The sequence below is a fragment of the Megascapheus bottae genome, chromosome 30, assembly GCF_031878675.1.
Source record: "Megascapheus bottae isolate mThoBot1 chromosome 30, mThoBot2.hap1, whole genome shotgun sequence".
Taxonomy (NCBI): Eukaryota; Metazoa; Chordata; class Mammalia; order Rodentia; family Geomyidae; genus Megascapheus; species Megascapheus bottae.
Window position 1 is genome coordinate 1,712,428 of NC_143538.1, and position 117,587 is coordinate 1,830,014.

General features: G+C 58.2%; 2 protein-coding genes across 6 annotated transcripts; both read right to left on the reverse strand.

Moving 5' to 3' along the window:
• Positions 1-15,469: 15,469 nt before the first annotated feature.
• Lingo1 (leucine rich repeat and Ig domain containing 1) lies at positions 15,470-94,766 on the reverse strand. Of its 4 annotated transcripts, XM_090321523.1 has the most exons (5): positions 94,686-94,766; positions 78,199-78,310; positions 49,201-49,377; positions 45,215-45,300; positions 15,470-17,715 (listed from the first exon to the last, which is right to left on the reverse strand). In XM_090321523.1, exon 5 carries the CDS (start codon positions 17,701-17,703, stop codon positions 15,862-15,864), a length of 1,842 nt encoding a protein of 613 aa, XP_090177649.1. In that variant the 5' UTR covers positions 17,704-17,715; positions 45,215-45,300; positions 49,201-49,377; positions 78,199-78,310; positions 94,686-94,766; the 3' UTR covers positions 15,470-15,861. The 4 variants fall into 4 exon arrangements, with proteins under 4 accessions (XP_090177649.1, XP_090177646.1, XP_090177648.1 ...); XM_090321520.1 differs by lacking the exons at positions 45,215-45,300; positions 49,201-49,377; positions 78,199-78,310; positions 94,686-94,766 and adding exons at positions 19,950-20,063; positions 30,309-30,382; XM_090321522.1 differs by lacking the exons at positions 45,215-45,300; positions 49,201-49,377; positions 78,199-78,310; positions 94,686-94,766 and adding exons at positions 19,950-20,063; positions 29,104-29,155.
• A 16,422-nt stretch (positions 94,767-111,188) lies between these two features.
• Cimap1c (ciliary microtubule associated protein 1C) lies at positions 111,189-115,918 on the reverse strand. 2 transcript variants are annotated; one of them, XM_090321432.1, is made up of 4 exons: positions 115,846-115,918; positions 112,715-112,825; positions 112,181-112,294; positions 111,189-111,750 (listed from the first exon to the last, which is right to left on the reverse strand). In XM_090321432.1, the coding sequence occupies exons 2-4, from the start codon at positions 112,761-112,763 to the stop codon at positions 111,269-111,271; spliced, it is 645 nt and encodes a 214-aa protein (XP_090177558.1). In that variant the 5' UTR covers positions 112,764-112,825; positions 115,846-115,918; the 3' UTR covers positions 111,189-111,268. The 2 variants fall into 2 exon arrangements, with proteins under 2 accessions (XP_090177558.1, XP_090177557.1); XM_090321431.1 differs by lacking the exon at positions 115,846-115,918 and adding an exon at positions 113,758-113,918.
• Between the last annotated feature and the right edge of the window lie 1,669 nt (positions 115,919-117,587).

Sequence of the window (117,587 nt, forward strand, 5' to 3'; positions counted from 1 at the left end):
TGAGATCAGAGTCTCAGGTCCTTTTGTGCCCAGGCTGGCTTTGAACCTGGATCCTCAGATCTCAGCCTCCTGAGTAGCTAGGATGACAGGCGAGAGCCACTGCACCCGGCTTTCTCTCTCTTTCTTTTGTGCAGGTACAGGAACTTGAACTCAGGGCCTTTTTCTCTCCCTTGGCTTTATTTTTGCCAACCCTTGGGCTCAAACTCGGTGCCTCAGTGCCGTCCCTGAGCTTCTTTTGCACAAGGCTGGTGCTCTACCACTTGAGCCACAGCTCCACTTCTGGCTTTTTTGGTGATCCACTGGCGATAAGAGTCTCATGGACTTTCCTACCCAGGCTGGCTTTGAACCTCGATCCTCAGACCTCAGCCTCCTGACTAGCTGGGATCACAGAAATGAGACTGTCCCAGCAGACCCCATTCTTAAGGGAATCCCTGGGGGGTGCTGGCCTGTATTTCTTCCTCCGTGGGGTCTCTAGCAGCCAGAGTCACAGGCAGCGCCCAGCCCAGCCCCTGGCGCGTAAGACAAGCCAAGCCAGTCAGCCATGCAATCGATAACTCAGGAAACGATTCCCTTACCGGGAGACAGAGAAGACGGAGAGCAGACAGCTCCTATTTAGCTTGGTATGGAGGGTGTGTGTGGTGTGTGTGAGAGAGAGAGAGAGAGAGAGAGAGAGGCTGGGGGAGCGCACCATTTCCCAACCTGAAAGCCTGGCTCCTTCCTCAATCCTTCCATCCACCTCTGTCCTGGTTCACAGCTCTCTGATGGTGGCTCAAAGACTCTGGCAGATTCTGTGCTGATCCCTCCTCCTCCTCCCTCCGTCTCCCCCTTCCCCTCCCCCCCCCTCCTCCTCCTCCTCCTCCCTCCTTCCTCATTTATTATTTGTTATATGAACTGCAATGAAGGAAAGGGAAAAATCTGTAAAAATTAAAGTGATGAATAAATTCAAAGAGCTATAAAAAAAAAAAGCGCTGTTGAAGGTTTTGAGCAAGGCCCGGGAGGGGGAGGGGTGATGACCTTGTATCTTGACCTTGGGAGGCCCCGGACTCTAGGGGAGCCCCCTGGAAATCCCCTTAGCCCCACTGCATGCTGGCAAGGGGGGAGACAGGGGTAGGGGGCAATGCTCACAGGAACAGCAGCCTGGAGGGGGTCAGACATCGGGGCAGAACCCCCTACCCCGGCCTGAAGCCCCCCTTTTCTGACAGAGGCAGCTCTGGGGTGTGGGGTGGGGGGGGGCGAGGCTTTTCAATTTGTCTGAAATATAATCTCCTTCCCCGAGGGTCCTGAAGCTGCCAACAGAGAGGGAGACGGCAGCTTGCCTGTGTGTGTGTGTGTGTGTGTGGTGCGTGTGTGTGCGTGTGCCTTCACAGGGGAGAGATCCAGGGCTGGGCCGGGGGATTGGGGGTGACAGGTGCACCCCTCCTCTGCCTGCCCCGCAGAAGAGTGTTAACGGCACTAATTCACTTCAGTCCATTAAGGTAGTGTTTATTGAGCATTGCAGGCACTGGGCATGGCTGTGCAGGGCCGGGAGTGCCTGGGAGCCGCTGGGCTGGCGCCGGGGGAGCCTGGGGCCACCCAGAAGCCTCTGGACAGCCACCTGCCCACCCAGGCCCGGCCCCTGGCACCTCACCTGGCTGGACAGCCCCGACTCGTCTTCCTGGACTGCCCAAACCTTCGCTTGCCTGGTCCCTCTCGGAGTCCAACTCAGCCCTTGAGGGTAGGTGGGGGGATAAGAGGCAGGCCAGGAGGCAAAAGAAAGAGAGAGAGAGAAAGGAAGTGTCCACAGGTGCTGTTGACACCCAGAACACTAGAGTGAGGGTCCCAGAGCACCCCAAGAGTAGTCCTGTTTTGAGATGCCTGTTAGTTGCAAGTGGAGCCCAGCTAAGCCTGGAATAGGAAGAGGTCATGCATATGCATGAGAGCTCATGACTATGCATGAGGGAAGAGGCCTAACTACTCCAGGGGACTGGCTCAGCTTAGTGGGGGCCGGCATCCCCCATTCCTCCCCATTCCTGTGGCCCTGAGACCCTGGCTTAGGAATGGAAGCTGGAAGATCTGGTCCCTGTGCTGTTTCTGGTTCTAGCTTGTGACACAAGCAAATCACTGCCCTGCACTCGAGGCTGGGCTTTTTCCCCCCCTGTATTTTGGTCTTCAGGCTCTGCCTAAACCCCTCCCCTCCCCCCCCTGCCAGGGTCAGGCCAAGGTCAAAGCCAGCCAATACTCATCACAAGAGACATACTTACAGAGGGAGAGGCCGTGACAAGCAGAGGGGCTGCTTAGAGCTCTTGAGCCCAGTCCGAGAAGCTGTGCTGAGACGTAAAAATCTGTGACCCACAGCAGAGATCCAACATGTCATCCCAGCTACGCAGGAGGCTGAGATCTGAAGATGGTGGTTTGAAGCCAGCTTGGGCGGGGAGATCCACGAGACTCTAATCTCCCACGAGCAAGTGAACGAGTGAAAAGCTGGAAGCAGAACTGTCACTCCCACGAAAGCTCAGGGATGGCACCCAAGCCGAGTTAAAAAAAAAAACAACCCTATGACCCAGAAACTAGACACTACCAAGTTCACATTCACCGACTCTGAGTCCTGCAGCCTGGTCCTCTTCCCAGATGACTTTAGGACCCTGGACAGGGCCCAAGACCTCTCTCTTACACCCTCTGTTCCCTAGGACTTTTGGAATCATTTGTCTTTATGTCTGCATGTCCCGTGGCCGGCTGGTGTCTGCCTGTGAGTATAAAACTGACAAGAGACAGTGGTGGAGACTCGAGACTGTCAGCAGAGCAGCCGCCTATGAAATAAACATGCCATCGAAGCATCCGTGTTTAGTTACTGGAAATATCTGGACAGGATGCAAAGTGGGCCTGCAGCTGGTGTCTGAACGGAGGGTCCCCTCTCCCCACTCAGCACCCACTGGATTCAGCTGGGTGAGACCCCCTGCCAAAGACACCCACTCTTTGACTTGCTAAGGACCTGAGCTCTCGAAGCGGTCCAAACATGGGGCCTTTGAAAGGCTTCTTTCTTGTGCCAGGGCTGAGAATCATCTCTGAACTTTTGCCACCCAAGTCTGGCACTTTACCAGTGGAGTTACAGCTCTCCCCTTCCATCTTTCTCTACTAGTTCACTGGAGATCAGTCTCACTGACTTTTCTGCCTGGAACCGTGATCTTCAGCTCTCAGCCTCCTGCGTAGCTGGGACGACAGGCGTCCTGAGCTGACCCCAAAGAGGAATCTGAGGGTCTTTTGTGGGGGGGGGGGTCTCACTACAGGGTGTGCAAAATCATGCTCCCTTAGGACGGCAGGGACAGGGTGGGGAGGGGACACTGAAGAAAGCCACGGAAGAATGTGTCCCTATGTGACACATCTCCCGCCTCCATGCATGGCATTGGGGACAAACCATAACCACTCCCACGAGGGGCAGGTCCATGAAATCTCTGCACATTCTAAATGAAGACTGGGACCCAGGAGCCGCGTGGGATCCAGGAAAATAACAGTTACACTGAACGTTTATTGGCCACTTACTCTGTGCCAGACTCGTTCTAAAGAACCTTGGAGGCAGGATCTAATCTACTCCTACAAGCCACGCTGGCAACTTGCCCAAAGTCACACAGCTGGCTGGTAGCAGAGTAAAAATTTGGACTCAACTCATCTGGCTCCACACACCACACACCTCAGCCCTCAGCCCAGCTCCATCTTAAAAAAATAATAAAAGTTAAATTATCTTTAAGTCTGCTGGTCACCAGAGGCTCACGCCTGTAATCCCAGCTACTCAGGAGGCTGAGATCTGAAGTTGGTGGTTCAAAGCCAGCCTAGGCTTTAACTCTTCTCATCAGTTAACCAGCAAAAAACATGGAGGTGTGGTGCAGGTGGTAGAGCACCAGCTTTGATCAGAAAAGCCAAGTAAGGTCCGGAGTGTGACCGAGTGGCACAGTGCTTGCCTAGCATGCACAGAAAAAGCTGGAAGTGGTGCTGTGGCTCAAGTAGTAGAGTTCTAGCCTTGAGAAAACCCAAGGACAGCGCTCAGGCCCTGAGTTCAAGCCCCAGGACCGGCAGAAAAAACCAAATAACAACTACAACAAAAAAGCCAAACAGGAATGCAAGTTCCTCAGTTCCAGCCCCGGTACCCACACATTAAAAAAGTGGCAGGGCCTGAGTGTTTTCAGCACAGCGGTTCCAGCGTGCTGTGGATCCACGCCTCGTCCCCTGTCCCCTCAGCCCCCAGGGCTCCCAGCAGGCAGCATGGCCAGAAAGCTGATTGTCTAGGAGACAGTGAAACTGTGCCTAGCACACTCCCATTGGCTGGCTGCTCATACCCCATGCACTCCCATTGGCTGGCTGGCTCCTTCTGGGGCACTCCCATTGGCTGGCTGTTCATGCTTGACGCACTCCCATTGGCTGCCTGCTCATACCAGGTACACCCTCATTGGCTGGCTGGCTCCTGCCTGATGCACTCCCATTGGCTGGCTGGCTCCTGCCCAGTGCACTTCCATTGGCTGGCTGCTCATGCCCGGTACACCCTCATTGGCTGGCTGGCTCCTGCCCTCTGCACTCCCATTGGCTGCCTGCTCATACCAGGTACACCTTCATTGGCTGGCTGGCTCCCATCCGATGCACTCCCATTGGGCTGGCTGTCTCCTGCCCAGTGCACTCCCATTGGCTGCCTGCTCATAGCAGGTACACCCTCATTGGCTGGCTGGCTCCTGCTCTGTGCACTCCCATTGGCTGCCTGCTCATGTCCGGTACATCCTCATTGGCTGGCTGTCTCCTGCCCAGTGCACTACCATTGGCTGCCTGCTCATAGCAGGTGCACCCTCACTGGCTGGCTGGCTCCCACCCGATGCACCCCCATTGGCTGGCTGGCTCATAGCACAGTGACTCTGCAGCTGGTGCTCTCCTGGCTGTGCATGGTGGACTCCCACGTGGATGTGCACAGAGGCGGTGGCCACACTGATCCCACTGTGGTCCCAGGAAGGAGGAAGCCTGCACCGCACCTGTGGGAGGTCCCTGACCGTGGGAGCTAGTGTGTGTGTGTGTGTGTGTGTGTGTGTGTGTGTGTGTGTGTGTGTGTGTGTGTGTGTGTGTATGTCTGTGTGTGTGTGTGCAGCTTTCCTCCTTACACTCCAGTGTAGCTCCCCACTGCTCAGACGGGCTCCCTGGAACACCCTGCCTCAGTTTCCCCAGCTACTCATCATCCACACCTGCCCTACCCCTTCCTTAAGAGCACCAAAGGAGCACTCACAGGAGGGAGGATTCTGATCTCTGGCAGCAGGGAGGTGTTGAAAGCAGATGTCCTTCCTTCTAAACCCAGGGAGCGGAGCGGACACGGGGACACACACACGCACACGCACACACACGCACACGCACGACACACACACGCACACACACACACACACGCACGCACAGAAAAACCGGGGTCTGTCCCTCCTTCCTGTTTGATCTGTGGACCGGAGTCCTGCCTGTAGTCTCCTGTCTGTCCTCTGTGTCCATGGCAGACGGCCCTGAGGCTGACAGTAACAGGGCTACAGGGCTGCACAGACGCCGGGCTGTCCCCCAGGTGTCCCCCATGTGTCCCCCATAGTGACACCCGCCCAGCAAATCTGTTTGAAGGTCTTTTGTGGTGGTTGGGGGAGTGGAGGCCAGTGGGGATGGAGGGGGTCCGGTGGGGGTGGAGGGGGTCCAGTGGGGGTGGAGGGGGTGCAGTGGGGGTGGAGGGGGGTCAGTGGAGGTGGAGGGGGTGCAGTGGGGGTGGAGGGGGTCCAGTGGGGGTGGAGGGGGTCCAGTGGGGGTGGAGGGGGGTCAGTGGGGGTGGAGGGGGTCCAGTGGGGGTGGAGGGGGGGTCAGTCGGGGTGGAGGGGGTGCAGTGGGGGTAGAGGGGGTCCAGTGGGGGGTGGAGGGGGGTCAGTGGGGGTGGAGGGGGTGCAGTGGGGGTGGAGGGGGGTCCAGTGGGGGTGGAGGGGGGGTCAGTGGGGGTGGAGGGTGGTCCAGTGGAGGTGGAGGGGGTGCAGTGGGGGGTGGAGGGGGTCCAGTGGGGGTGGAGGGGGTTGCAAGTTGTGGGGGTGGAGGGGGGGTCAGTGGAGGTGGAGGGGGTCCAGTGGGGATGGAGGGGGTCCAGTGGGGGTGGAGGGGGGTCAGTGGGGGTGGAGGGGGGTCAGTGGAGGTGGAGGGGGTCCAGTGGGGATGGAGGGGGTCCAGTGGGGGTGGAGGGGGGTCAGTGGGGGTGGAGGGGGGTCAGTGGGGGTGGAGGGGGGTCAGTGGGGGTGGAGGGGGGTCAGTGGGGGTGGAGGGGGTCCAGTGGGGGTGGAGGGGGGGTCAGTGGGGGATGGAGGGGGGTCAGTGGAGGTGGAGGGGGGTCCAGTGGGGGATGGAGGGGGTCCAGTGGGGGTGGAGGGGGGTCAGTGGGGGTGGAGGGGGGTCAGTGGAGGTGGAGGGGGTCCAGTGGGGGTGGAGGGGGTCCAGTGGGGGTGGAGGGGGGTCAGTGGGGGTGGAGGGGGGTCAGTGGGGGTGGAGGGGGGGTCAGTGGGGGTGGAGGGGGTCCAGTGGGGGTGGAGGGGGTGCAGTGGGGGTGGAGGGGGGTGCAGTGGGGGTGGAGGGGGGTCAGTGGGGGTGGAGGGGGTCCAGTGGGGGTGGAGGGGGTCAGTGGGGGTGGAGGGGGGTCCAGTGGGGTGGAGGGGGGTCAGTGGGGGTGGAGGGGGGTCAGTGGGGTGGAGGGGGGTCAGTGGGGGTGGAGGGGGTCCAGTGGGGGGGAGGGGGGTCAGTGGGGGGTGGAGGGGGTCCAGTGGGGGTGGAGGGGGGTCAGTGGGGGTGAGGGGGGTCAGTGGGGGTGGAGGGGGTCCCAGTGGGGGTGGAGGGGGGTCAGTGGGGGTGGAGGGGGGTCAGTGGGGGTGGAGGGGGTCCAGTGGGGGTGGAGGGGGGTCAGTGGGGGGTGGAGGGGGTGCAGTGGGGGTGGAGGGGGTGCAGTGGGGTGGAGGGGGTCCAGTGGGGTGGAGGGGGTCAGAGGGGGTGGAGGGGGTGTCAGTGGGGGTGGAGGGGGGTCAGTGGGGGTGGAGGGGGGTCAGTGGAGGTGGAGGGGGGTCAGTGGGGGTGGAGGGGGGTCCAGTGGGGGTGGAGGGGGGTCAGTGGGGGTGGAGGGGGTGCAGTGGGGGTGGAGGGGGTGCAGTGGGGGTGGAGGGGGTCCAGTGGGGGTGGAGGGGGGTCAGTGGGGGTGGAGGGGGGGTGCAGTGGGGGGGGTGGAGGGGGGGGGGTCAGTGGGGGTGGAGGGGGGTCCAGTGGGGGTGGAGGGGGGTCAGTGGGGGTGGAGGGGGGTCAGTGGGGGTGGAGGGGGGTCAGTGGGGGTGGAGGGGGGTCAGTGGGGTGGTGGAGGGGGTCCAGTGGGGGTGGAGGGGGGTCAGTGGGGGTGGAGGGGGGTCAGTGGGGGTGGAGGGGGGTCAGTGGGGGTGGAGGGGGGTCAGTGGGGGTGGGAGGGGGTGCAGTGGGGGTGGAGGGGGGTCAGAGGGGGTGGAGGGGGGTCAGTGGGGTGTGGAGGGGGTCCAGTGGGGGTGGAGGGGGGTCAGTGGGGGTGGAGGGGGGTCAGTGGGGTGGAGGGGGGTCAGTGGGGGTGGAGGGGGGGTCAGTGGGGGTGGAGGGGTCCAGTGGGGGTGGAGGGGGGTCAGTGGGGGTGGAGGGGGGTCAGTGGAGGTGGAGGGGGGTCAGTGGGGATGGAGGGGGTCAGTGGGGGTGGAGGGGGGGTCAGTGGGGGTGGAGGGGGGTCAGTGGAGGTGGAGGGGGTCCAGTGGGGGTGGAGGGGGGTCCAGTGGGGGTGGAGGGGGGTCAGTGGGGGTGGAGGGGGGTCAGTGGGGTGGTGGGGGGGTCAGTGGGGGTGGAGGGGGTCAGTGGGGGTGGAGGGGGTGCAGTGGGGGTGGAGGGGGTGGCAGTGGGGGTGAGGGGGGTCAGTGGGGGTGGAGGGGGTCAGTGGGGGGGAGGGGGGTCAGTGGGGGTGGAGGGGGTCCAGTGGGGGTGGAGGGGGGTCAGTGGGGGTGGAGGGGGGTCAGTGGGGGGTGGAGGGGGGGTCAGTGGGGGGTGGAGGGGGGCTCAGTGGGGGTGGAGGGGGGTCAGTGGGGGGTGGAGGGGGTCCAGTGGGGGTGGAGGGGGGTCAGTGGGGGTGGAGGGGGGTCAGTGGGGGTGGAGGGGGTCCAGTGGGGGTGGAGGGGGGTCAGTGGGGGTGGAGGGGGGTCAGTGGGGGTGGAGGGGGTCCAGTGGGGGGGTGGGGGGGGTCAGTGGGGGTGGAGGGGGTCCAGTGGGGGTGGAGGGGGGTCAGTGGGGGTGGAGGGGGGTCAGTGGGGGTGGAGGGGGTCCAGTGGGGGTGGAGGGGGGTCAGTGGGGGTGGAGGGGGGTCAGTGGGGGTGGAGGGGGTCCAGTGGGGGTGGAGGGGGGTCAGTGGGGGTGGAGGGGGGTCAGTGGGGGTGGAGGGGGTCCAGTGGGGGTGGAGGGGGGTCAGTGGGGGTGGAGGGGGGTCAGTGGGGGTGGAGGGGGTCCAGTGGGGGTGGAGGGGGGTCAGTGGGGGGTGGAGGGGGTGCAGTGGGGTGGAGGGGGTGCAGTGGGGGTGGAGGGGGTCAGTGGGGGTGGAGGGGGTCAGTGGGGGTGGAGGGGGGTCAGTGGGGGTGGAGGGGGTCAGTGGGGGTGGAGGGGGGTCAGTGGGGGTGGAGGGGGTGCAGTGGGAGGTGGAGGGGGGTCAGTGGGGGTGGAGGGGGTCCAGTGGGGGTGGAGGGGGGTCAGTGGGGGTGGAGGGGGGTCAGTGGGGGGTGGAGGGGGTGCAGTGGGGGTGGAGGGGGTGCAGTGGGGGTGGAGGGGGTCCAGTGGGGGTGGAGGGGGGTCAGTGGGGGTGGAGGGGGGGTCAGTGGGGGTGGAGGGGGTCCAGTGGGGGTGGAGGGGGGTCAGTGGGGGTGGAGGGGGGGGTCAGTGGGGGTAGAGGGGGTCCAGTGGGGGTGGAGGGGGTCCAGTGGGGGTGGAGGGGGTCCAGTGGGGGTGGAGGGGGGGTCAGTGGGGGTGGAGGGGGGTCAGTGGGGGTGGAGGGGGTGCAGTGGGGGTGGAGGGGGTCCAGTGGGGGGTGGAGGGGGTGCAGTGGGGGTGGAGGGGGGTCCAGTGGGGGTGGAGGGGGGGTGTCAGTGGGGGTGGAGGGGGTCCAGTGGGGGTGGAGGGGGGTCAGTCGGGGTGGAGGGGGTCCAGTGGGGGTGGAGGGGGTCCAGTGGGGGTGGAGGGGGTGCAGTGGGGGTGGAGGGGGTCCAGTGGGGGTGGAGGGGGTCCAGTGGGGGTGGAGGGGGTCAGTGGGGGGTGGAGGGGGTCCAGTGGGGGGTGGAGGGGGGTCAGTGGGGGTGGAGGGGGGTCAGTGGGGGTGGAGGGGGTGCAGTGGGGGTGGAGGGGGTCCAGTGGGGGGTGGAGGGGGGTCAGTGGAGGTGGAGGGGGGGTCAGTGGGGGATGGAGAGAGTCCAGTAGTGGGTGGGGGGGGGTCAGAGGGGGTGGAGGGGGTGCAGTGGGGGTGGAGGGAGGTCCAGCTGGGGTGTAAGACCCACTCTGAGCTCTCCTGGTCCCTTCTGCTCTCATTCACCCCCCCCATCCATGCCATAGACCTGGGTGACCACAGGGAGTCTTCAACCTTGCCACGTCCCTGTCCCTTGAAGCTGCTTCAGAGGAGAAAGCCAGCAGCTGTGTTCCTGGCTCCAGGCCAGCCAGGTGGCAGCCAGTGGCCTGCGGAGAGATGTCAGCCCTCCTTCCCTCCTTTCTCCTCTCTCTCCCTCCCCTCTCCTCCCTGTGGCTCCCCTGACTCTCCCCCATGGGGGTAGAGGGTTTCATTGGCTGCCTGGCCAGGGTGTGGGTCTTTGGCTTTTGTCCCCGACCCCAGGTTTGACAAAAGAGCAGGCACATACCCCAGGTGGCTGCCTGCACGTGACACAGGAAGGGTGGCAGGTGCCCTCAGGGGAGGGGCAGGAGCTGGGGAAGGCTCCAGTGAGGCGGGGTGGACACAAGACGCCTGAGCTGCTCAGAACTGGGCTGCCGGGGGCCACAGGCCCCTGGCTTGCTCACCTGGAGCTGAGAGGGGGATTTATGAGCCAGACACAGGAAGGGCCGTAAAAATGTCCTTCTGCTGGAGAGGCCGTAAGCCTGTTGCACTTCAGTGACAGAGTGGGGTGGAGATGGCATGGGGGGACCCCGCCGAGGTCTGGGGTTGAGCTGGCAGGGACACACCGGACACTCGATCCCTCCATCTCTCGGAAAGCTCCGTCGATGCCCAGGTCACCAAAACAAAGCACTGGGTGTGACTGCCTCCCCCCCCGCCCCGAAATCCAGCCCTACCCCCTCAGGGCACTGCCACCCCGCCTGGCTGCGCTGCCCTGTCCTTGGAGCCCCCTCAGGTGGAGGGACACTCTGGGGCTTCTGGGCAGCCCGGGGACCCCACTCTCCTGTCCCTGCGTCTCTCTTCTTTACGACGCCATGTTTCTTTTTAGGAGCTGTGTAACATCTGCAATGTAGGGAAGCAAAGTCGGGGCTCCAGCTGTCCCCGCCCTGGCACCCCTGGGCCAGCATAGGCAAAAACACCTTCCTCCCCTCCCTTCCTCCCTCTATCTCCTCCCCTCCCTCCCCCTCTCCTCCCTTCTTTTCTTTTATGTCAATCCTAGGGCTTGAATTCAAGGCCTGGGCACTGTCCCTGGGCTTTTGTGTTCAAGGCTAGCCCTCTACCACTTTGAGTCACCGTGTCACTTGTGGAGATAAAAGCATCCTGGACTCCTCTGCTCAGGCTGGTTTCGAACCTCGATCGTCAGATCCCAGCCTCCTGAGTAGCTGGGGTGATGCCACTTGTGGCTGGCGGGAAGTTTCCCAGGGCTGGGGTGGCGTTGATTTCCTTGCTGTCACTTCCTGGTTTAGCTGCATCCCAGGGGGTGGGGAGGGCAGGGGGGAGGGAATGGCTGTGGCTCACTGACTGACTGGTTTTTTGTAAAATGACCTTGAGCTGTCTCCGTCTGAGTGGGGGACCCCGCTCTGGGCCCCTGTGTGAAGAAGCTGAGGGAACCTCACACCTGTCATCCAGCCACTCCGAGGCTGAGCGCTGGGGATCCTGGTTCGAAGCCATCCCTGGGGCTGGCAAACCCATGAGACCCTATCTCCAATGAACCAGCAAAAAGCTGGAAGTGGAGGTGTGGTTCAAGCGGTAGAGTGTCAGCCAGGAGTGAAAGAAGCTAAGCAAGAGCACCAGGCCCTGAGTACACACACACACACACACACACACACACACACACACACACAGGAAAACCGGGGTCTGTCCTCCTTCCTGTTTAATCTGTGGACCTGTGACCTGTCTCGACTAGGTGAGGCGTGGGGATCCAGGAGCTGAGCTGACAGGTAGACGGCCAGCAAGCCAGGGGAGACCAGATGGACAGAGACAGACAGGCCAGCTGTCCCCACGCTTGTCCTGTGACAGACACCGGCAGGCGCCTCCTTGCATCTTTCAGATGTAGTCAGGTCCCCTCCCCCTCCCCCAACCAACATCATACGGAACATGAACATGAAGGGCTGAGCCACGCCGAGGATGGACGTGGGACTGTCAACAGTCTGCGTAGTCCCTTACTGTTGGGGGAATTTCCCTGCAGACAGGGGAGCCGATATAGTCCCTTAATTGTGGTGTGTGTGTGTGTGTGTGTGTCCTTGAACTTGGGGCTTGGGCATTGTCCTTTAGCTTTTTGCTCAGGCTGGCACTCCACCACTTGAGCAACACCTCCACTTCCGGCTTTTTGCTGGTTCACTGGGGATGAGAGGCTCACAGACTTTCCTGCTTGAGCCGGCTGTGAACCGCCATCCCCCAATCTCAACCTCCTGGCAGCCTTAACTACCAGGCCTAAGTCCCTGATGCCTGGCTCCCTCAGTCTTTTCTGTGTCATCTTTGCCCAAGGTTGTCTTGTGCAAGGCCTAGCTTCTTGGTCACAGGTGATTGGATAAGACCTGGGCCCCTGACATTGAAGCAGCCAATCTACTGGCTGGTAGGTGACCAATCAGGTTTCACCCCCCACCATCTGGAGTTTATGAATGAAGGAGCCAGAGACTTAGCAAGTCAGACTCTGAAGGCGGCTGGAGCTGGGGTGTGAACGGGACTGCGTGCGGGTGGGGGGGTTCTCAGCTCTGTGGATGCTGGCATGTCATCAGAAGACACCAGACTTGGGCAGAGGTGTGGGGAGGGTGACACAGAGCCAGGCTGGGAGGAATCTTGTCCCTCCAGCTGGTGTGCATCAACACCGGGACTTGAACTCAGGGCCTGGGCACCATCCCTTAGCTTTCCCACTCAAGCCACGGCTCCACTTCTGGCTTTTTTTTGGTGGTTCACTGGAGATAAGGGTTCTCAGCATACGGCCCAGCTTGGGCTGGCTTCACTCCTCAGCTTCAGCTCCCCACTTCTTACGTAGCTGGGTTGCAGGGGCAGGGGTGAGCTCCTGTTTCCTTTCCAGCCTCATCTCTTGGCTCCAATCTTGCAGGTAAGGCGGGGCATAGGGCTGCGTGTGAGATCTGGGGTGCCAGGCCAGCATCCCTTCCCAGCCTCCCCTAACAGCCTAACGTCGTCTGTCCATGCTAAGCAGGACCTGTCAGGCTTGAGCCCTGTCTGGCTCTGCAAAGACGCCATGCTCATCAGTGACCGCCACTGGACGCCCCCGAGGGTGCATGCTGGCCGTGGGGTGCCGTGGGGAGGGGCTCGGGGCTCCCCAGGACGGCCTCTGGTACCCGACAGGGACCTCGCCTCACCACCCTAGGCATTCATTGTCTTCCCTGCTGGCCACAAATTTTTTTCGGTTTCTTGGTTTGGTGCCGGTCCTGGGGATTGAACTCAGGGCCTGGGTACTGTCCCTGACTGAGCATCGTTTTTGTTTTTTCCTTCTCATGGTTGGTGCTCCACCATTTGAGCCACAGCTCCCTTCCAGGTTTTTGGTGGTTGATTGTGGGTTGATTGTAGAGGAGAATCTCACAGACTCTTATACTCAAGCTGGCCTGGAACTGCAGCCCTCGGGGCCTCCTGAGGGGCTGTGATCACAGACGTGGGCCACCAAGCATGCCTGGTCATATTACATCCGTGGTGGCCTCCACAGGAGGGAGGACGCGGATCCCAGGCATCCCGAGCTGAGGGGAGGAGGCAGGGCCTGGGCCTGGGGGTGTCTCGCGTTGCAGACAGGCCAGTTCCCTGCCTGAGGACTCCTCTCCTCCCCTCCCTCTCCTGTGTGCTCCCCAAAATGGCACCTGGCCTGAGAAGCCTCCACCTGTAGCTGGTCAGCACTGAAGAAGTGACTGTCCTCTGATCCTTCCCTCTGCAAGTGTGCAGCACTGAGGGACAGCCTATCACCGCCACTGAGCGCAGAGGGCTAAGTACCAGTACCGCAGCTTGCTGAGTACCAGTACCGCGTGGACTGGAGAGCACAGCTGCAGCCTCACCTGGTCCCTCCAGCAGTCCAGGCCGGAAGCCCCCAGCAGCCACCACCATCCCAGCTGGTGTTGGGCGTGAACTTGAACTCAGACCTGACCCCAGCGACTCCCGAGGCCCCGTCTAGGTGGCCCCAGCCTGGAGTACCCGAGAGATTCCTGGGTTCTTTGTTGCTCCCTGACAGAGAATAAAAACTATGGCTTCTCCCCACACCCAGGGGCGGCCCAGCAGCGACTGGAGTCAGGCTGAGGGGAGAAGCCTCACCAGCAAGGGCTCCCAGATGGCTTTGGGATGAACTAAATGAATGAATGAGCCATGAATGAATGGTGAAAGGGCTGAGTGCCCACTCCAGGACACCCCAGTTAGCGCCAGCACGGCAGGGGGCAGGCATTGACCCAGGCTACAGGAGCCACACACAGACTGGGGCCTCCTGGCCTGAAGGGCCTGGGGGTGGTGTCCTGTGCCCACCATGGGAACCCCAATGTCCCCAGGCAGAGCCCTGCCCGCCCCCCGGGCCTCCCTGCCCACATTGGTGCCCTCATCGCTGAAACCCCAACCCCACCCACAGGTCTGCCAGCGGGGAGCTGCCAGGCTCTTCCTGCCACCCTGGCTTCAAGGAAAGGAGTGGGAGGGCACGGCTCCAGCCGGGGACTCCTGCCCAGCCCAGGGGCAGGTGGGCTCCATTCCCGACTCCAGGAGCCAAGGAGGAACTCAGAACAAGGCTGGGGGGGGCGGAGGAGGCAGAGCTGGAGGACTGTCCTGGGGGCACCCCGGTAAGGCCCCCTCAGATCCCTTCGTCTGGGACCATGACAGGGAAGGTGGTATGTACTAAGTGCTCAATAAACGCTTGTGCAAAGGACTGGGAGAGGGCCAGTGAGTTTCTGACCACCCAGGGCTGGGCGCTGCCCCTGAGCTCTGTCCACTCCAGGCTGGGAAACAGCCCCACCTTTGGCTCTTTTGCTGGTTAGATCAAGAGTCTCAAGGACATTCCTATCCAGGCTGGCTTTGAACCATGATTGTCAGACCTGAGTAGCTGGGATTGTATGCAGGCGTGAGGGGGAAAAGCCCTGTTGTCCTGGCAGGCCCTCAGGACACAGCCCCAGCCCGTGTCCAGGGAGCACATGTCCAGAGCCGCCCTCTCGGCCCCCACTCCCTGCCCCTCTCCCCTCCCAGCAGCCCCCATCCATGCACAATGAGATACAGCGGACCAGAATGAGAACAATCACCCACACGTGTGCACAGCGCTTTACAAGGTTACAAAGTGTTTCACATACATCTTATCGATTCCTCACAACAGCCCTGTGAGGTAGGCAGGGCGGGGGAGAGCTTCCCGTGGTACAGATGGGGAGACTGAGGCCCAGCAACCCGGCTCGGGTCACACAGCGGAGCGGAGCGGGCGACAAGGCGGGGACAGAGGCTGCGTCTCAGGCCTCGGCCCTCTCCACTGACTGCGTTGCTCCCTCCCATGCCCCCCAAAGAAGACCCCAGCCCCCTGTCCAGCGTCTCAGCCACACCCAAGCCACCTCGAAACCACCTCCCCAAAACAGAGCTGCCTGGCAGCCCAGGAGACAAGCCCCAGCCCCAGGGGCAGCTCTTGTCTCTGCCACCTAACCCTGGCAAGAAGCCCGCCCAGAGCTGGGCCAGGAAAGGGCACCTGGCCACTTCTGATGGCGCCTGGTGGGGTGGGCCTGTTTTCCTGAGTGATTCCCTCCCCTCAGGGAAGAGGAGAGGAGGAGGAGGAGGAGGGAGAGGGAGGAAGTAGAGGGAGTAAGAGAAAGAGGAGCAAAAAGGGGTGGGGAAGGAGGACTGGGAGGGAGGAGAAAGAAGGAGGGGGCGGAAGAGGAGAGAGGAGGACAGGGAAGAGGGAGGAGGAGGGAGGACGTGGAGGGGGTAAAAGAGGGGGAGGAGGAGGGAGAAAGGAGGGAGGAGGACGGGGAGGAGGGGGAGGGAAGAACAAGAAACTGATTTGGAAGAAGGCCCTGGGTTGACGTCAAAAGTCTGCATTCCGACTAGCTATTGGAAAAGTGGTGGATTTTTTTTTTCCGGTTTTTCTTTTCTTTTTTTTATTATTTCAAGTTTTCATAAAAATCCATCATTATTGAAACCCGAGTTACAGAGGAAGTTCGTAACGGTTTTGTTTTTTTTTATTATTAATGGTTATTACTAAACTATGGGCTCTGCTGTGTTTTCGCTCGGTCAGCTTTGGATCCCAGTCCTGTGGCGTGGACGCCCCACGCGGGCAGGCGGAGGGGCGGGGGTGAAGGGGGGGGACCCCAGGCAGAACCTGGATTTCCGGGGTCCTCGGTGTGGTGGTGAGGGGGGGGACACAGGACGTGTGGAGATGGAGGAGTGGGGGGGGTGGGAGCGGGGATGGGGGGGTGTCGGGGTCACCCCGTCCCCCCCCACGTCCCGCCCCTGCACACCCCCCCCGTGGCGCCTCAGATCATCTTCATGTTGAACTTGCGGGGCGCGTCGGCCGAGGTGATGCCCGCGTCGGACTTGCGGGGCACGTACTCGATCTCGATGTTGTGTTTGGTGTTGCCCTTGCCCCGGCTCCAGAGGAAGAGCAGAACCAGGCAGAAGAGCACGACGCCCAGGAAGGAGATGAAGCCCATGGTGGTGGCGATGATGAGCGTCTTGATGTCGAAGGGGAAAGGCACGCTGGCGCGGGTGCTGTTGGCGTCGCCGTCGCCGGGCTGGTTGGAGATGAAGGCGAAGGTCTTGTTGGGCTGGTGCGGCCAGTCGGGGGAGTAGCTGCGCACGTGCAGGTGCGCGGGCATGGAGTCGTTGCCGCCCGCGTTGGCCGCGATGCACACGTACGTGCCGTTGTCCTGCACCTGCGCGTAGCGCACCTCCAGCGTCCCGTCGGGGAAGACCGTGAGCCGCCCGTTGCTCTTGGCCGACACCAGGTGCTTGCGGGGTGACATCCACAGGATGGCGGGGGGCGGGTCGCCGTCGGCGCGGCACACGAACTGCACCGTGTGGCCCTCGTCCACGAATACCTGCTGGGCCTTGCGGTCGCGGATGCGGGCGCGGCGGCAGGTGAAGTAGTTGGGCAGCAGCACGTCGGGGAAGTCCTTGAACTCCTTGCCCTGGACGAACTCGGGCGTGGCGCACGTGGGCTGCTGCCGGTTGAAGTTGAGCCTCCAGCGTCTCCGGAACACCCACAGCAGCCGGCAGTCGCACGCCAGCGGGTTCGAATCCAGGATGAGCGTCTCCAGGTTGCCCACCGAGTGGAAGGCCGACTCCTCCAGGGTGGTCAGCTGGTTGCCGGACACGTTGAGCACGCGCAGGTAGTTGAGGCCGCGGAAGGCGTAGGGCTCCACCACGGCCAGCTGGCCCCCCACCAGCTGGATCTCCTGCAGCCGCAGCAGCTCGTGCAGCATGGAGCCCTCGATGGCGCCGATGGGGTTGTAGGACAGGTTGAGGAAGCGCAGGTAGACCAGATGGCGCACGGCCAGGTAGGGGACGGCGGTCAGGTTGCAGTGTGTGATGGCCAGGGAGGTGAGGTTGAGGCCGTAGAGACAGTTGGGGGTCATGGTGTCCAGATAGGGCCAGTGGGAGATCTCCAGGACCTTGAGGCGATAGAGCCGCTTAAACGAGTAATCTCGGATGGCGTTGATGTTGAGATGGCGGAGGCGCAGGACCACCAGGCCGTGCAGGTGGGACAGGGCCTCGGTGGGGATGGTGGTGAGGTTGCATTTCTCCAGCGTGAGCTTCTCCAGGCTGTTGAGGCCGCTGAAGGCGCGGTGAGAGATGTAGACCAGGTCGTTGTCCCCCACCTCCAGGGACCTGAGGTTGTACAGGTCCTGGAACATGTAGTCTAGGAGGATGACGATCTTGTTCTCGCTGATGTCCAGGCTGGTCAGGTTGCTGAGGCCGGTGAAGACGCCGAGCGGGATCAGCTTCAGCCGGTTGCTGCGCAGGCCCAGCGCGCGCAGGTGCAGGAGGTTGTTGAAGGCGCCGGGCTCGACGGCGCTCACCACGTTCTCGTTCAGCTCCAGCTCCTCCAGGTGCGGGAAGCCGGCGAACTCATCTTGATTGAGCGTCTTGATGCGGTTCTTGCTCAGGTCCAGAACCCGCGTCTCGGTGGGAATGCCCTCGGGCACGGCCACGAAGCGCCGGCGGTGGCACAGCACGGCCCGCTCCTGCGCCGAGCACTCGCAGCGGGGCGGGCAGCCGGTGGCCGAGCCCGACAGCACCGAGCCCAGCACCAGCAGCAGGATGGGCTGCCAGCAGGCCAGGAGGGGGCTGGGCACGCCCGGGCACCCCGCCAGCATCCTCTCGCTCACCTGCAGCCGGAAGCAAGCACAGGGACGCCGCCGTGAGAAGGCCACGCGTGGCGGGGGGGGGTGAGACTGCATCCACATCCCGCCCCCCCCCAAGAAAAAAACACCCCTCCATGGGACAGAGAGCCAGGGTGCAGAGTCACGGGGCCCCCCCCCCTCCTCCCGTGAGGTCTAGATGCCCTGGACCGAGGACGCCCTGTCATTCGGGCTACTCAGGAGGCTGAGATCTGAGGATCACGGTTCAAAGGCAGCCCGAGCATGGACGACCCGAAAACCAGAAGTGGTGCTGTGGCTCGAGAGCTCAGGGACAAGGCCCAGGCCCGGGGTTCAAGCCCCACAGCTGATCAAATAAAAAGCCAGCTTGGCCAGGGAAGTCAGAGCCCGTCCCAGGACCAGCACTAGAGGAGGAGGATGGAGGACAGGGAAGAAGGGAAGAGGAAGGGGGAGGAGGGGGAGGGGGAGGAGGGGAAGGAGAAGGGGGATAGTCAAAAAAAAAAAAGAGGGTGACTGTGTCCTTGGGATGGGAAGGATGGGTGAGGAGGAAGGCCACCCCTCCTGAGCCTCCACGCTTGGGCCTCAAGAGGACCAAAGGAACTCAAGGGCCCAGTTTCTGGGGGGTCCTAGCAGGAGCTGCCCCACCCACCAATTCTGCCATTAAACCCAATGGTATGGCAGCTAGTCCCAGAACTGCCACCCAGAGGGCTCTGCCCGGGCCTGGCCCCACCCTGTGTCCACCCCAGCCCGAGGCCTGCCTCTGCACCTCCAGCCCGCAGCTCTTCCCTTCCCTGCTCCAAACTCTAGGGCAGCTGCCAGTCTCCCGAGAGGCCTGAGGGTGGCAGGCAGGACGGACTGGCAGCCTGCCGCGCCTGCGCAGTTCACAGCCCCGAGGCCTCTCCACCCGTGCCCACGCCAGCCCAGGGGCAGGCTGGGTTCCACAGACACTACATTGTTGTTGTTATAGTGGCTCACCCCTATAATCCTAGCTACTGGGGAGGTTAAGATCTGAGGATCACAGTTCGAAGCCATCCTGGATAAGAAAGCCCGTGAGACTCTGATCGCCAGTGATCCACCAGAAAACCAGAAATGGAGCTGTGGCTCACAGTGGTGGAGCGCTAGCCTGGAGCTGAAGAGCTCAGGGACAGCACCCAGGACCTGAGTTCAAGCCTCACATCCAACAACAAAGACGGTCTCACAGACTCTTCTTGCGTGGGCCGGCTTCAAACCAGGATCCTTAGGTCTCAGCCCTTCTGCACTGCTAGGATTACAAACATGGGCCATGCCTGCCACCTCTTTCTCTTTCTTCCTTTCTTTCTTGTCCTGGAGCTTGAGTTCAGGGCCTGAGCACTGTCCTTGGACTTTCTCAAGGCTAGAGCTCTACCACTTGAGCCTCAGCACCACTTCCAGCCTTTTCTATGTATGTGGTGCCAAGGAATCGAACCCAGGTCTTCGTGCATGCTAGGCAAGCACTCTACCACTAGGCCAAACTCCTGGGCGACGGACACCACATTCTTTTAAGTGTTCCACAGCAATCCAGGTCTGACAAGTCCTTCCCGGTTGTTGATTGACTAAGTGACTGATTAGCCAGAGAGGACTCTGAATGTCACTGACGGAATCTGTCCAGACTTTATTGTCCCCAAGGGGACATTGCTCACCCCCCTCAACCCCCTCCTGATTCTTCCAGGCCTCAGCCTCTGCCCACCCTGCCCCTGCTGAGGCCATTTTTCCACAGTCACATACACGCTCCAGTGACCCACCCGAAAAGCAAACATCCTGACAGGCGATCGATAAGTAATTGGGCCAGCGGCTGGGGCTGGCGGGGCGTGAAGCTGGGGACGCCGAGGTAAATAGGACTTTTAGCACCCGGCGCGGGTATGGGCTGGCATCCGGGCTGCCAGGAGGCAAGAAGGACAAGGCACAGGTAGAAAAGAAAGAGAAGCCGGGCGTGGCGGCTCATGTTTGTCATCCAAGCTACTCAGGAGGCTGAGATCTGAGGAGCGCGGTTCAAAGCCAGCCTGCGCAGGAAAGTCCACAAGACTCTTATCTCCAAGGACCCACCAGGAAACGGGAAGTGGCGCTGTGGCTCCAGTGGTAGCTATTATTATGATGTTGGTTACTAGTTATTATTGTACCCTTTCCTGCACACTCAATCTCTCAAGCCAGCATCCCAGGATTGTCCCAGCAGCCCTCTGGCAACCCACCCCACAGCCTCCTCCTGCAGGAAGCCATCCGTCACTTACTCAATCAGACAACCACCTCTGCCTGCAACGCCGAATCACTTTCTTTTCCCCTATTAGTGATGTCGTGTAACTGTCGTCCGAGGCACACCTCATTCCAAGACTGACTTTAGCCAACTGACAGGGAGGGAGGAGGAAAAAAAAAAAAAAGGATAAAGAGATACAAGCTAAAGGAGGAAGGCTGTTGTAAAAATCCTGCCTAACAATCAAGTGGCGAGCCTCCCAGTGGCCTGAGCAAAAAGAGAAACACGCTCAAAAACCCCTGTGCCCCTTCCCTAGCCACTCTCATGGAGGGGCCGGCCCGGGACCCCAGGGCGCTGTCCACGAGCCGTCCCCTCCCCAGTGGCCCAATGCACAGCAGGGAGCATGCTCAGAGCTGGCCCCATGCCCTCATCTGGGGTGTGCTGCAGCCTGGGCGGGAGACACAGCTCAGTTCTCTCGGGTTCGCAGTGCTCCCACGCAGTGCTCCTCAGGGACCGTGGGATCCCAGCGCACACAGAGCAGAGGCTGGGCATGCTGGGGGGGGGGTGGAGGGAGAGACCCTTCCTCCAGAGACCCCGGGCAGGGGAGGAGGCGAGGGAGGCCCAGAGCCCTTGAAGAAGGAGGGAGAGGAAGTGGAGGGGCAGGAGAAAGGGGGGAGGGGGAGAGGCAGAGCCCAGAGCTGAGCAGTGGGTGATCCTAGTCCTAGAGCTGGGGGGCTGGCAGGTAGGCGAGGTGCTAGCAGAACACTGGGGAGCACGGCGACCCCATCTCAGCCTGGACCTCACGGTCTTGGCCTCCGACATCCTGGTCCTGGAGCCCTGCTGCTTCCCACGGAGGCAGGCACGGCTGAGAAGGGGGGGAGGTTGCCAGGATGAGGCCGCTGCAAGGTGGGTGGGCTGCCTGCCTGGCACAGGGGTGCGGGAGAGAACTGGGGGCCGGGAGGAGGCTGGAGCCAGCGCTGCTTCCACAGCACAAATCCACAGACCCGTGGGTGGGGATGGGGTGGACTGGGGCAGTGGCAGCCTTCGTGTCCCCTCCTGGCTAGCAGCCACGCCGGCACCCCTCCCCCTCCCCCATCCCTTCACTCCTCCATGGAGAAAACTCAACCTGGGAGAAAATTGAGGTCATGTCCTTTGTCGTGGATAATTCTTTATTTTCCTCTTGTTCCTGGTCCTGGCAAAGGGCTGCTGCTATGTGTGTGTGTGTGTGTGTGTGTGTGTGTGTGTGTGTGTGTGACACACCGAAAATGAGAGAACTTTGTGTCGCGGTGTCTACCTGTGTGTCTGTGTGTACACATACGTGCATAAATGCGTGTGCAAACTGCCCAGCCCTGTCTGGGCGTGACTGCCCCCTGCCTGCCCTCCAGGACCCCCAGATGTCTGGGAAGCCCCAGGCTTCAGGGCTCGGGGAGAGCCAGCCGGCCTGGCCTAGCTGTGCCCGCCTCGGGAGCCGCCAGCCTTCCGGCCATTTGTGGATAAATTATGAATTTTAATTGGCAGAGCCTCTTAGTGTTTAAAGGTTTCTATATATAGGTCGGCCCCATCTTGGAGTGGGCGCTGCCTGCCTAGGGGAAGCCGGGGCCCCTGGGCCAGCCCTGCACAGCACCCCTCACATACCAGCTGAGCCAAAAGACAAGGCCCTTCATAAGCCGAACCCCACAAACCTAACGCTCCCCTCCTCTGCCTCCCAGCCAGCCAGGCTGCCAGGCTGGAAGTCCAGTGACTCCTTACAGCCCAAACTTTCCTTCACATCTTTCTGGGGTGGTCTTGGGCTGAGCAGGGGGGGAGAAGGAAGTGGGGGACCCCATGTGAGATTTACCATCCATAGTGGGTGCCCAGAGACCCCCCCCCACCAGCTCTCCCGTGGACAAGGCTTCACTGAGATAAGCATGGCTGGAATGGATGCCAGCCACGCCTTGTGGTGAAGCTTGACAGGCAGTGGGGAGTCTGCGAGCCAGTTCAAGATCACAGTTCCCCCACCTGGAACCCTTGCCACAGCGTGCATTATGATACCAACCACAACCAACCAGGCCGGGCAGCCGCTCACGCCTGACACCCCAGCCTCTGGGCGGCTGGGAGCTGAGGACCTCCGCCAAAAGCCAGCTGGGGCAGGAAAGCCCGTGACACGCTTTTATCTCTGATCTGTCACTAAAAAAGCCCAAAGCAGAGCCGTGGCTCAAGTGGTAGAGTGAGCCAGCCTTGAGCAGAAAAAGCTCAGGGATAGCAGCCAGGCCTGAAGTTCAAGCCCCAGTCCTGATACCAAAAATAAAAATAAAAGAGAGGGGCCGGGAGTTTGGCCTAGTGATAGAGTACTTGCCTAGCATGCACAAAGACCCGGGTTCGATTCCTCGGTACCACATACATAGAAAAAAGCCAGAAGTGGTGCTGAGGCTCAAGTGGTAGAGCTCTAGCCTTGAGAAAGTCCAAGGACAGTGCTCAGGCCCTGAGCTCAAGCCCAGGACTGGCAAATAAACAAACAAATAAATAAATAAAAGAGAGAAGTCATTCAAGACATAGTGAGTGCCTAGCCGAGACCCCTCTCCTCTTCCCACCAGACCACAGCCCCGGGAACTCCCGAAGTTCACTTTTCTTTCTTGCTGTCTTTCTTTGTGCCAGTCCTGGGATTTGAACTCAGGTATCTGGGTGCTGTCCCTGAGCTTCTTTTTGCTCAAGGTTTGGTTGTTCTACCGCTTGAGCCACAGCCTCACTGGTGACTTTCACTGAGTAGTTAACTGGAGGTAAGAAGTCTCACACACTTTTCTGTCTGGGTTGGCTTTTGAACCGTGATCCTCAGCTCTCCGCCTCCTGAGTAGCTGGGGTGACAGATGGGAGCCTGACTCGCTCTGATGTTTTTTTTTTTTTTTTATTCAAGGACTTACACCCTTCTGCTCTCCCCTTCTCCCCGTACCCCATTCCGTCCGGGACCCCCTCTCAGATTGTTCCCATCTACACCTGAGCACAGGGTCTGTGCAGACAGCCACCCACAAAAGGGGAAACTGAGGCTAGCTGGTAGAGGCCGGCTGCTTAGGGAGCCAGCCTTCCACCCTGGCTGCCGTCCATTCTCCAGCCCAGTATGCCTTCTCTGCAGAGGAGGTAGCAGGGAGAGATTAATTCACCCAAAATGGGAAAAAAATAGAAAAACACACACATGCCACACACCCTAATAACGTGTAATAAGAGGTTAGAGACGAGGAACAATGCCCTGGGAATGTCACCCTGGCGGCAATCAATTTGGGTGTCACATGAAATAGGCATAATTATTGCGCCAGCCCCTAGCGCTCCAATCTAACCAGCTCCAGGGGCCCAGGCCCGGGCAGGAAGGCGGGGACCAACGAGGGCTCTGAATGTGCTTGCCAGCCCCAGGCTTGCCCAGCCCTGTGGGCAGGCAAGGGGTGGGGGTCTATGGGACCTTTGGTGCCCAAGAACCACTCTGGCCTGGCCCCGCTCACAGGACACGGGCACAAGTGCCACTGGAGAGGATGTCGGAGCCAGGGCACACTTTGTTCCACTGGCCTTTCCTTTCTGGGTTGCCCTTCAGTGCCAGGCCCCGTGCCAGGGTCGGGGCTGGAGTCGGGGGGTGGACAGAGCATGGGGGTGTCAGAAGAACAAAACACAGGACTGCCCCACCTCCGCCTCATTTCTTCTGGGGCTCCCAGATTGGCTGTTCTTTGTGGGGGGTGGGGTGGGGAATCGTGGGACTTGAACTCTGGGCCTGGGCGTTATCCCTGAGCTTTTCAGCTCAAGGCTACCACCCTACCCCTTGAGTCCCAGCCCCACTTCCGGTTTTCTAGTGGTTAATGGGAGGTAAAAGTCTCAAGGACTTTAGTGCCCCATCTGGCTTTGAACCTCGATTCTCAGATCTCAGCCTCCTGCGTAGCTAGGATGACAGGTGTGAGCCACCGCGCCAGGCTTGGCTGTTCTTTTCAATCTGACACTCTCCCAGCACCTCTGTCACCTCCATCTCCTTGGGGAGTTCCACATCCCCAGCCGCATCTCTCCTGTCCATGCCTGAACTCAGGGCCTATATAGACAGCGGCTGGGGAAACTGAGGCTCAGTGGGCCATCATGCCATCTCCACACTCACCGTACACAGGGGAAAGATCTTGAATCCCAGAAACACACATTGAAGCCGAGGCCGTAATCAGAGTCCTGTTTTCTACTCATCTAATCAGGAAAAACCAAGACATGGGGGCACGCTGCCCAGCGGCCCACGACGCTACCCAAGCACGGCCCCGAGAGGTGGGGCAAAGCCAAAAGGGGGCTGGGTGGGGTGGCTCACGCCCCTCATCCCAGCTACTGGGGAGACTGAGGTCTGAGGAGCTCAGTTCAAAGCCAGCCTGGGCAAGGACAGCTTGTGATATTCTTATCTCCAATGAACCACCAAAAAGGCAGAAGTGGCACTGTGGCTCAAAGTAGTAGAGCACCAGTGTGGCGCTAAAGAGGCCTAAGGACAGTGCTCAGGCCCTGAGTTCAAACCCCTGGACCAGCACCACACACACACACACACACACACACACACACACAAGCCAAAAGATGAATAACCAAAATGTTCACAAACACAAGCAAACAGCAGAATATTAGACACCAGTAAAAAGGAACAGAGTCACACCCACGTTATTTGCAACAATGTAAATGTAGCTTAAAAATATGTTGATGAAAGGAATAAACTCATATAGTTTACACACCGGTATTTAAGCATATTATTTTTTATTCTGCATTTGTTCTCATGGGCTAAACACTCTACCACTGAGTTATATCTCAACCCAAGTACAGAATCTCACAGAAAAGGGAAGCTGTTTTATTTTATTTTATTTTATTTTAATTTAATTTATTTAACTTATTTGTTTTTGCCAGTCTTGGGCTTGGACTCAGGGCCAGAGCACTATCCTTAGGTAAAGCTAGAGCTCTACCACTTGAGCCACAGCACCACTTTTGCCTTTTTTTTTTCTATGTATGTGGTACTGAGGAATTGAACCCAGGTCTTCATGCATGCTAGACAAGCACTCTACCATTAGGCCAAACTCCTCTCTCTCTCTCTCTCTCTCTCTCTCTCTCCCTTTCTTTTTTTCTTTCTTTCTGGGTCATAGCTCTTGAACTCTGGGCCTGGGCACTGTCTCTGAGCTCTTCAGCTCAGGTTACCACCCTACCCTGAGCTACAGCCCCACTTTCCATGTTCTAGTGATTAACTGGAGATAAGAGTCTCAGGTTCTTTAGTGCCTGGGCTGGCTTTGAGCCGAGATCCTCACATCTCAGCCTCCCGAGTAGCTAGGGTGACAAGAGTGAGCCACCAAGCCCGGACCCTGACATTCTTTCTAAAGGCTCACTCCTGGGGCCAGGAGTTTGGCTTGCCTAGCATACACAAAGACCTGGGTTCGATTTCTCAGTACCACATACATAGAAAAAAGCTAGAAGTAGTTCTGTGCCTCAAGTGGTAGAGCTGTAGCCTTGAGAAAGTCCAAGGACAGTGCTCAGGCCCTGAGCTCAAGCCCAGGACTGACAATAAATAAACAAAGGCTCACTCTTGCCATTCTAGCTACCCGGGACGCTAAAATCTGAGGATTGAAGTTCAAAGCCAGCTCAGGCAGGAAAAGTCCATGAGACTCTTATTTCCAATGAAGCAGCAAAAAGGCAGAAGTGAAGCTGTAGTTCAAGTGGTAGATTGCTAGCCCTGAGATTAAAAGCTCAGGGATGGTGGGGGCTGGGAGTTTGGCCTAGCATGCACGAAGACCTGGGTTCAATTCCTCGGCACCACATATACATAGAAAAAGCCAGAAATGGTGCTGTGACCCAAGTGGTAGAGCGCTAGCCTTGAGAAAGCCCAAGAACAGTGCTTAGGCCCTGAGTTCAAGGCCCAGGACTGGCGAAAAAAGAAAAAATTCAGGGATGGCGCCCAGGCCCTGAGTTCAAGACCATAGTTCAGGCCCAAAAATCCATCAATTAATCTCTGTGCCAGGACTGAACAGAAAGCAAATCACAGACTGGGAGGAGCTAGCATTTGTTGACATGCACATGCTTCTTATCCTACCACCTCCACCGAGGCCACGGTCTCCCCCACTTTGTGGAAAAGTAGACTGAGGCCTAGGGACACTGAGGAAATGCTCCAGTCACAGAACCACAGGGGTGGAGCTGAGACTCAACCCCAGGCCCCGGGCACACACCATATAAAGAGATACCCACAGAGCTGAGGCCAGCTCAGGCTTATAGGCCCACAGCACTCAAGACCGTCATTCATTCATTCATTCATTCATTCATAAGAGAGAATTCAGCCCAAGAAGGGGCCATTCATACTCGAGACAACTCTGCCTTCTCCCACACTTCCTTCAGAGAAACTCGAGATTCTAGGACTCTGCAGAGACTGCTCCACATTTCAAGATGCACCAGGCTCCTCCCCTCTGACAAATCCCCTCCTAGCCAGGGACTTGGGGTGCAGACACTAACCAGAAGCTGAGGACAGCCCCAGGGCAGAAAAGTCCATGAGATTTGTCTCTTCCAATTAATCAGCAAAAAGCCTAAGTGAAGCCCTGGCTCAAGTGCTAGAGCACCAGCCTTGAGAGAGAAAAAGCTCAGGGGCAGCACGTAAGCCCTGAGTTCGAACCCCACTACAGGCACAAAGGCAAAACAATAACAACAATAAAGCCTACTGCCTGGGCTCTGAGCCCCCCCCACCCTTAGTTCATGCCATGCCTGGCTCTGCCCATCCACGCAGCTGAGGACCCCTTGTCTTCGTGTCACCAGGTGCCAGGGGGCAGGCAGAATCGGAGGGGTGAGCTGTAAGCTTGCAAGAAGGTATGGAAAGCAATCCGGGGACTGTACCAGGGCTGGGCAGAAAATCAACGTAGGAATGAGTGGCTGGCACAATGTCAGGACAAAACAGACTCGATCTACCCGGAGAAGCAATGAGAGGCTGGGGCAGGAGAGGGGCTTTTGGGTAGAGATACTTGGCCAGGCCAGTGCAAAGGAAGCTGTGTGGATTAGCCATTTGTGGAGAAGCACTGGAGGATGGGTGGAACTGGGGGCCCAGGAAGGCTCACTGTGTCACCCCCAAAGTGACACTCAGACCCCAGCCAGCAAAGTTCCAACGCCAGAGCCACCCACTCCTCCCTTCCGCCGGCCAGCCATCTCCCATGCAGACGTGCACCTGCACAAATCAGGTCTCAGCAGGCTCACACACAGCTCCAGCCCAGAGCTGACCATGACAGAGCCACCACACCACAGGTTCAGGTCCTCCTGCCTGACCAGATGCTACACTGCAGCCCATTCTGAGCCAGGCACCGTCTGGCCTCTCACCTAGTTAAGAGGGCTGACATCTGAGGATCAATGGTTCAAAGCCAGCCTGTACAAGAAAGTCTGTGACTTCTTTTTTTCTCCTTTTTTGTATCTCCAATGATCTACCAAAAAATCTAGAAATAAAGGCGTAGCTCCAGTGGTAGAACACCAGTCCTGAGGGAGCATAAGAGCCTGAGTTCAAGCTACACACACACACACACACACACACACACACACACACACACACACACACAGCCCATTCCAGGGAGGAAGGTAATAAAACATTATTAAAACAATATCCAGCATAAGAAAGACGGGGGGCTCAGAGGCAAGAGGTGGAGGTGACAACCCGTTATCAAAGAGGATGCCGTCCGAGGAGAGATTCTACCTCTCTGCCAGCTACTGTAGGCCCGGGTGCCACAGACCGTCCACAAACCCTGCTACACACCCCAATCCAGAGAAGCGGCCCCCCTCCATTCTTGAGTCAATCCAGGGCCATCTGAGACTTCAGAGGACAAGGAACTCAGCGGGTGAGGGGGGCTGTCCTCTTCCTAGGATATGGACCCCCCCCCACCCACACACACCAGCCCAGTGGCTGGGGATTCCTGGCTCCCGGGGCTCACACAAGGACAAAGGGCTCAGGCACGGGGCAGGCTCTTACTGGCATTCCTTGCAGGGCTCAGGAAACCTAGAGCTCTTCACTGAGGAGCCCCCCACCTCCCCCTGGAACCAGGAGGTCCCCCCAGTCCTGGCACTGCTTCAAGCCCTCTGGCTGCCCCGGGAGCCAGAACAGGACTGGGCTGGCAGGAATGGGCCAGTCTAGATGGCCCACCCAGCCCAGGGCGCCCCCCCCCAAGCCTCTGAAACCCTCCGGCCAGCAGTGCCAAGCGCTGGGCAGGGCGGGGGCTGGAGGGATCTGCCCCACCCCTCCCCAAAGTGAGACACATCTCTGGGGTGACCACAGTCCACCCAGGCAGAAGAGGGGGTAGAGGAGGGGGGTGGGAGGGGACCGGACGGCTCCTTCCTCACCTCCCCCTTCTCAGCTGGTTCTCACCTCCCACCGCTCAGCCTCAGAATGAAAAGTGGGGCAGGCGGAGGTGAGGAGCCACAGACAAAGAGGAGGGCTTCCCTAGACGGACAGCAGGTCCTTCCTTTGTGGGACTCCCACCTCTGCCCCCCTCACCCCTGCCTCCCTCACCCCTGCCTCCCCATCACTGCCCCCCCATCCCTCCCTCCCCATTACTGCCCCTCACCCTTGCCTCCCCATCACTGCCCCCCATCCCTCCCTCCCCATCACTGCCCCCATCCCTCCCTCCCCATCACTGCCCCCATCCCTGCCTCCCCATCACTGCCCCCCCATCACTGCCCCCCTCACCCCTGCCTCCCCATCACTGCCCCCTCACCCCTGCCTCCCCATCACTGACCCCTTCATCCCTGTCTCCCCATCACTGCTCCCCTCACCCCTGCCTCCAGCCTCTACCTCTCCATCACTGCCCTCCTGGCCCCTGCCTCCCCATCACCAACCCTGCTCTGCCCCCCTCACCCCCACCTCCCTGTCCCCGGGCAGGAGCTGGAAAGGGACCGTGGGCTTCTGCAGGTGGGCGCTGCCATCCAGGCAGAAGCCCGCGTCCTGGGGCTTGGAGGTATCCAGTGCTGGCCAGGGCTGCCCGGGGAGAGGCAGGCCCCAAGCCGGGGTCCATGAGGGTCCCCACTAAGCCTGACCAGAGCTCGGGACGCGAGCGGGCTGAGACGAGGAGGGGCGCCGTCCGCCTCGCCCGCCGGGTGTGGGCCGGCTGGCCGGGCGGGGTCACCGGAGCCCCCCACCCACCACGTCCGCCAAGCCCGGCGCCCCCGGGAGCGGGAGGCGGCCCGCGGCGGCCCCGCACGGGGCTCCCCGGCCCCCGGCTCACCGGCATCGCGGGCGCGCCGTCCGTCCGCCCGGCGCGGTCTCCAATCGCATGTCTCCGCCGCCGCCCGCCCGCCGGCCCGTGCGCCCCGCGCGCTCAGGACCGGCTCCCGGAGCCGGGCTCGGCCCCCGGGGCCGACCTGCAGCCGCCGCCTCTGCCGCCCGGGCCGGGGTCGAGGCCGGGAGCGCCGCGCCGCGGGGCCGGGGCCGGGGCTGGGGCGGACGGGCAGCACCCGCGCATGCTGCCCGGGCCCCCGGCGGCGGAAGCGGGGCCGACCCCGTGCGCTCGGGGACCGGGTCGGGACCGGATCGGAATCGGCCGCCGCCTGCCGCCCGCGCCGGCTCCCGCCCGGGCTCCGCGCTCTGCCGCGGCGCGGGGAGGAGCGAAGGGGGGGAGGAGCGAGGGGAGGGGGACGAGGGGGGGGACGAGCGGGGACCGGGGCGGGAGGAGGGAGCGCGCGGCCGGGCGCGGAGGAGGCGCGGTCGCCACGCCGGCCCCGGGCGCCCCGAGCGCCCGCGCCGCCGCCCCGCTCGGGGCCGGCTCCCAGCTGCGCCCCCCGGGATCCCGGGCCGGCCGGGTCCCCGAGAGGCCGGCGGGGTGCGCGCGCGTCCGCACGTGCCAGCCGGGGTCGGGGCGCGCGCACACACACACGCACACCACGCCTGTGTGCGAGCCGACCGACCCCACACCTGGCCGCGGGCCGGGAAGACGCGCGGAGCGGTCGGCCCCCCGCCCCACGGAGCCCGCGCAACGGCCCCGGCGAGGCCACGGAGCCCGCGAGCCTGGAAGGGCGCCGAGGAACCGCGCTCGGCCCGCGCCCGCCGGGTCCCCGCCCGCCCGGCTCCCGCTCTCGCGCCCGCGGCCAGCAGAGGGCGGCGCCGAGCCTCGCAGCTCCTCCCGGGGCCGGTCTAGGGGTCTGGGGTCCTGGCCTGGGACCCCCAGGAACGAGAGCTCTCCGTTTGATCCAGACCCGCCCGGTGCGGCCGGCGGGACGCCTGGACCCCCCTCCCCCGGACCCCACGGCGGGGCGGTCCGTGCGCCCCCCGATGGCGCCCGCCTGCCCCTCGACACACGGTCACCCCGGCGGGGTCCGGGGCCCGGAGGGGTCCGGGGCGGAGCGGGGACCCGAGGCCCCCCTCGCCTGCCGGCGTGGAGGGGACCCCGCTCCCCGCCCCACGGAGGGGTTCCGGGCAGCACCCCGCTCTTACCTTGGAGAACTCTCCGGGCCGGTGTGAGCACGCATGGTGTCCCGCTAGGGCCCCTTCCCCGCGGACGTCCTCATCCTTCCCCCGGGGCGGGGGGCGGGGGCCAGGCGTTACTGCTCCCCGGGCGCCGAGGGGAGAAGCCCGGGCCGGGCTCGGGGAAGTTGGCCGCCCTGCTCCTGGTCACGCCGCTTATAAAGCATCGCCCAGAGGATCGGAGCGGCTCCCCGGGGCAAGCTTGGCAGAGGGACCTCCAGGTAGGAGGGGAGATGGGGTGGCGAGTCCCGGAGCCCCAGTTTCCTCGCTCTTCCCCCCTCCCCTCCCCACCCCCGGGCTGGGGCTGTTTGTGAGTTCCCGGCCAGCTCGCGCGCCGCCGCCGCCGCCGCCGCCGCCGCCGCCGCCTCCCACGGCCCCGCCAGGAATAGACGCGCACCGGCTCCTGCGTAAAGGCGCGGCGGGGCCGCGGGGCGGCGGCGCGGGGGCGGGGCTATTCCTGTCCGGACGGACGCAGGCCCCGCCCCGCCCGCGGGAGGGGCACCCCGCCGCCTCCCACCGAGCCTTCCGGGATGCCCCCATTATCCCTCTGAATCTTGGGGACCCCTCCACCCTCCCCACCTCAGGTGGACACAGCTGTCGGGGAGGGGCCGCGCCTAAGCCTTTAATTCACCATTGTAAACCTTCCCCCATGATCCCTGCACCCCCGTATCTTTTATTAGTGGGGAGGGGAGGTTGGGGAGGGAGAGCTGAGAACAAAGGCTCGTGTGTGTCTGTCTGTGTGTGCGCGCGCGTGTCCTTGCTGGGCCTTGGACTCAGGGCCTGGGCAACGTCCCTTAGCCTTTATACTGAAGGTTGGTGCTCTACCACCTGGGCCACAGCTCGCCCTCTGGCTTTCTTTTTTCGGTAGTTCACTGGACATAGGCGTCCCCTGGCCTTTCCTGGGTGGGGGAGGGAGGGGGGCTAGCTTGGAATTGTGACGCTCACATCTCAGCTTCCTGGGTGGATGCAGACTTGAACCATGGCGCCCAGTCCCTTTCTGGCTGCTCCCAGGAGCAAATCCTGGCTGCTCAGAGACTCAAGGGTCCCACAGAGGCAGAAGCTGGTGGCTGCAAGAAGCCAGGCAGCCCAAAGGCTGACAGCAAAACCCAGCTGGCTGTGGAGCTCTGGGAAGCTGAGGATTTGAGGAGGAGGCGAGAGTGCTGGCATGGGGACAGCCATCTCCTGGGGCACAAGACCGAGCGGGTGGCACCCAGAGGCCCCCCCCCTGCCCCTGCCAGCCTGGTGTGCAGCTCGCAGGTTTTACGATGATGACTCCTGAAGGCACTTGAAATTAATGACGGCTCTAAAATGACTGGGATAGTGGAGTCAATGCTGAAACCTCTAATTAGCAAGGAAAATGGAGACTAGGAGAGGGGAGGCAAGGGAGGGGGCGGTTGAGCATGGGGGGGGGCAGGGAGCCCTGGAGCTGGACACTCTGGTGACCTTCCATCACTAATTACCATGCCGGGTTGACCTTGAGGGGGTCACTGTCCCCTGAGGGCCACTGCTCCCCAGTCTGCTACTGGGTGGGGTGCAGTCTGTAAGCTCAGAGCATTGTGGCTATGGCTGATGCTGGAAGCAGAGTTAGTTTCAAGTGGGTTTTTGCAAGGTGAATCCTAGAGCCCCACTTGGGGGTTCACAGCCAAACCCAGCTTCCCTGAGCCTCCAGAACCCTCCATGCTGGGTCCAAGCTGGGGCCAAGGGGGCAGTGGGATATGACAAAGTACCCACCCAGCTGTGGCATGCTCTTCCTGTGTTTTTCTGTCAATCATGCCCTTCTCAGTTCTCTTCTCCCAACTTTGCACTCCCCCCGCCCCCACGCCATAACTGCCCAACCTAAATAACCCCATCTCTACTTCTCATCCGGGCTTTGCATGTTCAGGCACCTCCTTGATTCTCAGCTTGCTCCTCTGGAAGATAATAGAGCAGTGACTGCTCTCTGCCCCACTCCTCCCCATTAATCAGGGGTGGTTACACCCACAGAATCTCTGACCAGGTCCCCCTCTAATCCTCTGACCAGCCTAGAGTCTGGACCCCAGGGTCCAATGTATAAAACCTTCAACCTAAACTAAAATCACTCGATGAGGGGCCGGGAGCATGGCCTAGCAGTAGCGTGCTTGCCTAGCATGCATGGGTTCCATTCCTTGGTACCACATACATAGAAAAAGCCAGAAGTGGTGCTGAGGCTGAAGTGGTAGAGCTCTAGCCCTGAGAAAGTCCAAGGACAGTGCCCAGGCCCTGAGCTCAAGTCACAGGACTGGCACTGGTGGTGGGAGGGGGGGAAGCTTCTTCTAGAAAGGGACCACTGCCTGGCTCTTTGGGCCCCGGGGCTTAGTTTGTTGGCAGGGTGGCATCTTCTGAGGCCGGGAGCCTGACTGTCCCCCCAGAGGAAGTCAGGAATCCCCATCAGATGTGTGTGCACAGGCTGTTCTGTTAACACAGCCATCGCGTCCTCTCTGTCTTGTGTGGCACCCTTGTGGCTGGGCTCTGTCCCTGAGCTTCTTTGCTCAAGGCTAATGCTCTACCACTTTGAGCCACAGTGCCATTTCCAGGTTTTCTGGGGGTTCACTGGAGATAAGAGTCTCCTCCACTTTCCTGTCTGGGCTGGCTTTGAACTGTGATCCTCAGAACTCAGCCTCCTGAGTAGCTGGGTTGACAGTGTGAGCACCCATACCTAACAAGCACCCCGCTTCGAACCCGAGAAGTCCCAAGACCCCAGCAAGGCACCTGGATGCCGGGCTCCCTGCTGTGGCTGCGGCTCTGCGGACACCCGCCTGAGTGTCCTGAATTCCACCTTGCCAGGGATTCCTGCCCTACAGAATTGCAAGGTCACCTTGACTGAGTCAAAGTACCACGCTTGAGCCTTGTACTTGTACCTCACTCTGGTCATTCTGGCTACTCAGGAGGCTGAGATCACGCAGTTCAAAGCCAGCCTGTGCAAGAAAGTCCATGAGAATCTTCACTCCAGTTAACCACCAGAAAACTGGAAGTGGAGCTGTGTGTGGCTCACAGTGGGAGAGTGCTAACCACGAATGAAAGAGCTCAGGGAAGCCGGGTGCAGTAGCTCACGCCTGTAATCCTAGATACTCAGGAGGCTGAGATCTGAGGATCGCAGTTCAAAGCCACTAAAGAACGCGAGACTCTTATCTCCAATTGAACACTAGAAAATGAGAAGTGGAGCTGTGGCTCAAGGGGTAGGACAGTAGCCTGGAGCTGAAGGGCTCAGGGGCAGTGCCCAGGCCCAGAGTTCAAGGCCCAGGACCAGCAAGCACCTGTGCGCAGACAGCAGAAACGATCTAGACTGTGGGGCGACGGCTGACCCTAGGAAGGGTAGAGACCTCTTCCCACCACACCCAGCGGGGGCCTCTCATCGCAGCCCTTCGGGCTGGCTGGGCCCTTCTCTGCTGGGATGGATGGCAGAGTTTGAACCATAACCATGCCTGTAGTTATATACGGGGGGTGGGGAGAAAGCAAGGAGGAAGGGGGAGTCCGCCATCACCGATGGTGGAGCAGAGGCTCCAGCCTGCATGGCCCCATCCTGCCTGGCTGCTAGAATGCCCATACACCATTGCACTTCTAAAGCAAAGCAGGTGGCACGTCACACCCATAAACAGCTTGTTAGCTAAGACTAAGGAGGGGACAGACGTGGCTCGGCCTCCCTGCCCACCCTGAGCTCGGAGGGAGACAGATGAGGGTGGGCGTGGTGGCCGCTGGGAGCCTGCCTGGGCGTCTGCGCCCACCTCCCCCCCTCAAAAGTGTGACCCACTGGGGAGTCATGTGGGGCCGGGGGGAGGGGGTCCAGGAACACAAGGTGCAGAGGTGGGCACAGGCAGGCCCCCCCCCCCCCGGCAAGCTGGCAGAGCTAGCTGCTTGACGTGCAAGGGGGAAGGAGGGGATGGGGAGAAACCTGGCAGTGTCGTCCTATGCTGGTGTGTGTGTGTGTGTGTGTGTGTGTGTGTGTGTGTGTGTGTGTGTACATGGGCGTGTGCACAAGAGTATGTGCTGGGGCTTGAACTCAGGGTCTGGGTGCTGTCTTTCAGCCTTCTCATTCCAGGCAAGCCATCTACCGCTTGAACCACGCCTCCCCTTCTGGCTTTTTGCTGCTTCCTTGGAGATAGCAGGTTCTCTCATGGATTTCCCTGTCCTGTTTGGCTTCCAGTCACCATCCTCACATCTCAGTCTCCAGAAAGCCAGGGCTGGCTCTGCCAGCTGCCTGCGCTCTCTGAGCGGGCCGCCGTCCCTCTGGGTGATGTGGAGCCTGTGTCTCCCCCTCCCCCGGGGATCCCAGGGGGGACTCCTGTGTGATGATCACGGGGCTTAGTGCAGGCACACCTCCCCTCCTAATTAAATCACACATTTACACCCCACTAAAGCCAGGACAGTAGTGGCAGAGGCACTGGAAAGGGATGAACGGTGCTGCCCTAGGCCTGGCCCCCACAATCCTAGGGGGACACAATAGGGAAACTGAGGCAGCGGTGTCCTTAGGCAGGGGAATAGAGAGAATCAATAAGCCTATTACTGCTGATATTATGGCTGTTCCATGGTGAAGACTGGAATTCCACATTTGCTCAGGTTTGGGGTGCTGTGAGCCCTGCCACCCTTCCAAGGAGATGGACCCCAAAAGTCGGGCGGGGCCTTCCCCAAAGCACAGGCCACAGATGACTGTGTCCTGACCATGCCAGCCCTGGGCTTGGTGACCAGCACAGAGGTGTGAGATGGGGGAGGGTGGCCTTCTCTCCCCCAGGTTGGCAGCCAGAGGTGGAAAGATCTAGAAGGCCTCGGCACCCCTCCCTTCAAGGAGGCTCCCTGCAGTCTGGAGTCTAAACACAGGGTGCTATACGGGGGTGCTATACCGAGACACAGTGTGTTCACACCACCTGCTGGGCGCATGCGAAACTAGCCATAAATACCTGCACTGTTGCGCATGAAGTTCCCAGAGTGGGCCTCGAACCTGTGAACCTCCGTCCCACCCTAGGGTGCTCCGAGGAGGCCCCCCTACCCCAGTTACCCACCCCCAGCTCACAGAGCCGTCTCCCAAACACCCCAGACACCATGAAGAAGACCTGACTTCTTCCAGCACCCAGGAAGAGGAAGATGCAGGTCCAGTCCCTCTGTTTATCACTCTCTGCCGAGAGTCACCCAAGCAGCAGGTAGACTCGGGATCCCCCGTGCACCCCAGATGCCCAGCTCTTTCCACTCTTGAGCTTGGGGTATGCTGCAAAACCCAGGGCTGAGACTTAAGCAGTCAAGTAAACAGGGCCAGGTAAACTGAGTCAGAGGACAGGCAGTGCCCAGGACCCCCAGAGCCTAGGCCTATGTGTCCAGTCACAGGTGTAACTTGCCTCCCCCCAAAAACCTTTGGAAGCTACCCTCCACTCCAGAAAGGGGGTGTGAACCAGTGGCTCACACCGGTCGTCCCAGCTACTCAGGAGGCTGAGATTTGAGGATCACGGTTCAAAGCCAGCCTGGAAAGTCTGTGACACTAATCTCCAATGAACACCCTAAAGCTGGATGTGGCACTGTGGCTCACGTGGTAGAGCGCCAGCCTCTAGTAAAAAAGCTCAGGGACATCACCCAGGCCCTGAGTTCAAGCCTCAGGACTTCCACAAAAGAATGTTGCCTAGTGGTAGAGTACTTGACTAGCATACACAAAGACGGGGTTCGATTCCTCGGTTTCAGTCACATAGAAAAAGCCAGAAGTAGTGCTGTGTCTCAAAAGGTAGAGCTCTAGTCTTGAGAAAATCCACGGATAGTGCTCGGGCCCTGAGTTCAAGCCTCGGGACTGTCACAAAAGGGAAAAAAGAAAAAGAGATTGGGGATGCAGGCAAGGCTCTGGGTTAGGCTGGTGGGGGGGCTCTGCAGAGGCGTGAAGGCCAGGCAGGCCCCACACTGGCCTGGGTGGGGGGCGTGCTGGCCTGCTGCCATGTCCAACCCCAGTCCCTGGAGGAGGAGGAGACGTCCTCCCCATGGCTGCCACTGGCTCTGAGCTGCCATGTCTGTGCACGTGGTTCCCGCCAGACACCACAGGCAAACAGCCGGGCCAGGAGGGGGAAGGGGCGCTACGCCCCCCCCAACCCCAGCTTTGCTGTTAAATCTGCTAATAGGAGGAGGATTTCATGTGGGCAGTGTGTAAGTGTGTGTGTGTGTAATAGACTGTCACGGTCTCCATTACAGAAATGGGAGGGGGAGAAATACATTATTACGTGCAAAAAGGTGTGGGGGGAGGGGTGGAAGCGGCTTCCAGGTGAGGCGAGGAAGGAGAGTCCCGTTTCCAGGCAGGAAGGCCAGCCAGGGTCGCCATGACAACCCCGGGCAGCCAGCAGGGGGCGGGCTGGGCCCTGCAGGCTTCAGGATTGAGTTGCTTCCAGCAGCAGGGTCCCAGCAGGACCCTGACCCAGGGGAGGACCTGGTGACAGGGGCGGAGGCAGGGGAGGCCGAAGGCCAGGAAGGAGAAGAGGCCACCGGGCTGGCTTTGAACCTATCGACCTTGACCCTAAGAAACTAGAACCACATTTTAACTTTTGTGCACTTAGGCCGGCTATAGTTCTGGGTCTGGCTAGGCTGCCCACAGCTAGATGGGTTTTTGTTTTTGTTTCTCACTGGCCAGTTTTGGACCTGCCGGGTTTCCATAGCCTGCTGACCCCTTTCCATGCCACCCTGCAAAGGAGCAGAGAGCGGGCATGAACTAGCTCCTCACCCAGCCATGCATGGCTTATCCACAAAGGACCGACTCCAGGCGGGTACCAGGGCGCAGGCCTGTCAGTCCAGCTACTCAGGAGGCTGAGATGTAAGGATCAAGGTTCCAAGCCACCCCCAGAGTCGCTTATGTCCAATGAAACACCAGAAAAACAGAAGTGGTGCTGTGGCTCAGAGCGGTACAGCGCCCAGGCCCCGAGTTCAAGCCACAGCACCCCCCACACACACCACGAATGCCACAGAGACCACGGTGCTTCCTTAATGGTAAAATGTCACCGAGTTACTGCTTTTCTGGCTTTGGGCCCCAAACAAATGAACCATCCCCTGTGACTGGGGGCGCGGGGGGGAAGGTGGTGCAGGAGTGCGTGCATCTGGCTGCATCTGGGTCCCTAGAAAACAAGAGCCCAGCCGGGCAAGATGGCTCACACCTGTCCTCTTAGCTACTCAGGAGGCCGAGATCTGAGGATTGTGGTTCAAAGCCAGCCCAGACAACCAAGTCCATAAGACTCATCACCAATAAACTACCAAAAAAAAAAAGGCAGAGATGGAGTTGTGGTTCAAGTGGTAGAGCCCCACCCTTGAGGACAATAGCTCAGAGACAGCACCCAGGCCCTGAGTTCAAGCCCCAGGACTGACACAAAACCAAAGAGAACTAAACGAGGTGGGGTGGGGACTTGCCTAGCTCTGGGATGACCTGTGTCCAGGTCCAGTGTGCTGTGGCCATGCCTGGCTCTGGTGGCCGAAGCCCTGGGCCACTGGTGCCCTCCGCCTCAACCGCTCCTCCCAGGCCGATGGGGCGTTGCCAGGCAACATGGCGTCTTCCTGCGGGCGGGGCTTCCGGCTGCTCCCCGCCTCTCGGTGTTGAACGGAACCGTTATTGACCAGAATTGAATTTGCTGTTCGATTGCAGGAGGTGTAATTTGATCGGGGTCTTTCAAGGCCTTAATAAAGTGCGGGCATGGCTGAGACCTATTACTCTCTCATTTGTTAAGCCAGAGGCTTTGAAGCCGGGCACCTGGCAGCCCAGCCCCTCAGCGGATGAGAGCTGGAGGAGCATAGTTCGATACCAGCCATGGCAGGAAAGTCCGTGAGACTCTTCTTTCCAATGAACCAGCAAAAAGTTGGAAGTGGTAGAGCGCCAACCTTGAGCACTGAAGCTCAGTGCTCAGGACAGCACTTAGGCCCTGAGTTCAAGCCTCAAGACTTCCAGGAAGGAAGGAAGGAGGGAGGGAGGGAGAAAGGGACAGAAGGAAGCAGGGAGGGAGGGAGGAAAGGAAGAAGGGAGGGACGGAGGGAAGGAAGGAGGGAGGAAGCTAGAACCGGTCCAGAGAATTCCATGGCACCAAGTGAGGGCAGCGTGGCTGGAAGGGAAGACCAAGGGGTTCGGAGGGGACCCGGGCCTCATTTTGGTGGAGCTGAGTGTCCCCGCCTCTTGGCAGCCCGAGAGAGCTCCCAGTCTCCCCCCTCCCTGTCTGACTCCTGCTCTCTCCCCCTCCCTCCTCTTTCCACCCCCTCCCCTGCCCTTTTTTCCTTCCTAAAAAACACTGGGAGCCGGGGATTCAGAAACCCACACGGCCCGCGAAGTGCAGGGCCGCCTCCCCAAAAGAGGAAATGCCAGCCTGCGGTTCTCATGGCAACCGGCGCCTCCCCCAGCAACCGCCCCGCGCCCATCTGGTGAGCTTCGCCGGCTACTGACTCAGCCGGGCCCCCCGCGTCCACGCCCGGCCACCCCTGGCCAGGACTCTCTGGGGCCCATCCGTACGTAGCCTGGCCAGGTTGCGGGAACTAGGAGGCAATGCCCAGGAGTGGCCCTGGCAGCCTTTTTGTGCTCAGGAGTGACTTGGTGGGACAAAAGAGGCTGGGGAAATGGAGGTTACACTCTGCCCCCCTTGAGCCCCCTTTCTTTCTTCCTTTGACAATATCAAGGCTGGGATTTAGGGGTTCGGGGGTTATAGTTGGAGGGGTTCCCCAGCTCTCTGCCCCCAAGCGTGGCAGAGGGGCCTGGCAACTTTGGCCTCTGAGTGGGAGGGGAGAGATGGGGGAAGCCATGCTAAGCCCTGGGCCTGCCCCCCTCTGTGCCCCCCAAGTCTCCCCTGCCCGGCCCACCAGCCTGCTGTGGAGACGCTGGTTTCCAGTCTAGCTGGCATAGCTGTGACTAACGAGGTGGAAGCAAGAGCTGGGGGCTGCAGGAAGAAGGCTGGGGAGAGAATCTTCCAGAGCCTGGCGCCTCCCCACCTCCTTGCCCAGAGTCCCAGGACGCAGAGCTGGGCCATGGGGTGACACTGGGGGCCCTGAAACTCCCTGCCTCCTTTACCCTTCACCCTCCACCCCACAATGGCCACCTCAGACCTCCGCCAGCCCGGCTCTGTGCCATCTTACTGTGGGTGCCAGCTGGCCACCCAGGCCCCTGGGAAGGCCCCCCCGGGGGAGGGCTTTCTCTTTGGGGGCTCTGAACCCCCAAATGTCCTTATATCCGTCCTTTCTAATACTTCTGGCTAGACTTATTCGTTCACCTCCTCTCCCCTGTCCCCTGGGGTTTGAACACAGGCTCTCACACCCTGCCTGAGCTCTGCTGCTCCAGGCCAGCTGGCACTTTACCCCTTAAGCCACGCCTCCAGGAACGTTTGACTTTTGGGTGATTCTCTGGAGATCAGAGTCTCACGGATTTTCCTGCCCAGGCTGGCTTCGAACCACAATCCTCAGAGCTCAGCCTCCTGAAGAGCTGGGATGCCGGGGTGAGCCACGCGCGCCCGGCGTAACCCCACATGCTACGCAAGAGACAGTCCTGGTGAGAGCCGACAGAGCCCGGAGAGAGCGAAGCCCAGAAGGTCACACAGCAAGTCTGTGGTCAAGTTCTGCCCAGCCGGGGGGGGGGGGGGGAGGCGGGTGTTGGTGGATAGATGTGAGGGTGCAGGGAACCGGGATTGGGGGACAGATGGGCTGGAGGGAGGGGGAGGAGCCTGGGGAGAACTTGGACCGGTTTCAGAGTTGGAGTTAAAACATTCTTCACACTCCCGCCTCCTTCCCAGTTCTCTTGCACCAAGATGTGACAAAAATGTGTCAGATTTTTCTAAAAAACCACACACGTACACAAATGCCAGCCCCGGCTCCGCCGCAATCCCACCCCCCACCCCGCCCTGATTCCACCATCTGCTCCCCGCCCCCACCCCCCACCCCGGGGTGGAGGCACAGGCCGAGGCCCCGACCCATAGCCTGGCCCAGAAAGGCCCGGGAGACGGAGTGGAGAGTGCCCTGGCCTCAGTGGTCCTGCCCACCGCACTGCCGGTCCCTCCTGCAGTCTAGCCCACAGCCAGGGCCTCATGTGGAGCTGGGCTGTACCCTACTTTCCACTGGCTTCAGCTGAGAGGCCTGGCATTCACTCAGCAGCCCCCCCACATACACCCCAAAAAACCATCCAGGCCTACAGAGAAGAGGTTTGCTCAGGTTTCCATAGAAACAGTTGGATCCACACATCACGCAGTCACTCAGCAAACACCGGCTGAGCACGTGTTTAAACCCAGCTCTGGGCAAGACATTCTAGGGGAGGAGGGAGAGGAGTTTACTCAGAGAAGGCCCCGGGGGAGGGGACGGGGAGGGGACGAAGGGGAGACTGGGGACAGACAGCCAGGCAGCCAGCAAAAAAAGACCTGGATGGACAAGGCCGGGTGCTGTGACTCAGGCCTGTCACCGGGGAGGCTCGGGAGGCCGAGATCGGAGGATCGAGGTGTGAGGTCAGCCGGGCAGGAAAGTCCATGGGACTCTGATCACAAAGGATCCCGTTAGAATCAGTGACTCCCAGCCTTTCGTGGCGTGTGGAGAACAAGCATTAGCACAGTCTCTTGGCAAAGCCTCAGTTTCCCCACTTGCAAAATGGGATTCTTGTGTGTCTATGTACGTGTGTGTGTGAGAGAGACAGACACAGAGACAGATGCAGAGGGGGAGATGGCGCCTCAACTCAGGACCTGGACGCCGTGCTTAGCCTTATCATTCCAGGCTCGGTGGTACTTTACCACTGGAGCCACAGCTCCACTTCTTGCGTTTTGCTGGTTTCTTGGAGATAAGAGTCTCACAGACTTGTCCTGCCCGGGCTGGCTTTGAACCGTGATCCTCAGATCTCGGCCTCCTGAGTTGCTAGGATGACAGATGTGAGCCACCGGCTCCCAGCTTCAAAATGGGGTTCTTTTCCTAGATTTCCTTCATTCGTGGCTCAGGTTGGGCGGGTGGGGAGAGGCAGGGACCCCAGACCTTGCCTCTGGCTTTTGGGGGGTGCTGAGGGCCTGAGATGGTTGGGGGTGTGGTTGCGCCTGTGGAGACAGGGCCCATTCACAAAAGGACCCCCTATCTGAGCCACCCTGGCTGAACACTTGTGGGTACCAGAAAGGGGCTGGGAGAAAGGAGAGATCCCCCCACTTTACTCCGTTCTCTTTGTCTTCCTATTCTTTCGGAGTTCCTCACAGTGAGACTTCATGCGTCAATCGTGTTATCTTGGTCCCTGCTGCACACACAGAGATGGGGAAAGCAACTGGCAAGTCATGCACCCCTTAGTACGAATTAGTGTAGCAGCTATCTTGCCTTGCTGTACAGTGAGGAAGACACAGGGTCTCTAAACCCCTGGTTCCAGGGGCCACGAGGCAGGGGTGAGGCCTACCCGGGCTGGCCAGTACAGGGGCAGCAGGGAGAGAGGACGGAGCTAGCGGCTGATTCCCAACAACCAGAGTGGAAAATGGAGCCCTTTCAACTGGCAAATGAGTTTACTAGAACGAGGTGGTCAGAGGCTGTGATGAGAACGGCAAGGGTGGGGGGGGTGGCAGGGTGCAAGCAGGGTTTCAAACAGGGGGAGGCAAGGGTGTAGTGTCACCCCCACATCCTGGCCTTCAGAGGGCCCCACCAGCTGCAGGGGAGAGGCCTTCGTCCTCTTTCCCCAGCCTGCAGAGCCCCCCCCCAAGCCCGGCCCCCCAGCACCCGCTAGGTGGGGCCAGATGGCTGCAGGTGGCTTGGGGCCTGGTTCAGATCCTGCCCCAGGGCCACTGAGCGTGGGGCATGAGCCTGAGAGAAGGGCATTCACCCTCGGCCAGCAGGAGGGAGATGGAGCCTGTCTGTCTCTGTCTGTCTGTCTGTCTCTGTCACACACACACACACACACACACACAACACACACACACACCCCAGCTGCAGGAGACACTCAGGGGCCCCAGAATGAGGCCACTGGACAGGGAGGTGAGTCTGGGATGGGGGTGGCATCAAGGTATCGTCCATGGGAGAGTGACCCAGATTTCTCTCTTTCTCTCTTTGTCACACAAGGAGCCAGTGTGTAAGTGTCAGTGAGTGTGTGTGTGTGTGTGTGTGTGTGTGTGTGAAGTGGGAGGGAGGAGGGGGGAGGGAGGAAGAGGGAGAGGGGAGGGGGGAGGGCCGAGGTTTGCACAAAGCCCTGAGCAAGGGCAGCTAAAGCCTTGCATGACCGGCAGTGAGCTGAGCGGGGCTGAGAGGAGATGAAGGCTCTGGGCCTGGCCCAGCCACCCAGAGCCTGGGCACCCCAGGCCCGTGGGAGCCACGGGGTGGGGGTGGGGTAGAGGGAAGGGGCGACTGGTCATACACATTGTCTAGACAGTGTTACCTCACTTGTCCCCTGGGAGGGGCTGGGACAATGGGGGTGACAGGTCACCGACTGTCCACCAGGGGATTCCCGTCCTGCGTGTCCAGACAAACAACGCTCACTCGCCCACCCCGGGCCTCTGTGAGGGCTTCAGGCCACCAATCCTGCCAGGAGGGACGATTCTGGATGAAGCCGCCCTGGCCAGGCCCTCTGTGAAGGCCGATCTCCCTCAGGACCGTGGAAAATACCGAGAGAAGCCAGGCGCTGGCGGCTCTCAGGAGGCTGAGATCTGAGAATCCTGGTTCAAAGCCAGCCGGGCAGGAAAGTCCATGAAAGTCTCATCTCCAATGAACCACTAGAAATGGGACATGGTGCTGAGACTCACAGGGTAGAGCTCTAGCCCTGAATGAAAACACCTGGGACAGCGCCCAGGCCCCAAGTTCAAGGCCCACGACCAACAGAAGAAAGAAAACAAAGAAAAGAGACTCGGGGGTTTTCCTGCCTGGATCCTCAGATCTCAGCCTCTGAGCAGCTGGGGTGACAGGCGTGAGCTCGGGAGCCTGCTGAGTCCCCAGGGCGCCAGCACCCAGGCCAGGCTCTGCGCGAGGAGACAGAACCCAAGGCCTCTCCCGCCCTGGGTCGCTCAACATCTCAGGTATGTCTGGGCCTCGGTTTCACCGTCTGTGTGTCCAGCCGGCTGAGAGGGGGCAGCACCTCAGAGCCCCACACCCTGAGCTGGGGAGCGGGGCCGAGGTAGGAAGGCATCTTCAGGCACTGACAGATGGACGGCATAAAGCATTCGTCTGGGCATCGCTAGGACGCATGCTCAGAACCATGGACAGCGCCCCCTCAACCTCGCCTGAGTGTAGCTAAGACAGGACGCCGCCTTTCCTCCAACACCCCAACCCAGGCACCCAGCAGCTGCAGCCCCAGGCCCAGCTCCTTCCCGCTCACAGGAAACCTCTGCTGAGAAGGAAATTCGGCACCAGTGGCTCAGGCTGAGATCTGAGGATGCAGGTTCAAAACCAGCCAGGGTAGGAAAGTCCATGAGACTCTGATTGCCAACGAACCGCCAGAAAACCGGAAGTGTAGCCAAAACTCAGAGCCCAGACCCTGTGTTCAAGCCTGGATATCAGCGCGCACACACACACTCACACTCACACACACACTCACACTCACACACACTCACACTCACACACACACACGGCCTCTCCAGCTGCCATGATGAGCAAAAAGCCCAGTGTGGTCTGACTATTTCACAGGACTATGCAAAGCTGGGGTGGCGCCTCCTCCGGGGAGTCTTCCAGGAATGTCCCAACCCCAAGATCAGGAGATCCCTGGCTTCCTGTTTTGCCTTTTCCTCACCAAGCACCCCAGCTATTCCACCCGCTGGGAACAGGCCTGGGAGAAGGGAAGACACAGAGTCTCACATACACACATTGGGGCACAAAGACTCCAGGCAGCATGGGCAAAGCCAAAACACGATTCTGATGTCCGGGAGTGAGCAGATACGCCGGTGGGGGCGACCCACACCGTGGACTATTACTCAGCCACGGAAGAAACACAGTGGGTGGTGTGTGATGGTGCACTCTGCAGTCCCAGCTGCTCTGAAGGCGGAGGTGGGAGGACCAGAGCCGGAGGCCGGCCCCAACACTATCTGATAAAATAAATCCAAAGGACAAGGACCAAGCTGGGGCCTGAGAGGAGAATGCCCGCCTGCCAACCCCACGCCCAAATCCCAGTGCCACCCAAAGCCCAGTTAAGCGAGAAAAGGAACCGAGGCCGGACGCCAGTGGCTCAGGCCTGCCATCCCAGCTACTCACGAAGCTGAGATCTGAGGATCACAGTTCAAAGCCAGCCTGGGCAGGAAAGTCCATGAGACTCTTATCCCTAATGAACCACCAGAAAACCAGAAGTGGAGCTGTAGCTCAAGTGGTACAGCGCTAGTCTTGAGCTGAAGCACTCAGGGACAGCACCCAGGCCTTGAGTTCAAGACCCAGGACTGGCACCAAAAAAAAAAAAAAAAAAATATATATATATATATATATGTGTGTATACATAAATAAATACAAATGAAGAAACCCTATGGGTCACCTGGATTCTTGAGCAAGCCATACTAACACAATCCCGTGTTTTCTTGATAAGATATGTTTCTAAGTACACGGAGAAGGGTCTGGAAGGATCTATACCGACGTCTGAACCCAGCCAGTGAGCGCTGGAGAGCAGAGGATTGTGGGTAAAGCCAGGATGCTACGCTTGAAATCCATCATACCACCTTAACAATCAGAGAATGATACCAAAGTGGGGAGACACATCCCAAGAACCCCAATATTCAGGCAGCTCTCATCCTGTTCCTCCCTCCCTCCCTCTCTCCCAGCAAGCTGAGTCTCAAGGAAAAGCAGAATTCCACATCTGTCAGCCAGGCCAGGCTCTGAGCTGCAGCCCTGAATTTCAAGGCCAGGGCTGTATTTCAACCCCAGTCCCCCGTGACTGCTCCACGCAGGGGCACGTTCACTGAGGGCCAGTCTGGAAACCGGCCCTCCTGCCAGGCACACGGCTCAGTGAGCCTGCCTTGGCTCCCCCTTACCTGGGTCAGACGGCGCCAGGGGGCAAGCAGACAGGCCTGGGGGGGCTGGAGGGGCGGGGGCCCGAGGGCGGTGGTCCCAGCATGCACTGCGGGGGAAGAACATGGAGGTTAGCACGGCCCCGTGTCCAGCGCTCACGTCAGAGCGCCAGGTTCAAACCCAGCCCCGGCAGATGAGCCTCTCGTCTCCAACTAGCCATCAAAAAGCCAGATGTGGAGCCGTGAGGGACAAAGCTCAGGAACAGTGTCCAGGCACTGAGTTCAAGCCCCAAGACTGGCGCCAATAACAATGACAATAATAATAATTATCATGAATAACAATAACTCATAAAACCAATACAGCCATCTTAGGGGACAGGCTACCAGTGTTCTCATGCGTCTCTCTATCTAGTTTTTCTTTTGTACCAGTCGTGAGGCCCTGGTGAGGCATTCTGTCCTTTTTTCCTATGCAAGGCTGGCGCTCTACCACTTGGGCCACAGCTCCACTTCCGGCTTTTTGCTGGTTCATTGTAGGTAGAAGGGTCTCATAGACTTTCAAATCTCAATCCTCAGATCTCAGCCTCCTGAGTAGCTAGGAGGACAGGCGGGAGCCTCGATGGCCCCGTTTGAAAGAGGAGGAGATGAGGTAGACAGGAGGCTGATGTGGGCCTCACAGCGAGCCCACAAAAGGCATAGACCACCCCTGACGGCTTAAGCACGAGTGGGGGGGGAGAAGGCTCAGCCCTCAGCATGGGTTCCCTGCCTGGAGACAGGCCGTGTGGGCACAGGGCTGGCCTCCACTCCCCACAGAGGGCCTGACCCTGACTTCCCAGAAGTTGGGGTTCCGCCTCAACCCCAGAGGGCCCACAGCTGCCCACGTAACTGTGGGTTTATGTCTTGAACTGATTACTCTGGCAATTATCACCGTAAGATGTGTGTGCTTCTGTGAGATTCGGTGGCTGGCAGCATGGTGGGGGAATCCCTTCCGAGCTCAGCATGCCGTGTCTCACCCCCACCCCAAATCTGCCCCCATGCTGCCTCTGAGGCCGGGGGGGAAAGGGTCTTCTGGCCAGATAGTGTCGTATACACCTGTAATCCCAGCTACTCCGAGAGGCAGAGACCCAGAGGATGGAAGTCTGAGGCTAGGCCTGGGCAAAAAGATGAGATCTTACCTAAAATGTAACTAAAGTAAAAAAAAAAAAACCAAAACGGGGGGGAGGACTGTGGCTCAAGTGGTAGGGCATCTCGCCTAGCAAGCACAAGGTCCTGAGTTCAAATCTCAGCACCACCAAAAAGAGTGTTTGGGGAGGGGTGCATGGTGTCTCATTCTGCACTTGTCCAGAGCAGATACTCCATGAAAAGTAGACGCCTGCCCCCCATGACATTCCATGTGACTGTGAGTCTAGAGACGTGTGTACACGTGTGTGTGTGTGTGTGTGTGTGCTCATGTGCGCACGTCCCCGCTGTGGCCAGCACCCACGTGTGTCCACATTCATCTCCTTAGCCAGTCCTGTTCCCTGGGCAGAGTGGTGATTAGGGCCTGGACACACAGACCTTGCCCCTACACACAAGCTCCACCCGGGACATACAGGCCCCACCCCCAGACAGAGGCCCCACCCCCAGACACAGAGGCCACGCCCCAGACACAGAGGCCACGCCCCAGACACAGAGGCCACGCCCCAGACACAGAGGCCACGCCCCAGATACGCAGGCCCCATGTCTCACACACAGGCCCCATCCCAGAACTCACCCCAGCCCTTCTCCAGCCTCTCTTTTCTTTTCTCTTCCTCCTCTCTCTGTCTCTGTCTGTCTGTCTGTCTGTCTGTCTGTCTGTCTGTCTGTCTGTCTGTCTCTCACACACACCGTCTCTGTCTCTGTCATAGGGACAGGTGCTTGAACTCTTGCTTAGCTTTTCCATTCAAGGCTGGTGCTCTATCACTTAAACCACAGCTCGGAGCACTTCTGCTTTTTGGGGGGTTCATTGGAGTCTCAGGAACTTCCCTGCCCGGGCTGGCTTCGAACCCCAATGCTTGGATATCAGCCTCCTGAGTAGCTGGGATTGCAGGCATGTACAGTGGCACCCGGCTTCTCACCCTCTTGTCCTGTGTCCTGAGCCAGCCTCCTCTCCCCCTGGCTCTTCCCGCCCCACCCCTGCTGGGCACGGGGTCTGAGCTGCATTATCCCCTGCCCTGTCATTCCCTCCCAAGGGACTCTAAAGCCCACCCCACCCTGCCCTTCTGGAAAAGCACCCAGGAAGTTTATTCGGGCACACTCTCGAACCCCCGCCTGGGGAGAGCAGCCTGACAGATGTGACTAAAGGAAGACCATAGCTTCCTTCCACGGGGCCGAAGAAGCCCACGACCGAAGACCCTCGGACAACAGGCCCAGCCTCCAGCCTGTCATCCCAGCTGCTCAAGAGGCTGAGACCTGAGGATCGAGGTTCAAAGCCAGCCTAGGCAGGAAAGCCTGTGAGCCTCTGATCTCCAATGAACCATGAAAGTGGAGCTGTGGCTCAAGTGGTAGAGCACCAGCCTGCAGTGAAAAAATTCAGGGACAGCGCCTAGGCCCTGAGTTCAGCCCCCCAGGACTGGCTACACAACTCACACACACACACACACACCAATCCTCCCTTCCCTCTCCCCAGTATTCCTCCTCTAGAAATTCACCACAAGCATTATTTGCAAGAGTGAACAACTGGAGACCAAATCTAAATATTCATCAACCCCAGACTCATTATCAATTATATTAGGTCCAAACAATGCAATATTAGCAATTAAAAAAGAGAGCACAGCTGATCTGTGCCGGAAACAGAAGGTTTTTATTGTTGTTATTATTATTAATAATTATTACTATTATTATTTTGAAACGGATGCTGCAGCCACCCCTGGTACACGCCTGGAATCCCAGCCATGGCGGAGGCAGAGGGAGAAGAATCAGGATTCAAGATCAGACAGGGAAAAAGTTGAGACTCAGGGAACTGGCCCAGCCAGTGGGGGTGGGGCCGGGCCTGCGCGGACCCCCGCTGCCCCCCGTGGCTCCCCAGCTGGGGAGGGGGCAATGCCCCCCACCGCAGTCGGCTCACTCTTCTGCATGAGGTCAAGGCAGCTGGCTGGCAAGACGCATCGCTCTCGTTTTAATTAATTAAAAAAAAATCTAATCACTGCATTAAACTTCTCATTACTCCACTTGAATACCCGTTAAGTAAATTTAATTATCAGAGGCTCAGTTTTCCCAGCCTCTTCCATTAGCTGATAAGGGGGAGGGGGCACCAGGTGGGGAGGGGAAGAGGGCTGGGGTCTGGGCACCCCGAGTCAAGCTTAGGGGGCTTGGGGGGGGCTCTATCCCTCTCCAACCCAGGACAGCAAGAACCTAGCATTTAGTGGCATCCAGTACTGAACACTTGGTAGTTTTTCCTCTGCCCTTTCCTAAACACATGTGAGGCTGCAGGATATAATAGCATGAGAAAACAATGAAAAGAAAAGAAGGAGCAGGGCGCGGTGGCTCACGCCTATAACCCTAGCTACTCAGGAGGCTGAGATCTGAGGCTCAAAGCCAACCCAGGCTTGAAAGTCCCATGAGATTTTATCTCCACCGAATCATCAGAAAATCACAAGTGGTGCTGTGGCTCAAGTGTTGAGCCGAAGAGCTCAAGCCCAGAGTTCAAGTCCCATGACCGGTAAAAAAAAAAAGCGTTTTGTGTTGTTGTTTTTTGCCGGTCCTAAGATTTGAATTCGGGGCCTGAGCACTGTCCTTGAGCTTTCTCAAGGCTAGAGCTCTACTACTTGAGCCACAGTGCCACTTCCAGCTTTTTTCTATGTATGTGGTACTGAGGAATCGAACCTGGGTCTTCATGCATGCTAGGCAAGCACTTTAACCACTAGGCCACACTCCCAGCCCTGGTTGGTTTTTGTTTTGTGACTTATAATCCCGTCAGATTTTGGAAAGCTGTCCTTCATCCTTGGGGACCAAGAAGGCCAAGTGTCCCCTGGTTAGCTAGGGGGGGAACTTACCGTATCTGCCACAGTGCCGTGCTGAGGCTGGAAGCCTGGCGTCCCCTCGGGCCAGGCCTGGAGGAGGTGAGGCTGGGGGGAGCGGGGAAGGGGTATCAGGTGCTGAATGGGGTGAGAGCCCCAGGACACAGGCTGACCCCTTGGATTCAAGGCAGCCAGGACATGGCCATACGATCCCTAGGAGAGAGGAGGAAGAGGAGTGAGACAGGGAGTCCCCAGAGGCAGAGGTCACCCAGCCAGACCCCAGCACCGGCCTGCGTCTCCCCCAATAGGGAGGGTGCCTCCCAGAAGGAGTATTACTCAGCCATTAAAAATGTCCGGCAGACCTTCAGTGACTGAGAGCATGCGTGAGGCCAGGGCCTGGGGCAGAGGAGTGATCGAGCCCCCCCCCCATATCCCACAGTGCCTCCAGCTGACAGACCCACGTCACAAGTGGAGAAGCCCAGGCCCAGAGGGGCGGCACGTGGTTCCCAGCTCTTGGGGAGAAGACTGGGCAGCCACACCCAGGGAGGGGAGGTTACTTCCCTGACTGCACAAGCAGGGAAACTGAGGCACTGAGGGGGGGCTAGCTGAGGATAGAAGCCTCTTCTAGTCTTTTAAACACTTCACACCCCTGCTGTGCCAGAAAAGCTCAGGGAAACGTGGGTGAGGGGGGCAGGTGCACCCCAGAAGCAGGAGATGGGAATGCATTCATTATTGTTGTTTTTAACCTTTTGTGCTCAAGACTGGCACTCTACTGCTTGAGCCACAATGCCTCTCTGCTGGTGAATTAGATATGGAGGTAAGCGTCTCATGGACTTTCCTGTCTTGGCTGGCTTTGAACTCGCCATCTCAGCTCTCAGCCTCCCGAGTTGCTGGGATGACATCTGGTTGGTTACAGCAGTGACAAGAAGGAAAAGCAAAGCTCAAGGCATCAAAGGAAAGCTTTGGGGGGACACGAGGCCACACACACACACACACACACACACACACACACACACACACACATGCTGGGATGCTCGAGTGAGCGTGTGTCCACGCACACACGTGCGTGTGTCCAACAGGCAGCCCAGGTCACTTCCATTAATCATCTGTGACCAGGGGCGGTGATGCCAGCCTTGCCCAGGCCTCCACTGGCATCAGCTGTTAACTCCTCCTCTGCCACCGGAGCCCCGAGCGCAGTGCCCATGAGCTCAGAATCTCTACGTCGTGTTCGTTCATTCACAGAATCCCCAGCAGAGCCCTGGGGACCTAACATCTGCAGTCATGGGGGGCCAGGGCTGAGGTGACCCCCCAGGACCAAACCTAGGCTCTCGGGTCACATCCCCAGCACACGAGGGGCTGGGACCCTCCAAGGGAAGGAGAGGAGGTTTGGGTTTTGCCTGTCCTGGGGCTTGAACTCAGGACTTCCTTTCCTCAAGGCCAGTGCTCTACCACTTGAGCCATGGAGCCACATCGGGTTGGTTTGTTTTGGTTTGGTTTGGTGACTAATGATGAGAGTCTCGTGGTCTTTTCTGCCGGGGTTGGCTTCAAACCTGCGATCCTCAGACCTCAGCCTCCTGAGTGTCTAGGAAGACAGCCCGGGCCACCAGCTTAAAGAGAGAGAATAAAAGGGAGGACAGACAGGAGGGGAGGAGAAGGGGGAGGAGGGAAGCAGGGAGGGGAGGGGGAGGGGGAGGGGGGAAGCAGGGTCAAGGTCAGGCAGGGGCAGGGCGGGCACCGTTAAGCAGGGAGTTGGGGCCGCAGCACTAAGCTGGGGCGCTGGGCGCCCCTGCCAGATGATCCGTCGGCTTTGATTCCGTTAAATATCTCCACAGCCCGGAATTATCCTCTCAAGATGCCAGCCGGCTGTCCTGGGGGGGCGGGCAGGGGGCAGGGAGGAGCCCCCCTCCCTCCCCTCGTCTCCCTCCCTCTCTCCTCCTCTCCCTCCCTCCCTTCCCTCTTTCTGTCCTCCCTCCTCCCCTCCCCCCCAGGCCCCCTGACCTGTGGCCACACCCACGGGCTCTGCTCCCCCCCACAGCTTCCAGTGTTTTGGGGAACAGTGCTGTGTTCCTCCTCTTTTCCAGGCAAGTGGCAGCACCAGGGGATGTGCCCAGGCAGCCAGGAATTCCAGGACACAGGTCCTGGGGGGGTGGGGGATCCCCAAGGCACAGCTCACGCTCCCTCTCCCCCCGCAGGCCGTGCCAGCTCCTGCCAGGCAGGGAGGAGGAACCGGGAGCACGGCCCACGTCTGCACCACGCCCCGCCGTGGCCCAAAGACCCTGCAGAATCACCACCCTTCCTTCCTCCACTGCCACACCTTGCAAAGCCTCCCTCCATCCGTCCATCCGTCTGTCCGTCCATCCGTCCTTCTGTCCATCCATCCACCCATCTGTCCAACCATCTTCCAGCCATCAGTGCATCCATCCATCCACCCATCCATCTTTTCATCTGGCCATCCAGCCATTCTTCTATCCATTCACCCATCTATCTGTCCATCAGTCCACCCATCCCTTTGTCCATCCACCCATCGGTCCATCCATCTGCCACTCCGACGTCACACTGCAGGCAAGACGAGCCAGGCATCGTTCTCCCAGCCAGCAGGCATCCATTGAGCCTTTTCATTCTCAGCTTCTTTCTACAGCAGGGGAAACGGAGGCCCAGCGGTTCTGCTTAGGAAAGGGCCGGGTGGACAGAGCGAGGGTGGCCACGGGTGGGGTCTGGATGGGAGGGCGGGGGACAGTGCGAGTCCCACAGGGAGGAAGCATTCTTCCGTGCTGGGGCCTTGCACTCTGGCGTGGCATTTCCCTTGAGCCATTCCTCCACTACCTGGGCTGGCTTTGAACCTCCATCCTCAGCTCTCAGCTTCCTCTAACTGTGGCAGGGCCCTCATCTGACTGGTCTCCCGGGGGGTGCTGCTCACGCCCGTAATCCTGGCTCATCGGAGGCTGAGATCTTAGGGGGCAAAATCCAAAGCCGGCCCGGAAGCCTTTGCGGGACCCTCCCAACCCCACCCCGTCCCCAGGAACGAGTCCTTCCAATATAGCACTGGGTTCCCTGTCTCTGACATGTTTCCTGCCGGGATTCGAGCCCACAGCTGTGTTCCCCAGGCTGGACAAGCTCAGAGCCACTGGGCTACAGCCCTGGCCAGGGCTTTCCAGAGACCCAGTGCGGCTCTGCACCCCAGGCTGGCTGTGAGCACCCCAGATCTTCCCATCTCTACCTCCCCGGGCTGGAGATTCCAGGCATGCGCTCCCACACCCAGCCCACACTGCCTGCTTCACCAGACTCTTCGTGGACCCCACAGCCCCCCTTAAATCTAGGGGGCCCTGGAATCTGCATTGCACACAGGATGCCCTCGCCATGTCCCTCCTGATGCAACCTTACAGATTTTCTGACAGTGAGTCCCCGCCAGCTGCTGCGCCCCCCCCAGTGTGTCACACGTGCCCTGCACACACCAAGCTCTCCTGTCACACTTCCTCCCCCTCCCCGCGCACCCCCAGCCCTGCCTGCCACCAGCCGGCCCCACACGGCACCCGCAGATCCATCGTGACTGCCACCCACACCCTCCACGCCCCCTAAGCAATGCGTGACGTCTGTGCCCACGCCTGCCTGCTGTGGCTGCCGCCAGCCGTCAACACTGCCTGTGTGTGTGTGAGTGTGTGTGTGTGTGTGTGTGTGTGTGTGTGTGTGTGCGTGCGCACGCGCACACGCTCCAGTCCTGGATCTTGAACTCAAGGCCTGGGCACTGGCCCTGAGCTCTTCAGCTCAAGGTTGGTGCTCTACCACTTGAGCCACAGCTCCACTTCCGGTTTCTTGGTGGTTCGGCGGAGATCAGAGTCGCACTGACTTTCCTGCCTGGGCTGGCTTTGAACCCCGATCCTCAGATCTCAGCCTCCTGAGTGGCTGGGGTGAGCCACTGGCGTCTCTCCCCAGTGCTTGCTGGGTTATGGCCCCAGGGACAGCAGATTTGACACCCTAGGATTTCCACCTGCTGGAATCTTCTGGCAAATCTCAGAGAGCCAAACGGGGGGCCTGGGGGTCCCCGTGCTGGGCTCCTAGGACTGACTGCAGTGGTGTCAGCGGCCCCACGCGTGGTACCAGGGGACTCCGGGCTGGATGCTGGCCACCCGTTCCCCACAGTGGACCTAGAGGGGCTGGTTGGCCTCTGGGCAGCGTCAGAGCCCAGCAGGCGAGGCTGAGGGGCGAGTTGGGCACAAGGGAGTGCCCTAAATTCAAACCCTGGCACTGCACAGGGCTGTGGCTCCGAAGGTGAGGCCGGGGTCATTGGCTGATTTATGGCCAGGCCTGCGCAAGCGCACAGGTCCTGAAAGGAAAAGCCCTACTCCCTAGCGTGGGGCGGCCCTGGCATGCATGCCCGGTGCAGGCCCCAGGGCCTGGGGTGTGGGCAGCGCCCCCCCTCACGCCTCGGGACCCAGCCGAGCCCGTGCCTTTTGCCTGCCAACCCCGCTACTCAGGAGGCTGAGACCTGAGGATCACGGTTCAAGGCCAGCCTGGGCGGGAAAAACCGTGAGACTCTTATTTCCCAGAGTCATTGACGGAGACGTGCACACAACCTACAGGAACACGTGTGACGACCCAGCACGCCAACACAGGCTCACACGGCAGACAGGGACTCACGTACACACACACTTGCACACCCAATGACAAGTCACTGACACAATGGCTACTTGTCACCTCCCTCCCTCCCTCCCTCCTTCCCTTCTTCGGGTCCTGGGGCTCCAACTCAGGGCCTGAGCGCTGTCCTTGAGCTTTATCGCTCAAGGCTGGTGGCGCTCTACCACTTGAACCACAGCTCCACTTCCGGTCTTTTGCTGTCCCAAAGGAAAGTCTACAGTCATGAGCAGCCTGCCCGGGGCCAGGCCTCGTCCAGCCAGGCAGGCCTGGGGCCCGGCTCTGACCTCGGGGGCCGCCTGGAATCAGCTGAAATGAAGCAGAAATGGCTGAGCACGGACCCCCTTCCCGGCGCACCAGAAGGTGAGAGCGTTTAACCAGAGCCACGGAACTGGTTTTCTTCCTCAGAACTGCTATAAAGAAAGCTTTTTAATTAACATCATTATCCCGATTGAGGAGAGCGAGCCTTACCGCGTAGATGCTTCACAGACTCAAGATGGGCGCTGTCACACTCACTCCTGATGAAGGACGCCAGCGATTTTTCTCCCTTGGCCTTTTGGGGACCAGAGCCTCCCAGGCCCAGAAATCGGGGGGGGGGACCCACAGCCGTGGGGATTCCCAGCTGCACCACCCAACACCCCCTCCCCGCAGCCCCCTCTGTGGCTGGCCTCTTGGCCCCTCTGGGGAATAGTCAGCTTGCCCTTTTTGCGTGCCTGAGCAGGCCACTGGGGACAAGCGGAGAAAGAGAAAGCAGGGGACACTTGGTGTCATGCTCACTCAACGTCCACCGTAGACTCAGATCGAGGCAGCCTGGCTCCACCTCCCATCAGCCTCTCCATGCAGTTTCTACTCCAGCCATTCCAGACCCACTGTTTGTACCACAGGACCTTTGCATACACGGCTCTGTCTAAACAAACCACATGCTGCTCTGGTCGATGCCTCTCCTGCTAGGCGCTCGCCCTCACTCACCCCACAGACACGGCCTTCGGGGCCTGGCCTGCCAGACTTTTCTGCTGGGGCTGGCTTTGAACCGTGATCCTCCGATCTCAGCCTTCTGAGTAGCTGGGATGACAGGCGTGAGCGACGGTGCCTGCTGACCTTAGAACTTGTATCCCTTGGGTCTCAGCCTTCCAGGCGTCTGGGAAAGGGAAGCGGGGTGCCCCCTCCCCCACGACGGCTTCCTGGCTCCCCCCCCCAGCGGTGCTCATGCTCAGTACATCTTAAAACCAGAGCCTGCAACGCGCAGGCCCTGGGAACTCAATGCGAGGTGCTCAGAGCCCCCCCAGGCAGCAGGCAGACGTGGGGCCCGCACGGGGAACCCCGGCTCTGCTTGGCCATCTTCGGGCTCTGTGACCAAGAGCCGGGGTCTGAACCCATATGGGCCTCAACCATCATTCCAGGCCGGGCGCCGGACCTCACGCCTGCTATCCCAGCTACTCTGGAGGCTGAGGTCAGAGGATCCTGGTTCAAAGCCAGCCCGGGCAGGAAAGACCATGGGGGGGCTGTGGCTCAAGTGGTAGAGCACCAGCCTTGAGAGAAAAAGATCAGGGACAGCATCCAGGTCCTGAGTTCAAGCCCCAGGACGAGAGAGAGGAGGGAGGGAGGAGGAAAGGAGAGAGGGAGAGAGGGAGGAGGAAAGGAGGAGAAAGGGAGGGGAGAGGGAAGAAGGGAGGAAGAGAAAAGAAAAAAAGAAAGAGCAATGGCGGGAGCCGGCTCTTCCCTGCAGGCCTCAGTTTCCCCCTGCCCAATGGCACCCACAGGAGGCGCTGTGAGGGGTGCAGGGCTGGGGTGCGGTGTGGCCCCGCTGTATTTTTAGCTGGACTACTTTCTCTCCCTTCCCCCTGCTCCCGTGGGCGGGGGGACACAAATAGCCTCCTCCCGAGGCTGCGCCTGGCTATAAATAGTGGCACAGACCAGGAGCCACCCCCGTGCCCGCCTGAGCAGGGCAGGCCCTCGAGGACAGGGCCAGGGCCAGGGCCGCCACCCCGCCTGCTTCAGGAGGCCTCTCTCGGAGGCCTCTTGGAAGCCAGGAGCTTCTATCGAGGGGCTCAAAAAACAGGAGACTCGGGAGCATGTGCCAAGGGCCTGGGGCAGGAAGGAAGGCAGCCAGCCCGCCTAGCTGACGGGTAAGCCATAGTCCCCTCCAGTCTGGGGCCATAGGATGTCTTTCCAGCAGCGTTCACGTCCGGGCACACGCCCTCTCAGGTGCAGCAGGTAAGGTTCTCGGACACCTGCCCGAGGCATGGCCTCCAGCTGTACCCAAACCTCTCTAGGCCTCAACTATCCCTCTCCATAAAACGCCCATCCTGGACCAGCTCATTCCCTGTCATCCGAGCTGCTTGAGGGGCTGAGATCCAGACATTTATACCCGGGTTTGCTATCTACCGCCCCCCCCTCTTTTCACAATGGCCAAGAAGAGCCTCCCGCCTCCCCGACGTGTATCAACCCTTGAGCAGATAAACCCGGCGTGTCCGTGGGGTGGAATATTACTCAGCCTTCAAAAAGGAAGGACAGGTTCCGTACTGCACCACTGCACCGATGAGCCTGGAGGCCTGGAGGCCACGGTGCTAACAGAATAACGAGAAGCTCAGACTCACAGGAAGAAGCTAAGGCGGCCGAAGTCTATTTTCTTGGTTGGGGGGGGGGTGGCGCTGGTTGTGGGGCTTGAACTCAAAGCCTGGGCTCTGTCCCTGAGCTCTTTTTGCTCAAGGCTGTCACTCTACCACTCTGAACCACAGCTCTGGGGGTTCGTGGGAGACAGGAGCCTCAGGAATTTTCCCGTCCAGGCTGGCCTCGATCCTCGAGCCTCAGATCTCAGCCTCCCGAGCAGCTGGGCTGACAGGTCACCGTGACCGACTGTAAGACACCGTTTCTAGAGGTGCAGAGGCTGGGGACCTTTCCCAAGGCCGCCACGGGGGGATCAGTGCTCACCCAAGCGGGTGGAGGGGGGCAGAGCTGTGGGGCAGCCTGGCCAAGAACCTGAGCTCTCCCCTCCACCCTGTCCAGACGAGGCCCCGACCCCACCCACCAGAGATGCCACCAACTCAGGTCTTCAGCTCTGATGACAGAGATTGAGAGTCGCTGATGTCAGAACCGGGACAGGGTGGCAGCAGCTCAAGCAGACACATTCTGAGCTTTTCAAGGCACCAATGTGGGACGCCTTCCACCGCCGTGCTGGAAAAATGGCGCCTGGAGCTGGCCTCAGACACACCAGCCGTCCAAGCACCGGGCCACAGCAGGCCCAGCGACCTGTCACCCACCCCCCGAGCTTGCCCTGGGCCTCCCGGGCTGGGCGAGGCAGACCCAGCTCCCGTATAGAAGCTTCTGTGAGACTCTCATCTCCAATGAACCCCCAGAAAACCAGGAGTGGTGCCGTGGCTCAAGGGGTAGAGCACCAACCTTGAGCTGAAGAGCTCAGGGACAGCGCCCAGGCCCAGAGTTCAACTCCCATGACCGACAGAAAAAAAAAAAAGAGACTCCATGCCTCCCTACCCGCCCAGTCCCCAGCTCTGGTCCCTGCAGTGGGGGCTGGGTACAGTTCCCCACCCCCAGTCCCCACCTGTCCTCAAATGGATACTGTTGCCAAGATGGATGAACTCATTAGAAAGAGGAAAAACTCTCTGCCAGACTTAAAGAGAAACGTGGAGGGCAGCAAATTGGACAGTGAGCCAGTGCGCCTCCTCCAGGCAGGCCGCCTGGATGGCCAGGTTGCATGGCCAGCGGCTCCTCTCCAGAGTGGCGGCGGGGTGTGCAGACCCTCGGTACCCCAGCCCTGGCTCTCTCCTCCCCAGGGTCCCCAGGCCTCGCCCCAGCCTCTGCTGGGTCTGAACGGGCACGTGTGTCAAGAAATCGTGAGCAGCAGCTGTATCCGTGGACTAGGCCCGGCCAGCACCCACGCCAAGCCCTGTGAGGGCTGCACGTGTGTGTGTGTGTGTGTGTGTGTGTGTGTGTGTATGTGTGTGTGTGTGTGTGTGTGTGTGCTGAGCCTCGAACCCAGGGCCTCTCACTCCCCTCTAGCTTTTTTTACTCACGGTTGGCGCTCTACCATTTGAGCCACCGTTCCACGTTAGGCTTTTTGGTGGTTCTTTGGAGCTGACGGGCTCACAGCCTTTCCTGCCCGGAAAGCCTTTCCTCCGTCCTCTGCTCTCAGCCCCCGGCCTCCTGTTCACTTTTCTCAATAGCAGCCTCTGCCACTGTGGGCGGTGCTTCCTGCTCCACGAGCACTCAGGATCCAGTTGGTGAGTGAGTGAATAAATGAGAGAGTGAGTGAATGAATGAGGGAACGAATGCATGAGGGAATGACCGAGTGAACAAATGAATGAGTGAACGAATGAACAAATGAATGAACGGGCAGAGCCTGCTGCCTTAGCCCCGTAACCTGTGTCCTGCCCCTTTTAGACTCTTCCTCCTGTGCTGCTGCAGCAGTGGCAGTGGTGCCACGGAATGGGATGCCACGGGATGGGGTGCCACGGGACGGGGTGCCACGGGACGGGGTGCCACGAGCCAGGCCACGGCCACCTGGCGTGGTCGGCCTCCCCGGGAGGCCGGGTGCTCACACCTGCCAGCCAGGGCCTGGAGGAGGGCGCGGGGAGCCCCAGCGCGGCCCGCAGCTGAGCGGGGCTGGCGTGGGGCCAGGCTGCCTGCCGACAGCTGGCACTCGGCTGAGCAGCCAGTAATCGCGTTAGCTGGCGGAAACTGGTGCAGGGAGGCTTTTTCCCTCCGCCCCTCATTTTCCTCCTCGCCTTCCCGCCGCCGGCTGCGGGAAGATGGATCTTTGCCTGGGACGCAGGCGATAACTCTCCATAATGAACCCCTCTGTCCCTGCTGATGGCCGCTTGTCAGCGCTTCACAGGGCTGGGGACAAACACAAAGGGTTGTCCGCAGGATTCCGGGGCGGGGGCTCGAGGTTCCCGGCCCCCCAAGTTACCAGCCAGCCTGGAGGGGGCCGGGTGGGAAGGAAACCAGAGAGGAACACCGTCGAGGAGCTGCCAGCCTGTGGCTTTTGTTCCCACAAACAGCTCTGCCAGCAACTCCTCGCTGGTGACACAAAGGGGACACACTGGCAGGCCCCAGGGCTCCCTCCCCCCGCCCCAGCCCTGGGTGGCTCTGAGGATTCACCCCGGTGGCCTTCAAGCTGGCCACGAACAGATCCACTGTCGGTCATCTTGGTGGAGGGGACTGTGGGGTGGGAGCTTTGAAGGGAAGGTTAGAGAGATCCACAGAGCGCAATCCGGGAGGGCTTCCGGGAGGAGATGGAAGGTAACGATGGCGCACCAGGGGCGGGGGTTCGGGGAAGGTCTGCTCTCAGGACACGCTGCCCAGCGGGCCCCTGAGGATCCGAGCCCACGTCCCCCTCACACGTTGGCATCCCAGGAAGCCCTTGAATGGTCTCTGGTTTCCCACCCTTTGCCTCTAACTTCACTTCAGCCCCTCGGGTTAGGAAGGGGACGAGGGCTGAGCACCAGTACCCCGGTGGGTAGCTGTGGCCAGCCACGTCTCCAGGGCCTGGTATCCCACAAATAAAGCAGGCCCCAGGGGCCGGGGCTGCTGGGCAGAGCTGGAACCCAACACCTGGTCTCCAGGAAGTCCTCGGAGCTTGTGCAGAAGGTGGAAACACAATTTGATTGATGGATTTTTGTGCCAATCCTGGGGCTTGAACAGCAGAGAGGCCAGAAGCCTAGGGGAGCAGAGCCAGGCCCAGGCAGAGACAGAGAAGGCCTTGGGCTTCCAGGACCGAACCCACCCCCCTACACAGAGAGCAAACGAAGGCTCGAGGGTAAATACTAGCCTGTGGTGGAGGGGGGACTTGAACTCAGGTCTGAGTGGATCCCAAGCTGTTCACCTCTAGAAGGAGGCAGCAGACCCATTCCCCCATCTAGGAGATCTGAGAGCGGAGGGTTCAAGGCCAACCTGGGCAGACAAACCCTGAGACTCTTAGCTCTAAGTAACCAGCAAAAAGCGGGAAGCTGAGGTGTGGCTCTAACAGTAGAGCAGAGCTTCTGCCTTGAGCAAAAACACGAGGAAGAATGCACGGGCGTTCAAGCCCCAGCACGCATGCGTGCCCCCCCCCCCCGTATCGTTCAACAAACACAGCCTAGGGGCCCCCATAAACACAAGGGAGTCAGAGGCCTTCCCCAACTGGCTCCTCAGAACCCCTTTCTCCTACAAACACAGCTGCTGGCACCTGTCCCTCTTTCCCAGCTGCCCAATTCCTATTCAGGGTTTAGGTTCACAGCCCATCCTGCCACCTCCTCCAGGAAGCCAGCCCTGACTGCACTCACTCTCTACACAGGACCCTGAACCTGCACACACACACACACACACACACACACACACACACACCTCTAGTGGAAACTGGGGCCCTAGAGCTGCAGGGCTTGGGCAGCGGCTAGCAGAGCCCGCCAGCAGTGAGGGGGTCCATGATAGATGGAGCCATTCACAACAAAAATAAATCCTATGGCTCGCGTGCCAGGGGGAATCTATCTTAGAGATGCTTAATGAACACGCCGGCCAGAACAGACGGATGGCACTGGCACACACCTGCCTCCCATCCCCCCAGCTCTTTGGGGACCCCCACTTCAGCTGCCCTCTTACCCAAGCTTTCTTTTCATATGTGCCATCATCTAAGGCCCGAGGCTCGATCCCTGAGCTTTTTCACTCCTGGCTGTGGCGTTGCCACTTGAACCACACCAGCTTTGTGCCGGCGGCTCCCTGGAGATAAAAGTCTCACAGACCTTTCTGCCCAGGGTTGGGTTTGAACTCTCATCCTCTGATCTGAGTGGCGGAGGTGACAGGCGTGAGCCACTGGTAACTGGCATGTTGTTAGACTCTAAGGTGAGGAGTCCATTGAGTCAGCTTGCACACCCCAAAACCCCAAATGCACACATGGAAAGACTGAGGCCACAGAGTGAATCACAGGAAAAAGGTGGACAAGAACCCCGGGGTCCAGACCCCCACCACTGCTGCCTCTACTTCTCCTTTCTGCTTTGGTCAGTCCTGGGGTTTGAACTCTGGGCCTGGGCGCTCTCTCTGAGCAATCTGTGCTCGAGGCTGGCACTCTACCACTTGAGCCACAGCGCCACGTCCAATTCTTTTTGAGTCTCTCAGGGACTCCTCTGCCTTGGCTGGCCTCGAACTGCGATCCTCTGACCTCAGCCTCCGGGGTGGCTAGGATGACTGGCGGGTGTGGTTCCCTCTCCTTTCGAACTCTAACAGTCCCTGGCCATTTCAGCCCCGGGCCCAGGATTCAGTCCTCCCGATCACTGCCCATCTCCTGTGGCTCTGTGGCCCCCTCAGCCCAGACACCTCCCAGGGTTCCGTGGGGACCAGAGGTCGCAGCCAGCTGCCAGGAGGACAGGCGAGAACCAGAGCAGCTTACTGTGCTCCCAGCACTGGCACGCGAAGCACCCCAAACTCCCAGGCGAGGCTTTTAAATCCCTCAATCAAATGAATGAGACAGTGACCTGCTCGTGAGTCCAGAGGAGGGGCGGGGGAGGCGGGCTGAGAACCCGAGGCGGACATGGCCTCTTCCTGCGCTGTCCCCTGCCTGAAATGTCACCATTAAAGGGAAACATTGCTCCCGTCGGGATCAGAGACATTGAAGTCTCTTATTAAACTGAGACTGTCCTGGAGAGGAAAGGACCCTGGGCGCCACCCCACCCCCGCCTGACTGCAGAGAAGCGGGGAGGGGGGGTTACACCAGCACTCAGGGCCAGCCTGCCACGGTGGCTCAGGGGACACATGGCACACAGCCTGGTGATGGGCAGAGCCTGGATTTGAACCCACGTACGGCCCACCCAGAGCCAAATTCTCCCCTTCCTGACAGGCTGGGGCCCCCTGCTTCCTGGAAGAATGGAGCTGGAGCTGTGGTACCCCAGGGCAAGCTTTGCGGAACGTCCGGAGACAGAGATCTGAGGATCACGGTTCAAAGCCAGCCTGGACAGGAAAGCCCATGAGACTCTTAGCTTCAATTAAACACCAAAAGGCCGGAAGTGGGGGGGTTGCTCAAGTGGTGGAGCACTAAACAAGGGCACAAGGTTCTGAGTTCAAGCCCCAGTACCAGCATGTAAATACACACACACACACACACACACACGCACACAGAAAGAGGAAGTCAGAGTGATCCTCCTTGCGCCTACCCCCCCCACCCCTCCTCTCCAGCGACACTGGGGTATGCATTCAGGGACAGCCCTGAAGACTGGAGAGTGCCGGCCAGAAAGGAAATTGAAATTGTCTTTCAAGTCAGCTAACCCAAGTTCCAGCCCTGGCTCTGAAATCACTCCAGGCCTCAGTTTCCCTGTGTGTGAAATGGGGGAGCTCCCACCTTGGGGTGTGCAGGTGGGGGGGGGAGAACAAAAGGCAGCCCCTCCCCCCCCCCCCCCCCCCGCCCCCAGATCTGCCCTGATCCCTTTGTCCCCAGCCTCTCCCACCTGGGGCCCAGAGCATCTGACCCACGCCAGGGCGTCCAGGAAGAAAGAAGGCCCTGAGGACCCCGACACCCCCAGATTCGGACCTGTAAATCCCGCACCCCACTGGAGCCCAGGCCCCCACACCCAGTCTCCACAACCCAGGGAGGCCTGACTCTTCCCGCAGAGCTAGCACTGAGGTGGCCCCTGGGTGGGCAGGCCTGCAGCCAGCCAAGCCCTGAAAGAAGGGGCAGAACCCTCGCCACCTATTGGCCATCCCAGCTGCCAATCACCTCTTCTCCACCAATGAAGCGGAGGCTGGCTGGAGCTCCAGAGCAGCTGAAATCCAGACCAGTGTGGACCGGCTGAGACTGACCAGTCAGTGTTTGGGGCTTTCCTTCCTTCTCCAAGGCAGTCACCCCAGAGCCCTGGGCTGGGCTCTACCAGTCCCACCCCAAATTAAAAAAAAATGATACCAGTATTAGGTTTGAACCCAGGGTATCAAGTTCCCGTGTGGCTCTCTTACTCCAGGCTGGCGCTCTACCACTTGAGCCACAACTCCACCTCCAGCTTTTTGCTAGATAAGAGTCCACAGACTTTCCTGCCCCGGCTGGCTTTGTGAGCCTCAGATCTCAGCCTCTGGAGTAGCTGGGATGACAGGAAGGAATGAGCAGCTCTGAGCCCCCAGCCATGCCCCCATGGATTCGAACCTCGGTCTGCCTGACTCTCCTCTGCTGCCTGCACCTCAGCGCAAACAGGAGAAAGGCTCCTAAAGACAGAGCAGGGGTCCAGGCCCTTGGGCCCATTAGACATGGTGAGGTGGGGGGGATCTAAGCTGGGGGGTACCTGCTGCTTCCCCTTTGTGGCTGCCTCCCCCTCCCTCCCTCTCCTTCCCTCCCACTCTCTCTACCAAATGAGTACGAAGAATAGAATTACAGTTTGGCTACACAAGACACCAAATTAGCAGGATTAAATATAAATAGCTATTAAAAGTGCCTTATAATTAAATTCATTTTCCAGTTATTTGTTTTACACACACACACACACCCGCCCACATGGGTACACACACGCATGCACTCCCATCCCGGGCTCCACACACACAGTGGGTGTTGAGTGTGTATGGGGGGGCAGCTGTTAAGAGCCACCACCACCTCCTCCTCCTCCCCCTCCTCCTCCTCCTTCCTCTGCCAGCCTCTCTTCCGGCATCTGCCTTCCTCCATCCTCTCCCACCCCCCCCCACCCCACTTCTGGTTCAACCCCCTTCAGTCTATCCAGAGTTCGTGTATTTCATTTAACACGCATGATGGCATCCATCGTCGAGAACCTACTACATATTAAGGCTCAGATTCTCTGGCCATCAAGAGCCTCTGTTTTGGTGGGGCCTACCTGGTAGGAGACCAGGGACAGGGCCTCCCTTCCCCGACTCAGGGCTGCCCGGTGCCCAGAGCCCACACAAGGCTCCCCACCCTCCCTCCACACAGCCAGCCTCTTTGGAGGCCATGCTGACAGGTGCCTCTTGGGCCTGCTTCCTCAGTCTGCTTCAGGCTTGGGCCACTTCCTCCAGGGCGCCTTCCTGATTGCTCCCCTCCAGATCCTGTGACTGTGATTGAGGATCGCACAGGCCAGGGAACAAAGCTGACATCTCTGATCTCTTCTCTGGCAGTCGCTGAGCTGGGCCACCCAGACAAGCACCACGGCTGCTGGGGAGATGGGGTGACCAGGGCTGCCTAGCTGGGATGTTACCAGTGTTCTCCTGGCCCCGTTGTCCCCGCCAGCACACACAGGACACAGGGCAGAATGGCCTCTGAGCTGGTGTGGAATGTGAAGGCCGGGCAGGGCACTGCCCTCGGTGCCATGGCCCTGCCAGGCGCTGTCCAGGGTTCTGAAGTGGGTGGTGGTTTTTGTTTTTTTTTTTTTTTTGCCCACCACCACCCTGTCCCCCAGCCAATGGGCTCAGAGGATGAGAAGAGCTGCCCGAGGGAGGACAGAGGTGCAGAGGGAGGACGGGGAAGAGGCTGGAGAAGGGAAGGGATGTACTGGGGTTGCTGGCTCTGGGCCCTGCCCGGATCCGCGCCCTGAGGGCCACTCACCCCTTGTCTGCCCTCAGGGAACAAAGCGCCCAGCCGAGGCCCAGGAACCATGCTGAGTGCACGGCCAGAAGGATGGGGGGGGGAAACACGAACACACACACACCCCACGTGTGAACACGGCACGCATACAGAAACCATGCGTGGCCACGCATGGAGGGCACCAAGCTTGCCAGGCTGTGAGAGCGCCATGGCTCCGGGTGAGGAGGCACAGGAGCCTCCCCCCCCACCCCTGAGCAGGGAAGCCAGGGCCCCTCCCCGGCCCGCCAGCACCAGAGCTGGCCCGGTCCGCCTCGGAGCCCAGCCAGATGCCTGTGTTTGTGATCCAGGAGACAAAGAAGCAGGCAGTGGGCCCAGAGCAGGGGGAGAGAGTGGGAGAGGGAGAGGGGAGGCTGGGAAGGGGGCTGGGAGGGAGGGAAGGAGGGAGGGAGGGAGGGAAAGAAAAAAGAAAGAAAGGGAAGGAGGGAAGGAAGGAGGGAAGGAGGGAAGGGGGGAGGGAGTGTTGGGCGGATCTTGGTCGGGACCCTGGCTGGCCCCGACCTTGTGCACGTGTGCATGACTTCTCCTCCTGACGCTCTGCGGTTATGGGTAATAACCGTCACTCGGGTTTGCATCCACGGAGCATCTTTCAGCCCAAGATCTCCCAAGACTTCGCGTGACAACCTGTATTCACTCGTGAGGTGTGCCCACCGCGGGAGCCGACCACAGGTGCCAGTCGCAGCCGCGTGGCGCCCGCGAGAGCTCTGAGGAGGAAGGGTCTGCAGCATGTCCCCCCCTTGACCCCAGGCCTGGCTTTTGTATGCCCCCCCCGGAAGTGAGGAAGAAGGAGAAAATTCCCCCAGAAGGCCAGGCTCCATGCCGCCAGTGGCTCCACATCTATGGTCCCAGCTACTCAGGAGGCTGAGATTTGAGGATCCAGGTTCAAAGCCAGCCGGGGCAGAAAAATCCATGAGACTGGTAACAAACCACCAAAAAGCCTGAAGAGGAGACTGTGGTTCAAGTGGTAGAGCACCAGCCTTGAGCGGGGGGGGGGGGGGGGGGGGGGAAGAAGGCCAAGTGCGAGCATGAGGCCCTGAGTTCTAGGTACACACACAGCCTGAGTCCTGGGGCTCAGTAGCTCGCCATGGCCCAGGCCCCTGGCCTGCAGGCAGCCTGATCTCCAGCTCATTAGCCAGAATCTATCCATTAATCACCGCCGGCTGCCTCTCCCTGCCTTGGCTGTGTCAGGCCGTAATAATATATGAAGAGCATTCATTTATTCTCCTAGTCCCACTCAGGAGAAGATATACGACTCTGTGGGACAGGCTTTATCCTGACACGCAGCTTTCGGCAAAGTGAAGCTAATTCAAACGTTTAAGTCGATGGCTCACCCCTCCCCTCCCGGCCCCTCCCGGAATTTTTCCTTTTTGTTTAATGGTAAAAAGCTGCAGAATGGGGTGGAGCCAGGCGTTGGTGGCTGCCACCTGCAACCCCAGCGTCTCAAGATGCAGGGATCTGAAGATCACACTTCAAAGCCGCACCAAAGCTGAAACGTCTCTAATGAACTACCGAAAAGCCGGAAGTAGAGCTGTGGCTCAAATGGCAGAGCGCCAGCAGCCACCCCGGCTTCTGTGGCCAACGCTGACACATCACAGAGACCCCGGCCCCTCCGATCTGACCTGGCCCCACACCTGCATTTCCTCCAGGACCCACACAGGCCTTCCCAGGCCCCCCAAACCCCCCAACTCCCCAAGTCCTTCCCAGATCATTGAAGGGATAGTGGGAAGGGCGCTGGGAGTGAGGGGTAGGGGCTGCAAGAGAGGACAGAGGTGAGGTTACAGGGGAAGGAGCAGGGTGGAGCCACAGGAGAAGCAGGGAGCAGGGGTGAGACCACAGGAGCAGGGGTGAAGTCACAGGAGGGGGGTAAGGTTATGAGTAGGGCTGAGGCCACAGGAGCAGGGGTGAGGTCACAGGAGAGGGATGAGACCACAGGAGCACGGTGAGGTCACAGGAAGCAGGGGCGAGATAGTAGGGGCGCAGGGGCGAGGTCACAGGGGAGCAGGGGTGAGGTCATGGGAATAGGGACAGGGGCATAGGAGCAGGGGGGAAGTCACAGGAGAGCAGGGGTTAGGTCACAGCAGGAGCAGGGGTGAGGTTATGGGAGCAGGGGTGAGGTCACAGGGCAGCAGGGGTGAAGTCACAGTGGAGTGGGGTGAGTTCACAGCAAAGCAGGGGTGAGGTCACAGGAGGGGGGTTAGATCACAGGGAGCAGGGGTGGGGGTCACAGGGGGGAAGAGGTGAGGTCACAGGAGAGCAGGGGTGAGGTCATGGGGGGTCAGAGGCAGGGTCACAGGGGAGCAGGGGTGAGGTCACAGTGGGGCAGGGGTGAGGTCATGGGAGCAGGGGTGGGGTCACAGGGCAGCAGGGGTGAGATAACAGTGGAGCAAGGGTGAGGTCATAGGGGAGCAAAGGTTAGGTCACAGGGAGCAGGGGTGAGGTCACAGGGGAGGAGGGGTGAGGTCGCGGGGGAGCAGAGGCAGGGCCACCTGGGAGCAGGGGTGAGGTTACAGTGGGGCAGGGGTGAGGTCGCGGAGGAGCAGAGGCAGGATCACAGGGGAGCAGGGGTGAGGTCACAGTGGGGCAGGGGTGAGGTCGCGGGGGAGCAGAGGCAGGGTCACAGGGGAGCAGGGGTGAGGTCATAGGGGAGGAAGGGTGAGGTCACAGGAGAGCAGGGGTGAGGTCATGGGGGTCAGAGGCAGGGTCACAGGGGAACAGGGGTGAGGTCACAGGAGGAGGGGTGAGGTCACAGGGGAGCAGGGGTGAGGTCACAGGAGAGCAGAGGTAGGATCACAGAGGAGGAGGGGTGAGGTCTCAGGGGAGGAGGGGTGAGGTCACAGGAGAGCAGGGGTGAGGTCATGGGGGGTCAGAGGCAGGGTCACAGGGGAGCAGGGGTGAGGTCACAGGGGAGGAGGGGTGAGGTCATGGGGGAGCAGAGATGAGGTCATGGGGGGTCAGAGGCAGGGTCACAGGGGAGCAGGGGTGAGGTCACAGGGGAGGAGGGGTGAGGTCACGGGGGAGGAGGGTAAGGTCACAGGAGAGCAGAGGTGAGGTCATGGGGGGTCAGAGGCAGGGTCACAGGGGAGCAGGGGTGAGATAACAGTGGAGCAGGGGTGAGGTCACAGGGGAGGAGGGGTGAGGTCACAGGGGAGCAGAGTAGGGTCACGGGGAGCAGGGGTGAGGTCACAGGGGAGCAGAGGCAGGGTCACAGGGGAGCAGGGGTGAGGTTCCATAGTGTAGGCCAGGCTGCCCTGACAACACAACTGGAGACAGCCACAGAGAGCCTGCACAGGGCTCTGTGTGGCCATTACGGACGCCAGTTCAAGTTCACACCACTCTATTAAACAGGGGCATGGGGTGGGCCGGCCTGGGGCCCCCCAAACCTGTGTGGGCGCTAGCACCTCAGCCTGGTTCCCACGCCCTGGCCCACCAGGATGGGCCGGCCACATGGAGGCCACCCAAGCCCGTGCGGAGACCAGATGGACCATCTCGGCTCCTGCCTGGGGACACGGTGACTGCCAGGCTGCCTGTCCTGGGAGACACCGGGCACGGGGCGGGCACTCCCTGACGTGGAGCACTGCAGGAAGAGCCACCCATAAAGGGAGGCGCCCGGCCCACCCTCGCCGCGGGTGGAGGCTGCGGAATTAAGCACAAGTTATAATTAAGACGGGATGTTTGAAGAGAAACATAATCCCTGTTTCCGTGGGATCCTCGGGCACAACAGTAATTAACGTCTCATTAACATTCGCCTAATTAAGCAGTTTATGAAAGTGTATGGATTTGCATACCGCCACGCCATGCCAGCCGCTCTCTAAGGCACGTGGCAAAATTAACCCTTCGGGCCCTGCTGGAAACTGGGGATGGGGCTGGACCCCCTGGGGCCTTCCCCAACCAGCCCTTCCTGCTACCCCTGCACTCCGGGAGCTGCCAGGAGAAGTGTGAGGTGGGTGTAATTTCCCTCTGGGCACCATGGCTCACAACATCTGTCCTAGCTACAAAGGAGTCTGAGATCTGAGGATCGCAGTTCAAAGCCAGCCGGGGCAGGAAGTCCCCGAGACCTACATCTCCCGTGAACCACTAAAGAGCCGGAAGCAGAGCTGTGGCTCAAAGTGGTAAAGCACCAGTCTTGAGCAAAAATGATCAGGGAAAAAAAAAATGCTCAGGGACAGCATCCAGGTCCTGAGTTCAAGCCCCACAACCGACAAAAGAAAAAAAAAAAGCTAAGGGACATTGCTCAAGACCTAACATCAAATCCTGGTACCAGTGCACACACGAATGATGAAATAATCATCCTGACTCTGTCTACCTCCCCCCTCACTGTGTGGCCTGGTTCTGGGGTGCCGCCCTTCCCCCACAGCTCTCGAGGGACACAGCTGAGCTCTCTCTTGCTTCAGGAGTCCTGGCCTCTGTCTTCTGCCACATTTCCATCCTGGGAGATGAGCTCAGATTGTTCTAGAACTTGTACAGAGCCCAAGGCAGCAGCGGCGGGGCTCTGGGACTCCGGCCTCCCATCTAATCCTGCCCTCCCCCCCCCAAAAAAAAAGAAGCACTGAGGTTTCGGAGTTTGCCTCTGGTTTTGGAGGCACAAACATGGCAGTGCCAGCATCACCAGAGCTCCTGGGCGGTTTCGCCTCCCCGTCCCCCGGGCTCTCATTAACCAGCCTGCCTCAGACACTGCTGTCAGAGCTGAGCTTGAATCCAAGTCCCCCGTGCCCGCCCCACGGGGAGACCGGGGTTCTTCAGCAGAGAGCTAAGAGAAGGGCTTTGCCACGGGCTCCAGGCTTCCACAAAGCCCCTCTCCGAGGTGGGTACATTAGCCGCTCAGGAATAAGGAACTGGCTGGTCCTTTCTGTAATCCTGCATGGTCCCTGGAGTAGACAGTCCTCTGCCCAGCACGACAAACGTTCTCAGAAACACGTTAGCAGTGGTGATTGAGAACCTTAAAAACGTGTACTCCACGCAAGACCTTGGGGGTTCACGCCTGCCATCCGAGCTACTCACGAAACCGAGATATGAGGACCGTGGTTGTAAGCTACTTTAGGCAGAAAAGTCCACGAAACTCTTATCTCCAATCATCCCCCCATTAAACAAACAGAAACAGAAGGAGAGTTGTGGCTCAAGTGGTAGAGTACCAGCCTTGAAAGAAAAAGCTACAGGACAGAGCCCAGGCCCTGAGTTCAAGGTCCAGAACACTCTCTCTCTCTCTCTCTCTCTCTCTCTCTCTCTCTCTCTCTCTCTCTCTCTCTCTCTCTCTCACACACACACACACACACACACACACACACTTACAAAAACATTCACTTTCCACAAGTTGATTAAAAGCAGAAGCCACAGAGGTCAGAAAGGTAACTTTGTGACGAGTTAAATCATCTCAAGAAAATTTAAATCATTTCAAGGAAAGACAAGATACAGGCTAGACCAGAAGTAGAGACCGAAGAACAGGGGACACACACATACACCACACACACAAAATCTGCTTCCAAGCTATATAAGGAACTCTGCAAATCAATACTAAAAGAAAAAGACAAATCACCCACGTATTTTAAAAGGCAAAGAACAGACAATTGTCAGATAAAGAGACCTAAAGGGCCACTAACTACCTGACAAGGCTGGCAGCGCTTGGCAGAGCTCTCAGAAATGTCAAGTGCAAGTATAAGATAGGAGCCTAAACCCAGGCGAGGTGACTCACACCTGTACTCCCAGCTCCTCAGGAGGTTGAGATCTGAGAATGGAGGTTCAAAGCCAACCAGGGCATAACAAGATCGCTGGGCACTGGTATCTCACACCTGTACTCCCAGCTACTCGGGAGGCTGAGATCTGAGAATCGAGGTTCAAAGTCAGTCTCAGAAGAAAAGTCAGAAAGACTCTCAGACTCTCCTCTTCACTAGTAAAAAACTGGATGTGGGGTGTGGCTCAAGTGGTAGGGAGCCAGCTTCAAGTGAAAAAGTCAAGCAAGGGTGCAAGCTGGGAGTCTGGCCTCGTTAGCGGCAGAGTGCTTGCCTAGCATGCACTAAAACCCAGGTTTGATTTCTCAGTACCACATGCATAGAAAAGCCAGACGTGGTGCTGTGGCTTAAGTGGTAGAGCACTAGCCTTAAGGAAAATGCCCAAGGACAGTGCTCAGGCCCTGAGTTCAAGCCCCAGGACTGGAAGAAGAGAAAAAAAAAGAGTGCAAGGCCTTGAGTTCAAACCTTCGTATCAGTGTACACACATGTGTTCTCCCCCCCCCCCTCTCTCTCTCTCTCTCTCTCTCTCTCTCTCTCACACACACACACACACACACACACACCAGTCTCCACTACAGCGGCTGAGTCTTGAATGATCAGAAATTCACAGAGCACTCAAAGAAAAAAAAAAAATCTTGGCTTCATCTCAACCCCAGACCTTTCATCTGCCAGCCTTAGGGTCTCTCTTCCTCCACTGCTGGCCACCAGACCCCCCCTTCTGGCAGCCTTCCCTGACCTCTCCCAGTCTCCCCACCCCACCTCCTCTATCTCTCCAGCCCCCCTTCCCCACCCTGGGAGACTCAGTGGCCAGAGCTAAGGGCAAGGAGGTGCGCCTGTTTCTATGGAAACCACCAAGTATGACTCCGCCCCCGGCCCCACCCTAGGTTGGAAGGAGTAGTAAAGCCCACTAAAGCCAAGGATGGGTGCCAGGAGCCTGGACCAGAGGAGATGGGTGAGAGCCAAGCAGGCCAGCTTCCCCTGGCCGGGGTAGACTGGATCCAACATGGCAGCTGCTCGTTCATGCCCTGTCCCACCCAGAAGAACATGAGGGAGGGAGGGAGGGAGGGAGGGAGGGAAAGAGGAAGGGAGGGAGAGGGAGGAAGAGGGAGGGAGAGGGAGGGGGAGGAGAAGGGACACAGTGGCAACAAAGTCAACACATACCCTTTCCATGTGTGTGTGCCCATACCTGGGGCTTGAACTCAGGGCCTGGGCTCTGTCCCTGAGCTTTTTCACTCAAGGCTGGCGCTCTACCACTTAAGCCGCCGCTTGATTTCTGGTTTTGTGCTGGTTAACTGGAGAGAAGAGTCACGGGGGTTTTCCTGCCCAGTCTGACCTTATACCCTAATTCTCTGCTCTCAGCCTCTCAAGAAGCTGGGATTACAGGCGGGAGCCACCCCTGCTTCTCACCGCTGCCTGTGGCCCACGGCTAGGAAAGTATCAAGTGACTCTTGCAGATGCTAAAAAAAAAAAAAAGAGAGGTTCAGGGGAGCAGAACCTGCTGATCTAACACCCTAACACGGGGTGGGGGGGTTCCATCTCTAAGAGCTGAGGGCTGCATGGGGGAAGGGCAGGTGTCCAGAGTTAAAGAGAAATTTGCTTCTCATTAAAATGGGGTTTGTTGCCTCTGTCACAGAATTGCCCTCCTAGCTGCAGAAAATGGTCCATTAACACCTTGTGTTTTTTCCTCCCCCAAACCAGGCAAGAATTGGATAGGTTTGAAAATTCCCTGAGGACAGAGAAAAAAAAAAACAGCAAGAAAAACCCCTCTCCCTCCAGCTGGACCCCAACAACTTCCTCTCCCCCCCCAAAAAAAAATCATTGTAATTATCTATCTGGGAGAGCTTAGAATGGTTCATTAAGGCACTAATTAGCAGGAACAAGCTTTGGCTCTGGGGACCAGGAACTGAGGGGGGGTCTGGGAGGCTTCAGACTCGCCTCTCCTCCTGCCCCGCCCCTGCTTACATAGTTCACCTGGCATGCAGGCACCTGTGCTCAGGTGGGCAGGATGGGAGGTGGAAGGGAGCCCCAAAGCCTCACAGAGCAGGGCCTGTGAGCAGAGGGGGGGCCAGGCCAGGCCTCGAGATGTCAGTGGGACCACGCGCCGGGCTCAGATTCCACACCTGAGCTGTGCTATGGAAAGACGTGTGGGGCAGAAGGCTGTCCCTACAATACACGTGTGGACAGGTGGCCCCAATGGCATGCTGGCGGGGGGGGGGGGGGCGGCACAAAATCCTTAGGGACAGCACCCAGGTGCTGAGTTCAAGCCCCAGGGCCGGCACAACAAGAAAACCCAGAGCCAAGCACCAATGTCACACACCTGTCAGTCCTAGCTACTCAGGAGATTGAAACTGGAGGACGGCGATTCAAAGCCAGCCCAGGCAGGAAAGCCCATGAGATGCTTATCTTTAATGAACCACTCAGAAAGAGCCAGAAGTGGAGCTGTGGCTCAATGGTAGAGAGCAAGCCTGGAGCACAAAGAGACTCAGGGACAGTGCCCAGGCCCTGAGTTCAAGGCCCAGGAACAGAAAAGAAAGAAAGGAGGGAGGGAAGGAGGGAGGGAGGGAGGGAGGAAAGAGACAGAAAACGCAGTTACTGATCTTGTAATGCAGCCTTTCCTGGCTGAGCCAGTCGCTCTGGTTTTCTTCCTGGTGGCAGAGTCTCTCTGAACCAGGCCTGGATTAAGGAGGAGTTCAGTGTTCTCATTCCATTTCCAAGCTTCTGTCTGTCTGTCTTCTACCCCACCCCCACCCCAGGGGCTGGTGAGTTACAGTCTGCCCATCCCTTCTAGTGTTTCTGCCTCTATAGGTCCACACTACAAGCAGCCCAGCCATCAGTCTGTGGCCACCACCGCCACTGCTCCGTCTCCAGGGAGACAGACTCCGTGTATGGCATCCCTCCTCCTCCTCCTCTCCGCTCCCTCCTCCCCGTCCCCCTCTCCTGCCCCTGTCCTGCCTCGTCTGTAAACATCGCCTGCCATCAAGGCAGGCTCCAACAGGCCCCAGAGACTCTGCCCTTTCCAGAGGTGGTTCAACACCAGGACGGGACCCCAAGCCCCCCTGTGTGAAGTCCCCAAGAGGACAGGCCCTTTGCAGGTCCCCCCAGAGCTGTGCCAGGAGCTGGCATTCTGGTAGAGATAAGGGGTCCTGCCCCCCCCAGGCCCAGACCTGCCAGGCCTCAGAGGGCAGGCGGAAGGGTGCCATGGCTCAGACCTGTCATCCCAGCTACTCAGAAGGCTGAGCTCTGAGGATCGAGGTTCAAGGCCAGTCTGGGCAGGAAAGTCCATGAGACTCTAACTTCCAATGAACCACCAGAAAACTGGAAGTGGCGCTGTGGCCTTGAGTAAGAAACCTTAGGGACAGGGTCCAGGCCCTGAGTTCAAGACCCAGGACTGATACACCAACTCAGACGAAGCTCTAAGCTGAAATGGCGTGTGTGTGGTGCAAGGAATTACGCTTAAATGGGGGCAGGGTGCTGACCCAAAGAATTATGTTTATTAGAGATATTAGAGACACCAAAGGTCATACATGCCAAAAACCTCCCCCCCCCCCACACACACACAAAGAGGCAGCCACACTAGGAAAAAGAACCCACCAGAACTCAGAACTGAGCCAGGCTGCTGTGCTACCTTCAGTGTCCAGCCCGCAGAGGATGTAATCTGGGGCTTTGGCCCTACTGTGCTGCGATCTGCTACACTGTGCAATCTAAGAGGGCTTCCTGGAGGAGACCTGGCTTGGTTTGACAACCGGAGCCCCTGCAGGAGTTTCGGGGAGGTCAGTACTCAGGAGCCATGTGGCTCCTGCCTCCAACGAAGGGGACGAACTCTCCTAGCCTGGGCCCGTAGGAATTAACAAAGGGCCAATGCACCCCAATAAAACACAGCCTGTACCCTGGGGATTACTACTTAGGGGTCTAGGTGGGCTCCGGATCATAGCAACCATTTCCAGAAATAAAGATACATTTGATTGATTGATTGGTTTTTGGTTGGTCCTGGGGCTTGAACTCTGGGCCTGGGCGCTGTCCCTGAGCTCTCCAGCTCAAGGCTAGTGCTCTATCACGTTGAGCCACAGCACCACTTCCGATTCTCTGGTGGTTCATTGGAGATAAGAATCTCACAGACTTTCCTGCCCCAGCCTGGCTTTGAACCGTGATCCTCAGCTCTCAAACCTCCTAAGTAGCTCCGATGACAGGCGTGAGCCACCAGCGTGTAGCTAAATATACATTGTATAAAGATATAAAGTTTAATTAAACTGGATGAAAATTAAATTGGCTGTAAGGGGAGGAGATGTGCCCTGGGGATGTGAGGAACGGAGAGCAAATTGAACCCCGGAGGTCTGAGCTGAGTCCCAGGTCTGAGCTGAGCCCGGAGTTCTGGGGGGGGGCAGGGCTGCCCCGGCCTGTGCACTGCAGTCCTCGCACACTGGTGTCTGGCTTCCATCTGCCTCCCGCATTCTGCCCCCACCCCATTTTGCCAAGTGGAAAGAAAGGGGAGGGGTGACTGGCCCAGGGCCACGCAGCAAGTCTGCGCCTTCAAAGCCCCAGACACCGCGGACCCCCAAATATCTCTGCACACCAGGGCGCTCTGGAGCCCGCCTGAGGTGTTCCTGCCCAGACAATCGGGACCCCCAGATGCCCAACAGGAAGAAGAGGAAGGCAGAGTGGAAGCCTGGGAGAAAAGGAGCCAAAATCAACACGCCTCCCAGAATTTTAAGCTGGGTTTTTTTTTTTTTTGGAGGAAAATGAGGAGCAGATTCAGCTGTTGCAATTTCCGGGGGGTGGGGGTTGGGGGGTTCTGTTCCTAAGCCCAATTCTACAGAACAGAAGGAACATTTGGTGGGTTGAATACTTGCTAATTTATTTCTCTGTTTGTTAATAGGCTTGCTACATGCGCATGCGTGTACACACACACACACACACACACACACACACACACACGCACGCGCGCGCACGCGCGCGCGCGCATGCACGCACACACACACCCCGCACATGCCCGCCCAGCATCAAGCGTCAGCAGGAGGAATCCCATCTCCTGCCACCTTCCCCAGCGAACCCCACTCGGGTCTGCTCTCTCTTTCCCCACCTGAGGGGGTCTAGAAGGCCATGGGCAGTTTAGGGACCCAGGCCAGCCCCCCCCATTTTCTTCCTTTGAAAAAAAAAATGGACCCACAATACCATGACCCAGCAAGCCAGAGCCAAGCCTCTGACCCTGGAGAAGGACAAAGAGGCATAACCAGGTGGCATGCACATAGTAGTGACTTGTGGCACACAGTAGGTCCACCCTGCTGTCTCAAGGCTCACCAAATAAAGCTACCTGGAGGTCACCAGGACCACAGAGCCAAGCAGCCGGGGAGGTGCCATGGAGCCCGGAGGGGCCCAGGGTGGCGGTGATGGGAGGTTGGGGGGGGTGAAGGGCTGTGCAGGGTGGGGGGCAGTCCCTCCCTCTGCCCTCCCCCAGCACAAAGGCTGGGCAGTGCCCCCTCTTCACAGGGCAGCAAGGCCCTCAGTGCCCAGGAGGCCTCTGGCTAAGAGCCTCTTGACTGGAGCCTCCAGGGTGTCTCCGAGCCGGGTCTTGTAATTGGGAAGCGGTTAACTTCAGCGGGCGGAATCTTAATTCTGCTTCTTCACCATCACTGCCGGGTGACTGGGCCCAGGGCTGCAGTGGGGGGACCAGGGGCAGGACTGGCCCCACAGACCAAGCACTGAGGCCTCTTGCTGCCCCTGTGGGCATGTGTGCCCCAGGCCCCTCCCCGCTGCACCCCACCGCAGGTCAACGGGGGGGGGGGGGGCAAATAGCCAATGCAGCCAGATCAGGTGGGCAGCCCAGCTCCACTCAGCCTCCGCCCACCATGTCTGCTGGACTACCACTCCCACAATCCCCGGGGGGACCCCACACTCCCACAATCCCCTGGGCTCTCAGTCTAGGCACTGCTGCTCACCAAGACATGGAAAGTGGGTGGGGGTGGGGGGTTGTGTGTGTGCACGTGTGCATGTGCTGGTTCTGGGGTTTGAACTCCTTTGAACACGGGATCTGGGCACTATCTCTGAGTGCTTTTGCTCAAGGCTAGCGCTCTCCCACTTGAGCCACAGTGCCACTCGCAGCTTTTGTCTACTGGTTCCTTGGAGACGAGAGGTTCCTAGACTTTCCCGCCTGGGCTGGCTTCACACTGCGGTCCTCAGAGCTCAGCCTCCTGAGCAGCTGGGATGACAGGCGTGAGCCACCAGCTTCGAATGACCGGGGGGAGGGGGGGGTCGTGAAGGAAGGCCTTGTCTGCAGGGGCTACCATCAGAGGGGTTCAGGGGGGGCTCAGGCTGCTCCAGCCTCCCCCAGTCCCCACTCCAGTGGGCCTCAGAGTCCTTGTCCACACAGTCAAGCTCCAGACGGCTCCAGATGTTGGCGTTGACATCTGCAAGCCAGCTCTGTCCTTCCTGCAGACTCCTCTCCAGCCCTCACCACACGCCAGCCAGGCCTCACCCTCCTCCAAACACATTCCTGCTTTGCCCACCACACTGGGGGCAAAGCCCAGCTGAGCACTCCTGGAGAACCCCTGCCCAAGCCGGGACCTCCTGCGGCCACAGCCCACCCGCTGCCCCCAGCCGTCATACATCTGGGCTGGGTCTGCAGCCTGGCCTGCCAGATTCTCCTGACAAGGAGATGCCAGTGAGATCCAGTTTTCTCCGGGGCCTCACCTGTCCTGGCTTCCAGGAGATCTCCCCGATGTGCCCAAAGGGAACCTTTCCTGACCCCCCACAGAAGACCTCCAGGTCACACCCGGCCTCCTCTCCAGCCTCACTGATCTCTGGGGCACCCCTTCCAGAGCTGGGGTCCGTGAAAATGGTGGTAGTGCCCGTGTACCAACGTCTGACAGGCAGCGGGCCGTACGAGCACGGAGGGAGGCCCTGAATCAAGGATGACATCACTAAGCATTTATACAGCGCCGACGGCATACTTGGGGGGGGGGTCCCAGAGACCAAGTTGGAAAATGCTCTGCACACACACACACACACACACTCCATGCACTAAGACACACACACACACACACACACACACACACACACACACACACGCGGCAATCACAGCTTTCCTGCGAGCAGTGATGAGGCTGTCAGCCCTTCCCAAAGCCAGGAACACAGGCCCTTCAGAAGCCGCGGGGTGAAGGACAGGCCTGTCCCAGCAAGGGTGCTATTTAGGGACCTGGACAGCCAGCACCCAGCCTTGCCTGCTTCTCCCATCACCTACAAACCTCCAACCCTCGCCCCCTCCTTCGAGAACTTGCTTAGGCTGGGCTTCACCCCCGCCTCGGCCCTTCTCTTCCCACCATGACCCCCCCAAAATGCCCATTTGTGCATCTGTGGCGTTCTTATAATCACAAAACACGGGAAACCTTCAAGATTCACAGCGGAGAATTGGTGTGACATACGTCCACACACACAGAGTCTGGAACATTACGCTGCCATTAAAAATCACATTATAGAAAAGTGGCTAATGGTGGGGAAAAATGATCTCGGTATAGAGTTGAGAGCCAAGAGGCAGGTTACAAAACAGTTACAGCGTGATCCCAATTATGTCATAAATACATATTTTGTAAAAAAAAATTTTTTTCAAAGATTGACGCGTATAACACCCAAGGCCTTCTGTGTTTCTAGAGAGAACACACATTGCTTTTTTTTTCCCCTCCCTAATAAGCAGAAGAGAAAATAGAATGGTTTTCAAGGCCCCTAAAGGTTTCAAGGCCCAACCTAGCTTTACCTCCTGCAATCAGAGCTCCCTGCCCTCCACCGGAGTGAGGCGCCGTCTACCCACGCTGTTGGGGCTGGAGAGGCGGCTGCGTGCTGGGAAGTGGGGGGACAAATCCAGACTGCTCCCCCCCCAGGCCACCCCAGCTCCCTCCTCACCCAGCTGGGCCCCTCAACTCCCACAATGCAAACCACATAGCCTGCCTTTCCCTAGCACACAGGAGGCAATGAGCCAGCCTTGTCCAGGAAACACGTGGCTACCACCAACCCCAACTCAACTGTCCTGAACCTGAGCACGGGGGGGACAAGAAGAGGAAACCCCCAAAACAAGCCTCTGAGGTGGCCTGCCCCAGAGACCCCAGAGTGCCATGGCCCCCCCCCCCCCAGGCCTCCCTCACGTCCTGCCCAGCAGCTGAGTACCTTGGGCTGGGTGGCATGGAGCGTGGAGCTGGGCCAAGGTCAACCTAAGCTTGACTTTGTCGCTCTCTCTGGCCGTGGGCAGGGGCCTCTCAGGGCCTGCAAGTACACGAGGCTGGGGGGGAGAGGAGGAGACGTCAGTCAGGTCTCAGAGGTGGGGGTGCACGTGCAAATGGGCGGGGACATTTGATCACTCGTGATCAATGCACTCTCATCACACACTGCCACGTCACAAGCACTCACAAGCACTGGGAGAACAGGGCTTTGTTCCCAGACCCATGGGCATCTGACTCTGCATCTCCTGCTGGTCTTTGGCCCTGAGAAATCTGAGTCTCTGAGCCTCAGGTCCCATAAAATGTCCCCCTTGTAATGTGGCTCTGTCCTTCCAGGACTGTGGGAGTAAAAAAGGAGAGCAGGGAGCCTGTCATCCCAGCTGCTCAGGAGGCTGAGACCTGAAGACCTGGTTCAGAGCCACCCTAGCCAGGAAAGTCCCTGAGACGCTGATCTCCAATGAACCACCAGAAAACCCAAAGTGGTGCTGTGGCTCAACGTGGTAGAGTGGCAGCCTTGAGCTGAAGAACCCAGGGCCAGCACCTGGGCCCTGAGTTCAAACCCCACGAGAGAGAGACAGAGAGACAGAGAGAGACAGAGAAACAGAGAGAAACAGGGACATTGGTTCATAGATGAATGGCTCACGCCTGTTATCCTAGCTACTGACGAGGCTAAGATCTGAGGATCGAGGTTCAAAGCTAGCCCAGCAGAACGTTCATGAAACACTTATTTCCAATGAACCAGCAAAAAGCAGGAATGGAGGGCCGGGAATTTGGCCTCGTGGTAGAGTGCTTGCCTAGCATGCACGAAGACCCAGGTTCAATTCCTCGGTACCACATACATAGAAAAGTGGGAAGTGGTGCTGTGGCTCAATTGGTAGAGCACTGGCCTTGAGGAAAAAGCCCTGGGGCAGTGCTCAGGCCCTGAGTTCCAGCCGCAGGACTGGCAAAAAAAAAGCAGGACTGGAGCCATGGTTCAAGTGGTAGAATACCCCTCGAACGGGGGGAAAAAAAGTCAAGCAAGACCACAAGGCCCTGAGTTCAAGCCTCAGTACCAAAAGCAGACAAGAACTAGAAAAAGAAAAGGAGAGGAAACCAGGGGAGCCAGCTGTTCACCCAGTGTCTGTACCACTGCCCCTTCCCAGATGCCAGGCCCTCCCTGTCCTGGTGACCCCGTGTGGTGGCAGCGGCAGAAGCCTCCATCCCCCGTGGGCACAGGGGAGGGAAGGTCCCTGCAGGGCCAGGGGCCGAGGACAGGATCCTAACCCCAGACCAAGGAGGTGGTGAGGACCAGGTCACAGATGCCCAGCTGGCCCCAACGCCTACCCGCTCCGATCCCTCATGCCATCCATGTGTCCCCCAATTTCGCACCCTAGAGGACAAGATGGCTCAGGCAGCCCAAGCTGGTTCCTGGTAGGCTGGCACACGCTTGGCAGGCCCAGGCCAATGTGGGCAGGCCAGTCCCTGGCAGGCCTGCAGGACACCTGGCAGAGGGCCCTGCGTCCTGTGTCCTACCTGCGCTGGCCAGGCAAAGCTGGCCCTGCCGAGTGGCTCACGCCTGGCATCCCAGCTACTCCACCCCCCCATCGCTGCCATGTTCCTAGACAATGAATGGGGCTCCCCCTTCTTCCCCCGGCCTTCCAAAGCTCCCCTTGGTGGCATAGCTGGGGTTGCCATGGAAACGGGACCACGGGCGGAGCACGCAGCAGAGCGGACGATTTGGGGCCAGAGAGGAGCTCTGTGGGGACGGGAGGAGGGAGTCAGGTCTCCTGGCAGGGAGCGCATGCGCATGCGCATGCACACACACACACACACACACACACACACACACACACACACACACTCAGGACAGGGGGGAGATGGAGGGGTTTCCCAGTGGGTGGCTCAGTACAGTATCCAAGTAGGCCTGAATCTGTTACACAGATAGGAAGGACGAGGCCAGGAACACCCAGCAATGCTGGGACTTTAATTCAAAGCTTTACACCCCTCACATGGTTTCTGGGTTCAAAGCTGGTGCTCTGCCACTGCAGCAACCCCTCGATGTCTCTGCCAGTTCACTGGAGATGAGAAGCTCACAGGCTTTTCTGCCCCGGCTGGCTTCAAACTATGATCCTCAAGACCTCAGCCTCCTGAGCCAGTGGCACCCGCAACTTATTCTGTTTTTTATTATGCTTGGTGGCCAAGACAGAGACACAAAAGACACAACCCATGGAAACCAAGATCCAGAGAGACAGCAGGAGGAACCGGAGAAGAGGGAACAAGGAAAGACCAGTGAAGGGAGGGGTCCGGGAAGGAAGAGGACGAAGGGAAAATCCGGGAAGGCTTCCTGGTGGAGGAAGGAGGAGAACTGGTCAGCTCTTGCTCTGGGTAATGAGAAGATGCTCTCTGACAGCCTGTCCTAGCCATAGCCTGGTGACTCGGGACTAGGCTGGCAGGTGGAGGGGCAGTTCCTCATCAGGGGCTGTCACCACTACCACCTCATGCCCCTAGTGATAGCTGGCTTTGCAGGAAAACACAGGAGGCAGATGATGGAGAAAGAAGAATCAAGAGACAAGAGGGAGGGAAGGAGGAAAGGAGGGAGGGAGAGAGGGAGAGAAAAGAGGGAGAGAGCAGGAGAATAGATGCTAAGCTGTTTAGGGGAAAATTCTTGAGAAAGAGAGAGCACAGTGACCCCAAAACAGATGGGTTGAGGAGGCACCGCACAGAGAGGGGGAGCAGATGGGGTCTTCTGTCCTCCCATCCTCCCCCACCCCTAGAGCCCACTCGGCAGCTGCAGAGAGCGGGAGACACACAGCTGGAAGCTGCCTGCCACACGGTCCTGCGAAAAGATTTCTTTTTTTTCCCAGCAATAACACTCATCTTTGAAAATGAGATCTCAGGCGGTGGGTGAGGCCTTGCTATGCCAGACATTGAAGCCAGTAGCTAGCTAGAGGAAGGAAAAGCATAAAAGAAACTGATTTAAGTGGGCCGAGAGTTTGGCCTAGTGGTAGAGTGCTTGCCTAGCATGTAGAAAGACCAGGGTTCGATTCCCGAGTATAACCTACATAGAAAAAGCCGGAAATGGTGCTGTGGCTCAAGTGGTAGAGCTCTAGCCTTGAGAAAGTCCAAGGACAGTGCTCAGGCTGCAGGATTGGCAAAGAAAAAAAAAAAAAAACTTATTTAAGCAAATCCCCCCACGGCATAACCTTAAGATTGGTATTCACAAGCAAGTGAGGTGCAGGGAGGCTGCAAAAAAAAAAAAAAAAAATCCTGCAACTCAATAAGAAGACGACGACGATGACGACAAAGGAGAAAGGACAAAAGAGAAGAAGGTAACATGAGATCAGAACTCCAGAGAGGAAGAACTAAATTGGCCAATAAGTGGATGAAAAGATGAGCGCGCTAGACGAGCAATCAGGCAGATGCAAATGAAAACAACGCAGCGCCATTTTTTGCCCATCAGATTGGGGAAAATTAAAATGATTTATAACAAGCCATGCTGGCAGGAATGGGGGGGGATAAACACTCGTAGATGGCTGGAGGGCGGGGAAGCTGGCGCCAGCGCTGGAAGGATAATTTGGCAGTATTGATTAACGTTGGAAACCCACACACCCTACAACCTAGTAATCATACTTCTAGAAGCCTCTCTTCCGAAATAATAATAAAAAAAAGTCCTGGTACTCCTATATAAATACTCAAGGTGGCTCACCGCCGGGGAGAAAGAGAAATGGAAACAATCGCAATGTTTATCAGTCAAGAAATCACAACACTATGTTGGGCACACGTGGCTCCCACCTGCCACCCCAGCTGCTCAGATCGGAGGATCACAATTCAAAGCCAGCCCAGGCAGGTAAATCCGTGACACTCTGATCGCCAGTGAATCGCCAGAAAATCGGAAGTAGAGCTGTGGTTCAAAGGGGTAGAGCCTTGAGTGAAAGAGCTCAGGGACAGAGCCCAGGCCCAGAGTTCAAGCCCCATGACCAACACAAGAAATAAAACACAACGTACTTGTGATGTAGAGTTCTCGATACCTGGCAGGAGGGGGGAAAGCTCTGAACCCACACTCAGGCCTGAGCCACGGTTCTAAGTAACAGAAGGCACGCTTCTCGTGACGCCTTCAAGATGTGCTGGGGGGATGAGGACTCTACACAAATGGAGTGCTGGGTTGGTTTGTTTCTTTGTTTTTAGGTCCAGTCTGGGACTTGAACTTAATACAGGGGCTTTCCCTCATTGACTAGTATTCTTACCCAACTGAGCCACACCTCCAAACCCCTCGTGTTTTCTTTTTCTTTTCTGTTTGGTCCGAGAGCAGGACTTGAACTCAGTACCTGCAACTTTCGCTCACTAGCTAGCGCTCTACCAAGTGAGCCATGGTTCCAAGTCCCCTTGTATTTTCTTGTGTAAATCTGAAAAACAAAATCAGCGTGCACGCTGCTCCTAGCACTTGAACTCTAAGCCTGGACGCTGTCCCTTGAGTTTTCTCACTCCAGGCTGTGCCCTACCACTTGAGCCAGAACCCCACTTCCGGCTTTTTGCTGGGTAATTGCAGATGCGAATCTCACAGACTTTACTGCCCAGGTGGGACTCAAACCTCCATCCTCAGATCTCAGCCTCCTGAGCAGGTGGGATAACAGACATAAGCCAGCAGGCCCTGGCGTTAGAGTTACAGGATGGAGACCTAAGCAGGGCTAATGTCACCACACGCCACCAAGCCCAGTGGTGGCTCATACTGACAGACATTCGAGGACCAGTCCAGAACCTGGGCTGGAGAATGTGGGGTACCCGGATCTGCTCCCCCAGCCCAGGCCTGTGAGAGGAGATCTCTCCAGGCACTCAGGCCTCCCAGGCCTGATGGGAATGCAGGCCCCGTGTCCCAGGTTCACGCCAGGCCCCAGTGTGAGTTTCCCAGCATGCACAGAACCCAGGGCCCACACCACAGGCCTGGGGGTGTCCTGGAGGTGAGAGAGCTCTGGGAGGGAGGGAGGGGGAGAAAGGAGGTGGTGGGGTGCTGCACAGGAGACGGGGAGCAGCAGAGACTAGAAGGAGAGTGGGGGTCAGGCTCAGATGGGGGGCTCTGGGGACAAGGAGGTGTCTGTGTCAACCGGGTACGCCGTCCCCCCAGCTTGACAGCACAGAGGAAACCCCTACGGGCCCGCCAGCAAGCACGTGTGCATGCGTGTGTACACATGTGGGGGGTTCTGTGTGATGCACGCACGCATTGCATACGTGTGCAGTCTGTGGTGTCTGCATGCATGCAGGTGGGTGGGTGTTTGTGTGTGTGTACTCACATGTGCGCATGCACATGTATGCATCTGCGTGTGCCACGTCATGTATCCCCAGGGGTTTCTAAGGGAGGAAACGGGGTGTGTGTACGTATGCAGGATGTCGGGTTGTCCAGCAGAGCCCATCAACACCACCCACGAGAGGGCTTCCTGCTTCCAGAATGTTCCTCTCCCTTTTCTTTTCTTTTCCTGTCCTGGGGCTTGAACTCAGGGCCTGAGCACTGTCCTTGGGCTTTCTCAAGGCTGGCACGCTACCACTTGAGCCACAGCACCACTTCCGGCTTTTTTCTGTGTATGTGATACCAAGGAATTGAAGCCAGGCATTCGAGCATGGCAGGCCAGCACTCTACCACTGGGCCATGCTCCGGGCCCCCTTCTGCCTTTTCCCCAGAGCTCACCTGGCTCCCAACGTACCCCGGGAAGGGGTACTCCTGGGGGACTGCCTTTCCATCTACATCCAACCTGCCCAGCTTCCTGAGGGGCCACTGCCCTGCCTGCCAGGTCCAGGAGCAGCAATCCAAAAATGACCCAAGCTTATGAGCCCCATAATGGCTTTATGAGTCACCCTCCTGAAGCAGGGATGTCTGACCCACTGGCGCTAACCTCAGAGCTGGGGTTCCAGCAGGATGAGGCTGAGTTTGAGACCCTCCCAGCTCCCCCACTTCTCCTGGGCCCATCTCCAAAACCTGGCTAACCCGGCCCTGCCCTGGCTCTGAACAGCTGTGCGGGGGAGGGCACCCCGACCCAGCCAGCCCAACCCCACACTCATTTCTTATTCCAGTCTGGCTGCCGGCTTCAGTATGGCTGAAAGATGCAAGGGCAGAGGAGGCCCTGGGAGAATGCCCGCCGATGATTCTTCTCCAATGCCAATTTATTTTCTATCATTAATGCTTTTGAAAAACCCCACACGCTCTGCAAACAGGGAAAGAACACAAGGCACGGGAGGAGGGGTGGGAGGAGAGCAGGGAGTCAGGAGCTCTCGGCTTACGGTACAGCCAGCGGGCCCTGACTCCAGGATCAAATCCCACCCCATCTCCATACACTGCGGGGCCCTGGGCAAAGCCTGGACCTCCACCTGACACAGGGCGCGGGGCCTGGCTCTCCTAGTAGACTGAGGGGTGTGTGTGTGTGTGTGTGTGTGTGTGCACGCGCACGCATGCATCAGTACCGGGGCTTGAACTCAGGACCTTGCTCTCTCATGGGCTTTCTTTCTGCCCTAGACCAGGCCCTCTACCACTTGAGTCACGGCTACACTTCACTGCAAAGAGGCTTCTGGACTTTCCTGACCCAGGCCACCTCCTCAGATCTCAGCCTCCTGAGTAGCTGGGATTACAGGCAGGAGCCATAGGCATCCGGCAGGCAAGAGAGGACCTCCAGCCTTCCCCCGCTGCCCACACTGAGAAGCCAGGGATTTCTCCCTCCCTCCCCCCTGCCTGCCACACACAACCCCCATACATCATCCTGGGGTGAGGCTTAAACAGCCACACAAAGCTTCCTTTAGCCTCTCACGCCCATAGAGGCAGTCTCTGCTCCAGCCATCTCCTACATTCCCCAGAGGCTGCTGATGGTGCACAAACGATTTCATCTCCCGGATGTCCTGCTCCTTGGCCTGCCTGCTCAGCTTTGCACAACTTCCCCCTGAGTGTGCCTGGCTCTGGGATGCCCTGAATCCAGCACCCCACTGTATCCTCTGCACTGTCAGAGCTTGGCCACGTGCCTAGCACATAGTAGGGCTGTCCTCTCCAGCCAAGGGGTCTTAACTGAACCCCCTACACTGTGTCACGTGCCATGCTGGGATGCAACTGATTCAGAAGCCAACAACAGAGCTGCTCCTTATCTTCCAGTCCCTTCCACTTCAGGGACTATCTGTAATGGGGAAACCGAGGCAAAAATGTCCATTTTCACAGGGACTGTCGCCTCCTCTGACCTCATCCCTTCCAGAGCTAGAGTAAGAAGGAATGATTAGAATCAGAGAGAGAGAGAGAGAGAGAGAGAGAGAGAGAAGCTTTTCCTCATTCTATAACGTAAAGAAAATTGCTTTTGCCAACTAACGCAGCTTAAAAGCAATTAGAGATTTTTGGAGGGGACCCTGGGCACGAGCAGCGGAGGCAAAGAGAGCCCGGCATGGAATTTTTCCAGCATTCGTGTGTACCCAGCAAAAAAAAAAAAAAGAAAGAAAAGAAAAGAAAAAAAGTGTTAAAAGCTGCAATTTTCGACAGCAGACATCAGAGATAAAATATTTGCAGCCTCCAAGCGAGGGGAGGCTGCAGAGGCCTGGGACCCCCCCGCTCCCCAATTCCCATCCATCATTCCACGACTCAAGAAGGGATGAAGCGTCACCCCTCACCCCCATAAAAAGGGGGCTGGGTCCCCCCCAGCCACTGCTGTCTTCATGGCTTCCCTGCTACCCCCCAGCAACCACCTACAACAGAGCCCTGGAAATCTCGGGCCCAGCCCCCCCTCCCCTGCTCAGTTCACCGGCAGAGGCTGGCACTGGGGAGCCACAGGTCCTCTTAAGTGCTCCCCACATGGCATGCTGTGGCTGCATGGTCTTGCCAGACTCCATGCATCTACACTCTGATCGCTGCCCACGCCACAGACCCCACCCCCCCCCCTTCAGGAGCCAGGACAGGTCCCTGCAGATCACAGCTTTCTAGATTTATTGTGCTCCAATCCTGGGACTTGAACTCGGGGCCTGGCCAACTGTCTTTTATCTCTCAAGGCTGGCCACTGGTCCACCTCCGGGTTTTCTTTTCTTTTTGCTGGTTCGTTGGAGATAAGAGACTTATAAATATTCTTTGCTGGGCTAGGCGGGCTTCGAACTGTAATCCTCCGATGTCGGGCTTCTGAGTAGCTGGGATTACAGGCTGAGAAAGCAGATATCCCTCCATCTGCTACTTATGTGGTTTCGTCCTGTCTCTCAGGACCTCTGAGCCCCAGTTCTTTCACAGGGGAAGAGGAAGCTACACTTAGATGAAGTAGCACAACCAAAGCCTCTGGCCTAACACTTAGTAAGTACCCAGCAGGGCTCTCCAAGCAGACCTGTCTGTGAGTACTAGCGCCGTGCCAGCCGGGGTCCCCCCACCAGACAGCACAAACCGCTGGGTAACAACAGGTGCCTGTCCCCCCAGCTACTCAGGAGGCTGAGCTCTGAGGATCCTGGTTCAAAATCAGCCCGGGGAAGGCTGAGATTCTCATCACCAATGATCCAGCAAAAAGCCGGAAGTAGAATTGTGGCTCAAGTAGTAGAGCACCAGCCTTGAGAAAAATAAAATAAAATAAACAACGCAGGCCCCTGGGTTTAAGTCTCAAAAGATGGTTTCTACACACACACACACACACACACGCGCACACACACACACACACACACACACACACACACACACACGTACACACACATATACCTGGCGCCCCGGTGAGAACCTGGGATGACCTGGTCCTCTTCCACTTAGCCATCTTTCCCTGAGGAGACCAGGCCGGGTGGAGGGGGAGCTCAGAGTCCACTCACTGCTGGCCGCCCCCCCTTTCCCCCCCCCCCTGCGCATGCGCTGGCTCACATCTAAGGCTCACTTCCGGTCTCTGTGGCGTCTGGTCCAGCCCAAAGTCCAGGCTCAGCATCCAGTCTCAGGTGCCCACCCCTCTGCCAGGCCAGTCCCCTTCCCTTCCTTCCCTGCGGCTGCCCCCTCACAGCAGCCAGGCAGGGGCAACCCTGCCTCTTGTGCCAGCAGAGGCTCCACAGGACGCGTGCGTGGCCCAAGTCCAATAACACTCTCCCCTAAATTAAACCATAAACAAGAAGTTGTTTTAGATTTCCCTGACTCGGCAGCTCCGCCTGATCCCCCGCTGCAGACGGAGAAAGAGACAATTAACCTGCAAGAGGGGCCCCCTGCTCGTGGGCAGTCTCCTGCCAGGCCATGCGCCCACTGAGAGCACCCCCCCTTCCAGACATCTGCCAGCTCCAGAGTGGCCCTCTTCCCGACCCTCCACATTTGCCAGGCCTGGGGTGACACCGGGACCCCTCCCAGGCCCCCCCTTCCCTTCTCTGCTAGGACCTGGCACACAGCAGGCCACTTCTGAAGCCTCATTTATTGCTCATGATAAAAAAGGGGGGGGGGCCGGGAGTTTGGCCTAGTGGTTAAAGTGCTTGCCTAGCAGGCATGAAGATCTGGGTTCGATTCCTCGGCACAACATGCATAGAAAAAAGCCGGAAGTGGTGCTGAGGCTCAAGTGGTAGAGCTCTAGCCTTGAGAAAGTCCAAGGACAGTGCTCAGGCCCTGAGCTCAAGCCCAGGACTGGCAAAAATAAATAAATAAATAAATAAAAAAGGGGGGAGGGGAGGGCAGAGAGGCTCACGCCTCTCATCCCAGCTACTCAAGAGGCTGAGATACGAGGATCACGGTTCAAAGCCAGCCAGGGCAGAAAAGTCTATGAGACTCTAATGAATGAATCACCAGGAAACCGGAAGCAAAGTGGTGGCTTAAATGGTAGAGCAGCATTCTTGAGAGGAGAAAGCTAAGGGACATTGCTCAAGCCCTGAGTTCAAGCCCCAGGACAGGCATGCCCAAACAAGGAAAGAGAAGTGTGACCCCTTTGAGGTTAGACAGAAATCCTTTCTTTAATTTTCTCAGAGATAGATGGGGACAAAATGTCATGAAGTCTATAATGTACTTTAAAATACTCCACACGCACAAAAATAATAATAATAAAGCAAATTATAGCCAAAATGTCAGCAATTGTTAAATCCAGGCGAGAATGTCTGGAACTTCCCTCTGATTATTCTGCTTTTCTGTGCCTGAAAATGTTCCCAACAGAAAGTGTAAAAATAAAATACAATAAAAATAAGCCACTAGTCATATGACCCAGAACCCACAAACAAGGCCTGGGCTTCCTGGCTTGCCCGCCAGGCAACTGGGTCTCTTAAGTAGGTTAAATCACACCACACACACACACACACACACACACACACACACACACACACGCACACACAGCATCTCCTTTATGTTGGCTCCCCAGAAATCACTTTTGCACAAACCTCAGCGAGCTCTGTCTCCACATTTAGAAGCCTGAGAGTGCTTGGGAGCCAGAGTCAAGCCAGGCACTGCGGCTCACGCCTGAAATCCCAGCTACACAGGAGGCTGAGATCTGAAGATTGTGGTTCAAAGCCAGCCTGGGCAGGAAAATCTGTGTGACTCTTATCTCCAGCGAATCACCAAAAAAGCAAGAAGCAGAGCTGTGGCTCAAGTGGTAGAGCACTAGCTTTGAGCTAAAAGCCTCAGGGACCAGCACAAAGGCCCTGAATCCAAGCCCCAATACACACACACACACACACCCCAGAAAAACTCTTTGCCTAGCTCAGTTCTGCAACCCTGCCCCTCTTCTCTCCAGTCCCTGTTTATCGAGCCTCTAGGACAGGGACAAATGGCCGTGGTGACCACCTCCCAACCCGCCCCGCTGACCCACACCAACGCTGGTCAGACCTGACTCCACCGGTCGATCACGAAGAGTTATCAGCACCCCCAAATAATCGATCCCTAATTGCCAAATGCCATGCAATTCATCCGAGAGAGTTATGTGTGGCCAGCAACTGAGCCCCCCCGCCCGGGCCCCACTAGGCCTCTGGGGGCAGGCAGAGCCGTATCAGAGGTGGATGGTGCAGGAGAAAAGCCATCAGGTATTCCAGGCTGTGCAAACATCCAGGGCCTAACCCACATCCTAGAGCCTGGGGGGCACTGGGGAGGAAGCGGTATTGGCCACAGAGCCCTGTGGGAGGAGTCTATCTGGTCCCTGGGCATACCAGACGACCATGACAGATCAACTAGGCCCTGCCACCAAACTGCTCTCGAACCCCAAAGCAAGACAGCTTGCTATGCATGCTCTACCCGCAATAGGTGTCCTCAAGAATAAACGGAGAGGGGCTAAGAGTGTGGCCTAGGGGTAGAGTGCTGGCCTAAAATGCATGATGCCCTGGGTTCGATTCCTCAGTACCACATACACAGAAAAAGCCAGAGAGGCACTGTGGCTCAAGTGGTAGAGCTCTAGCCTTCAGCACAGAGGCTTAGAGACAGGGCCCAGGCCCAGAGTTCAAGCTCCAGGACTGGTCCAAAAGAAAAAAAAATTAATAATAGTAATAATAATAATAGTAATGTGTTCTCCCTGTTTCCATCTGCGCCTGAACACATGTGCCTTGCCCCCAGAAGGCATGCAATAAGCTAATTCAACCAAGGCGCCACACTGAAGAGGAGAAGAGGTGTTGCTTTCAGCCCTCCACCAGTCACGCTCCCGGTGACACCAGTGGAGACCAAGGCACAGGAAGGTGGAGTGACTTTCACAAACTCCCCTCCTGGCATTGGAGCCAGGATTCGAACCCAATCCCACCTGGCCCAATCCTTCTGGTCTCACTAGGCTGATTCAGAAAAGCCTGAAGCCTTATAAAAAGAGAGCCAGTGCTCAGAGCCTGAAGCCGGGAGCTTCCAGCTACTCGGGAGGCTGAGATCGGAGGATCATGGTTAGAAGCCAGCCCAGACAGGCAAATCTGAGAGAATTTTTTTTCTCTTTTTGGCTGGTTTTGGGGCTTAGACTCAGGACCTGGGCACTGTTCTTGAGCTTTCTCAAGGCTAGCACTCTACCACTTGAGCCACAGCACCACTTCTGGCTTTTTGCTATGTATGTGATACCAAGGAATCGAACCCAGGGCTTCATGCATGCTAGGCAAGCACTCTACCACTAGGCCATATTCCCGGTCCCTGAACCAGCAAAGAACCAAAAATAAAGGGGTAATTCAAGTTGTAGAGCGCCCACTTTGAGTGAAAAATAAGCTGAGAAAATGTGAGGTCCCCAAGTTCAAGTCCCACTACTGGCCCCAAAACAAAAGAAGAATCAGTACTGAGAATGAGGGCGCACACCCACACATACACACAGGCTCCACGACGGCCCGAAACCCTGGCACCCGCTGTCTCCTGGGCCCGCTGAGCCCTTGGAGCTGGGCAGGAAGGTGTCTGTTACAGCTGGCCTCAGCTAAGTGGCTCAACCCTGGGCATGAAGCTGGCTGTCCAGCTGCCCTGGCAGATGGGAACTGCAACTGGCTACCTGCCAAGGCCCAACCTCCATGTCCAAAGCAACCTGGATGTCCGGCTTCCATTTCGGCCTCTGCTCACCCTGACCCTGGTGGCTGGCGTGCCCATGTAAATCCAGAAGGCCACGACAGTAGTCACTGTCCCCACACTGGTGGCAGGTGCCTGCCTTGATGTGCCCAGATGGCCCCGTCCATCTCTGGACATCGTGAATGCCACAGCAACTGGCTACTCTTCCCTGGCCACCCCTGCCCAGCAGGCCCTGGGCACAGTCTGGGAAATTCTGTGTGAAGCACTGCTCCTCTCTGGGTCTCTCGAGCCCTTCCCCAGCCAAAGAGCACTGTGGGCCACTCCCATGGCTAAGCCGTCTCAGCTACTCAGGAGGCTGAGATCTGAGGATCGAGATTGGAGGCCAGCCGGGGAAGGAAAGTCCGAGCGACTCAAATCTCCAATGAACCACCAGAAAACCAGAAGTGCTGCTGTGGCTCAAAGAGGTAGAGCACTCGCCTTGAGCTGAAGCCACCGAACAGACAGACAGACAGACAGACAGTTGTACTCAGCACACTTATTTGTGTCTGTCAGGATCCCTGTGACCCCTGCCAGTCCAGTCCCAGGCTGGACTGTCTAAGTCCTTGCCCAATCCTGATAACCTGAGTGCCCTCCTCTTCTGAGATCCCCTGCTGGCATCGGCTGGGGGGCCGACACCCGTCCCCAGAGGCCCAGCTATCTGGTTCTGGCACCCCCAAAAGCAGCCATTTAAATCACAGATCCCCCAGGAATTGTACCCCACCAATCAGTCCACAGTGAGCTCACACTCCTCAGCTGGGCACCAACCACCCTGAACCAAGCTGCTTAGGGCTGGCTGTGCCCCCTGCCCCAGGTACCACATGGCAAACACATCCTACCATGCCCATGCTTCCTGCCTTCTCACCTCAGCTGGCACGAGACCTGTTCACCAGGCAAGCACGGACTCAACAAAGATTTATTGAGCATCTATCTAGTGCCAGAAATACCTCAGCAGGTCAAAACTCCCAGTGGATTCTCCCACAAATGGACCCCTCGCCACTCTCAGTGGATCTAAGCTGGGCTCCCTTTTAAAGTCCATCCAGAGAAGGGTCTAGCATGGGGCCCCTTTCCCCTGAAGGCAACCCTGGCTTCGAACCAGGAGAGTGAAAGATAAGTACAGAGCTTCAGGCAGTGAGGATAAGAGGAGAAGTATTTCTTTTAGCTGGGCAGAAGCCCGTGGGAGAGACCCCAGGGCCCCCCGTTCTGTCCCTGCAAAGGAGGTCTCAGCCTCCAGAGGCATCTTTCCCTCTTCTAAGTCACCCCAAGGCCCAGCCACCACATCTCCCTCCACCCACAATGCATTTGTTCACATGTAAATCATTTATGCCAGGCACTGCCAGGCCATATTTGTCATCCCAGCTACTCAGAAAGCTGAGATCTGAGGATCACAATTTCAAGTCAAGTCCAGGAGACTCTGACCTCCAATGGATCAGCAAAAAGCTGGAAGTGGAGGTATGGTTCAAGTGGTAGAGCACCAGCCTTGAGGGAAAAAGGGAGAGAGAGGAAAAAGGGAGCAGGGCAGGAAGAAGGCCTGAGGGGAGGCCATGAGGAGGCCTGGACAGTGGAGGCTGGGCCGGGCTCCAGCCTTTATGTGGTTGACCAAGTACACAGGTCAGCATGAGGAGACAGAAGTGCAGAGCCCAGAGTCCCACAGAGAAGAGCGAGGGGAGGGGAGAGACAGAAAAGCTATGGCAAAGAAAATCCATGTCATCACTATTGCACCGGGAACTGGAGGAAGGCGGCTGCCTGAGACAGCCGCATCCTGCAGATGCAGTCCCTGTACTCAACAGGAAAGCTGGTGAATTCTGGGTCACAGTTTCTACCTCCAAGAGGTCTACAAAGCCCGGCACAGGAGGCTGAGATCTGAGGGTTCAAACTCAAAGTCAGCCCAAGTAGGGAAAGTCTGTGAGACTCTTATCTCCAGTGAAACACCAAAACAAAAGCCCACAGTGCTAGCTAGCACGCTAGCCTAGAGCAAAAGAAGCTCAGGGACAGCGCCAAGGTCCCGAGTTCAAGCCCCCTAAATAAATAAGTCTCCACAGCAAATCCATGTCTCTTGGGTCCCCACAGAAGGACAATGCCAGAGTCCTCAAGTGTCAGCCGGGTTGGGGACTGTAATCCTTTGGACAATGTCAGGTAGTAGAGGGCACAGACCAAGTTCACAAACCATCAAAGCGCACAGATGGCAGGTTCCACGTTTAAACCAGGCTGACAGAGAGAGGCAGGCAAATCTGGCACCTTGGTTTGATGGCTCCAGGCTGAGAGAATGGCAGTCCCATCTGGAAAAGATGTTGGTGACAGCCAGCCAGAGAGCTGCCCCGTGGTGACTTCCAACGGAACGCCTCAGAGCCTGTTGCCAGGGCAAAATGGCTAAGTGCCAGGCGCCTGTCATCCGAGCTACTCAGGAGGCAGAGATCTGAGCATTACAGTTCAAAGCTGGCCCTGGCAGGATAAAGTCCGGGAGACTCTTTATCTCCAATTAAGCAACAAGAAGCCAGAAGTGGTGCTGTGGCTCAAGTGGTAGAGTGCCAGCCTTCAGGACAATACCCAGAACCTAGTTCAAGCCCCAGTACTGATGTGTGCATGTACAAACACACACACACACACACAGAGGTTCAAGTGTCCTCTGGGTCCCTCCCCATCTTGCCCAAGATGTGTGGTGCCCAAGCAAAGGGGAGAAGCTGCTGGAGACAGAAGATAGTGTTCTAGCTCCAGATGCCCCTGGGAGAGTCCAGGCATCATGGAGGTCACCCCCAGCTGGTCCAGCCCCCACTCCCCTCACTCCACATGGCATCCAGGTGGAGAGCAAGCTCCTAAGGCTCCAGGCTGGTACCCTGAGTGCCAGGACCCAGGACTCCAATCCCAAGAACAGGAGCAATCAATCCCAGAAGACTTCCCAGAGGAGGCGGCCCTGCCCACCGGTGTCAATCAGGGGGAAGGTCTGTAGAAGTCTATGCTCAGATCTTTCCTTTTCCTTGATCCTCCCGAACTTGGGGACACAAGCTGCCCTCGGTTCCAGGGGTGCTAGTCTGGACCACCTCCTCATCTTATTTCTACTGCAGCCCAGGTAGTGTGTCTGAAGTTGGGGGCACCAGACAGGGGTGGCAAGGCCTTGCTGCTAGCAGGGGTGAGAACTCCAGGCTGGTGGGCCTAGAGGCGCCTCTCCTAGCCTGGCTTCTTATCTGAGCTGGTGGGATCTGAGTTGGGCATCTGGGGCTGGAGAGGGCTGGGGCTTGGAGGAATATGGGGTGGGGTCTGGAGGGGGCTTAGACGGCTAGGGGACTGGGTCTGGGGGGAGGCAGGTGCTGGTGGATGCCTTGGCAGTCTGAGGCTGGGGGCTTGGTGGGGGGCAGGGGAAACTGGGAGGTTCAGGGACTGGGGGAGTCTGGGGCTGGGGAGGTCTGCAGGGCTGGGGTCTGCCGCGCATCCTGCAGAGCAGAAGGCCCGGCTCTCACACTCCCTCCATCCTTCACCGAGCCCGGCGTCCTGTCCGGGTCACCGGGGGTCCCCCGGCCCCGCGCTAGTAGCGCTGCAGGTCTGCGCGGGAGCCCGGAGACCCTGCGGATTCCCCTGGGGGACCCCAAGGCCCCGGCCCGCTCCATCGCGCGCGTCCCTCCGGACAGGGAAGCAAGGCCGGACCTCCACCCCCAAGACCCCGGCCGCGCCTTCCCCGCGCGCCGCGCCCGGGGACCGGGGTCCCGCAAAGTTGCTCAGAGGCTGCGGGCTCCTGCGGGGGAGCGGGACTGGGGGGGGGGAAAGCCGGGCCGCGCGCGTGCACGGGCCGCGCGTGCACATGGGCCGCGCGTGCACACGGGCCGCGCGCGTGCGCGCCGCACCCCACCCCCACCCCGCGGCCCCCGAGGTTCCCGCCCAATCGGAGGCCGCGCACGCGGCGCTGCGGGCGGACGGACACCCCGACCCCCGCCCCGCCGCCCGGGGCCGGACCCGCCCCTCCCTCCCCTCCCTGCCCTCCCCTCGCCTCCCCGCCCTCCCTCCCCTCCCCTGCACGCCCCCTCACCCCGCCCCGGCCCCGCCGCACTCACCCTCCGCGCGCGGCTCCGCTCCCGGCCCGCATCCCCGGCGCCGCGCGTCCGCCCGGGGTTCCCGCTCGCTCGGCCGGGCTCGCCTGGGAGATGGTGGCGGCGGCGGCCACGAGCGAAGCGGGAAGGGCGTGTGCGTGTGTGCGGGGCCGTGTGTGCGCGCGTGCGTGTGTGCGGGAGCGTGCGTGCAAGCACGGGAGGGCCGCGAGACCCCCGCTCCGCCCCGCGATCCCCGCGGCCCCTGCTCCGCCCCGCGCTCCGCGGTGCCGGCCGAGCCCCGCGCGCTCCCACCGCGCCCCGCCCGCCGCGCGCTCCCGGCCCCGCCGCCGCCGCCGCTCCGACCGTGCTCGGGAGGGGCGCTCGCGGGGACCCCGGACGCCCGGCCCGGACCCCCGCGGAGGGGACCCCGCGGCCCCGGTCTCCTGGGCCCCCTCCCGCGCCCCGGTACCCCCGGATCCCTCCAGCGCCCCGGTACCGCCGGACCCTCCCGCATCCCGGTACCCCCTCCCCGGGCCCGGCACCGCCCCACTCGAAGCTGGCGCCGCCCCAGCGGGCTTGGAGCCTCTCCGGCGGGACAGAGGCCACGGCCGACCTGGACGCAGGCCCCTCGCTCAGGTCACCGCGACTTAAAGGCGTCGCGCGCCCAGCCCGGCCCGTCCCCGGGCGGAGGCCGGGTGGCGCCTCACTGGGGTCTAAGCGCCAGTCCGAGGTCCGGGCCTGGGGCCGATCTGCACCCTGGTCTTGCGAGACGGGGCGGGACGCTGGCGGCCACGGCACGGGACCCTAGAACGACCGCTGGCCCCAGATTCAGGGCCTTGACCGCCTGGGCTATGCCGTGGCTGTTTGGAATTGCCTTGGGGCTCAGGAACCCCAAGGTGACCCAGACCCAGGCCTCCCTCCTCTACCCCGCCTTTCTCCACCCAGGCCTCTGCCCTTAACCAGCCTCCTTCCACAGGCCCCCCTCCACCAGGCTACCTGTTAGGAGAAATGGTCAAAAGAGGTCCAAGAAGGAGGCCAGAAGCAAGAGCTAGATCAAGTTTAACATGCACGAAGTAGAGAGCAGTAGGCAGGAGATGGTCTCCTACAGCTCTCTCTGTAGGCACAACTGAGGCCGGGTATTTAAGGTTTGGCCCAAGAGCCAGAGACCCAGATTGGGACCCTGACAACCAGCCTGTCATCCTAGCTACTCCGGAGGCTGAGATCTGAGATCGTGGTTCAAAGCCAGCTGGGGTAGGAAAACCCGTGCCACTCTAATCTCCACTTACAAAAAAAAAAAAAGCCAGGAGTGGAGTGGAGGTGTGACTCACGTGGAAGAGTGCCACACCTGAGTGAAAAAGCTAAGGGACAGTGCCTAGCTAGGACCTGAATTCAAGCAATATGGTGGGGATTGGGGAGAAGAGGGAGAGAGAAAGCGGGAACAGGAGGCCTGATAGGAGAGAGCTGCTGGGGATGATGTAGACCCAGGAAAGCTCCCTGGAAGAGAAGCCGCGCACTGAAGGATGAATAGGAGTCGGCCAGACAGAACAAAACAGAATAAGCAGCAGATGTGGAGAGAAAACCCGGTGTACAGAGTCCTAGAGGGGAAAGGAAGCGGGGGAGGGGGGTACATTTGGGGAAAACCTTGAAGAGTTTTAAGTTGGTTCTAGGGCACCGCTTTGGCAGGCAGAGGTAGGCACCCCACCTTCACCTTTCAGCCATCTCTGAGCCCCACGCCAGCCCCGCCTTTCCCCTCCCCTAAGCCCAGCTAACCTCTGCTTTCCCCTGTCTTCCATCAGACACGCAGCGCAGGCTCCCCCTGCTGGCCGGAGCGGGAAGTGGGCGAGGCCAGGCACGGCTGCCAGCTGGCTGAACAGAGCCTCAGGCCCCCATCAGAGGCTCCGTGCCTGGCCGAGGGCCCTGGACTTTGGGCCTGGATGTCAGGCCTGCCCCATACAATGGAAATACGGGAGATAGAAAGGCCTGAGAGGCACCGAGTAGGCTCTCCCAGAGTGTCCCCTCCTCGCCCCTGTCCCCTGCACCTGAACTCCAGTCCCAGGCCCGTCCCCACTGCCCCCTTCCCGGCTTCCCTGGTTACTTTTTTCTCCAGACTTCCCGGGGCCTCCGGGGAGATGAGCTCACCGTTCGTCAGGCCGGTGGCCGCCTGCTTTGACTCCGTGCCTCCTGAGGGCTTTGGGGGTGGGCCCTGGGGGAGCTGAGCACAGCAAACACAGGCTCCCCTGAGTCCTGGCATCCCAGCCGAGCAGCGGTTCTTGTCACAGTCCCCAACTTCCTCCCATTCCTCAAGGCCTCTGGCTTTGGAGTCTCAGCTGGAGGAATGGGTGGCTCAAGCTTTGCTGTGCAACCTCAAACCATTAGCTTGTCCTCTCCAGGCGCCATCTTCCCCCCTCAGGATGGGGGTGAGCTGGAGTGAGGGAGCTCCGTCTCCTTCATTTCTTCTTCCTCACCACACCCAAGTGGGCAAGCGACGAGGCGGCTGGGCCCCTCGGCCGAGTGCATGGCCACCTCTGCCCCGGGGTGCATGGTGTCCGTCGGGAAGGGGCTCCTTTCTTCCCACAGCACCAGCCGGAGGCCGGGAGCCGAGGCCAGGGTCCAGGCCAGTGTGGGTAAGACCCTGTTTCTTCACCAGGCACAGGAGGCCGCCAGCTCCCCCGACGGGGCCTGCAGCTTCCCTCCACACAACGCCGGAGGTCAAGGGGAAACGGCTCCCACAATGCACTGCCAGCGTCCCAACCAATCACCATCACGCTTGACTGGGGGCTCCCACAATGCAATGCCAGCGTCCCAACCAATCACCATCACGCTTGGCTGGAGAGAGGCTCCCACAATGCAATGCCAGCGTCCCAACCAATCACCATCACGCTTGGCTAGGGGCTCCCACAATGCAATGCCAGCGTCCCAACCAATCACCATCACGCTTGGCAGGGGGCTCCCACAATGCATTGCCGGCGTCCCAACCAATCACCCATGATGCCTGGCGGGGGCTCCCACAATGCAACGGCAGGGACGATGGCCGGCTGTGCGGACCTTCTCCACCCCCTCCACGCACACCAAGCTTGAGAGCAGCCGCGCCCCACAGGCTGTCGACGCCCACTCCTGAGTCTCCGCGTAGGTAGTTGTGCGTGCCTGTCTGGGTTTTGGTTGGTTTGGGGGTCAGGACTGGGCCTGGGAGTCAGGGCCTGGGTGCTCGGGGCTGGCACCCACCACCCCCACGTCAGCGGCCTGCAGATGAGAGCCTCGCGGGGCTTGTTTCAGCTCGAGGCTCTGGCTTTGAAACAGGATCCCCAGACCTCAGCCTCCCGAGTAGCTGACAGACGTGAGCCACTGGCACCCAGCAGCGTTGTTGTTGCCTTGAGGTACTTTTATCTGCGCTGGGGTTTAAGCTCTCATTTGCCTGGCAGCTGGTCTACCATTTGAGCCGCACCTCCCTCCCCAGCCAGCACCTTTCACTTTCGTTATTTTTTAGGTATAGTCTCGTGTTTTAGGCCAAGCAAGCCTCAGACCGCGATTCTCCTTTATTTCTACCTCATATGTAGCTAGGATTATAGGCAGACACACACACACACACACACATTCGTTGAAATGAAATCTTGTTTTTGCCCAGGTGGGCCTTAAACCTTGATCCTCCCATCTCTGCCTCCTTTTCCTTTATTTGTTTTCAGAGTTACTTTTAGTTTTGCTTTTTCATCGTAATCTTTACTGACCCTAGAGGAGGCCGTCTCACTATGGGATTCCCAAAAGGAAACAGAAAGCCTGTGTATTGAGCATGTGCATGCACTGTGCCAGGCGTGAGGCCTCCACAACACAGCAGAGACCTTCACCCCGGGAGAAGATGGACAGAAGCCTGCCCCTCACACAGAAAAATATAGAACCGCAACTGGGACTCGCACCCCAAAAAAGGCCCAGGAGTCAGGGAAGGGGATGGGGCCCCTGACCTGATTGAAGGAATCAGAAGAGAGATAATGTAGTAGGTGTGACCTTTGATCTGGCCTCAGAAGACTGGGGAGATATTAACTCACAAGAATTTCCAAGGAGTGAGAATTATAGCATGTGCAAAGACCCTGTGGTGCAAAGAAGAAGAGAGGACTCAAGTGAACACAGCATGGAGAGAGGGACCTGGAGATGGAGCAGCCAATGGCATAGGGCCAGGAGAGCAGGTTCTGGTGGGCCAGTACGCAGATAGCTTTTATCCCTGGATTTCCTTCTTCTTTCCCACCTATTTCTTGTCCTACCACCCAGTTCCCTGCTCCAGGGGCAACTTTGTTCTGATGCCCAGGTCCAGGTGGGGCACAGTCTGTACTCAGGCTTGGCAGGAGTAGGAGGAACAAGAGCGCTGGCTTAGGCTCTAACACCACCTAACCATCCACAGCTAGGAAATTCACACCAAAAGGACCACGTGCAGTGTCTCTGCTTGCTCTGAGTCTGTTACCAGAGGATGGAGAAGACTCAGTCATCAAAATGACACTACAAGAGTTGAGTTCCAGGGCCTCCAACCCTACAGTGGGAGCAAAGGGGCTGCACTTGCTTACTACTCCCAAGCCTCCTCTGCTCTGAGCTCACTTTCCCCAAGGCAATGCCCCTTCCCCTGCAGCAAACCCAAGCTGTCCAGTCGTGACATGAGGACAGGGCATACCGGCCCTGTGGGCAGGCAAGCCTGTAACTGGCAGAGCAGAACAAACGGACGGGAAGGAAATCAATTTGAGTGTTTGATTAATTTTAATTTTTAATTTGCTCCTCGTGGCATGCACCCCCACTTACACTGCCACCCCTGCCTGTGAGCCATTGTATTTACCCTGGCTTTACCAGGGCAGCCGAGGCCCCGGGGTTCCCTACCCTGCTGTCAGGCAAGTTGGTCCCCCTAGGTACCAGCCTGGCTTTCTACAAAGCTGGCCTTTCTGTGTGAAATGGGTACTGCGAAGCCAGGGGTCTCTAGTGAACCTCCAGACATGGCACCCGAGTTGGGGCAGGGAATCAACCTCAACTCACAGCCCCTAGCTCACAGGGGCTACAGACTCACCCAGACTGCCTCCTTTCAAGGAAAGCTATATTAATGGCAGATTGTGTGTATGTGTGTGTGTGTGTGTGTGTGTTGCCAGTCCTGGAGTTTGAACTCAAGGCCTGATCATTGTCCTGGCTAGAGCTCTACCACTTTTTTTTTTTTTGGTCAGTCACGGGGCTTGAACTCTGGGCCTGGACACTCCCTGAGCTCTTCAGCTCAAGGCAACGGCCCTACCCCTTGAGTCACAGCCCCACTGCCAGTTTTCTGGTGATTAATTGGAGCTAAGAGTCTCATGGTCTTTAGTGCCCGGGCTGGCTTTGAACTACAGTCCTCAGATCTCAGCCTCCTGAGTAGCTAGGATTATAAGCATGAGCTACTGTGCCCGGCTTTTTGAGCCAGAGCACCATTTTCAACTTTTTGGTGGTCAGTTGAAGATAAGAGTCTTGTGGACTTTCCTTCCTGGGTTAGCTTTGAACTGCAGTCCTGAGGTCTCAGCCTCGTGAGTAGCTAGGATGATAGGCAGAAGCCACAGGGCCCAGCCGGGTTCTGTTTTATTGGACCCATGCTGACCAATGTGCTAAGTTCAGAGTTTCACAAGCCTGGCTCTGCTTTTCCTCCCTGAAGCTCCAAACTCGCTTCTAGGTTCCCGAAGCTCCACCAGCCACTCCGAATCTCAGTTTTCTCTCATCCACTTGGGAAAATAAAACAAGTAATAGTAATCTCTTCCAGAAATCGTTGAGTAATGAAACAGGAGAAGGTGTGTAAAATGCTCCCTTCATTACCAGACACAAAGTAGATGCTAATCAAATGCTAATTATAAGTGAGATAACTCCTATGCTGAGGCCTGGAAGCAGCTCTGTTTATGCCTGTCAAATCCAAGCTGACAATGTGGTAACTGCTTTGCTTCTTGCTCCTGAAATGGAGCTGCAGGGTAGAAAGGGGAGCCTGGGAGGACTTGGCGACAAAAGACTTGTCTAGAGACTCAGAACGCTAATTCAAAGACAAGGCAGGGAGACAGGAGAGGCAGAGGCCAGGCCTGCTTTTGATTAAAAGCCTCTCTCTTTTCTTGACCAATGCCGGTGGCTCACGCCTGTCATCCTATCTACTCAAGAGACTGACATCTGAGGGTGATGGCGGTTCAAAGCCAGCGCCCCCCCCCCCCAAGTCCATGAGATTTTTTTCAGTTCCATTCCAATTAATCACCAAAAAAACTGGAAGTGGAGGTGTGGCTCAAGTGGTAGAGCGCCAGCCTTGAACAAGAGAGTTAAGAAACAACACCTTAGGCCCTGAGTTCAAGCCCCAGTTCCTGCAGTAAGGGGTGTAGGGGAGAGAGAGCCAGATGCCCCAGCCAACCCCTGAAATCTCTCACATGCTCTCTAGGATCCTGAAACCCCATCCATGCCAGGGATGGAATCTGGAGACTCCATCCAGTCTGCAGACTTGGTTCTTGTGGAAACATACTTTAAAACCAAGTGGATAGGGGCCGGGAGTTTGGCCTAGTGGTTAAAGTGCTTGCCTAGCATGCATGAAGACCTGGGTTCGATTCCTCGGTACCACATACATAGAAAAAAAAACCCTGACGTGGTGCTGAGGCTCAAGTGGTAGAGCTCTAGCCTTGAGAAAGTCCAAGGACAGTGCTCAGGCCCTGAGCTCAAGCCCATGACCGGCAAAAAAAAAAAAAAAAAAAAACCAAGTGGATAAAGCAAGTGTTCTGAAACAGGCTAGTGCCCTGACATATCTGGGTAATTCTATCTTAGGGTCCCCCTACCCAGCCACCCCAACAAGGAGAACCCCTCTGAGGTGCTCATGGATGAACACAAACCTCTCCATCTCTCCATGTGCTTCTGTGCCCATTAAAGCCCGCATTAAAGAGATGCCTGGCGGGGATGGGGTGGGGGGGGACAGAAAAGGGGAGGGAAGGGAGGGGCAGGGGGAGGGGGGGAAGCAGGGGCCCACTCCTGCTATCCCAGCTGCTCTGAGGATGGAAGTTCAGGGATGGGTGGCGTGTGGAGAGACAGCCAGGTTGTGAAGACTGAGGCACAGGGGGTGGCCCAGGCTGGCTCCCCTGGGGCCTGGAGACCCCTCCCCCTTCAGCACTCTCTCCTGGCCTGGGCTCTCTTAGCCCTGGTGTTCCCACACAGCCCCGCCGCCGCCAACGATTGGCAGAATCCATTCCTGGAGCCTCCAGACTCCTGGGTGAGCTCCGGGCCCAGGCTGGAACCTGCAGGCCTCCCGCAGGTCCTCCCCCGGGGAAGGCGTCCACCGGCGCCTAGCAACCGCACGCAGGCCTGTGTGATTGGCCACGCCCAGAGCGGGGAGGCGGGAGCTGATTGGCTGAGAAAGCAGACCGAGTGTGATTGGCCACCCCTTGCTCCCAGGAGGGAAGGCGTGAGCTGATTGGTTGACACGAAGAAGCCTGGCAGCAAAGGGAGGTGGGGCTTGTTGAAGAACCGTCCCAGCCAAGCTGGTGGCTCACACCTGTCATCTCCGATGCTCAAGAGGCTGAGATCTGAGGGTGGAAGTCTGAAGCCAGCATGGACTCAACGAACGAGCAAAATGCCAGAATTGGAGGTGTGGCTCAAGTGGTAGAGCACCAGCCTTCAGCAAACAAAACAAAACAAAACCCTCAAGGCTCTGAGTAAAAGCCCCAGGATCAGTGCATCTCACACACACCCCCCAAGCTCAGTGACCCACAACTCAAGGTCCCCGTTCACATTTATGATCATTTTTTTTTCCACTTGAGGATGGCTGCTGTGGCTCAAGTAGCAGAGTACCAGCCTTGAACAAAAAAAGCTAAAGGACAGCACCCAGGCCCTGAGCTCAAGCCCCAGTATGAGCATGAGAGGAAGAGACAGACAGAAGGAGCGGAAGGAGGGAAGGAAGGAAAGGGGGGAGAGGAAGGGAGGGGAGGGGGGGAAGACAGAGCACCCGGTGGCAGGAAGCTGCCTGAATTCCCCGTGCCCAATTGCAGGTGATGGATGTGCAGCGGGCACAGTGGCCGGCTTGGCCCAGCTCCCCCGAGCCCCATCACTCAGCGTGCCCGTAATAAAGTGCCCAGGGCTGGAAAAACGCTATTAGACTCCAGAGAGCGCAGGCTCATCCCGCTGGATTATACCCTGTTATCAGTGCCCCTGGGGCTTGTGGTTCTCCTGCAACCCCAGCCTCGGCAGAAGCCAGGAGGTGGGAAAGGAGGTTGCTACCAGACAAGCCCGACTCCAGCGGGGGAAGAAGGGAAGGCCCGGGGAGAGAGGCTGACTCCTCCAAGGCTGTGCCAGGAGGGACTGGGGGTGGGGCCTGGGCTGGGAACCCCGGAACCCATGTTTGGGACAAAGGCTGCATTTGCTAAGAGAGGAGCTGGTGTGTGGAAGATGAGGAACCCAGAGGTGTGTGTGGGGGGGGAGAATCAGATAAAAAAGAGGAGGAGGCGGGGAGGCCATGTCAGGGCCCCAAACATGAAATCTGTAGCAGGGGGTAGGGGGGCCATGTCCCCTATTTCCTACACAGGCTTGAAGACCAGCCTACAGAGCAAATGCCCCTCTGCGCTTCTCCTAGAAAAAGCTCTGAACTTCCAAGGAAAAAGCCAAAATCCCCTCACTCAAGCCAGGCACCGGTGCACACGCCTGTGATCCAGCTTCTCAGGAGGCTGAGATCTGAGGATCATGCTTCAAAGCCAGGCAAGAAAGTCAAATCCAAGAGAGCCTCTTCTTTCCCATTCACCAGCAAAAAAAAGTCAGAAATGGGGCTGTGGCTCAAGTGGTAGAACACCAGTCTTGAGTAGCAAAAGCACACAGGCCCAGGCCCAGCACAAATTATTATTATTATTATTATTATTAATTCAGGTACCCAGCTTAAGTATTCTTAGTTAAAACAGCCACAAGGAGCTGGAATTTGGGGTTATTTCCCCAGTATTATAGATCTGAATTTCACCACAACTCCAAGCCAGGAGGCCTGACTATGCCAAGGAGCCAAAGCCTAAAGTCAATTTCCCAAGAGAGTGCAGTGATATTTTTGGTCCACAAGCAACTGAGAAAGAAAAGAGAAGAAAAAAATGCAGTGAGGGTAGAAACAAGGACTTGGGGAAATTCAAAAGTTGCTGGAGCAACTCGACTCTCCAGAGACCTTTCAACGTGACCCACATAGAAGCTTTCAAGACGTAGTTATCACTGCAGGCCCATGACTCCCTGCCTGTCATCCTACCTACTCAGGAGGCTGAGATCCGAGGACCATGGTTCAAGGCCCACCTGAGCAGGAAAGGCCAGGAGACTCTTATCTCCAATGCTGGAAGTGGAGCTGTGGCTCAAGTGGTAGAGCACCAGCCTTGAGCAAAAAAAGCTCAGGGACAGCACCCAGGTCCCAAGTTCAAACTCCAGGACCAATACAACAAACAAATAAACAAATGAAATAGGTACTAGCTTAGGAACTCTATGATCTATAGCAATACACTAATTAAGATCTGGATTTTTATTATATTCTAGTATACAGGATCCTGGAATTCAGATAAATAAAGTCTTGCTGCCAAAAGGAGAGAGAGGGGAGGAGGGGGGAAGATTTAGACATATCAATGGCTGGCTAAATGCACTTAGATTTATAAAATCACACTGGGATTTACACACCTACCCAGCTTCTATATTGGCCAATAGAGTAACGTCTGTTTCTTTCTGTGTGTGTGTGTGTGTGTGTGTGTGTGTGTGTGTGTGTGCTGCCAGTGTAGCTTGAACTCAGGGCCTCGATCTCTCACTTGGCTTTGGTGTTTAATTCTAGCACGCTACCACTTGAACTAGAACCACACCTCCTCCACTTCTGGTTTATTATTTTTTTTGCCAGTCCTAGGGTTTGAACTCAGGGCCTGGGCACTGTCCTTGGACCTTTTTGCTCAAGGCTAGCACTCTGCCACTTGAGCTATAGCCCCACTTCTGGCTTTTTCTGTGTATGTGGTTTTGGGAAATAAAACTCAGGGCTTCATGCATGTTAGGCAAGCACTCTACCACTAGGCCACGCTCCTGGCCCCTCTGGATTATTTTTCAAATTTACTTTACTGTTATTATAGAGGGGATGGTCAGAGGAATTACAATTCCATATATCAGGTTGCTACATTTCCTTTCCTGCAGTGTCTTCTGTTCCCTCACTCTCTCCAGTCCCTCCCTCCATCTCCAGACACCACTTGCATCAGTATCCAGCGAACTCCACCGCTGCACTTTTTCCCTCAAGTTCTGGACCCCCCCCCCCAAAGATATACACACGAATACGCCATCCATAAGGTAAAAAAAAAAAAAGCCTTTTGTGTTCCTATCTTGGAGTTTGTTTCAGAATATCTATTATTTTATATAAGTGTGAAGACATGATTAAGCATTGCACCTTTGTGTTTCTTGAATCCTGAATAATTGATCATATCCCAGTGCACTTTAGTTCTAACTTCCCCCTATCAGCGAGAGCATGGGCTCTTTGTCTTTCTGAGCTTGGCTTAACTCACTTAACATGAGGTTCTAATTCCACCCATTTTTTTTTTTTTTTTGCAAATGACACTATTTTAGTCGTTCTAACACCTGTGTAAAACTCCATTCTATGGAGGTGCCACTTTTTTTGGTTGGTTTTGTTTTGTTTTCATCCACTCATCTATTGTGAAACATCTGGGCACTTCTGGATATCTTTTCTTTTCTTCTCTTTTCTTTTCTTTTTTGTCTCTGAGTTGGAGATCAGATCTCTCAGATCTGCCTGCCCCTCTCAAACCTGGATCCTCAGATCTCAGCCTCCTGAGTAGTTAGGATGCCAGGAGAGAGCCACCCCCATCAGGCGACTGGTCTATTTCTGTCACTAGACAATGAACTGTGCAGGCAAGGCCTTTATCTAAAAGAGATGTAGGCCCAGGTCTAAAAGTGTCGGATGCACTAAAAGAACTAAAATAAACCCACGCTTTTGGAACAAACGAGTGCTTTTCCTTCCGAGTTCCAGCACCCAGCAGAGTCCTGTTTTTCATCACTGACACTGAGCAGGCGCAGGCGCCCCCAGCCAGAGGTTGCAGCCCCCCGCCCAGTACAGCTTTGTCCTGGCTCCTCAGAGAACTGGCTACAAAAGGACAATACAAAAGCCACCAGGCAGTTTAGGGACCTGAATTGGGAGGCAGGAACGCACAGGGCTCTTTGTCAAAGGTGCCTGTGCCCCACCTGCAGTTTGAATCATGAAATCCAGGGACAGATTCCAAAAAGAGAACATCCATCACAGTGACTCCATCCAGAGAGATGGAGAGACAGAGACAGAGAAACTGAGGCTGTCCGAATATACTTTCTTTGCTTTGCTTTGCTGGTCCTGCAGTTTGAACTCAAAGCCTAGGCACTGTTGCTGGTGCTCTACCACTTGAGCCACAGCTCCATGTCCAGCTTTTGGCTGATTAATTAGAGATAAGAATCTCACAGAAGGGGCCGGGAGTTTGGCCTAGTGGTTAAAGTGCTTGCCTAGCATGCATGAAGACCCGGGTTTGATTCCTCGGTACCACATATAGAAAAAAAAAAAGCCGGAAGTGGTGCTGAGGCTCAAGTGGTAGAGCTCTAGCCTTGAGAAAGTCCAAGGACAGTGCTCAGGCCCTGAGCTCAAGCCCAGGATTGGCAAAAAAAAAAAAAAAGAATCTCACAGAAGCTCAAGTGGTAGAGTGCTAGCTAGCCTTGAGCTGAAGAGCTCAGGGACAGTGACCAGGCCCAGTGTTCAAGCCCTGTGATTGACCAAAAAAGAAAACAAGACGGGGGGTGGGGGGGGGGGGGAGACTCTCATAGAATTTCCTATCTGGGCTGGCTTTGAACCAGGATCCTCAGATCTCAGATCTCCTCCTGAGTAGTTAGCACCATAGGCGTGAGCCACCTATGCCAACTTTTCCTTGGCTTCTCCTTAATAGCTTCCACAGCCCATTGCTCCCTCGACTCCTTGAAACAATTCCCGAAGCCCCCTCCCCGCCCTATTCTCATTTCCTCCAGGAAAACAAAGCAAAAAGACTGTGGCAATCTTGGCTCAGGATGGCAGGCACCGTTGTTACCCTGGCTGGCAAGGCTGGAGGCCTAGAGTTCCTGCTCTCCTCATCTCATGTGAATGCCATCTCTCCAGGTCCCGTGGGAAGTACTGGACCCGGACTCACCATTAAGATGGAGGGGCCTGAGATTACTGCCCCGCCAGGCCCACAGGATGCCAACAGATGCCAGGCTTCTGGAAAGGTAAGAAGACTGTCTCGCTGGCTGGGGCATGCTGGGTGGTGAAAGAACCCTGGGTGGGGGGCCAAAATTCACCCCAAACAGGGCAGCCCCAGTTCCTCTAGATCCAGGCTTTGGAATCCTTAGGCCCCCCAAAGAAAGATGGGGGGGAAACACCCCCTCCAATGGCTAAGCTGCTGTATTTGGAGAATGGGGCAGTTCTAGGCCACTGCACGTGCACAAGCGCTCGCTCTCTCTGTCTCTGTCTGTCTGTCTGTCTCTCTCTCTGTCTGTCTGTCTCTCTCTCTCTCTGTCCCTGCTGTATCCCCAGGCAAAGAGTGACCAGGTTGGAGTCTGTTGGACCCCCATGGCTCTGACAAGGCCCGCAGCCCCTCCCTGACTCACTCCCAGTGGCCCAGCTCAAGCACCCTGGTTGCCATGGGAACCGCAGTGGCCAAGGCACAGCTCAGTGGCCAGCTCCCCGAGAAGCTTCCTCTGGGCTCTGATGTACATGCACACCTGAAGCCCGGTGCTGGTAAATGATTCCTGACCTCTCCCCCGCTGACCCCTGAGAGTGGTGGCTTTTGCCTTTTGTTCATGGTTGTGTGTGTGTGTGTGTGTGTGTGTGTGTGAGAGAGAGAGAGAGACAGAGACAGAGACAGAGACAGAGACAGAGGGAGACAGAGAGAGTGTGTGTGTGTGTCCTGGGGCTTGAACTCAGGGCCTGGGCGCTGTCCCAGAGCCTTTCACTCAAGGGTAATCAGTGCTCTGCCACTTGAGTCACAGCTTCACTTTGGCTTTTTGGTGGCTCAGAGTTGCACTGACTTTCCTGCCCCGGCTGGCCTTGAACTGTGACCCTCAGATCTCAGCCTCCTGAGTCAGTGCCCCCCAGGCTGAGTGTGTCCCCCCCCCCCCCGCCTCTCCTGCCTGTGTGCCCCGTGTCCTCTGCCCACCGCTCCCCCTCCTCCCCGCCCTGCTTCTCTTCCTGCCAGGACTAATTAAATGTGCCTTCAGCTCCTGGCTGCTGGCTTCCTCTTTCCCCGGGGACTCCCCAGCTCCCTGCCTCCCGGGCCTTGTTAGAAACGAAGAAGACCCGCATGTGTACTGTATGTGTGCGCTCTGTGTGTGCACTCGGTGTGTACCGCGCGTGCCTGCCCTCACAGGCGTCACCCCAGCGTGGGGGGGGTGCCCACGTGACTCTCCTGGCACACGTGCCACGTCTCACACACACACACACACACACACACGCACGTATCTGCAGGTGTGCCCTGCTTTGGTTTGGTTTGGGGTGTTTTGAGGGGGGCCAGTCCTGAGACTTGACTCCAGCCCTGAGCACTATCCCTGAGGGGTTTTTTTTCTTTGCTCAAGGCTGGTGCTCTACCACTTGAACCACAACCCCACTTCCAGCTTTTTGGTGGTTCATTGGAGATGAGTCCCCAGAGACTTTCCTGCCCTTGCTGGCTTTGAACCCAAGATCCTCAGATCTCAGCTTCCTGAGTAGCTGGGATGACAAGCGTGAGCCACTGCACCCAGACTAGGAGTGGTATGGGGTGTGTGTGTGTGTGTGTATGTGTGTGCACAAGCTGTCAGAGAACACGTGTGCTACTCTACAGTCTCTGCGTGTGCCCGTGTCTGTGCACCCACACATATGGACACAGCCCCAGCCATGGCACGTGCGCGTGCGCGTGCACACACACACACACACACACACACACACACACACAGAGCAAAGCAGGGGCAGCGACAGGCACCCCAGAGCCAGACCCGAGCAGGAGAGGCTGGCTAAGGTCGTCAGCCTGGGCAGAAAAGTCTGTGAGACTCTTATCTCCAATGAACCAGCATAAAGCCAGAAGTGGTGCTGTGGCTCAAGTGGCAGAGCGCCCGAGTGTAGGGATTTGGGCCAGGATGTGAATATCTTGACAGAGATGACTCCCTGGACAGGCCTGAGGCTTCTCTGGGGGTTCAGAGCCATGTGGCCTGGGGGGGGAGGAGGAGGAGGAGGGGGAGGGGTGTTGTTGCTTTAGGTTCCTTTATAGTACTGGCTAACAACCTCTCCTCAGCCCTAAATGTCCCCGTCCTCCAAGACGCCCGGTGTGAATCACAGAAATTTACAGCCAGCCTGCAAGGGGATTTATGAGCCTGCCTGAAGCGGAGCGCGGGGAGGGGCTGCCTGCCAGCCCCCCATTGCCGCTGATTGATGAGGCTCCTTCTTGCCAAGAAAAACTCCCCTCCATGGTAAGCAGGGAGGGAAAGGCTGCCAGGTCTGAGGAGACCTACGCACCCTACATCTATGCCATGTTTGGACACCCTGCTTCCTGGCAGACTCGGACTCCCCAAGATCCCTCCCCCCCCAAGACCTGCGTAGAGACACACACCCTCAAGCCCTACCCTGAACCTGCCCCGCCCCTTTCCCGGGCCCTCTAAAACTCTAGCCAGCAGCGGTGACTCATGGCTGTGATGTCAGCCACGCTGAGCCCCGAGGATCATGGTTTGAAGCCAGCCAGGGTAGGAGTCCCTAAGACTCTACCTCCAGTTAACCAGCAAAGCCTAGAGTGAAAAAGCCAAGAGCGTACAACCCTGAGTTCAAATCCCACTATTATCACTCAAAACAAACCAAACCACAACAACTACAACAAAAACTGGTGCATCTCTGGCCCCCAGCCTGGTAGTTGCCCAGGGAAGAGACACAATAGCTCTCTGAAATAGTCCAGGTCTAGCACACAGGGAGCCTCCGGCCCCCGCAGTGTCGGATGCTCACCACTGGGTGGCAGCAGAGAGCAGAGCTGGAGCTCAGCCTTCAGAAGGGAAGACATGATAATCCAGGTATCTGACTGTCCCCCACCCAGTGAACCCCCCAAAAGCAACCAGTCATGGCCTATTTCTCTGGTTCCCTCCCTCTTAGGGTCCCCCCAGCCCCCTTTTCCTTGGATCCTGCATTCATCCCTCCCCCACCCCTACCCCATGGTGAGTTCAGCAGACAGCCTTGACAGTTTCATTATTTCTCTTTTGTGTCCCTTCTTCCCCTGGAGAGAGACACGAATTTCTCAGTCTCCCCCAGAAGGAAGGAAGGTTCTAGAAGATGCCAACAAAGGAGCCCATGGAAACACAACACACACACACACACACACACACACACACCCCACACTCAATCCCCCACCCCACCCCCATCCTCGGCCTCCTGTTATTTCAGGAGAGTTACTGAAAATGTCTACCTTTATTCTCAAAGATAAACAGGGCTGAGGGACACAAAGAGTGGCTGACTGAGGGAGAGATGGAGTGGGGGGAAGGACAGCCAGACCTGAGGACAGGAACCCCCCAGGCCCTGAGTTCAAGCCCCAGGACCAGCACAAAAGAAAAAACTAGATACATAAGTAGATAACTGTAAGCAGAGTCTATACTGAGCCCTGATCATGGTCACAGACTGAGCCTGGATCTTTACATACAGACAGGCCACTAATTGGTCACTCAGCCCGGTCATTTCCAGGCTCTGTCTATGGCAGAGCAGGTGAACACAGGCCTGAGCCAGCAGCGCCCCCTCCTGGCCCAGCCTCTCTGCTCAGGGTGTGGACCAGGGACGGTTAGGGACAATCAGAGCTGCTTCCAGGAACCGGCCAGCTGACCAGGCCCCTGGGCTCCACGCTTCCCTGCCAGCCTTCTCCCACCACCCAGACAGAGGAGTTAGCCAGGTGTCATAGTACATGCCTGTAATACCAGCTCGGAGGAGGAGGAGGATGGCGAGTTCAAGGCCAGCCTGAGCTTGTGCAGTGAGACCTTGTCAAAAACAAACCTTTTTTTAAATAGTAAGAGCTAGCTGGGCACCGCGGTGGCTCACACCTGTCATTCTAGCTACTCCAGAGGCTGAGATCTGAGGATCGTAGTTCAAAGCCAGCCGGGGCGGGAAAATCTGAGATTCTCATCTCCAATGAACCAGCAAAAACTGAAAGTGGAGCAGTGACTCACATGGTAGAGTGCTTGCCTTGAGCTAAAGAGCTCAGGGAGAGCGTCCAGGCCCAGAGTTCAAACCCCACAACTGACCATAAAATAAAATCCCCTGTCTGATCTGGATCTTGGGGACCTGTACCACTTCGTGCACCCCAGATTCCAGCAACCCCAGATTCCAGTCCCCCCCCACACACACCAGCTCTTACTCCTCTCCCCACTTCCAGCATGTCCTGCTTCTCCCTTAGGGGCTGCAAAGAACAGTGGTGGGGTCACTGAGGCCCAGAGAGGCCAGGGAGGCCGCCAGGGGGCAGGGAGGGCTGGCCAGCCGGGCCCCTCTCTCCACGGGGCAGAACCTGCTGGAAACGTCCCGAAGTGTAGGCAGGAGAAAGAAATGCGTAAACAGAAGAAATGTGTTTATGCGCAGGCTGGCGGTGTGGACGTGACATGGAGGGGTGACACGGGGCGGGGTGGGGGGCTCAGTCTCGAATGTCGATGATGAGGGGACACAGGTGGGGGGAGTGCTTGGTGGCCATGGAGAAGGCGGGTGCACGTGGCTTGTGCAAGGTCACCTTGTGCACGTCGTGGGAGCCGGGGCCGGCCCGACGCGTGTGATCCACAGGGTAGGCAAAGCACCTGGCCATGCTGGGGGCCGGGGCGCGTGGCAGGTACACGGACGGCTCGGGCAGGGAGTAGGAGGCGGGCCCGGGGCCTCCGGACACGTTCTCCTTGTAGAACCAGTTGTTGATGGGGCTGGCCAGGCTGTAGCAGGGAGCCGCTCGGAAGATCGGGGAGCTGGGCCCCAGTGAGCTGGGTAGCTGGTAGCGGTTGGGGGCAGGGTTGGGGTCCATCACCCGATATGGGTATCTGTACCCAAAAGTGTACTGGGGGCCCCGGCGCTCCATGCAGGGGTGAACCTTCTCGGGGCTGTAGTGGCAGGGGCTCAGATTGGGGGTCACGCCTGAAAGGAAAGCAGAATGAAAGGGGAGAGGGCCTTTGGGGGGTCACAGGCGCCCCAGTACTGGCCCCTGGCGTGAGCTGGGATCCTGCTCATTCTGAGGTGACTCTCCCATGGCCAGATACCGGGGTGGCGCTGGCGGCTCACGCCTGTCACCTCCCTACTCAGGAGGCTGGGAGATCTGAGCATCGCCATTCTCATTAAAGTCCGGGAGAATTTGTTTTTATCTCCAATGGACCAGCAAAATGCCAGAAGTGGGTCTGTGGCTCAGGTGGTCGAGCACCCACCTGGAGCTGGGTGAAAAGCGAAGGGACAGTGTCCAGGCACTGAGTTCAAGACCCAGGAGAGGCACACGTGTGCAGGCACACACGCACACACACATGCGCACATCTGTGCGCTCGTCCTCCTCCCCCCACCCCCCTCCCCATCTCACGTGGGTTGGAGATGCGCGTGTCCATCGGGACCTGCGGACAGCTGGACATTCCATGCCGGGTTAACCTGGAATCCAGGCAATAGCAAGGCCCGGGGCTGCAGGTGTCTGCGATCCCTGGAGGACAGGCAGGTGGCGCTGGTGAGCCGAGGTCCACCCATGGGACCCCACCACCCCCTCCCTCCCCAGGCTCTGAGGCCTGGACTCTGGTCTTCCCTGCCACAAAGCCCAGTGACCATGGCCCTGCTGAGCAGGGGGGGGTCTCTCGGGAGAAGCGGGGTGGGGGGGCCACACACCAGGCCCCGGCCTGGCCTCCCCTCTGCCCCGGGAACCTGGCAGGGGCAGCAGAGAAGGTCGTGGCCCAGCCTGGGTCTCTTTAGAGAGGATACCCGAAGAGCTGGCAGCGGTGAGTGACGGACCAGCCACCCCTGCCTCCTCCTCAGGTCCTGGTGGTCGCAGAGGCCAGCCCCCACACCACAGCCCCCAACAGTGATCACACACACACACACACACACACACACACACACACGTGCTCACGTTTCCCCGAGTGCAGTCCGTGCATGGTAAACACAGGCTCCTGGAACATAGTGCAGTCATGGTTGATGTAGCCGGTGCAGGACTGCCGGAGGTACTTGGAGGGGCTGGGGCCTGTGGGGACACAGGAGGGGGACCTGCAGCCCCTGACCAGAGGCAGCAAAGACCCCAGAACACGGCGAGAAAACCTGGGGACCCGGCATGCATCACAAGTCCTCCATTCAGATGCAGCCTGGTTTTTTTGGGGGGGGGTTGGTCCTGGGGCTTGAACTCATGACCTGAGCACTGTCCCTGAGCTGCTTTTGCTCAAGGCTGGCAGTCTACCACTTGAGCCACAGCTCTCCTGTTTTTTTCTATGCTGAGGAATCAAACCCAGGGCTTCATGGGTGCTAGGCAAGCACTCTACCACTAGGCCAAACTCCTGGCCCCCAGCTGCTGCTTTCTTAGGAGAAAAACAGTGCACTGAGATCAAATGTGATATTCCTCTGGGATGAGGAGGGGGGGAGGAGGAGGGGGTGGGGGGAGGAATCTATCTGAAAATAATAACAATAATAATAATAATAATAATAATAATAATAGCAACCTGAAAGCACAAAGGCTTTGTGAGATGAGGCTCAAGCCTGTAAAACACTTGCCGAGTAAGCGTGAGACCCTCAGTTCAAAAGTCTCCAGTAAGGCAGGGGGAAAAAAATAGTAAAAAAAAAAATAATAATAATAACGAGTATATGCTCAGGGGATTTAGCCCGGCCCACATCTGGAAAGCATTGGACAGGCAGTTTGGGCACGGCCTTCCGTCCCCGGGGATGGAAGGTAAGCCCCTCTGCTTTTCCCATCACACGGATGGAAATATTGAGATGCAGAAACCCCAGTGTGTCCAAAAATGGGAGCTAATGAGCCGCACAGCTCGCCTCAAGGTGAGTTAGTCACAACCTAGTTAGAATTAGCTGAGGAGGATAGGGGGGAATGTGAAGCCACTGCTCGATGCGGGGGGGGGCTCTTCTGTAGGGTTTAGGGGAGGCGGTTTGAGGCGGGGCCGGGTCTCTCACCCTTGAGGGTAGCCAGGAGGACAGGGATTTGCTTGACCTCCTTCCAGGACGGAGGATTCACTTTGTCCTTGGACTGCTGCCTGTAGAGCACTGAGTTCGAGTCCCCTCCAGAGCTCTTCATCCTGAAGGCCAGCTACCAGCAAGCAAATGGCCAGGGCATCTGTTCCCCGTGCCCCCCCCACACACACAGGGCCCCCCCGTCCCCTCTTCTCCCCCTCCTCAGAGATCGCCGGGCCTGGGGCACACGACGCTGAGCGGGAGCCAGGCGAGGGCTGAGCCTGGAGCCGGCGATAAATGACATCACGGCAGAATCAGGGCTGTGTTTATTTCTCACCATTGCTATGGCGCCCAGACGACAGCATCCTGGGTTCTGTGCTCGGTGCCCGGTTACAGAACCCCCAGAGCTCAGTATCAATCCCAACCAGGCAACAGGGCCTGGGAGCACGGCTAACTATTTTATACTAACATGTGACTGTCTGGCAGCCACATCCCAGACTCCTTTCCCAGAGATCTCTAAATCAGGTATGGGTGATTCACACCTGTAATCCCAGATTCTCAGGGGGCTGAGATGTGAGGAGCAGCCTTTGAAGCCAGCCAGCCCTGGGCAGAAAAAAATGTGTGAGACTCATCTCCAATGAACCAGAAAGGAAAAAAAAAAAAAAAAAAAGCGGGGCCAGACATGGTGGCTCACGCCTGTAATCCTAGCCAATCAGGAGGCTGAGATCTGAGGATCGAGGTTCAAAGCCAGCCCAGGCACTAAAGACAGCGAGACTCTTAACTCCAAGTAATCACTGGAAAGGGGACATAGGGCTGAGGCTCCAGGGGTCGGGTGGTAGCCTTGAGCTGCAGAGCTCAGGGACAGCGCCCAGGGTTCAAGTCTCACGACCGACAAAAATAAAATAAGAATGACCAGCCCCAGGAGCAATGTACGTGGGGCCCCCGAAGCCGGGCAGGCCCGTGGCAGTCCTGCCAGGTGTCTCCTGCTCCTCCCGGCTGTCTCTCTGTCCCTTCTGAAAGTCCGCACAGGGCTTTGACTGCACAGACTCGTGCTCTCCCTTGTGCGCAGCACCAGTGCCCCAACAGATAGGTGACAAGCCTGGTCTCAGGCCATGCCTAAAGAGGCCCGGCTCCCAGCTCCCCACCCACATTCTTTCCCCTGGCCCTGCCCGCCTGCCCGCTGCCCACTGCCAGTCCTGCTCCCAACCCTGAGCAAATGTCCTCAGCCTTTATTTGGGGGGCGCGCCCTTACCCCATGCCAGACCCAGAGCAAACACATTAACAAAATGTCCACCCACAGCGGGGCCTGGGCAGCCCCCCCCACACCACCCCGAGGACATCTGCAGGCCAGCAAGGGTTAACCACAGACTCATAGTGAGAAATCTGCCCACCAAGAGCCCGCCACAGAAGCCGCCAACCTCCGTGGAGGTGGCCCTTGGCCAAGGCGGCCGCGCCCACTGTGAGGTACAGGTTTTAGGGGGGTCTGCAGCACCCCCTGGCTCCCTGCCCGGGGTTCCCCGGGGTAGAGGCCAGACCAGGGCCTGGCAGAGCTGGCTCCTGTCTTCCCAGGAGGCAAGGCCTGCGTCTCAGCTACTGAATCGAGCCATTGTGGGGCCAAGCTGGTCCTGAGGCCCGCCCTGATCGTACACAGACAGAAGTCAGGGCGAGAGCCTGGCAGGGGGGTGACCCCGGGCTGAGGGCCCTGCCTGGTCTGAGTCACAGAGCCGACGCCCGAAGCCCAAAGCCCCTTGTATGGAGGAGCTGGGGCCCTGTGTCCTTCAAGGCCAGGGGTAATTCCCTAAGGGCCAGAGAATGCCCCCCCCAGGGCAGGCTGGGCACCTCCCCAGCTAGGGCACGGGTGCAGTGACTGTTTGGGTGGAGCCCGAGTCAGGGTGCAAAAATACCCAGTACAGAAGCAGGGCGGGACACAGACGCAGCCAGAGTTGGGGCGTCCAGTCCATGGGGCATTGGACTCAGAGAGGCCAGCTGGCCATGGCTGCATGGCTGGATGTGAGTGGACCAGGGCTCTGCTGGGCTCCTCTGGGTGTCTTCTTTACCTAGAGCCCTTGGGGAAACTGAGGCAGCACTTACCCCAGGTCCTTACAGCTTCAGGAATTTGGAATCCTTCCACTCATGGGTAGAGGTGATCCCTCTCCATTCTTCCAGATTCTGACTCCTCCTCTTCCTCCTCCTCCACCTCCTTCTCCTTCTTTGTGCCAGTCCTAGAGGCTTGGGGCTTGATTCCTCTTCATTCTTCCAAAATGTTCTGAATTGTCTTCTTCTTCTTCATGCAGGGCTTGGGGCTTGAACTCAGAGCCCTGGGCGCTGCCCCTGAACTTTTTTTTTATTCAAGACTAGCACTCTACTGCTTGAGCCACGGCTCCCCTGCTGATTTTTGTGTGCTGGAATTACAGATAAGAGTCTCAGAGACTTCCCTATCTGGGCTCGCTCTTAGCCACGATCCTCAGATCTCAGCCTCCTGAGAAGCTGGGAGGACAGCCGTGAGACCCAGGTGCCAGGCTCTGAGTTGCCTTCTTTCCCTGCCCCACCACCGTGAGTCCAGCCCCGGGCCTTGCAGGAGAAATACAGGAATCTGTGTTCTGTGACTGAGCACAGCGGGGTGGGGAGGGAGCTGTCATCCCAGCCCCGGGGGAGCACAGGAAGGAGGATGGTAATTTCAAGGCCAGCCTGGGCTACACAGAGACCTTGACTCAAAACAGCAAAAACAAACACACCATCCTCAGAGATCAGGACACTGGAAGTCTTTAGACAGACTCAAGTCCTTCTAAAGGTCAGTCTTTCCCCCGGGAAGGAGGCCAGGATGGCTTCCTGTGATGTGACCCGGGAGCAGGGGTCCGGGGTTCAAGTTCCAGTGTCAGAGACAGGCTGAGTCCGGGCCACGCCCCCTTCACTCAGCCGTGTACACACACACACACACACACACACACACACACACAAGATCCAGGGCCTGGGTGCGAATCCAGAGCCTTTTCCTCTCAAAACTGTTGATCTCCCATTTGAAGCACAGCTCCACTTCTGGCTTTTTGCTGGTTCGCTGGAGATGAGAGCCTCATGGATGGAGCTGACTGGCTTCAAACTTCCGGCCTCGGATCTCAGCCTCCGGAGTAAGCTGGGAGGACAGGCGTGAGCCACGGCGCCAGGCAGCTCTCTTCTTTGTGAAGCTAGATTTTTGGGTTGCATCCCCAACCCCAGACCCTGGCACACAGTGAGAACTTAATCAGTCTCCTTTCCTCTCCCCATCTGTCACTCTGCACACCCCAGGACTGCAAGAATTCCACACACCCTCCACACAACGCCCACCCATGGAGGGGGGGGAATGATGTGACCTGGGCATCTCGAACTTTCCCCTCCAGAGCTGCCTGCATACAGGAAGAGCTCAGTTATAAAGTCCGCCGGGGTCCACTAAGAAGCCAAAGGTCCATCCAGACACCAGAGGAGGCCTGGGGTGGGGGCGTCAGTAGCAGAAAGTCCCACAATGTATGCGTCTTTAGAGACAAAAAAAAAAGAGAGAGAGAGGAGGCTTTCTTTTGCTTGTCAAAACTTTGGGTGGTGGCTCAGGCCTGTCAACCCAGCTGCTCTGGAGACTGAAATAGGAGGATCGTGGTTCCAACCCGAGCTAGGTAAGGAAAGGAGCCACACATGGGCACCAGCTTAGAGGGAAAAAAAAGTTCGATGACAGCATCCAGGCCACAAGTTCGAGCCCCAGGGCTGGTATAACAAAGGGGCGGTGTTTATTCTTACACCCATTCATTGGATGCAGATGCCATTGGATGCCTTGCTCCCCAAGCAGGGTGAAGCCCAGGCTGAGCCAC

Coding starts and splice junctions, on each gene's coding strand:
- Lingo1 (XM_090321523.1), bottom strand. CDS start 17,703: ATGCTGGCGGGGTGCCCGGGCGTGCCCAGCCCCCTCCTGGCCTGCTGG.
- Cimap1c (XM_090321431.1), bottom strand. CDS start 113,878: ATGAAGAGCTCTGGAGGGGACTCGAACTCAGTGCTCTACAGGCAGCAG. Junction 112,826..113,757: donor CCTCCTGGCTACCCTCAAGG/GTGAGAGACCCG, acceptor GTGTCCCCACAG/GCCCCAGCCCCTCCAAGTAC. Junction 111,751..112,180: donor CACGCGCATCTCCAACCCAC/GTGAGATGGGGA, acceptor CTTTCCTTTCAG/GCGTGACCCCCAATCTGAGC.